Source organism: Carassius gibelio, chromosome B16 (assembly GCF_023724105.1).
Source record: "Carassius gibelio isolate Cgi1373 ecotype wild population from Czech Republic chromosome B16, carGib1.2-hapl.c, whole genome shotgun sequence".
In the NCBI taxonomy this organism is placed as follows: Eukaryota; Metazoa; Chordata; class Actinopteri; order Cypriniformes; family Cyprinidae; genus Carassius; species Carassius gibelio.
Window position 1 is genome coordinate 8,496,503 of NC_068411.1, and position 121,896 is coordinate 8,618,398.

A 121,896-nucleotide genomic window follows, 5' to 3' on the forward strand; every position below is an offset into this window, starting at 1 on the left:
GCAGTATAGACATTTTACCTTATCCTAAGTGTCTCCTTGGAAAAAGTACAGTGTCTCAAATGTGAAATGCTGTTCTTCTCTGTAAATCACAGGTCAAGCTTGTGAACATCAGGAACGATGACATTGCAGACGGAAACCCGAAGCTGACTCTGGGTCTGATATGGACCATCATCCTCCACTTCCAGGTCTCCTGTTCTGTCAGTGTTGAGTTCCCATACCATTTACCTCCTCCTCCTCCTGCTCCTCCTCCTGCTCCTGCTCCTGGGCTCCTGATCAGATCAATCACTTCAGTCACTGGTTCATTTAATTCTTTGGGTGTCATCGATTTGATGCTTTCCAATCAAACATCAACAGGGTCAATCGTTTTAGCTTCAAACCAGTTTCTGCCTCATGCAATAACATGCTTTTTTTTTTTTTTATAATCTCTTTTAATCAGGAATATGCATTATGATCAAGCACAACAGTCGTAGAGTGTTCAAATGAAGCAGTTTGTTTGATTCCCTAACCAAATCTGTCCGGTGTCGTAGGCGCCATTCGGAATTGAGAGTCTTTGATCTAATCTAATTTCATAATCTAATATCCAGGCTGTTTCGTAGATCTACATTACGTGCATCTGTTGTCCAAGGTGTTCAATTACAACCACACACTGATTTATTCCACCTCAAACATCTAAACCACAGCTGCCTGGAGACTGTCACACAGTCAGACGATTGCAATGCTCCAGTTTGTCCTTCCATTGTTTCAGGGAATTTCATCTCCTTGGATCGATCAAATAAGTTGGCAGGACTTGTGGTTCATCCTGCATGCAGTGACACAGAGGTTTATTTAGAGATGTGGCGTCTGAACTTCTGCCCACCTCCTCAAGAAATAAAAGAGCTTTCTCTTTTGACCGAAAACAGAGTCTCATGACCAGGGTTTAGAATGGTGCCAAACTTCTGCTTGACACTAATTGAGGCTTTGCAACCTTTCATGTGCTTGTCTTCTATCCGGAGTGACATTAAACATGATTGTTTAAATAAGGATAGAAAAGCACTATTTCACAGATTTCCTCAAAATTAAGTTCAGAGTAGTCTAAGTCTAGAGTGTTTCATCCCTTTATCCTGTTCTTTATCGTGTTCTGTTGAGTTTCCCAAAATTTCTAAACAGAATTCTGCATCAAACATTAAATTGTCACCTTTTTTTATTTTTATTTTTCATTTTTTATTTTGTGTTTGTGTGTGTGTGTGTGTGTTTGTGAAATGTTGGGGCACATATCACAGGACAATCCGAGATAATCTGGGACATTTTGTCACCATAATTTGTTAAAATTGAAAGCCTTAAAACAGTGTTTGTGAGTAACTAAAAGCATCTGTACTACATCAGTCATTGTAAAAGCAAAATAGCACCGCTTTCAATAAGAAGCAACTTTTCTAACATGTAGTACTGTAGGGAGAAAAGGTGCACTGTTTTCAATGGCATGTTGTATTGTACATGAACAATTACAAAATTACTGAAAAGCAATATTCGATACTGTCTGGAAGTCTGACTTTGATTTTAGCCAGCTCTTTGTTTGTTTTGTGACTGATTCATTGAAACAGGATTAATGGATAATCTGTGTCAATGTTGCCAGAAGTATATCTTTTGTCTTTTCTTGTAGTCAAATACATACAGTATCTAGTTTAAGGCTGGTTTTATTGACTATGAGTAGTATAAAAATGCAGGTTTATTGTGGCAGATACTGTTGTTTAAATGCTTGACCCAACACTGAAGGTGAACCATTTTCCGAGCTTGGATTTTTATTTAATGGAATTCATTGATTTTGTCGATGGATTAAGTTTAATGACGGGACTCAGAGGAGTTTTAGGAGGTCAATGGTATTCAGTGGGGCTGAGTTTGTTTGTAGAGCATGACTGAAATTTGTGTGAGAAATCAACCACTCTTGATTATTTATTGATTTGCACATGATGAACATAAGGCTGCTGCTGCCGCTTGTTGTTAAATCCATGCAACTCATTTTTGTGGGCTGGTAGATTTCAGATATCCAGGTGAACGGTCAGTCAGATGATATGTCAGCGAAGGAGAAGCTGCTCCTCTGGTCTCAGCGGATGGCGGATGGTTACTCCGGTGTCCGCTGCGATAACTTCACCACTAGCTGGAGGGACGGAAAGCTCTTCAACGCTGTTATACACAAACACGAGTAAGTGCCTCTGTAACACATCTCAAGATCGGGGTTTGGCTTGTCACCAGTGCATCGTCACAGAATTCATACTGTTTCCTGAGATTTTCTTGAAATGTTTCTGATCGTGACTCAAAGTACAGCCTTCTTTTAGCAGTGTTGGAATATAGAAATGTGTTGCCTGACTCAAGTTTGAGCTTCAGTCTTGATCAAACTTGTCCTAGGTGCCATGGAGTGAAATGTTCTGATCTGAATTCTGCACATATTTCTGTGGAGATAAACGCCCTGAGCACAGATGTGTCAAATCAGCGCTGTGCACACCACTGACAGCTCATTCTTGTGGTCTTCTAGAGTTTAATCAGACTTTGAAGTTTGACTATTTTAAACTAAACATAAAGGCATTATTAATGCATTAATAATGCCTCGTAATGCACTTTACAATGAATTGCATGATTTCATGAATACAGCTATAATACATTACAATAATTATCTATTTATTGTTACAGCTTTAGAAAATATAATGCATTACAACAAACAAACCTTCAAATATTATAATGCATTTAAACTTTGGTTGCAATTAATTATGAAAAAAAGTCAATATGTAGCGGTTAGGGTTAGGTTAAAATAGATTAATGCAATTTTAGTTTTTGGAGCTTGGGAAAGAGCAGCATGTAGACTATTAAAAACATGTTCTAGTGTGTTCCACATGGGTTTGGAATGATATGAGCATCAATTAAAATTAATAACACTAATAATAAGTTTTTTGTAAGTGGGAAATAACCGTCTATCCAGGTCAAATGAAAGCAGTTTTTCTCTAATGAGGGTGTGTTCTGTAAGCAGACACGTGGACAAAAGAGAGCAGGAAGAAAATGAATGAGAAAATAGTTTTATAAGAAATCTACAATGAAGGCTGAAAAGAGAAATACTGTACTGTGAGGAGTGGAGACAGGCCTCCCCGCAGGGCAGCTTTTCTGAAATATTGACATGTACCTGCAAAGCTTGGGGACGCCCAACTGACCCTGACATGAAGGGAGAGGATTTGATGCTTTTGTCAGCCAGGAACACCCGTAGGATTTGTCAGCCCTGCCTCCTTTCAGAAATGAGCAAGAGGCTTTTACAGGCACCACCTGCATGACAGAAAACAGCACTGCAAGTACAGTTTGCTTTCTCTTTTGGAGCTCACTGGAAACCAATTTTGAGTAACTAATACCATTCAGAGTAGATATTGATATTCAGAATCGCATGAACTGTATACTGTATTTGGAATTGAATTGCTTGGTAGCACATTTTGGGCGCCACGATGATGCTCAACATGAAGAGGCGTCTGTCCTTCAAGAAGCGTCGGGCCAGCTCCAGGAGCACTATGGCTTCAGCGAGTGACATGGAGGACCGTGTGGTCATGCTGTGTGAAGATATTCCCTCCGAAGGCTCCCAGAGTCCAGGCGCTCGCTCCAGCGGAGACTCTCAGACAGGACACGGGCCGCACTGGAGCTCAGTGGGCTCTTTACCAGAGCGAGACCTGAGGCAGATCCACGGAGGATTCAGCACGGACGATCAGAGCATGGGGGCAGACGCTCAATACCACGCTGGAGGATTTTATGCATTGCCTTCCAACACACATTTTACAGAGATGCCTGGGTGCTTGCTTCTTTATCACACTTTAACACTTTTTATGGTGCAGAATGGAAAGGTTTCAATGTTTTAATCATCTGGTGTAAATGTGTATAGTTTGTTCGCTCTCTTATGTTTGGAGCCGCTCCCATCTCTGGGTATTCCTGGCATGTGAGTTGTGGCTCCATCCCTCAGGAAACAAATGTTTTTTGGGATTTATGGAGCAGATGGTCACTTTAACTAAGTCTCTGAACTTTCTGAATTGTTTTCCCCTGGCATAAAGCAACATTTATACTTATTATATTGCGCATTATACTGTACATTTTGTTTTGGTAACACTTTACAGTAAGGTTCCATTTGTTAACATTAACTACATTAGTTGTGCAAACTAAAACTGAAAAATACTTCAGAAGCATTTATTAATCTTAGTTCATGTTCAACATGTTATAATAGATTAAGTTGTTTCTGTTAATGTTTCTTGACGGACCAGAGGTAACATGAACTGTAACACGTATGATGGGATTGTTTAGTTAATGTTAGGCATGATGTCGTAAAGTGTTTGCATTTTTATGCATTGGATTTTTTTGTTCAGTGATCCAGTGATTTCAACCTTTTACAGTATGCTGCATTTATTACACACTTTCTGAGGCTGATGGGTTTGTTTCTTTTGATTTGACCAGGCCCAGGTTCATTGACATGGGGAAGGTGTACCGCCAAACCAACCTGGAGAACCTGGAGCAGGCCTTTTCAGTGGCAGAGCGAGAGCTTGGGGTCACACGACTGCTTGACCCAGAGGGTAATGTTAAATCTGGCTATTAGCTGATTTTTAAGAAAGTTATTAGATATTAACACCTTATACTGGAGCTAAATCCGGATTAAATGTAACACAGTAGGTTGAGCTTTCATTAAGTTTGCATTTTAAAAAAGTGTCAAAAGTATGTGACCCCCTTTGACCCCACTGTTTATTATGCCTGGTTTATCCATACACATAATTTTTTTTTCGTTATTAAAAACATTTACTAATTGATGATTTATTCACTGGTTCAAGATTGCAGCAAATAGCAAAGAAAACAGCCAAACTAAACTAATCAATTCCAGATGGACCATTTTATTTTATCTTTTTTTTCCCTACATTTTACCTGTTTTATTTAGATATGCATCACAGCGGAGAAGAAAATACATTCACAGTTTCCCTTTCATGTTAATGAAATCTAAATTATTTTCTAGAACTCTTTTAGAACATGCTGAATGAAACAATCAATGCTTATAAATCTACATTTCTTTTGATTGCAGATGTGGATGTGCCTCATCCTGATGAGAAGTCCATCATCACCTATGTGTCCTCTCTTTACGATGCTATGCCCCGTGTCCCAGATGTCCAGGACGGCGTCAAAGCCAATGTGAGTTTCACTCATCATTTCTAAATAATGACCCAGTTCCAGAAGTAGGCAGTCAGCACATAGTCCAGTTAATATGCTGTCGAACCAAATCTAATAAAACTAATGAGGCATTTTTATAAATGAGGTTTCTTAAGGTTGTCTGTGAAAATTCAGTGTCCAGTAGCATCAGTGTCCAGTCTCTCTGACAATGACAAGATGATCGTCATGTTCTCAGAAACACATTCCAGACCTCATCAATTGATTTCATTTGCACAACACAAAAGGAGAAGTTTAGCAGAATGTTCTTCATGCTGCTCTTTTCAATACAGTTAGAGTGAATGGGGACCTTTACTGTTGCTCAGAGAAATTTCATAAGCATAATCCAACCAATCTGGAGTTCTGTGTGAAGACGAAAGGTTCCCCACACAGGTTTAGCTCATGCTAAATTGGTTATGCAAAATCATCAATAGAAAGATGCTTGGTTTGGAAGTGACTTTGGTGAATTCTGTGCTTCATACTTCTCTGCTCTATTAACAGTAGACAATGGATTATTTTTGCATGCAAAATTGGGCCCAAATTCCACTTTAAGACTATTGAGCTCCTAACATCGCACATAACTTCATTTCAAGATGTCTCTTTAAAAAAGTCTCCAAAAAAGAGATTTTTGCAGTGATGAAGAACCATTTTTTGGTTCCCTAAGAAATCGTTCAGTGAACAGTTCTTAAAAGAACCATTTTTGTGTGAAGTGTGAAGAATATTAGAATAATCCAAAGAAAGTATTTCTACTACAGAGAACTTTTCAATGAAAAGTTTCCATGGATGTAGAAGTTTCTTCTTGGAGCCATCAATGCCAATAAAGAACCTTTTACCTTTTAACAGTTTAAAAAAGCTTTGTTAAGAAAAGACACAAAATTCAATTAACATTTGTTCTTTTACAAATTCATTTGCATACATTCAAATATGGTGAATCATTGGGGTTACAAACTGACAGAAGACTCCTCTTCCACGTCCTTGCTTACACCTTTACGGAGGATAAAAGGTTAGGAATATGAACTTGACGAGGTAATAGATGTTGTGTGATCTGGATCTCAGCCATCTGACCTCATATAACAGTATCCAGCTGCTGTTAGAGGCAGTTTATTTCATTCCTCCTTCACGCCATCAGCATCTTTTATGAGAAGAGAATTAGACGATCTGCGTGTCACAAACTATCAATAAATAAGTCCCTGTATCAGCTATTGGTGTGCTTTGATTCGTCCCTCCCTTCATATGCAGTTATCAGACAAGGCTCTGATTGTCGACACCTAATTGAGTGAACGTGGTAAGTGACAAAAAGAGCTTTCCTGTTCCTCTCTGAATAGTTTTTGTGTGTTTTGTTCCCGGCTGCAGGAGCTGGAGCTGCGCTGGCAGGAGTATTACGAGCTGGTCACCGTTCTTCTGCAGTGGATCAGACATCAAGCACACATCTTCGAGGAGAAGAAGTTTCCCAGCAGCTATGAAGAGATCGAGGTGAGTCTGGGTTGATACTAGTTACTCTGGTTGTATTCAGTTATGAATGAATTGCAGTGTTCATTATCTGTCGTGCTGTGCTGTCTGTGAGTTGCACATTGTTTTTTGTGTTGAATTATCTGGGACCCTGTCCTTTAAAGGACCAGATAAGTTAGAATATGTTGTGATTTGGAGACTACACAGAATGCTTGAGCTCTAACTAGTTTAACCAGTAAACTCTACACTGGTTGAGCAGCTATACCGAATTGGTTTAATGGTCAACAACATGGTTTTGCTGATTTAAATATTAGACCAGCACCAAATGAACACTTTTATAACTAGCATATAATTTTTTACTTTGTTTTAATTTATAGTTTTATTGCATTTAGTCTTATTACAAATTATATTTATTATTATTTTGCATGTATTTATTTATTTTTATTTGATTATTTAATAGTCATTTATTTTATGGGACATTTCATAGTTCAAACAAATATATTTGCATTTTTGATTTGATTTGATTTAAGTATTTCCTGCAGCACTGCACTAATGTTATGTAAATTACGCTGCGTCTAGTTTCAATAATTGTATTTCATGTGAATTTATCTTTTTAAGTAACTTTTAATTAGATATTTATTGTTATGTGTGAGAAAATAATATAGCACTTATGAAAAAAATTAAAGCCATCTATATCTCTTGATTATGGAAGGCCGTTTCCGGTACTAAATAAAAAATAAAACAAGGTAATTGCTACTTTTATCTTGCGATTATGACTTTTTTTTCCTAAAAAATGCAAGTTCATATCTTGCAATTCAGATTTTATGACTCAAAGTTGCGAGATAGAATTGCGTGATATAAACTGCAAAAGAGAGTTTTAAAGTAAAAATTGTGAGTTAAAATGTCAGAGTTGCGAGATGACTCTTTTATTATGGAAATCCATTTAAACTAAAACAAGTTTATTGCGATACTTTTTATCTTGCAATTTTGACATTTTTGTATTCGGAATTGTGAGTTTATAAAAAAAGAATGTCAGAATTGCGAGAAATAAACTTTGAGTTTATATCTCGCAATTTTGACTTCATAACTCACAATTGAGTGTTATAAAGTCAGAACTACAAGATATAAACTCGCAATTCTGAGAGAAAAAAATCTGAATTGTGAGATAAAAAGTCGCAATTACCTTGTTTATTCAGTGGTGAAAACGTGCTCCCATCGATGCGGCCGAGTGGGGCGTTGATCTTCCTTCTGTGGAGTCTCAGCTGGGCATATATATATATATACCAGTGATTAACTTGTAACTTGGCAAACAATGTAAAAGTTGATCCCAACACTGCCAGTAGCAGAGAGAGAACCCTATCCTCCTAATCCGATGGCATGTCACTGGAAGAAGTCCTTCTTTGCAGAGCATGAGTCGTGTCACATGACGCCGTATCGTGAAGAGCAGTGTTCTGGCTCTGAGCTGCTTGGTCTGAGTTTGTGTCTCCTCAGGGTGTGTGATGGATATCATCTTGATCTGAGAGCTGTTACTTATATTACCAGCTTTGTGAAGCCTATCCTCAATCATGTCATCATGCTAGAAGAATAACTACTGACAAATACTCATTGAACCATCCAGATCTACATGCTCAGGGTCGTCCCGGGTCAATGAACAATACATTTGTATTGTTACAGTATTTATGAATCTGTGTTAGTGTTAGTTAATAAAAATGCACCTGTTCATGTTAGCTCAGGTTCATTAAACAGTAAATAATAAATATGTGTCACACTTTTGTATTAACTACGACTTTTGACTCAATTAAATTAATAGATACAAGTTTCAAAAGTGTTATTGTTAGTTCATGTTGACTAACATAGTTAACTAAGGAAGTTTATTATAAAGTGTTACAGACAGTTATTTTCAGTTTTTCAGTTTTAGTTTTGTTATTTTAGTACTTTGGCTGAAATAAAATAGGTTACAAGATTTTTTTTTCTTTTGTATTTTACGTATTTAAATTAATGAAGGGCTTGTTTTGGTTGATGATGATAACCCTGTTACTCCCAAGTTATTACACTGTGTTATATATTTGTGTGTGTTTATTTATTAATTTTCTTTATATTGCAGATTCTGTGGCGTCAGTTTCTGAAATTTAAAGAAACAGAGCTTCCCGCAAAACAGTCGGACAAGAGCCGCTCCACACACCTCTACCAGTCCTTTGAGGTTTGTACACATGATCAGAATACACTATATTGTGCTACAGTCACGAGATGTGAAAGTCATTTCAGTTTTGAATCTGTACAATGATATGTTTCCTCTGCTTTAACGTGATTTTCCACCATTTCCTCACAGAGCGCGGTCCACGCCGGTCAGGTCAAGGTTCCTCCAGGTTATCATCCCACTGACGTGGAGAAGGAATGGGGTCGTCTACAGGTGTCTATTCTGGAGAGGGAGAGACTGCTCCGGATAGAGTTGGAGAGGTGAGGAAGACGTCTCAGACACAGATAAAACTGGCAGAGACTGACATTACATCAGCCGTTATGACACAATGAAGGCCATTCTAGACTAATGAGAGCTGCATGAGAATGATGCGGTCTCAAAATGCATCACTTTAGCACTTAAAATGCATGCATTTTATTGCATTTGATGCAATTATCAATAAGTGGTATCCACAAACAGAGCTTCTCTCTTCATTTTTGCTCAGTGACTTGTAATCAGCTGATGTTTTGGTGATTTTTAGTTTGTCGTAGTATATACGAACAAGTTAAAACACTGACTGTGTGTATGTTTTTTCATCACTTGGTTTATTGTTTAATCATTTAAATCTGCCGTAACTACAAACTATGTTTACTGTTCAAAATTGAGCAATACTCGAATGAATACTCGCCTGTATGAACTAAATTGTTGCTGTTTTGATGCAGGAAAAAATTTGAACTGTTTGTCAAAAGTTTGGGTTTTTCACAATCAAGGAGAATGCAGAAAAGAATGTGTTTCTGTTTTCGTTATAAAACATTGCTTAGTGTGATCATCATAGTTTTAATGGATCCAAATTCTGGGTTTTTAACCTTCCTAGTTATATAGAGACTGATGAATGTGTATTCGACGCATGAGTGATTTCCAAACATAAGTATTGATTGTTCTCTTCAGTTTCTGTGAAGCAGTGTAGTAAGTTTACTGATTTCCGTGTCGGTGTGGCCGATAAAAGAATGCTGCGATTCAATGAAATAAAATAGTCCTGGATATTCGTCATCTTGAAGGAGAGGGAGTATCCTCCGCATCAGGACACGTCCCATGTCTCAACACAATGCTTCTCGCTGGACGAGAGTCATATGCAGCACACAGTTTCTTCATGGGCTGTGGTTTGGTCTGCGCGCATCCCATGACAGGATTATGACAGGAATAACATGCTTTTTATGCATTTTGGGGAGTCTTGCATGCTCTTTGACTGTAAAAAATGGCATTTGTGACAGACCTGTTTCGTTTCGAGTATTTGCTTCGTGGTGGAAAACTGTGAGTTTCTTGTTTGTTTTGTTGTTTTTTCAATTACTTGTGATCAATTCCCCGTCATATTTTTCACATTTGTTTTATTTTAGTTTAAAAGTTTTTACTTTATTGAAAATCCTGTCTCTTCATTTTATTGAAAAATCTTTTGGTCGTTTGTGTAATAGTCTCGGATACATCAGACCTGATCGGCATAACGTCTGGTCCTCATAGCAGCTTATTTGAAATAAAAATGTCATCGAATTGTCCATTTGCAGGTTAGAGCGTCTCCAGCAGATCGTCAGTAAAGTACAGACTGAATCTGGCATGTGTGAGGAACAGATCAACCAGACTGAGTCTCTGCTGCAGACGGTGAGATCAACACACTCTTATAGTTATTGTTCAGTCAAACGTGACCCTGGAGCACAGAAGCAGTCTGGAGCACAGGAATATTTGTAGCAATAACCAACGATACATTGTATAAGTCAAAATTCTACATTTTTCTTTTATGCAGTATATTATGCATCGCTAAGAACTTTATTTGGGGAACTCTGAAAAAAAGTGATTGTTTAGATTTTTTTTTTTTTTTTTTTTTTGCATCGTCAGATTCAAGATATTCAAATAGTTGTATGTCATCCAAATACTGTTCTATCAAAACAAACCATACTTCAATGGAAAGCTTTTTATTATAAATAAAAAAAAGGAAAAAAGAAAGAAAGAAGACCCTTATGACTGGTTTTGTGGTCCAGGGTCACAAATGTGAGTGTAAACTATGAAGTTGCTGTTTAAACTTTGCATGTAGTGACTTTGACTTTTGCTGCAGGATATCCGTCTCCTGAGTGCTGGGAAACCAGCGCAGCACACGGCTGAGGTGGAGAGGGATCTGGACAAAGCCGACGGCATGATCCGGCTCCTCTTCAACGACGTTCAGCTGCTCAAAGACGGGCGCCACCTGCAGGCAGAGCAGATGTATCGCAGGTGAGTCCATTTAGTGGAAAACCTTCTTCCAGGAGAATTCAGTGCATTAACTCTTTCCCCACCAAACCCTGAATTTTTTGTGTTTCTGCGTTTTCACTGTTATGCACTCGGGGGCGCTATTACGCATCTCCTGAATGAATCTAGAAAGTGCCGATCAAAAATATAGGCAAGGAGGCACAGAAACGAGAGATCTCATATGTAAGCATATGCATATGAAAAATAATGCTATCATCAAAAATAAATAACATGCAAATGAAATCAGCCCAAAGTTATCGTGTGAAATGTTGATCTGTGCAAGCTTTAGGAGTGCTATTGGAAACCATCCACTGCATCGTTGCTCTGATCATCGTATCTTGCTTTTTTAATTAAACTTACCAACATTCAACATTTCTACAAAAAATATATATATTCTGGGGGCCATGAAATTTTAATGAAAATTGTCAAAAAAGAAAAAACTTTTTTCTAAAACATTGGTGGGGAAAGGGTTAAAAAGGGATATTTCTTTCCCTTTTGGACCTACGAGTAATTTTATTGGATGAAACTTCTCTGTAATGTAATGTAAGCAAACTTTCCTTCCTCAGGGTGTACCGCTTACACGAGCGCTTGGTGAACCTGCGCAGCGACTACAACCTGAGGCTCAAGCCCAGCGTCAGCACTGCCTCTCACGTCTCCATCACACAGATTTCCCAGAAGTCTGTGCAGCGTGCGCGGCCCGAGCTGGATGAGGTCACCCTGCGTTACGCGCAGGATCTGTTATCCTGGGTGGAGGAGAACCAGCGGCGGATCGATACGGCCGAGTGGGGCATCGATCTTCCCTCTGTGGAGTCTCAGCTGGGCAGCCACAGAGGACTTCACCAAACCATCGAGGACTTCAGGGCTAAGATCGAGCGCGCACGAACAGATGAGGTACTTTAATGGTTTACTTTTTCTATTACTTTTTTCATGGAGGCTCTTATCTTTCCAGACTACTTTTCTTAAATGATTATGAATAAAATATGCCCTGTATCTTTGAAGCATATTTTAACGGACTGTGATGTCTTCAACTCCTAGATTTCCAAAAGACTCTTATGAAAAGATTTCGTGATGAAGTTAAACCGTTTAGATTTTGATCAAAGACAAACATTATTATTATTATGTATTTTTTTATATTCTTTATTTACGTATTTCCCTTTTTCCCTTGTTTCATGTCATGAATATAGCCATGGTAGCTGACATGGTGCTAAGTAATAAACAATCAAACATATTAAACATATTAAATTTGCCTCATCCATGATTTTTACTTGCCATATAACTAATTATAGTAATTAAAATATTCTAGTAAAAAATGACTGTGAATGAATAATTAAAAGTAATTTACAAATGAATAATTATTAACAAATTAATTCATTAACAAACTATGCCTTCACACATACTGTGTTTTGCAAATCTCAGCTGCTTGATTGTTTATACTGTCACAAAATACTCTTATCACATATCTCTATATTTAAAGTTGAATATATAAACATTTCACCAAAAGACATACAGTTCAAGCAAAGCAATATATAAAACATTAGACATTTTAACAACTTTTTTATATTGTGGCAATAAACATAGAATAGAATGATAACTATAAATATGTAAATAAAGCTGTATTAGCAGTGTTATCAGTGGACAGTACGGATCTGTGTATTATTATTGTTGTCTGCCGCTTTAAATACTCAAGCTCGTTAAAGCAGAATGGATTCTGATTGGCTGTCAAAGGCTTTATTGTACATCAGCTGAAAAAAAACCCTCATATTCCACATATTCATATTCCATATATCATTCATTCCTCTTTCTTGTTATCTTTATAGTTGTGATGTGGACTATGCTGTTCTTATTGAATTAGAACAATTATACAAACTTTATAGTATTAGTCGTTGGTGCGAAAAGCCCTTGAGGCAGAACGAAAAAGGCTCAATACAAATATAAATGTGATTTTAATAAATACCTGAGCTTTCTTCCTCTTTGTGTGTTTCAGAGCCAGCTCTCGCCTGCAAGTAAAGGCACATACAGAGACTATCTGGGCAAACTGGATCTGCAGTACAACAGACTGCTGGTGAGTGCTTTAACCGGTAGCTATATAAACCACTAGGCCTTGCAGAGTGTCAGCACACATCTCTCTTCTTCTCTAGAACTCCTCCAAGTCCCGTCTGAGAAACCTTGACCAGCTGTATAACTTCGTCAGCGCCGCCACCAAGGAACTGATGTGGCTCAATGACAAAGAGGAAGAGGAGGTCAACTACGACTGGAGCGAGCGCAACACCAACATGACTGCGAAGAAAGAGAACTACTCCGTAAGTGCAGAGCTCTGATTAGGGTTGTCTGTTGCTCGTTGTAGATTAACCAGGTGTAAATGGAGAATACTGACAGTTTGGATTGATCTTCATTGTCTAACTCATTCCTCAGGGACTCATGCGAGAACTGGAACATAGAGAGAAGAAAATCAACGACATCCAGGCCACTGGAGACAGACTGATCAAAGACGGACATCCGGGCAAGAAGACTGTCGAGGTACGGAGTCAACCGTTCATGTTTTTAAAAGAATACATGGTTCATCTTTACCATGCATTACAAAGAGATGATTATAATTATTTATTATGTGCATTGTGATACATTATATCTTAAAATTAAAATGCACAGCGTATTGTTGAATTGATAAGTGTACTAAAGTATTATCTGTGCTTATAATTATTAATGAGTTCATGCAATGCATTACAATGAGGCATAATAAATGCATTAAAACTACTTTTATAATGCATTATGCATAAAGGCATTACCAAAGACTCCTCTGCTCACCAAGGCTGCATTTATTTGATTAAAGTACTGTAATATTGTGAAATATTATTGCAATTTAAAATAACTGTTTTATATGCGAGTATCTTTTAAAGTGTAATTTATTTCTGTGATGCACAGCTGTATTTTCAGCCTCATTCCTCCAGTCTTCAGTGTCACATTCTTCAGAAACATGCTAGCGACATGCTAACAACATGCTAGCAACATGCTAGTCGCATGCTAATCATGCTAGAAACATGTTAACAACATGCTAGCAACATGTTAATCATGCTAGAAACATGCTAGCGACATGCTAGCAACATGTTAATCATGTTAGAAACATGCTAGCAACATGCTAATCATGCTAGAAACATGCTAGTCGCATGCTAATCATGCTAGAAACATGCTAGCATTTGCTGATTTGCTGCTCTAGAAACCATTCTGATCAGTAAGTGTTAAGTGTGTGTTGTGTTGATCTGCAGGAGTTCAGTGCAGCTCTGCAGACGAAGTGGAGCTGGATCCTCCAGGTGTGCTGTTGCATTGAAACTCATCTCAGAGAAAACACTGCATACTTTCAGGTACAGCATCAGTATCATCTAACCATGTGCAATTCTTCGTTGGTCAAGCATGTATGAGCATTATTCTTCTCTTTCTCCTCCCGTAGTTCTTCGCTGATGTGAGAGATGCTGAGCAGAGGATGAAGAAGATGCAGGAGACCATGAAGAAGAAGTACACGTGTGACCGCAGCACCACTGCCACTCGTCTGGAGGATCTACTGCAGGACGCCGTCGTGAGTTAGCTTTCCACTGTCTCACAAAACTAAACTGTAATGCTAGTGTGTGTTTAGTGTTTAAAAAGTCAGATTAATAGGTAGCTGTAATCTAACTAAGTGAGTTTGACCGCAGGAGGAAAGAGAGCAGCTGAACGAGTTCAAGTCTGACATCGCTGGCCTGACGAACAGAGCCAAGTCCATCGTCCAGCTGAAGCCGCGGGACCCCACCAGCCCCTCCAGAGGAAAGCTGCCCGTCCAAGCTGTGTGTGACTTCAAACAGATGGAGGTAGAGACTCGGTCACACACGCTCACACACGCTCACAGAGTGCTTGTGCTGCACGCTTGACCTCTGCTTCTGCTGACAGATCACCATGCACAAGGGCGACGAGTGCACGCTCATCAATAACTCCCAGCCCTTCAGGTGGAAGGTCCTGAACCGCTCGGGGAACGAGGCTGTGGTGCCCTCCATCTGCTTCCTCGTGCCCCCCGTCAACAAGGAGGCTGTGGAGAGCGTGTCCAGGTGCGTTATACACACTGCACTCGGAGACATGGTTTTCTTTAGTGCTTACTGTCCACCAGAATTATTTTACTGCCATTGATGTACTAGTAAAGGTTTTCAGAATAAATATTAATTTCTTTTTTTAAAGTTTAATCATTTTGTCGTGTGTTTTTGTAGTCGTTATTTATTTGTTAGTTTTGTTCATTGATTTGCTATTATATTTTTTTGATATATTTTGATATATATTTTCTGTTTTCACGTTTGAGTTGTTTTGTTTTGTGTTTTTTTACCTTTTCATTACCGTATTTTCTGGGCTATAAGTCACTTTTTTTCATAGTTTGGCTGGTCCTGCGACTTAAGGTGGGCGTACACGGTGCAATTTTTTCTGTCGTACGAGTTCCTATGCGATTTTTTCAATCGTGTGGAAATCGCGTATTCTCGTATGGTCGCGGCTCGTATCATTTGCGAATGTGGACTATTGACCAGAAGGATAAACTTGCTGAAGTCTGACAGGAACAGCGAGCGCTGTATGATGTTTCTAGCAACGTGTACCATGCTTTTTAATTCTCTCTCTCTCGCTCTGTCTCACACACGCATATGTAGTTTACAGGGACTCTCCATAGACGTAACGGTATTCTATACTGTATATCCCCATACACTACCTCTATCCATCATGGAAAATGCATGTTTAAAATTTCTATTAAACACTGTATAGTATTTTTTAAACCCATTTGGTTTACGAGGGCATAGTAATTGTCCTCATAAACCATGTTTACATTGTAATACCTATTTCAGATATTTATAAAACATATGAAAGAACACACACACAGGGTAACCAAACGTCCCGGTTTCCTATTGCTGAAAAATAACCTGTGCGTGTAGGAAACAGTCACGGCTCATGTCAATATTTTATATGCAGTTATGAGAGAGGGAGAGCAGTTATATTAGGTGCATTCGACTTGAAGCAGCACTGCACAGAATGATCACCTGTATGGCATCAAAGTACCGCGAGAGTGGTTCGAATGCATTGGATATGTGTGCTCTCTTATCGCTCTCGCGGTTTAATGGCATACAGTGATCCTTCTGTGCGTGCAGCGCTGCTTCAAGTCGAACGCATCTATCAACTTCATGCGATTGCTTCTGGAATTCGCAGGTAGTAAAATCGTTTAGTTTATCATCTCGTCCGTACGATTTTCAGATAAACTCACTCGTGCCGTGTGCGTGGACATAGGATCTTCCGACCATCCGAATTCGCGCCGTGTACGCCCACCTTGATACTCAGTTGCCACTTATAGTCTGAAAAATACGGTAGGGTTTTTAAACATGCATATTTATAGTATTTATTAATTATTATTACGTTTTAGTAATATAATACTATAATATATAATTTTAATTTTAATTTAATTTATATTTTGAATTTCAGCTAAAAAAATAAACAAAAATGAGAAATGTTCCTTCGGCAACTAGCTGAAATAAAAATTATTTATTTTTAATAGGTTTTTTTTTGTGCATTTTTCAATGATAATTTAATGTATCAGTGGTAGCTATTTTAATACAAGTTAAACCAAAAAAAAACGTCTTGGCACCTAGCTGGGTTTTTTTCTTTGTTCAGCTTCCTCTTTCTCAGAACACAGTATGACTGAAGCAGACTGTAATGTTTAGACGTGTTGTTGTGTGGTTGTTTGTGTCAGTCTGGACGCCGGTCAGCAGCAGACTCAGGCTCTGTGGCAGAAGCTCCACGCTGACCTCAGGAGTCTGCTCTCCTGGCAGTATCTGATGAAAGACATCCATCTCATCCGCTCCTGGAACATCACCACGGTCCGTTCTACACCTCACTCATGACATAAATACACACCTGTGTTATAGTCATTACCTTAGGATTCAGCACAACTGACTGATGAAATGCGTTTGCTACTGAAAGAGATCAGTGCAGATATGCTGTGGGACTTAAATGCACTGTCTGGTTATTTCTTTCTAAAATAAAATAACACATGTTCTACTAAGCAACATGGGATTTTTCCTCTAATTGAGTAACTTGATTGTAAGGTTGCAGACCGACAGTTATATTTAGGAAACAGGCGGTAAACAAGGAAAATTGCTTTACTGAATTACATGATTTTCAAGGGCTCTTCTAAATGAATTAAAGAGTAGACGTGATAGTTTTCCAACAGATTTCAGATGAGAGACGAGATCAAGATTATTAAATAGGCCTGTTATTGTAAATTTGACATGATTTGTAATGTTCATGTTTCAGTTGAAGACGATGAAGTCGGATGAGTACCAGCTGATGCTGAGGAACCTGCAGATGCACTATCAGGACTTCCTCAGAGACTCCCGGGACTCCAAGCTCTTCGACTCCAGCGATAACCTGCAGGTGGAGAGGGACTACAAGGAGGCCGTACAGCATTACGACAGCCTGCTGCGCTCCCTGGAGAAAGGTACAGACCCCAAGCGCTGACAGAGCCCTCCGTGCATTACACTGAAACACGAGGATGTTGTGTAACTGTTGAATTCACGTTTCAGGAGCCGCTGTCAGAGCGCAGGGTGAGTCTTGTGCTCCTGAGCAGGGTATCATGGATGAACTGCTCTGTCACGGATGTTGTTTGCTTCCTGTGCTTTAGCTACAGAGTGTGCATGTACTGAAACACTCAACAGAGTAAACACACAGCCTGATGCAGTCCTGAACCTGTAAACAGAGTATAGTTTTCTTTTAGATGACGTCCATCGGGTAAATCCATCCAAACATGACAGGGTTATTATAGTTAACTAAAACAAAACTGAAGAAGATGCATCATTGTAGTGCTTGTCAATGCAGTAAAAACATATTTAACTGGTTTGAGCTGTAAAAATATGCCTTATTTTCATCATGCACATTTAATTAATCATTATTTTTTCTTTGGTTTTGGGATGAAATGTGAGTCACTAACACAGATGGAATGTGTGTGACGTGACTAAGTGTCGTGACCGATAAATGAAGAGATAAACTGTCGTTTGTCTTTAGTGTTGATGGAAAGCGTAATAACAGATCTTCTCTCTTCGCAGGCGAGCAGGATGAATCCATATGCAAGACGTACATCACCCAAATCAAAAGCCTGCGGCTGCAGATCGAGGACTGTGAGTCTCGTACGGTGGCTCGTATCCGGCAGCCTGTGGACAAAGACCCGCTCCGAGACTGCATTCAGAAGACTGCGGATCAGAGAGTACGACACACCACTCATTATGACTCAGAGCATGTTTCTTTGTCATATTTAACCACGTGAGTGATTGTGTTTTTGTCTCTGTCTCAAACAGAAAGTGCACACGGAGCTGGACGGCGTTAAGAAGAGCCTGGAGCGAGTGTCTGAGAAAGCTGAGGAGGTGCTGTCCTCTCCGCAGCAGTCCAGCTCTCCGGTCCTGCGCTCCGAGCTGGACATCACCCTGCAGAAGATGGACCAGACCTACAACCTGTCCTCGGTCTACCTGGAGAAGTGAGGGCGCTCTCACCTGTCTAGTGTCTGTGTTTTCACTGCGTATCTACTGCTGCTTTCCGTTCATCTTTTGTCTCTTGTTCTTTATACAGTATTATTATGTACTAATAATCTTAAGCATAAGATTAGATTAAGGCAATTGTTTTTTTTGTTTTTTTTCCATAGACTTAAGACAATAGAGATCGTGATCCGTAACACACAAGGGGCAGAAGATGTGGTGAAGAAATATGAGAATCGTCTGCGTGAGGTTCACACGGTCCCTACAAACGTCCAGGAGGTGGAGAACTACTGCTCTGAGCTCAAGGTAATATTAACTCTTCACGTACTGCTTGATGCTTTCTCTTGTGGATTATTCTAGCACTTGTATGTAGTTCCATCAAATCTGGGCTTCAGTAACTTGTCGACTTGTGTTCAGCGGATGCGTTCGGAGGCAGACACCCAGCGGCCCGTGTTTGATGACATGGAGAGTGAGCTGGCCAAGGCCACGGCGGTCAGCCAGCGCATGCTTCAGGTTCACAGCGAGCGGGACGCCGAGCTGGATCACTACCAGCAGCTCCTGGGCAGTCTTCAGGACCGCTGGCGCGCCGTCTTCGCTCAGATCGACCTGCGGCAGCGTGAGCTCCAGCAGCTGGGCCGGCAGCTGGGCTACTACAGAGAGAGCTACGACTGGCTCATCCGCTGGATCGCAGACGCCAAACAGCGGCAGGAGAAGATCCAGGCCGTGCCTATAATCGACAGCAAGACGCTCCAAGAGCAGCTGGCACAGGAGAAGGTACGTGCAGTAGCGTAACTCACATCTTACAGGTCCTCACCGAAGAGCGAGATGAGGCCCCTCCCACCAGCAGTGATGTCATGAATGAAAACTGTGCACCTGCTACAATTATTTAATTCAAGCTTATTTGTATAGCGCTTTTTACGATACAAATCATTACGAAACAACTTTACGTTTAATATATATATATTTGTATATATATTTGTACCAGTGTGTAGTATTTTATAAATAAAAGTTTGAACTGTGTGAAATATGGAACAAGACCAATAAAGATCTCGTGAAGATTGTTTTAAGTCTCAGAAGAGAAGTCTTCTGGAATATTCATTTATGTGCATTAGTTGTCTGACATACATTGCAATGAGATTCTTTTTGTTAACCTGTTGCAAAAGTGTAAGTATAACATGCAGATTTTTTTCACAGAAACTGCTTGAAGAGATTGAGAAAAACAAAGAGAAAGTGGATGAGTGCCAGAAATACGCCAAAGCGTACATCGATACCATTAAGGTGAGAGAGAGTTCTAATAGAGAGTGTGTTTAAATGTATTTATTTACCTACAGTTTGTGGATGGAGTGCTACAATCTTATTTATTTATTTATTTTTTCCCCCAGGACTATGAACTTCAGTTGGTTGCCTACAAAGCTCAGGTCGAACCTCTGACTTCTCCTTTGAAGAAAACCAAGATGGAGTCTGCCTCTGATAACATCATTCAAGAGGTTAGAAAGAGCTCAGATCATTCACTTATACATTTGCATTACTGTATTTGACTGCTGCATAAATAACTATAGTGTTTATTATTTTCAGTAAGCACTTATGTTACCCTACCAACTTTAACTGAAATATTTTAATTGTAATTTTTCAATATGCTTTGTCTCTTCTATAGTATGTCACTCTGAGAACTCGCTATAGTGAATTGATGACGCTGACCAGTCAATACATCAAGTTCATCACAGACAGTCAGCGGCGCATCGAGGACGAGGAGGTGCGTGACATCAGGGCACCCTGCTCATACCAAACTAACCCAACACCTAACATTAACCAACCCAACCAACCACTCATCAAAGAAAAACATCTAGATATAATTAATGTATGGTGGACTCGACATTTCTTCTATGTCATTTTGGGCACAAATACAACTATTTTCGATAGTATTCCACTGAAATGTTTCAGAAATATGTGACGGGTATAAAACATTTGAATAAATTATGTCCTAATTATTTCTTGCTTAAAATATTAAGCACTGATAATCACATTATCTATTAAGGTCAATTTATTTAGTTTTTCTACTTTTACACTTTTATTTCTCAACAATTAAAGAAGAAAGAATAGCTCAAGATGATTAATTTGCAGATGCATTTAATTTATTTGAAAAGGTACAAGCAGCTGAAGAGTTATTTTGACATATTTTAACAGAACAGTAAATGTTATATTTGTACATCAGACAGTGTCTGATACACACTAGAGAAAGCAAGTCATATGAGGCCCACCTTTCCTATACACTTTTCTGTTTTCTCACTACTGTATGTCTTTCAAACCCTAACCTTTGATTTCTTTGCTTCTCTTAACTGCTTGCCAGTGCTTTGTCTTGATGATTGCTTGAACTTTTTTGGGCTCTAAAGAGGTAAAACTTTTCATTATGCTATAGTAATTTCATACCAATATTCCAGTATCCTTCTTCATAAATATCCTGCATTTTCTTCTATCAAGCTTTTATGATTTACCCTTTAAAGTTAAATGTTATGGCACTTTTGTTCATTGTAGTGTTCTGATTCTCATTGCTCATATGTTAGATTGTCTACTTAATTTAGTTTTAATTACCTTAAATACATAACTATAATTATAAGTTCATATATATATATATATATATATATATATATATATATATATATATATATATATATATGTAAATAATCTTAATTGAGAATCAGATTACTACTGCCCTTTTTGTCATGATATTTTAAAGTAATTTTTAGATCATGTTTTTTCATACTAACCTTTCCTCTTTATCTGTGGGTAAAGACCTGCTTGTCTGCCTGAATCATTGTTTTTAACACATTATGTTTTTAGCTCATTTTCTATTGCCTACTACAGTACTTGCTTGCACTGTTGGTATTTAGTTGTTTTTCTCACCATTTTCTCAGGCCACCAAATCAAATTCTCATTCTTAACAATGATTTTTAGAAAGGCAGAATTCTGATAGTTTTTATTAATTGTGTGCTCCGTTTTCATCCCTTGCATGTTATGAGAGTGTAGTGTTATAAACCAATGTCGTGTGTGTCCATACATTAATTATATCATCTTACCATAACCCAAAATATTGCATATCATTTTTGACTGTTAATTTACCTTAACCCCATTTGTCATGATTGCATCTTAACTAAGTTTTTCTTTGAGCCAAATAATCATCTTAACACTTAAAGAATTCACTGAAAAATGCAAACTTTGTCATCATTTGCTCACCCTGATGTTATTCCAAACCCTAAATGTCTGTCTTGCTTCCATGGAACACAAAAGAGAAACATTTAATAATGATTAGGATTTGAAGCTTTCAAGCTTCAAAAGTGATGAAACACAATAACAGTTGTCCATAAAACGTGTGTGTTGACTTCCTAGATTTCTGAAGATATTCAGTTGGGTGAAAACTTTAGTCACTATTCAGTGAAAAATATTCTAGTGAATAGTAACTTACTGATTGATGATCAGCTCCTCAAACAAAGCTATCATCATCATCATTTTGAAGTTTGACATTTGCTGTTATCACTTACTTCTATGTTAAAAAGAGTGGTCGAGATACATATGTATATATCAAATGCATCACTTTTTGTGTTCTATGGAAGAAAGTTAAAATATAATATTATAAACAGTCAATACAGTTTTGGAATGACAGGGTGAGTAAATAATAACAGAATTTTCATTTTTGGGTAAACTACTCCTTTAACACCTCGTCATGCTTAATCTTAATCATCTTTCTTTACGATTTACTTCCACTAATACAGAAAGCTGCTGAGAAACTAAAAGCAGAAGAGAGGAAAAAAATGGCTGAGATGCAGTCAGAGTTAGAGAAACAGAAGCAGCTAGCTGAAGCTCATGCCAAGGCCATTGCCAAAGCAGAGAAAGAGGCACAGGAGCTCAAGCTCATGATGCAAGAGGAGGTTAGCAAACGAGAGATTGTTGCTGTGGATGCTGAAAGGCAAAAACAGAACATCCAGCTGGAGCTGCATGAGCTCAAAAACCTCTCCGAACAACAGATCAAATCAAAGAGTCAACAAGTGGAGGAGGCTCTACTAAGCCGGTCCAAAATAGAGGAAGAGATCCGCATCATAAGACTTCAGCTGGAAACTACATTAAAGCAAAAGTCCACTGCAGAGGACGAGCTCAGACAGCTAAGAGACAAGGCTGCAGAGGCGGAGACACTTCGCAAAGCTGCTCAGGAAGAGGCTGAGAAACTTCGTAAACAGGTTAAGGATGAGACCCAGAAGAAGCGGATGGCGGAGGAAGAGTTGAAGCTGAAGTCTGAAGCAGAGAAAGAGGCAGCCAGACAGAAGCAGAAAGCCCTGGATGACCTTGCAAAGCTCAAGATGCAGGCAGAGGAGGCAGAAAGACAAATGAAGCAGGCTGAGATCGAGAAAGACAGACAAATCAAGCTCGCTCAAGACGTTGCTCAGAAAAGTGCTGCTGCTGAGCTGCAGAGCAAGCGCATGTCCTTCGTCGAAAAGACATCCAAACTTGAAGAGACGCTCCGAGAGAAGCATGGTACTGTTGTGCAACTGCAGGAGGAGGCAGAACGCCTCAAGAAGCAACAGGAAGAGGCAGACAAAGCAAGGGAGGAGGCTGAGAAGGAGCTTGAAAAGTGGAGGCAAAAAGCCAATGAAGCCCTTCGTCTAAGGCTCCAGGCAGAGGAAGAAGCCCACAAAAAGACTCTTGCACAGGAAGATGCTGAAAAACAGAAAGATGAGGCTGAGCGTGAGGCCAAAAAACGGGCCAAAGCTGAAGAGTCTGCCCTGAAACAGAAAGACATGGCCGAGCAAGAGCTGGAGCGGCAAAGGAAGCTGGCAGAGAGCACAGCGCAACAGAAGCTTTCTGCAGAGCAGGAGCTGATCCGCTTGAGGGCTGATTTTGATCATGCTGAGCAACAGAGATCACTGCTGGATGGTGAACTTTACCGTCTAAAGAATGAGATTAGTGCTGCAGAGCAGCAGCGGAAGCAGCTTGAAGATGAGCTTTCCAAAGTTAGAAGTGAAATGGACATACTTTTGCAGCTGAAGTCTAAAGCTGAGAAGGAGAGCATGTCCACCACTGAAAAGAGTAAACAACTCTTGGAGGCTGAAGCTGCTAAACTGAGGGATCTTGCAGACGAAGCAGCCAAGCTCCGTGCCATTGCTGAAGAGGCAAAGAGACAGAGACAGGTTGCTGAGGATGAAGCAGCGAGACAGAGAGCAGAAGCTGAAAGAATTCTCAAAGAGAAACTTGCTGCCATTAATGAGGCCACTCGCTTGAAAACTGAAGCAGAGATTGCTCTAAAAGAAAAAGAGGCAGAAAATGAACGCCTGAGAAGGAAAGCCGAGGATGAGGCTTACCAGAGAAAAGCTCTTGAAGATCAGGCAAGTCAGCACAAGCAAGACATTGATCAGAAGATCGAACAGCTCAAGAAGTCATCTGAAATGGAATTAGACAGACAAAAATCAATTGTGGACGAAACTCTCAAACAGAAAAGAATAGTTGAAGAGGAGATTCGTATCTTGAAAGTGAACTTTGAGAAGGCTTCATCAGGCAAGCTTGATTTGGAGCTTGAATTGAATAAGCTGAAGAATATTGCAGAGGAAACACAACAAAGCAAACTGCGAGCTGAGGAGGAAGCCGAGAAGCTGCGCAAGCTTGCCCTTGAGGAAGAAAACAGAAGAAGGGAGGCTGAAGAAAAACTTAAAATAATTACTGCCGCAGAGCAGGAAGCAGCTAGACAGCGCCAGGTTGCCCAAGAAGAAGTGGAGCGTCTCAAAAGGAAAGCTGACGAGGCCAGAAAGCAAAAAGAAGATGCTGATAAAGAAGCTGATAGGCAAATACTCGCTGCAAAAGAGGCTGCTGAGAAAGCAACTACAGCTGAGCAGCAAGTCCAAAGTGTTCTAGTTCAGCAGAAAGAGGACAGCCTTGTACAGAAAAGGCTCAAGGAGGAGTTTGAGAAAGCCAAAAGGCTTGCCCAAGAAGCTGAAAAGGCCAAAGAGAAGGCAGAGAAAGAGGCTGCCATTCTCCGCCAACAAGCAGAAGATGCAGATCGTCAGCGTCAGGCTGCCGAGGTTGAGGCTGCCAATCAGGCCAAAGCCCAAGAAGATGCTGAGAGGCTCAGAAAAGAGGCAGAGCTAGAGGCAGAAAAGCGTGCTCAGGCAGAAGCAGCAGCACTGAAACAGAAACAGCTAGCTGATGAGGAGATGGCTAGGCAGAAGACACTTGCAGAGCAGACACTTAAGCAGAAATCTCAGGTTGAGGAAGAGCTCGCTAAAGTGAAACTGCGGTTGGATGAGACAGACAAACAGAAGACTCTCCTCGATGATGAGCTTCATCGTCTAAAGGACGAAGTCAGTGATGCTGTTAAACAGAAAGCCCAAGTAGAAGAGGAACTGTTCAAAGTCAAGATTCAAATGGAGGAGCTCATCAAACTAAAGCTCAGAATTGAAGAGGAGAACCAACGTCTCATCCAGAAGGACAAAGATAATACTCAAAAACTCTTGGCTGAGGAGGCTGAGAACATGAAAAAACTTGCAGAGGATGCTGCCAGGCTCAGCATTGAGGCACAGGAAACTGCTCGCTTGAGACATATTGCAGAGACTGACCTTGCTGAGCAAAGAGCACTTGCTGAAAAGATGCTTAAAGAAAAGATGCAAGCCATTCAGGAGGCCTCTAAACTTAGAGCAGAGGCAGAAATGCTACAGAGACAGAAAGACCTTGCCCAAGAGCAAGCTCAAAAGCTGCTTGAAGACAAACAACTGATGCAACAACGTCTTGAGGAGGAAACTGAGGGCTTCCAAAAATCGTTGGAGGCTGAGCGCAGAAGACAGATGGAGATAACAGCTGAGGCAGAGAAACTTAGACTTCAGGTGTCCCAGCTCAGTGATGCCCAGACTAGAGCTGAGGAGGAAGCCAAGAAATTCAAAAAGCAGGCAGATGAGATTAGTGCCCGACTTCATGAGACTGAGCTTGCCACCAAAGAGAAACTGACAATTGTTGAAACATTGGAAGTACAGAGATTGGGCAGTAACAAAGAAGCAGATGACTTGCGCAAAGCCATTGCTGATCTTGAGAAAGAGAAGGCAAAATTGAAAAAAGAGGCTGAAGAGTTACAGAAAAAGTCCAAAGAGGTATTGTGTAAAAGATGGCATAAATCGCTGCTTATGTCATTGTTAACCCTCTTTCCAAAAACTAACATTGCCTTAAATCAGATGCTTTTTTTGTTACAAATGTTCCAGTCTTTGATTATATTCCCTTATGATTTCTCATTAATCTTAAAATGGATATTTAGATAATTTAAATGTATATGTATTTGAATGTATTTTTTAACATTGTTTTAACTTTGTTCATTGTTTGTTCTTTTACAGATGGCGAATGCTCAGCAAGAACAAATTAAACAGGAGAAAACAATTCTCCAGCAGACATTTATGTCAGAAAAGGAGATGCTCCTGAAGAAGGAAAAGCAAATTGAGGATGAAAAGAAGAAGTTGGAGAGCCAATTTGAAGAAGAGGTCAAAAAGTCAAAAGCACTTAAGGATGAGCAGGAACGTCAAAGAAAACAAATGGAGGATGATAAGATTAAACTGAAGGCCACTATGGATGCTGCTCTGATAAAACAAAAAGAGGCTGAACAGGAGATGCTCAACAAGCAGAAAGAGATGCAAGAACTTGAAAGGAAAAGGCTTGAACAAGAAAGGGTTCTTGCTGAGGAAAACCAGAAACTGCGTGAGAAACTTCAGCAGCTTGAAGTTGCTCAAAAAATCACCCAGGAGATTCACATCCAGACAGAATGCAAAAAAGTCCTCAATGGTCAAAGTATTTCTGATGAAGTTGACAGCACACATGGCTTCTCTCCATTATCATTTGATGGCATTCGTGAGAAGGTGCCTGCAAGTAGACTTTTTGAAACAGGACTTTTAAGCAAAATGGATTATGATAAGCTCCAGAGTGGTGACACCACAGTTGAAGAACTCAGTAAGACAGACAAACTTAAAACAGTTCTTCAGGGCAAGAACTGCATTGGTGGCCTGCTTGTGCATCCAAATCAAAAAATGCCCATCTATCAAGCTGTCAAGGAGAAAAAGATTGCTCCTGGGACAGGGCTAGTGCTGCTGGAAGCACAGGCTGCTTCTGGATACATAATAGACCCAATTAAAAACAAAACACTCTCTGTCAATGAGGCAGTTAAAGAGGGTCTAATTGGACCTGAACTTCATAACAAGATGCTGTCTGCAGAGAGAGCTGTCACTGGCTACAAAGATCCATACACAGAGGCAAAGATCTCCCTCTTTGAAGCTATGAAGAAGGGTCTCATTGGGGAGGATCATGCCATCAGGTTGCTTGAGGCTCAGATAGCAACAGGTGGCATTATTGATCCAGTCAATAGTCATCGTGTGCCTAATGAAATAGCTTATAAGCAGGGACAGTTTGATGCAGCCACTTATAAAATAATACAGAATCCAACAGATGATGTCAAGGGATTCTATGATCCAAACACCCAAGAAAATCTGTTGTACCGACAGCTAATAGAAAGGTGTGTCACTGATCCAGGAACAGGACTTCTACTTTTGCCCATTTCTGAGGAGGCTGCTCAAAATGCCAGGATATTCACAGATGAGGAAACAAGAGATGTGTTTGACAAGACAACAGTGTCTGTGCCATTCGGCCGTTTTAAAGGAAAGACTGTGACCATATGGGAGATTATAAACTCTGAGTACTTCACAGAAGACCAGAAAAAAGATCTTATCCGCCAGTACAAAACAGGGAAAATTACAGTTGAAAAGATAATCAAAATTGTTCTAACTGTGGCAGAGGAAAAAGAGAAAAAGAATGAGCTTGCCTTTGATGGCCTGAGAGCACCTGTACCTGCTTCAAAACTTCTTGAATCAAAAGTTATTGACAAAGATCTCTATAACAAGTTGCAGAAAGGACAAATTCTGGTAAAAGATGTGTCTGAGATGGAGCATGTGCGCAATGCTTTGAAAGGCTCTAACTGCATTGCTGGAGTAATTATAGACTCAACCAAACAAACAATGTCCCTTTATGATGCCCTGAAAAGAGACATGATGAGACATGGACCTGCTCTTAATCTCTTGGAAGCACAAGCTGCCACGGGATATATCATAGATCCTGTTAAAAACCAAAAACTTACAGTAGATGAGGCTGTCAAAGCAGGGGTTGTTGGTCCAGAACTTCATGAAAAACTACTGTCTGCAGAGAGAGCTGTCACTGGCTATAAAGATCCTTACACTGGAAAAACCATTTCTCTGTTTGAGGCTATGAAGAAAGACCTGATCATGAAGGAACAAGGAATTCGACTGCTTGATGCACAACTGGCAACAGGAGGCATTATTGATCCTGTTCAAAGTCACCGTATTCCACATGACATTGCCTGTGCAAAGGCCTGCTTTGATGATGCAACCCAGAAGTTTTTGAGTAGCCCAAGTGATGAAGTTAAGGGATACTTTGACCCAAACACTCAGGAATATCTCACATATCTACAGCTTTACAAACGATGTGTTACTGACAAAAAGACTGGCCTTCACCTTCTGCCTTTGTCTGAACAAGCTATCAATGCCAAAGAGGAGATGAAGTACACTGATGCCCAGACCAAAGACGCAATGAATCAGGCAACTGTTGAACTTCAGAGTGGACCATTCAAAGGGAGAAAAGTTACCTTATGGGAGCTCATTTACTCTGACTATATCACTGAAGAGCAAAGGCTTGACTTAATAAGGCAATACAGATCTGGGAAAATGACCATTGAGAAGATTATAAAGGTTTTAATTGAAATTGTTACTAAGAAAGATGCAAAGAAACAAGAAGAGGGATGCTTTAAGGGACTCAGGGCACCAGTTACAGCCAAGTCATTATTTGACTCTAAAATCATTGATAAGTCTACCTATGATTTGCTGGAACAAGGTAAAAACACTCCAAAAGAGGTCAGCAAAAATGCTTCAGTCAATAAGTATCTCCAAGGCTCTGAAAGCATTGCTGGACTTTACCTTGAGCCTACAAAAGAGAAAGTTAGCATCTACCAAGCAATGAAAATGAAATTCCTCAGACAGAACACAGGTATTGCCTTGCTTGAAGCTCAAGCTGCCACAGGATTTATTGTGGATCCATCAAGAAATGAATGTCTCACTGTGGATGATGCTGTTAAAGCAGGACTTGTTGGCCCAGAGCTTCATGAGAAACTTCTTTCTGCTGAAAAAGCTGTCACTGGATATAAAGACCCATTCACAGGCAATAAGATCTCCCTATATCAAGCCATGGACAAGGACCTCATCCCCAAAGAACATGCTATGCCTCTCTTGGAGGCACAACTGGCATCTGGTGGAATTATTGATCCAGTAAACAGCCATCGTATTCCTGTTGAGACTGCAATCCAGCGTAGATATGTTACCAAACAGCTGGCCAGCAGCATTGCTGAAAGCAAGTACTTCTCTGACCCTGCATCTGATGAGAACGTATCATACAAACAGTTGAAAGACAAGTGCATGGCAGATCCTGAAACAGGCTTACATCTACTAAAGCTGTCCAAACCACAGGCCCCAACGGTTGTGGAGAAAACATACCTTTACAGTGAAGAACAAACCCAGAGTGATCTATCCAATACCCAGATTGACCTACCCATTGAGAGTCAGGGCTCTATGTCTCTCTGGGATGTTATGAATTCAAATCTACTACCTGAAGATCAGAGGGCTCGGCTTCTAGAAGAATATCGTTCTGGCAACATAACAAAGGAACGAATGATTATCATTATAATTGAGATTCTGGAGCAGAGAGAAATCATTACAGGGAGGAGCACCCAGACCAGCAGCACAAGCAGACGTCAAATAACTATTGAAGATCTCTACAATGCCCGTATCATCGACCTTGAGACTTACAACCTGCTGAAGAAAGAGAATAAGACCATGCGTGATGTCATGGAGATGCAAAGAGTCAAGCAATATTTGTATGGAACTGGCTGTGTTGCTGGTGTGGTGACTGATTCAAATTCCAAGATGAGCATTTATCAAGCAATGAAGAGAGAGCTGATGAAGCAAGACATTGCAATGGCCCTCTTGGAAGCTCAAGCAGCCACTGGATTCATTATTGATCCTGTCAGGAATGAAATGCTCACCGTAGATGAAGCAGTGCGTAAAGGCGTGGTGGGCCCAGAACTTCATGATAAGCTCCTGTCTGCAGAGAGAGCAGTCACTGGCTATAAGGATCCATATAGTGGAAAGGTAATCTCCCTCTTTCAAGCAATGAAAAAGGATCTTATCCCAGAGGACTATGCCCTAAGGCTTCTTGAAGCTCAAACAGCAACAGGCGGTATCATTGATCCAGAATATAACTTCCATTTGCCAACAGAGATTGCCACACAACGTGGATATATTAATAAAGAGACAAATGAAAAGATCTCCGATGAGTTTAAGGGATTCGTAGACCCACTGAATGATGAAAAAGTTTCATATTCTCAGCTCCTGAAAAGATGCAAGATAGACAAAGATGGGCAATATCTGTTGTCTCTAGGAGCCAAAAGATTGCTCTTCAAAGGACTCAGAAAAGAAATAACAATAGAAGAGTTATTCCGCTCAAAAATCATTGATGAACAAACAGTCAGCAAGCTTAATGAAGGACTCCTAACAGTGGAGGAGGTGAGCAATAGCTTGCGAGAATATCTTGAGGGCTCAAGCTGTATTGCCGGCGTGTTTGTGGAGTCTACTAAAGACAGACTATCTATCTACCAAGCCATGAAAAAGAATATGATCAGACCAGGCACTGCTTTTGAGTTGCTGGAAGCTCAAGCAGCTACAGGTTATATCATTGACCCTATCAAGAACCTAAAGTTAACTGTAAATGAAGCAGTCAAGATGGGAATTGTCGGTCCAGAGTTCAAAGATAAACTCCTGTCTGCTGAGAGGGCTGTGACTGGCTATAGAGATCCTTATACAGGCAAAATGATCTCCCTGTTCCAGGCTATGAAAAAGGGCCTGATTTTGAGAGACCATGGAATTCGTCTTCTCGAAGCCCAGATTGCTACTGGAGGAATCATTGACCCAGAGCAGAGTCATCGATTGCCAGTTGAAGTTGCCTACAACCGAGGCTTTTTCGATGAGGAGATGAATGAGATCCTCAGTGACCCATCGGATGACACCAAGGGCTTCTTTGACCCAAACACAGAGGAGAATCTCACCTACTTGCAACTGATGGACAGGTGTATTGTCGACCCAGACACAGGTCTTGTGCTCTTGCTTCTTAAAGAAAAGAAACGCGAAAGAAAGACGTCTTCCAAATCCTCTGTTCGCAAACGCAGAGTCGTCATTGTTGATCCTGATTCTGGCAAAGAGATGTCTGTGTATGAAGCCTACCGCAATGGACTAATTGACCATCAGACTTACCTTGAGCTTTCAGAGCAAGAGTGTGAGTGGGAAGAAATCACAATGACATCATCAGAAGGAGTTGAAAAGTCTATACTCATCGACCGAAGATCAGGCCGACAGTATGACATTGATGATGCTATTGCAAGAGGTCTTATCGACCAGAGTGCAATTGAGCAGTACCGTGCTGGCACCCTCTCTATCACAGAATTTGCTGATATGTTATCTGGAAACATGAGTGGCTTCCGTTCCCGCTCCTCTTCCTTTGGTTCCACCTCTTCTTATCCAATGAGCCCCATACCTTCCATCAAAACTCCTGCAACTGTATGGAATGATCCAACTGATGAGACCGGTCCTGTGGCTGGAATTCTTGATACAGATAGCCTAGAAAAAGTTTCAGTCACTGAAGCCATACGTAGGAACTTAGTGGATTCAATATCTGGCCAGAGACTGTTGGAGGCACAGGCTTGCACTGGTGGCATAATAGACCCATCTACTGGAGAGAAATTCTCAGTTACTGAAGCCACAGAGAAGGGTCTTATAGAAAAGAAAATGGTTGACAGACTCAACTTGGCCCAGAAAGCTTTCCATGGGTTTGAGGATCCTCGCACTAAAGTCAGAATGTCTGCTGCTCAGGCTCTTAAGAAAGGCTGGCTTTACTATGAGGCAGGGCAACGTTTCCTGGAAGTGCAGTATCTCACTGGTGGCCTTATTGAGCCAGAGGCTGAGGGACGAATCTCCCTAGAAGAGGCAATCAGGAAAGGTGTAATTGATGGCCGTACAGCACAAAAGCTCAGAGATGTGAGTGCTTACACAAAATACCTTACTTGCCCGAAAACCAAACTGAAGATCTCCTACAAAGATGCCATGGACAGAAGCATGGTTGAGGAGGGATCTGGCCTTAGGCTTCTGGAAGCTTCATCAGTATCCAGTAAAGGTCTTTACAGTCCCTACAATGTCAGCGGTGCTGCATCAGCTTCTGGTTCTCGTTCTGGATCCAGAACAGGCTCTAGGTCAGGTTCAAGAAGAGGGAGTGTTGATGCTACTGGCTCTGGATTTAGCATGAACTTCTCCTCATCCTCATATACTTCTTCTAGTTACAGTCGCAGATTTTAAAGACGGACCTCACAACAAACCTGCCACTTGGTCCTGCAGCTTTCATTATTAATGCTGACTCTATACACTACAGTTGCATAAGACACAGAAATTAATTCAAGAAAAAAAAATCAACTTATTCTGCTTTGCATGTGTTTGCTATAGGAAAATGCATTCCAAAAACTACCATTATCTTTTTGTCTGGCAATGGTTAAGTTCCCATTTTATTTATTTTGGATGCATAAGAAGTATTGCCTGGTTAGCTTTAATCATAGTAGTCCAATTTAGCTTTATTTCAGTTCATACAGATAATGCATATTTTGAAAGTGATATTTTTCTTTTTTCTTTTCTTATTTTATACTAAGTACAGCATCTAAAAAGGAAAAGTTCAAATACGGCATTTTTTATTTTATTTTATTTTATTTTTTATCAAACTCTGATCAGACTGTAATATTACTTTAATATTACTTACATTTACATTTCTACATGTTACTTTAGGAAATAATTTTTATACTTGGGTTTATTTAAGCATAATGTACCAGAAGAAATATACCAAGTTTTACAAAAAGAAAAGTAATTAGATTCACTTTTTTTTTTTACAATTATTTTTTTACATATTTGTATACATTTGATTGATGGATATATTAGAGGATGCTAGCCATCATATCAAATATAGGTTGCCGCTGGTTTCACAGAATGTAAAAAAAAAAAAAAAACACTACACCTATACATAAACATATATAAACACTAAAGGAGGAGCAAGGACTGTACAACAATCCAATTTAATGTCCCCTAAAACTGGATGATATTTTTGTTTTGAAAGTCCATTTTTCATTTACTGGATCCAGTCCAGTCCGTCTCCAAAGTCCTTTTCAAAACTGTCTACCCTATAAAGGAGTCCTCAAGGCCCAGATTTACTGTCAGTCCTCCACTGATGTGATATCCAGTGAAGATTTCAAATGGCTCTGGTGTCAGATCCATTCCTCACTCATAACATCTGGGCAGATCTGGATGAAATGTAGTACTTGTAAGTTAAACTAAATTTACATTTTTTGCCGCAGTTTCCTAATGAGCACAATTGACAGCTTCTTATGTAGCATTAAGCCATATAAAAATTCTTGTGTCATTTAAAGTGTCTGTTTTGTCACACTTTTCTCTCACAGAGATCATTGGTTACTAGATATGGAGATGCCTCCCATTTGGTCTTTGATCTGGAGATGAATGATGCTCATCAGCAGCCCACATTCTTAGACATTCTGGTATTTATTAAATATTCACTATCTCTATGATTTTGCTTTTTATGTACCTATGATATTTTTGTTGCCCTTCATTTACTGTTTTGTTGCTTCACAGATTTATTTTTTTGTTATTTTTAGAGCCTCACTGAGGGTTTCCTCCTTCCATTGCTTCTGCCATTTGCATGAAGACACTAGAGGCTAGGGCTACCTTGAAGTTTGCCTTGGATATCATTTCAAGAACTGACACTTTAGTGGACTGCTCCTGTTTTCATCAGCTGGGAGCTGGACTTTGGAGTTTACACAAAATGATTCAAAATGACAAAAGAATTGGATCCATTAAATTGATATTAAAGTGGACTTATATGTAGAATCTCAGAGTTCTATTGCCTACATTGTTTCTAGCCCCAACATGAGTTTTTAAATAAAGCACTCAATGCATTAGATACAGTATCCAAACCATTGTATTTAATTACACATTTCCATAATACAAATAAATACTGATTACATCTTTTAATGAATGTATTTAGGCTAATTTAGTGTACGGCAATTACATTTTTGTTCTTTTTTTTTTTTTTTTTTTTACATTTCCTGTAACAAAAAACAAACAAACATGTTTTGGTCATCTGTTGCATCCCATGTATTTCTTTGCTTCTTTTTATATTAATTGGACTTGACTTGACTTGACTTTTTTTTTTTTGATGTTGTTTATGTAAAATATTTGATGCATGTTTTACTAAATTGCTATAAAGTGTTCTAAGAAGATGAAGAATAGATTTTTGAATTGAAACCAATATATGGAAGATTATATGACTAAAAGATGTATGAAATACTAACTGGTGGATGAACTTTTTCCTTGTGAGATAGTGGTAATACAGAATGGGTTAATGACACTATACTCAAGTGTAAATAAATATTATTTTGGAAAGATCACTTCCAGACTTTGTAGAGTTGGTGTTTTATCTTTTATCTTTTGTTTAACCTAAATGATCATCCATGTCACTATGAAATCCCAATATATAAACAGTACAGTACACATTTCTAGCAATCATATATCAGAATACTTTTACAAAGTAAGCAGTTAAAGAACAAAGATGAGTAATCACCTGCTTAAACACACAGACAGGAAGTATGGTGCTGATTAGAGAAGCAGTCAGTATTCAGTGGATGCTGTCCTCTGGTGGTAGGGAAGTTCAATGGCAGGCTCAGATTGACATTATGTTAAATCTTTAGGATGAAAGACAGAACCCAGAAGGCGACACATTTATGGATGGCCTGCCTTTGTGCCATTACACTGCCGACAGCCTCTCTGCTCCTCCTGCATTAACTGTGCCCATGCTGCATGATAGTGGCTCTATGGTATGTCTTCAGATCAGCAGAGAGGTCAAGCTGAAAATATTCCATTTGCAAATAATAGTGAATTGTGAATGAATCAATAAGTATGTGCTTGTTGTGGTTTAATAAGAGTGTTTTCAGTTGGTGTCCCTTTGTTTCAGGAAGCAGCTGCTCAGAAAGGAAGACGGTATGGGTAAACTACACATATAATTTCCATTTCCTATTTTATATTTTCATTTAAAATGAAAAAGAAGGATCTAAAAATCTACTCAGATTTTTAAAGGGAGCAAGTGTAATGACACAAGAACAGGAGTAATATGCTCACTCTTTTTTCCTGTCAGCTATCTGGCTGCTGCTATGTCCCATTCTTAACCATCTGAAGCCCAGATAGTGTGCTTTGAGGAATGCCGACACACAGAGAGTTACAATAGTCCAGCCTGGAAGAGGATAACAATTTCAATATCTTTTAGAGAGAGAAAACATTTTACTTGGTCTGAGGTGGAAGAAGTTACTATTTACAACCGTGTTAAAGCGCTTGTTAAATTGTAGTAATGAATCGAAATGGACCCTTATATTTTTTGAATGGTGTTGTAAGTTATTACTAAAGGAACCTAGCCTTACTTGTAAGAGTACTAATGAGTGCAGAGGAAGCACCTCAGTTTTGTCAGTGTTTAGTTGCAATAAATTATTAGCCATCCAAGTTCTCACTTTGTTAAAACACGTGAAAAGATGTTTTAAAAGAGTCATTTTCAAGTTTGATTGGAAGGTAAAGTTGGAGGTAATCAGCAATGATAGTTAATATTATATTTCTGGAGAATGAAGTCTAGGGGAAACATGCAGAGCAATAACAATAAAGTGCCAAAACTAGAACCCTGTGGAACACCATGAGGGATGGGCACAGAAGTCAAGACCAGACAAAACCAGTTAAGACCACCATTCCATCTCAGACTGCTTTTCTTCTTCTTCTTCTTCTTCTTCTTCTTCTTCTTCTTCTTGTTCCATCACAACTTTCCATATCTGTTCTGGTCCACTAGCAGAAAGACAACATTATACTGATTAATTTGTGCCCTGTGTGAATTTTCTTAAATTATTAAGGCAAGGACACTGATTTGAATATAGTCACTCCACTCTCTGCCATGTGTAACATTATACTACATTCACATACAGCACAGCCTTGCATACAATAATGTTTAATTATCGATTCTATTCTATTCTATTCTATTCTATTCTATTCTATTACGACTGTAACAAGGAGTGAGAGACGTTTGGATCCATATGCAGTAGTTTATTATAGAGAATGGTCAGACAGGCAGTAATCAGAGCACAGCTTGAAGTATGTCTGGGGATATCCAAAATCAGAACCAGTAACAAGAGGTCGGGGCAGGCAGCAGAGAATCAAAATCCAACAATTAGAATAAACAATCCAAGATCATACACGGTAGGAACAAATACTGGGAAAATGCTCAGGAATGCCAGACAGAAACAAAACAAGACTTCGCAATCATTGAGAGTCCAAACACAGAATTAATAGGGGGGTGGTAATGGGGAACACTTGGTGGTCATTAGCCCTAAGCATGGGATTCTGGGAAATGGAGTTGGAAATGGGAATGGATATATATATTTGATAATAATTTTTGAGCTGCTTCTTTGTCCCCACTCTTCCCACTGTATATGTGAGGTGTGAATGTGTTCTTGTACTGTTGCTAGGATGGATTCAGAGGAGTGGAGTCAGTGGCAGAGTGAGTTCAGAGGTCAGATCAGGGCTCTGCGACACTGGCTGAAGACCATGGAGAAGAGACTCCCTCCACCGGATCCTGCTGTGAGTCTCTCATACACTCCAGCCCAACATCTGAGGACACTTCTCAAACAGATATCAGATGTATCCATTTATTTAAAAACATTTATTTGGTCTTATTTGAGAATGTCCCCAATAAACATCACACGCTTGAGTCACACGATCAAAGTCACCCATTTACTAACATTTGATTAGTAACCAATAAATAACAACTAATCTAAAATAGTTCTTATTCACATTTCTTTTCATCTATCATTTGACTCACAGTGCAAAACAGTGGAAATCAGGATTAGGCATAAATTAGTGTCTTCAGATTCATTAATTAATGTGAAAATTAGCTGAGAATTGAAAAAATAGTTGTAATGTGGCTTGTCTAATCATGTCTAATGGTTAAGGAATAATGCATAGAATACACAGAAAATAATCCTGTGTATCACCTTACAAATGGTTGTCCGAAGCAACAATGCTACGAAATGCCCCATATTTTGTGAGAAGGTTACTGAGAAACCAGTACTGAATTTTCTTCAGCAAACTTGATGCGGGGCAGGGATTTCTGTTTTAGACCATTGGATCCCTCTTCACACAAAACATACATTTCGTGGCCATCATTTTATTATCTTTTATTCTGTTACTTGTTATGCAACAGCTTTTTATTTGAATATTGAATTCGCTCATATTTCTTTTGTGCCACTACTGAGACAGTCTTTGACCGTCTCCACCCAGACTTTCCATCCTTTTGTCTGATGATGAAGTACAACATCTCACTTCTCATGACATCATACTGTAAGGAGATTAACATTAAGGTTTGGAGAAAAGTGGAGAGACATCTATATGTGTGTGTGTGTGTGTGTGTGTGTGTGTGAAATATTCTTATAATATGACCACCTGGATAAAAATACATTTAAAAAAAGCACATGAGTCCTATCCTGGATACATCTGGAATCGGGGTGCAGGTTTGTGTTGGACCCGACGCACACACGAGAGAACACTCTGAAAGCACATTAGACACTGATGAGACACTGATGGACCGGAGAAAACACATCGTCTTACAGTCTTCTTATCTGTCCACAATGGAAATGTTGTAACACTCCTCTCTTCAGTGTCTTGCTCACGTCAACAGTAATTGAGCCATCCACTGCCTGGATCTATTGCCTACATTGTTTCTAGCCCCAACATGAGTTTTTAAATTAAGCACTCAATGCATTAGATACAGTATGCAAACCATAGTATTGCATTACACATTTCCATAATACCATAATCCACTCTTCATGGACTAGTTTTGTACTTACAGCCTAGAGAAGAAAATATGGAAGCTTATTTCCACCAAGTAAAAGAAGTATTTGCCACTTTTAATCTAAAAATTGTGATAAAGGAATGAAATTCAGAATTATGAGATATCAAAATGCTTATAAAAGTGGGAATTGCAAGAAATAATCTTGCAATAAAACATAGCTGTTTCTGCCAAAGAATAAAAAATATAATTGCAAATGCAATCTCATAATTCTGTCTATTTTAGGTTTAAAAAAGAAAAGTTAAATCTCTAAATTCTGAATTCCTGAAACTCTGAATTTTGTGCTAAAATGTCAACTTTTTTTTATTCCTTGGTGAAAACACATGGAAGCCCATTTTCTTCACTTAATAATAATAATAATAAAAGTATGTTATAATGTTATATTATAACTTTATTAATGTTATACATTAATGTATATTAATGTATTAATGTTATAAAGTCAGAATAACAATAAAAAATTTTCCTCAGAATTGGAATTTAATAATTGGCATTTGCAAATATTTATCACACAATTCTAAGAAAACTAAATCTGAATTGAGATATGAACTCGCAATTGTAGCCCATTTTCGTCACTGAAAAAAAGGTAATTGCTGACTTTCTCAGAATTCTAAAAAGTTGCAATTGCATATTAATAAAGTCAGAACTACAAGATATAATTTCTAAGAAACAAGTTTGTCTTTTTTTCCACAGAATTGCACTTAACTGGCAATTGCAAATATTTGTCTCACAATAATAAAAAATATATAATAAAAAGAAAATTTTGAATTGAGATATAAACTTGCAATTGTAAGAAGAAAAGTCAAAATTGCGAGAAAAAATGCCAAAACTGTAAGATAAGGAGTCACAATTAGTTGTTGCGCTGATGTTGGAGAGGTGGTGGCTTGTTGGTCCCAGTCAAAAGAGTCTCTGTGACCTGGTCTAGTTCCTAAACATGGCTCAGGTTCCTCGTCCAGTGTCAGTCTATGGGACTGTTGCATGTATATTGTTGGGATTCCACCTGTTGATTTGTTTTAAAGGTGAAAATCCTTACTATGAGCTTTTGTCGCTTGTAGCAAACTATATCAAATATAATTACAAAAACTTGCTTTCAGCTGAATGTAAACTTTAATTTCAGTTTTGGTGTTTTGTGCTTCACTAAAGTGCAGTTCACTGCTTGGTGTCGTCATTTCTGACTGGAGTCAGTGGGTCTGATTCTTGCCCAGGGCCTCATCCATTGCTTCCTGAAACGGTGAACTCTTTGTGTGTCTGTGTGTCTTTATCTGAGCCTGTGGCAAACTCTGCATCTCAAATGAGCCTTGCACACATAACCTGCAAACAGAGCGGTGATGGAGAAGGTGAAGGGTTACGGCACAGCGTGGTCTCTTTTTCCCCGTCCGGACCCTTATAATGACAGCCACAAACATCAGCTCGCTCCTCCTGTTCAGCGCTCTTTAGACAAACACAATTCTCACTTCCTTCCTTCTACTTGCAAACAGAGTTTTAAAAATGTATTTACTATTTCTGTAAATAGCCTGTTTATTGTTGCAACCTGACTACGTGAACTTACTTTGCACAGCACACATAACATTAAATATCACACACTGTTAAATTATAGTTTGGTCACAGATAAGTTTGAGGACAATTTCTAACTATTAATTTCTATTAACTTTTGCCTCAGTAAACTCCAAATTTGCTTCTTATTAAAACTGTAGTTAGTGATGTAGTTGTTAAGTTTAAATGTGGGATTTAAGGATTAAGGCATCTAAAATATAGTCATACACAATAAAGCATTAATATGTGCTTTATAAGTACTAATGAACAGCCAATATGCTAAGAATATGCATTCCATTAAACAAATAGTTAATAGTGGCAACTGGTCCATAAAATAATCTATTACTGCAAATTGGTAACACTTTACAGTAAGGTCCCATTATCAATTATAGTTAATGTATTAACTAACATTAACTAACAATGAACAATGCATTAATTGTTTATTAATTTTTGTTACAACTATTCAATGTTATATCATTTTAGTTTGCTTAGTTCCAATAAATTATGTTTTAGTAACAAGGTTCGGGAGGAGCGCGTTAGAGGAGCCTAATCAACACCGGTGGACCACAATCAAGCAATCAATACCGTGGTATAAATACAGCTGACTTACCTCTGTCCATTGATGGTTTATCAGCATTTTGGTCTGCTCAAATAGCACCATGTCCCAAAATAGAGATTCCTCGTCCAAAGACCCATCTAGTTCTTCTCCGCTCATGCTAGCGCTTGGCCGAACTGGCCACCTAACACAGTCCCGCCTCTTGCTCATTCCAGCTTTGGGCCCGCGGTTCAAGCAAATGCCTTTATTTCATTTCTCAACAGCGCCAAGGGTCTCCAAGTCGGTTCTATCAAAGGCTCCCTGAGCGGAGTGCAGTTTTTTCATAAACTGATGTTTGGTGCTCCCTCACCCGAAATAAACAATTCGCGAACCTCCCTCTTGATCAAAGGGATCCAGCGATCCCAGCCCACCCATCCCGACACTAGACAACCCATAACACTAGATATCCTCACACAATGTATCTACACCCTCCGCACAAATTACCAACCCCTCAGCATAGCTCATACACTCGACGCCATGTTTATCCTAGCTTTTATTGGTTTTCTTAGGTGCTCGGAGCTCACGATCTCTTCAAATTTCAGTCTAAAAATCAACCCTAACATATCAGACCTAACCGTACTCGACGACAAAACAATCGCTTTTTTAATCAAACAAAGCAAGACAGACCAAGCTAAGAAAGGTCATTTCATTTACATTTTCAATCTCCCCTCTCCAATCCATCCTTACCACCCATCCTAGCATACCTACTCTCCAGGAATTCTCAGGCAAGCCTGCATGAACCACTATTCATTGACGACTCTAAAAAACCAGTCACTCGATTCTGGTTCCTAAAACACCTCAGATGCGTCCTATCATGTGTCTCGGCAAACATTTCTCCAACCATTCTTTTCGTATCGGGACAGCAACTTCAGCAGCCCAAAAAGGCCTTTCCAAGCAGCAGATCCAAACTCTTGGAAGATGGTCTTCAGAAGCGTACCAAAGCTATATCAGAACTAACCAGTTCCACATAAAGAAATCCCATCAAACCCTCATCGGCCACCAAAATATATTGTGACGAGTCAGCTGCCTCCTCCCTGATTGTCACCGGCACCCCGTCCTAAATCGCCGCCCTTCACCAGGCTCCCGACTGGAGTGGGTGTGTGAGAGGAGGGGCGCTGGACAAGTCAGGGCTGGCGGCGTGTGATGGGGCACACCTGAAGGAAAAAGCCCAACACTCTCCGAGGCCTGACGCCATGCCCACTGTGTCTGTCTTGTGCTCCTCCCGTGACAATATATATAAAAATTAAATTATAAGAATTTTCCTAGCCTCCCGGCTAGACAACCTTACCATTTTCGTCTTTCGGCCAGCGAGGCTTACCCGTTCGATGCCGGGAGCTAAGCTCCATCAGACGTCGGTGAGAGCCTCCTGACTAGACAACCTTACCTTTTCCACCCTTCGGCCAGCGATGCTTACCCGTTCAATACGTATGCTCCCTTCAGACACCAGCGAGAGCATCCTGGCCAAACAACCATTACCTTTCCATGTTTTTTCGGTCGCCAAACCATTCTACCCAATATGAACGTACCAAGCTCCCCAGGGAGGCTGCAAAAGCCTCATTTCCCAGTCTACGGTCGTCAAAGCTTACCATTTAAATTCTACGGCCTGCGAGGCTTACCCAGCTGATACAGTGAGCAGGAATTAATAAACTATGTCTTGATGAGGAGAAGATATTTATTTCAAAATTATTAATAATTGTCATGCTACCAAACTTTTGTCAGGTACTTTAATAATAATAACAACAATTATATTAATTGTTTATTAAAATATATCAATTGGTATCATGAAAAAAAAAAGGTTGAAAGTTGCTTATTTTTTACTGGACAGCAGTAATATTAAGATATAAGACATATATTTTAATCTGCCAAAATATAGATATTTTTAATAATAAGTAATTTGGCGTGGGCAGTTTTTCCTACTTTTTTTTTTTTTTGTCTCTAGCTGATCACATGCCTGATTCATAATAGTGCACATCATCAGTGTGAAATACCAGTCTATGCATTATATATCTCATAAAGTTAATCTAAAAATGAAAAATTCTGTCATCATTTGGCCATCATTTCAAAATATCTGACATGAGGGTAAGTAAATGATGACAAAATGTCAGGCTTTAAGGTAAAAGTCTTTCTATAATGCACACTAGAAATGTTTGGTGTGGACATAAGTAGTGTATTGTCCAGCAGGTAGATTGTGGTCTTGTTAGTAATCACAGGAGTACTGCCTGCACACGGTGATCGACTCAGGTGTGGAGGTTGAGCCACAACACAGTCCTGTCACATTAATTACCACATTCACATCTGTTCATCAGATCAGCTTCAGATGCGTCCCACAAACAGCTTAAAGTACAATGAAAAAAAGGTATATCCTTAAAAATTTGCTTTAACATCTAAACTAATTCTATTTAATTTAAATAAAAATGTTTTTTAACATTGCTAAATCAACCTAAATATATTGGTTTACACCAACAAAAATAAATTTAAGGGTAAGACCAGGTACAGCTCTTACACATCAAAATTGCAGGTTACCACTTTTACAGTGTATGAAATATGTTTTAGCATCTGTATAGCCTAGTTTAAGAAAAAAAATAAAAATAGGCAATGCTATTAACTCAACTAGTAATGTTGTACTGCTAACATTTTGGGTTAGAATGCAAAATAAAATATATATGTTTTTTTTTTTTTTTTGACAACTGATATAAATTAAGCTGTTCAAAAAGTGATTCAGTAGATGATCGTGTTTTTATTTCCTGTGCAGCTTCTTACAAAGCAAAATGACAGTTTTCATTACAAACAGGGTGTCTTCTGAGTTTGAGCAGTCTTTATTTGTTTGAACATTTATCTGTTGTAGTTGAAAACAGACACCCTAACTGAGAAAATTCTCATTGTTTTGTATGAGATAAATACATTTCTCATTATTTTATCATATATATTTAAAAACACCTTCTTTACTAGTTAATAATAGCTTTTAAAGTAACTCTCTCAAAAGTGTTCTGTCAGCCTGTTTTGTGTCATTTCCATTATAGAATGGAAAGCAGAATGAGCGGTCAGCGGCCTGTGATCACATTTGACCACATCTGCAACCCATTTGGCATTACGCTGATTCATCTGCTGCTCTGTGATCATATGAGCCACATGTGCAGCACACAATAGATCCTAGCTGAAATATTACTCATATCACAGCTTTCATAAAGCCCTTTATGCACAATATATACATATATGCATGTGAACTGCAGGATATTTTTTAAGGCACATGGATTTTGTGGAATTCATAAGTAGATATACGTTTGATTTGATTGTTCATGAAGTTAAATTTATAAGATCAGAATACTGGCATTGCCATAGGAGTTAAAAACCTGAAGTGCACTGCCTTGAATGCTATCATATGATTCACACACTGGGTAAATGATATGGGTGGAAAATTTGATTTCCCCGTGAGTAACCAGACCTGGATCAGGTGTCTGTGTCAGATTGGGTTTATAAAGGCTGTACAGTACTGCCATATGTGCACACAACCACACTCACTTTTTTTTTAATTACTACATTGATATTATCACACAAATGGGCAACATCTATAGATAAAAATGGTAAATGATAATTAAGCTAGACTCAATAAATAATAAGAGACTACCGTATATACTACTGTTTAAAATCTTGCAGATGATAAGTCTGTTGTGCTCACCAAGGCTGCATTTATTTGATCAAAAACACAGTAATATTGTGAAATATTATTACAATTTCAAATAGCTGTTTTATATGTAAATATATGATAACTGTCATTTATTTCTGAGATCAAAGCTGAATTTTCAGCATCATTACTTATCTTCAGTGTCACATGATTTTCAGAAACCATTCCTATATGATAATGATAGATTTTTTTGACGAATAGAAAGTAGAAATGCATTTGAAGCATTTGTTTGAAATAGAAATCTTTTGCACATTATGAATGTAAATATTGTGATGATGCATTATATGCTTAAATCAATTTAAAACAATAAACAAAAAAATTATAATTGACATTTTATCTCACCATTTTTTCTTCTTTTTCGATCAATAAGTAAATATATATTTCCCAATTGTTTCTTCTCAGAATTGTGAGTTTATATCTTGCAATTGCAATTTTGACTTTTCTTTAAATCTGTATTTATTTATATGATTTTCTACCCAAATCTGTAGTTCATGCACATCACAAAAACAGAATTTCAGAGATGGTCTGTTTTAGGACCATGACTCAGGACAGACACTGATGTCCCGTCTCTGTTTAAGAGCCTGGTCAGGTTAAATATCTTGACCTCTTGGGTTCACAGCACTGAATTCCCTTTCCCAGGACAGTCAGGGTGACAGGTATTATTGCTCCTCTTTCTCCCCAGTCTCCTCCTTTTGTCTGTTTTATGTAGCCGGGGGATGGGAAGGGGTTAATAACTGAAGTGCTGTGGTTAGTGCAGTGTCGGATGTCGTCCCCTTCTTCTGCCAGTCCCTACTGAATTAGAGGTACACATTCATCATCATAAAGTCACGAGCGCTCTTCTTTATATTCCCCTCTTCCTCCTTCCACTGTTTTCGCTTCAGTCTGTGGGTGTGTGCTCATTATGCTCGAGGTCAAGACTCACATTCTTACACTCACTGTATTCAGAGACAGGAAACTGAGCGAGACAACAACAGATTTACACCTGCAGGAGCAACCCTAGTCAGAGCCGAAACACCTGACACTGGCAGCACAAACCCCACACTTACCCTGTGGACGCTGGTTTCTGCTGTGAAAGAAAAGAATACATATAAATACAAATCTCACGTTTCTGATAGAGAACCATGTTTTAATTTTTCAGAGCGCAACCTTATTTAATTATTTTTGTTTTGTACCTGCTGCAATGACATCCTGAATTTTAGGGTCATTGTATGTAAATGTAATGACATCACAAGGTCCTCCACTTCTCTCCCATGTGTTAGTGACCTGTTCTATTAAGCAATCGAGTGATTCTCGTGTGAGATGAAGGATAAGGAACAGTGCAGGTGTTGGGTCGAGTCTTTTGTGTGGTGAAAGAATGGGGGGATTGTGTGTGTTGCACACCTGAGTCTCCTCACTGCACCTGCTATACACACCTGTCCTCACTCTCCCTCTCGTCCCCCATGGGAACCAATCAGAGGGATTATTTGAGATCTGACACTTACAGACATAATGGCGACAGAACCTTCTATTCTCAAGCAGCAACGGAGCAGAAGAGACTCCAAAAAGTGGAGATGAAGCATCACGCAACTCCCTTGAAGCTCAGCCAGACGCGGCCGAGGCCTCCGCTCTATTGGTTTTCTACTGTTTGTTTGGCAATTTGGGGACTGGAAGTGACTTGAAAGTAATCAGAGATGTCTTACAGTAATAAGTCGTCTTTGTAGCTGTGGCAGGGGCTTTGAATGGTGATGGGGGCTTTGTGTGCAGGATGGTTGCCTCCTTTTGTAGCCCACTTCGGTCTGCCCTGGAGAGGGAGGGAAAAACCAGAACGAGAGGCAGGAGGCAGCTGTCACTTAACATGTGAATGTTCGGGAGCAGCCTGGGAGCCTTTAGAAAGCTTTTTATCCAGCGTTTTTATTTGAAGCGGAGTTTGTGAGCCAAAAGAGGAGCTGGGGGAGGGGCTAACGCTGGGAGGGAAAGAGGGAGGTGAAGGGACTGCTCCTCTGTCTAAATGCCTGGCACAAGAGTTCACACAACAGGCTGCCGACTTACGGACCTGCCTTAACTCTATCGAAACCACCGGATGGGGAACACCTGCTCTCCTGGAGCTCGGAAAGCACAGCATACAGGAGTCTTCCAGCAGCAGAACATCCCGTCGGTTGCCTCATGAAGGAATTCCTCTATGGGACTGTGCACAACAAAGACAAGAGAGAGAGAATACCGCTGACGGGAGGGGGCAGCCGGAGGGAGAGAGGGACATTGTTTGCATGTGGCTGTGGGCGACCGAAAAGCATTGGTCATCTTGCATAAAGTCTGTGTGTGTGTGAGTGCGTGTGTGTGAGTGCGTGTGTGTTTAAACCGGGATTTGTGTGTAAGTGAAGTCCTGTTTGAGCAAGTGAATGTGAAGGTTTTCACATGTTTATACGTCTGGAAAGGAAGGCCTCTCAAAGGATGCTGAGAGGAGACAGGTTTTTTGTTCTCCTGTTTGAATGATGACGGAGGAATGCCGTTTGTCCTCCTCTATGCACGGGGGTAAGAAAGTATGCACCCCAACCGACACAACCGCCTCCTCTTTCTGGACTCATTCAAACTTTCTCACTGAAACCAGCAGATGCTGTGATGCTATCAGAACCACTTCAGTTTCATCGATTATATACGGGTGAAAACAGCTAGCAGGGAATTTGGATTAAATAAGTCCGTTTCACTATACTGTGAGTATCGATTTATTTTGAATTAGTACATTCATGTGCTATATATTCATTGCTACTGAACTTAAATATATAACTGTATATTCTTCCTTCCAGTTTCCTTATTTGTATAAACTTTAAGAACTGAATCAACTCTTCAATTCTAACCAACATGTTGCCTTAACACATAACATTAGTTAAATAAAAAGTAGTATATTAATTATGCAGTTTATGCATGTTATGCATTCACGTAACACCAGACACTCTTATGTTAATTAGAGAAACCATTGTCATGACCACTGCACTTCACAGAGAGTGTCGATTTATGAATATTAAGAAATTAGTACATAAGTACATCCCAAGTGCGCTAGCACTTTTGCTGCTGTATATAGAGTTAATTCACCAGCAGAACGTGGCACGACACCAGTATACACCATCTGTCTGCCATACTGAGGTCAGATTAGGAAAGGGTATTGTCATGGTGGTCTCTGACAGTACCCACACTCATTGCTATGAGTCGAGCATCTCTTCCACGAATGTTTGTTTGACGCATCATTCAATAGAATATGACAAGAATAATTCCACTTGAGTCTATTGTTGTAAGAGATGAGACTATATTAATCATCCTTTACGGGTTGTTGATGCACAAAGCTGTTCATCAGAGGGGTTAATCTAGCTCCCTGGGGGCCGGTCTGAGACATGCCTCATAAATCAATATCAAGAGGCTGCACGGGGTGGTCTTAAATCAGAGAATACATTAGAGTCGGGTTAAGAGGGCGGCTGCTTCTTGATACACAAGCAAAGGGGAATCAATCTGTATCATTTATCTCAAGCTTTAGACAAGTAGATTAATTTGTGCAGGCACTGAGCTGGTCACCATCATGCAGTGTGTTTTGTTTTGGAGATCATTGGATCTTAGTGTGCTGTCACAACAAGGTTTCTTGAGTAGCTGAGCCAGCAAGACCTCAGTGGTCATTGATCTATAGGTCTATTGAAATGTTCAACATTGAGATGTAAAATGTTGTGTCACCTCTAACTCTGTGGAAACAGCCATTGCCGGCGTAATAATGCTTGTAAATCTTTATATTCAAATGGCTGTAGCTTCATTGACTGTTTGTAAACTCCTTCCCATCCTCCTTGTGTAATCCATCAAGGATGTAGGCTGGGCGTGAGATGGATGGATGAGTTAAAATAATTAAAGAGCATTTATTTAGATTGATTACATAGATTTTATGTACTTACTTTATGAAAACCAAATATAGAAAAATGTTTCTTAAAAGCCATATTTTTACTATGTAGTGTTGCAAATACATGAACAATGAGTATAAATAAAGCAATTTCATAGAGAGCTTAGTCATTTTTTAGGTTAATCAATTTATAAGCTTGCGTCTAAAGCATCAAACTCATCATTATAATATTTCTTGTCATGTTTTAGCAATCTCAGTTTACACATTATACAATCTAGTCCACCCTGCTAGAATGTGGGCTGATACTAAGTCTTCTGCTCCAGTGATCTAGAAACACTGAGTCTGTCTGCGAGTCTCACCATTAGCATGCAGTGAACTACAATGACCTGGACTGACCCAGATCACCTGTGCAATTAACATGCACGCTTAGCTGAATTCAACAGAACTCTGTTTCCTGCGCAAACAAAACCATCAGCCCAAAGGGTAACATGTCATTACATTGTTTAAAATACAAGGGTTTGCAACTTTGTTAGGTTTTAAAACAAAAGAAGTTTTGTACCATTTTGATTATTATTACTAGAAACATTAAATCAGAAATTAGATCTGTTCAATTGTTTCTCTTAGATAGGAATGAGGTTAAACAGAGAGCAATTTTTTAGTCTCCTGGGGCCCGTTTCAATAAGGAGGTTCATCCAACTCTGACTTAACTTACCCTGAGATGGGAGACAGAGTTTTCGGTTTCAGAACAGCTTAATTGTGTTAGTTCAGTCGACTCTGAGCAGGCTGACTCTGAGTTAAGCACGTGCATCACGACAATGAGGAGCTCTGAAATTATGATTCACCATGGCAACAGCACTAACTGAGTCTATAATTAACTTTCATTCTTAATCACTGTTATAATATCAGAGGTAAAACTGTAAATTGGTTAACTAAATTCCTGGTATAAAAAAACAAACAAACAAAAAGAAAAAAAACAATGCAGCCTCCTCGTCTATGGGATCCTGCATAAGAGGAGATGCCATTTTTGTCAATTTGACCATATTTTTGAAAATATTTACATGTATATATTTATATTATTATATTATATATAAATATATTTAATATATAAACATAGCATATTTTCTTAAATATATACATGCATTTGTTTCTATTTGTATATACTTAATAAATATACATAGTATACACTCATGTATTACATAAAACATTTTTTTTTTTTATTTTGGATGCAATTAATCGCAATTAATCATTTAACAGCACTAAGGCTATCTTTTTTCACTTAACAGGTGCATATTCACTTACCACCTGCAATTTCCAGGCACATTCTATGAGCACTGAAATAGCACTGTTAGAGGTTTATTATTAGTAGTAGTAGTAGTAGTATTTTTAATTGTGCTATTGTAATCCACAGCCCGTGTGTAAGTGTGCCCGTGTGTTAAATAAGTAGCTGCAAAAGTCAGCCAATTTGTCTCTACATTTCTTTGAGTGTAAACTGTTTTAATTTGGAGTGAGAGATATTTGGGAGTGGCTTCACTGAATCAGATATATGTCAATGTGCTTACAACTGATTGGTCCAATTTGGGTTCGTGGTCTCTATCCCAGAATAGAACCAACTCTGAAGCAGGGTAGATGGGTAACGTAAGTTACCATGGTGAAGAAACCCAGTCAGAACCAACCCATCTTCTTGAGCTTGAAAACTCAGAGTTTGCTGAAACTAAATGTGAACTTACCTGGGTAAAACTGAAACTGGCTTCATGCTACAGGCTACAAGACAGTCATTTAGTCAGCTAGGATCACTAGTAAAGGCCTGCATGAATTTCAGCCACACACATTCACCTTAAAGAAATATCTATGAAAAAGCATTCCTGAACATTAAAATTGGTGTTTGTCTACGTGTTCATCGCTGTCCTGCTCCTCAGGCATGTGGTCTGTGTTTCCCAGTAAACCATGAACATGTGTACTAAAAAAACACTGTTCATTCTTCTGTGGAAAAGAAATAAGGCAGCATTTCCATACCTGTCATATTTGATCAGGAGCTGAATGGTTTCCCAGGGCCATCCTGCCGATAGTCTTGGCAGAGGACAGTGGCTGTGGGTATCCTGGAGGAGACTGCCCTCATAAACAGGCTTCTCACTTGCATTTGTATGGATAGTGCTAGCTATTCTGAGTTAATATTGTAGTTTTCCAGGAGTAATCTGGCCCCTCTTGGTCAGGACCGAGCCTCAGTCAAGTGTTACCATCTCTGCCGTATAAATAACCATAGTGGTGTTTGTTGGCATGAAAGTGGTAAAAGACTCTCTTTTGTAGGACAGCAAGGAATCTAATTGAGATTTAAGCTTAATGGTCTTTGTCTGAGCTGATGAATCTCTTTTGATGACAGGAGTGGAAACTGGAAACTAGTAGACTACTATTTCCTTGAAAGGGTATGATCTTTAAACAGTATCTTCTCACTTTGACTTTCCTTGTGTTGTAGGTAGTTTAGATGACACCTGTATGTATGGCACAGGGATCTAATTATCCCGTAGACTGAAGAATCATGGGTAACCTAATTAGCAGACCTAGCTGTTTGGGACAAAAGTCCAAACAAGTCAAGTCAGAGGAGAGAGTCTTGAAAGGGTGCTACCAGCAACGGAGAGAATGGTCGCTCCCAGAGCCTCCTAGAGAAGAAACAAGGAAAGAGGACGTGGAAGAGGTTCTTCGGCAAACTCCAACACCAGACAAGCAGAGGAGTTCCCCAGCCCCTACTGTCACCACGACCAGCACTCTGGACAACGCCTGGCGAAGCACTCCATCCCCGGTAAAAACACCACAAAATGATTCTTTGCCCAGAAGGAGTAATATTCCGGAGTATAGAAGGTCCCCCCTGAGTCAGTATGGGTCCGTGGACAGGAGAGGCAGCCTGCAGAGAAGGGATTCTGGAAGTCCCTGGTCCTGGAAGCCTCTGAACACTCGAGAGGTCACTGAAGTCACAGAGGTGACAGAGACGATTGTTACAGAGATTGTAGAGGTGACAGAGTATCCTTCTTCAGGGAAAGGAGGTGACCCTATTGTTACTAGAACTGTTAGAGTCCTTACTGGAGCTGCTGGGGAACTTGCAGAGGTTATTCAATTTCATTTTCATTTATTTTACATGTTTTTTATTCATATTTTTTATATACCATCATTTACCATTTTAATTTAACTGATTTTTAAGTCATTGTATCAACAAAGTTTCACAAATTTGTTCAATTTCCAATTGAATAAAATTATTCTGATTCTCAGGTGCAGAGTGATGGTCAATCGAGTTCAGACCAGGAATCAAGTCTAGATCAATGGAAGGTACTGTATACTGATCTCTCCTTAACCTGCACTTCCTTTATGAAAAAGTGACAGCATATTGTCTGATCTTCTCTTAAGGATGGCAGAAGTGTTGTGACTCTGAAAGATGAGTTCAGGGATCCGTTGAAATTCCAGCAAAATCTGGAAATGCTGCTGACGTGGGTCTGCGAGATTGAGGAGCTGACAGCCAATCAAAAACCACCATCCTCAGAGTTTAAAGTGGTGAAAGCACAGCTGCAAGAACAGAAGGTATGTTACAAACCTTTAAAATGGTTAAGTTGTTGCTATATAAACAAACAAACAATAAACTAAAAGATTCATATTTACATAACCTGTTGATTAAAAAAGGCTACCCAATTTTAAAACCTTCTCATGTAATTTCTAATCCAATTCTTAAACTTTTCTTGAACTGAGAAGCATACTGTGTAAGTTCATGCATATAATAAGCTTTCAATGCCTTTGTGTATGATATGGGAATGGGTGGGGAAAAAGTAATTCACCTTTTTGAGATCTTTTGAGATCTAGGTTAGCTTAGTGAGTAAGGTAAAGCATACCTGAATGCCCACAATGATCCTCTGACACATGATACAAGTATTTGGCTTAAGTAACACAAAGATAGAACAAGGTGCATTATAAAGCTTGTAAATTTGTTTCCTAATACAAAGCATCTTTGAAGATGCAAAAGGGGGTGTTCTACAAAACTGTACTAGGAAGGCAATTCCCAACATGTACTCCAACATGTTGTCGCTTCATTGAAATATGACCCATCAGAGCATCTACTAAATTTGTGCTCCTATTGGCAACAGCACACTTTCCTATTAATGCATCATTTGCATCATAATTTATGTTTCGTGTAGCTCAATTGGTAGAGCATTGTGTTATGATGCGATTATGGGTCTGATCCAAGGAAACGCACGTGCTCATAAAATGTATAAGCACTATAAATATATAAATAATTTAAATTTATAAATCACTTTCCAACTCATCTGTCAAATGCATTAATTGGGCCTAAATGCACTTTGTGAAATGGAAAGTACATTTGCATGGATTTCACGCGGGCCAGATGTGGGCCGGTTCTGGGCCGAAACTGCTTGTCTGGGAATAAACAGCTTTTTAGAGGAAATAGCTCCTCATTTAAGGAATCCACAGCCTATTGGCTAATCATCAACATGCTTTACACTAAGCAATACTTTTGGATTGAACTATTTTTGGAGTTAACACCAAACAAATGCCATTTTATAAGAGAAGACCCTGACTTTTTGTGACAGGTGTGATTCAGCTTACAGCGATTTTCATTCATTCCTATAACGAGAAACATCCCAGGATTGAGAACCACTTTCCTTGGTGGAAACATAATACATTTCTTCAGCATAATAAAAATAATAATTTTCTTGTCCTGCAGCTCTTACAGCGCCTCGTAGAGGACAGGAGAGCCAGTATGGAGACCATGATGCAGGAGGGTCCACACCTGGCAGAACAGCTTCAGGAAAATGACAGTGAAAAGCCCAAAGTGAAGCTTGCACAGCTCAAGCTCAAGTGGGAGGCTCTACTTCAGGGCGCCAACAGCAGGTCAGTCTGTTTGACACATTGGTCCATATTTTGGTCCCAGGAAGACCCATATTGTGTTTTAACAATTAATTTGTTTTAACAGACACAGGACTCTGGAGGACATTCTGCCAAGAGCTCAGCTATTCCAGGAGATGACAGATAGACTTCAGCAATGGCTGATATCTGTGGATCAGGAATTAGCTGAGCTCCGCTCTGCAGAAAGAGGGATGCTCCATCTGCAGGAAGCCACAGGACAAGCCAAGGTCAGCAAAACATTAGAAAATATTTTGTTTAACCATTAATAAATTTGTATACTACAAGATTTCAGTGTGGAATCAAAGTGCCTCTCTCGGTCACCTTATAGGCAGTCATGGAAGAGATAAAAGCTAAGAGTGTCGACCTGGGGAAACTCCAACAATGTGCTCGTGAGCTCATGGAAAAGATTTCAGGTGGTGTTTTCTCCCATTTTGTGTCATTGTGTACACGGAACCTTGCACAGTGCCCACAAGGACATGTTTCAAACATGTTTCTTTCTTTCACATGCTAATCTAAAGAGGAGGAAACCCAGCTGGTGCAGGAGCAGGTGGACAGTCTGCGTATCCGGTACTCAGTGATGAGTCTGGGTAGTGCTGATGTCCTGCAGAGGCTGGAACAGGCTTTGGAGGCATCTAGTCGATGTACCTCCAGTCAGGAAGACCTCCACATGTGGCTTGGTCGAATCGAGAGAGAGCTGCTTGCTCCTGCTGCCAAGAGCCAATCTGGGGACGCAGTCTTGTGTTCTTCTGAGAGGCAGAAGGTAAGAGACAGGTGGATACCTCAGGTTTCTAGAAGTATACTGTAAGTCACTTTGGATAAATACTGCTGCTAAATGCCTACTTATATATCAGCCTGTTTGCATTTAATCAGCTGGAACAGGCTGTTGAGAAAGAGTTGGCTTGGTTTAAAGACACCTCACTGGCACTGGAGGAGCTCAGAGCCATTAATCTGGAACCAGACATCATCGCAGCCAAGTTCAATGAGCAGAAAGTTAGTTTTTGCACGTTCACAATGATGTTATCTGTGCAATAAGCTAGAATTTCTGTAAAATTCTTTAAAATAACCCATAGAATGTCTGTTTTTACCTTAGATACTTGCTGTAGAGATTCTGCAGCACAAGTTTAACATTGAGAAAATGGTGAAGATATTGGAACTCCTGCAGATGTACACTGGGGATGGGGAGACACTGAGACTCCTGGTAAGCTAATATTCATCCTTAATACCTTTTTAAATATTTTGACATAAGAACCAACATAATACTACTGTCTTTTCCCCTCTGAAGTCTTCCATAGACACCTTACAGGAGCAGTATCGAGTCACTACTGCCACCAATTCCCAAGTCTTGCTTCAACTGGAACATGCTCAGTCGCTCTTGTCTCAGTTCTCAGAGGGCTATGCTGAGGTTTTACCATGGTTGCAGGAAACCAAAGCCCTTATTGGCCAGTTTACCCTGAACACCATCAGCTATGAGGCTTTCAGAGAACAACAGGACCTCTTACAGGTACTAAACAACTTACTTCTTCAGAGCAAGATATTAACAACAAATGCTCATGTTTGGGCTCACATTTGCTATAGTACAAGTTCAAGTTCAAACACATTGTCTTTTTCGCATTGGCATTTCACATTGGAAACACATTGGTAATCATTAGTTGTTTCAGACAAAGCAATACAAAGATCAATGTTTGATCATGTTTCTGCATAACTTTCAAACAGAGAATCAGGGAATCCACAGCAGAGCATAAGCCACTGATAGCACGACTGATCATGCTGGCCCGGCGTCTATCAGACCTGAATACAGCTCAGGGACAGGAGTTCTGCCAGAAAGCTAGGGACACTGAAGACCAGCACCTGTCCATCAGAGACAGGGTTCGAGAAGCTGCTGGAGTACTGGAGGAGTCTCTGCCCCGCTATACACAGGTGACACACATGTAGATTCCTGGTTTATATGATAATATTTTATTTATCCTATAGAAAACAATTGGAGAAGTAGTTTGAATGCTGTAAAAGCCAATGTGAGAAGTCACACGGGAAAGAATGGGATTTTGGCTGAAGTTGCTTGTGGATGGCATCTGCAGTGATACTAAGTTTCTCTTTTGGGCCACATGGCCTTCAACGTGTTCTTTGGATAAAAATTATGAGGCAAATACACCAAATAGTCACTTTGTTATATGATTTTGACATATGCTGGTTGGCAGTATGCCACTCTTACAAGAGAACAAGAGACCAGTTAATACGGTGAAGAGTTAGGGAGTATTGGGAGGAGAACACCTGCAATAAGATCATTGGTTGAAACTGTATGAAAGGGTGAGCTGTGAGTGAGTCAGATGTTCTGCAGGGATCTCAGATTTATTGTCTTCTTGCAATAAAGGCTCATTTTGACTTCTTGAACTCTGCCGCCTCAGCAATATTTTACAAGACAGAGAAGACTTTTCTCCATAACACATTCTGGAGAATCCAGCTAAATTGGCTTCTTATGGTAGTTGGTTTAACATGGTTTGTAGTTATAAATCAAACGTTCTTAAAATGTCAAACCTCCATAGAGGGAACCTACTGTACTTTTGATGAATGCCCCAAAATGTCATTTTAGATGCTGGGACTAGTGTACTGACCACTTTAAGAAGGATTAAAAAAATAACCTGTTATTAAAAGCTTTTTCATAACTTACAGTATATCAGTTTATACCGTTCCGGGGACTGAAACCCATGAACTCGGCGTGCTAACGTCACACTCAGTTGAGCTACAGGAATGCAACCCACGATGCAATACACTGATATAACCCATTTTCAAAGTAGCCATATGTTTTAATTTGTTAAAGTAGCAATAAAAAGACAACACTGTCACATTTTAGCTGCATAAATGCTAGCTCACTCCTGAAACTCTCTATGTCCTTGTCAGCTGAATGAGAGGATGACTCTGATTGGAGAAAGACTGGAGCGGCTGTGTAGTCACCTGCAGGCCTCAATGGCTCTTCAAGGCCTCACCCCACGAATTCAAGAGCAGCTACAGGACAACAAGCACACATTGTCTGAGCTCTCCAAAATGGATCTGGACCTCAGTAGTGTGAGGACACAGGCTCAGGAGCTCCTGTCCAACACAGGGGCTCTCGCGGATAGTTCTATTGGCACGGGTACATCAAACATGAATTATCTTCTGGCACATACAGCTTTATATGCTAAAACATCTCATAAAGATTATTATTTCATAAGCATGGTCTGTCTATGATGATCTTGGTAATTTCAGCTATCCAAGAGCGGGTTTGCAGTCTAACGGGCCGCTGGGAGGAGGCTCAAAGACAAGCTCAGGAGAGGGAGAAGTGGCTTCTCAATCTCCTGGATCTAGCGGTCAGGTTCTGGAATGATGTGAGTGACATGACATCTGGCCTGAATGACGCCCAGCAAGCTGTTCTGGACCTCAACTCCAGTCGATCAGATTCAGAAACCATTCGACAGAGCCTGGAGACCATGCAGGTAGGCTACAAAAATGATACTGCGCTCAATGTTACTCTGCTCTTTCCTATTCCAGGCTGGCCCTTGCTGGTTTAGTGCTGGTCTAGCTGGACCAATGTAATATTACTAGTTTTACTTTTAAAAGTACATCACATGTTTTTAACAGAACATATGCTCATTACCTGGTTTTGTACTTTCAGCAGGGTTTTTAAGAATATTTCCTCATTGCATCCTGAAATTTTTGAACCATGCAAACTCTCTTATCCTTCCTTCTCAGACACTCAGGGAGGACATTGATTCTCTACAAGGTGACCTGGACGCACTGGGAATTCTGGGAATGGAACTCATGTCAGCATGTGGTGACACAGACAAGCCAGAGGTCACCAAAAGTTTGGATGAGGTTTGTATTTGAAACTGAAATGAGACTAATCCTCACAGAGACTGTTGTGTATCATGTGGTCATTTGTTCACATCTCACTGTCCAGCTGTCTTTTTCTGCAGCTTTATGGAACATGGAACAATCTCAGTAAGATCTGGACAGAGTGCAACCGTAAGTTAGAGGAATGTTTGCGAATGGCTCTCCATTATCAGGACAGTATGCAGGTGAGTAAGCCGCAAAGAACAAGTTTCAATTCCTTTCATTTCAAAGTCATTTTTTTTTTTTTTTCAGATTGGACATGTCCTGGCCAGGATTTCTAAAATGTCCTGGTTTTGGCTTTATTTTCCTTTATTTGATGTTCTCTCTATTGTCCTCATAAACTTTATGTATGCATATTTGCATTGCTTTGACCGCTCTCTGTTGATCCCACCTTCTCGTACGCTACGATTGGTCGATTGTGTACAATGCCTACATGCTATTGGTCAAGCTACTTTTCAGTCATTACCTTCAGCAAGTATGAAAACAACATAGAAAAAAAAATGCTTATGGTCACCCTACCTAATGAAATTAGTACTTACTGTACAACACTTCAAAACACAATCCCAAAGAATAGTGAGTTCATTACTTTTTCAATCTTGTCTCATCCAGTGGTGGTAGGTCTCTTTCTACAGTTGTATTATTTCAATATTCAGATTCATTATAGTATTTCAATATTCATGCCTCCATGTGGTTGTAGTGATGAGACTTTAAAAGACTGGCCAATTTTTGGCCAATTGGCAGGACTTTTGGATGCCCGTCTAGAGAGACCAAAGCTACCCATCGAGAATTTGGATTAAAGTCTGCATATTCCAGTGAATTCTCTTCTAGGTTGGACTGACTTCATGAAACAATGGAGGAAATCGACAATGTGCCTTTATAAATATTCATACACTGTAGAGTGGGTCAAGAGAACACTACAAAAGCACGTTTACAAATGTGACCTTCTATTGAAGGGTCTCTTTGAGTGGCTGAAGTCTGCAGAGCTGAAATCCACCGAAGGTTTCTCAGTGGGATCTGACCTGGGATCAGTTAAAGAGCAGCTGTGTGACCTGAAGGTTAGATCACACTTACAACTTACCTTGAGAAACTGAAAACTGTGTCACAAACAAATTAGTGGTGATTCCATCACCTCTTCTTTCAGGAATATAAGCGAGAGCTCTATCAGAAGAAGATTGAGATTGAGAGTCTAAACCATCGCTTTGTGTGTCGCCTCTCCCCGGGCACTGAGCGGCCTGGGTCCATCTCTCCACTGTGTGACTTCCGTCAGCGATGGGACGATCTGGAGTCAGAGACTGTCAGTAGACAGGTAAAATCACAGCTAAATCTCAAAGAAAAATACTGTTTTTCATAATGGTACTTGAACGAGAGTGTTTTGGAGCAGCACCAGTTGGAGTGTGCACTGCTGGGCTTGGGTCAGTTCCAGAACACGCTCGATGAGCTGCACGCCTGGCTCTCCCACACAGCTGACCTTCTGCAGGCCTCTCAGCCAATCAGCACTGACCTGCAGACCTGTGAGATAGAGCTTGCCAAGCACAAGGTACAAACACAAACTCCATGTTATCATTGGTATGTTTTTATATACACGTTCTTGCCAATGTTGTGTCCGCACTTTTGCAGTGATTTTTGCTCATATCGAGTGAAACACTATGTACTGCTTACTGAATGCTGCACAGATCTACTGTATCCCAACCAAGGGGTGTTAGAATGTAAGAACCTAACGTTCTGGCAATGTTCTCTCAACGTTATGAACAACAGTTCAATAGTTATAGAAACTCATGTAATGTTTCATTCCAGAAATGTTTTAGTTGGATGTTCTAGCATTTTTTTTTAAATGTTCCCATTCCCATAATGTTTTCATGTTTCCTTAACATTCATATATCCAAGAAAAAAACAAAAAACAAGTAACCCTGGCTGTAAGCCTGAAACTCACATTTCCTTTAAATGAATCACTCATATCAGATTGTTAGATTAGAATGTTGTACCTGGTGAAATCATGTTCACTCCAGACACTGCTTACTGTATCCTACACAGTCTGTACTGTTTACTAGTTACTACGTGTTTTTGTGTTCCTTTAGGTTCTGCGGAACGATGTGATGTCCCATGTGCACACGGTAGACTCTCTGAACCTGGCCGGCAGAAACCTGATTGAGTCTGGGGCAGGAGAAAGTTCACATGTCCTGCAGACTCGTCTGGAACAGCTGAACGAACGCTGGGAATTTGTGCGCTGTGAGACAGAGCGCAGACAGCTAGAGCTGGAAAATAACCTCAGTCAGGTGACCACAAACACCAGCTAATCAGAATTCCTGGTTTGAAAAAAAGACACAATCCAGTTTTGAGTGAAAAAAGCATTGTAGATTATTTTGGCAATGTTCAATTCAAAACTGAGGTGCATAAGTTTAGATCAACGACCAGTTAGTTCCAAAATGAAGTACAGAACCTGTGCTCATTGAAATAAAACAATTTGATAAAAGTATTCAAATCAATATGTGGCAATAATGCAGCATAATGAGACGTTAATAAGAAGGAGGATTTTTCCTCACATTGTTACACTTTTGAGCAGATTATTTTCTGTTAGCCTGTTGAATTGTTTACCAGTTGCATTGAATGATTAATTAATCATTTAATTAATTAAATTGGTCATGAGATTAAAAATCAAATAGTTTTGCAATAGAATGCAATAGAAGCGTATTCCTTAAGTGTGAGTGTGTATCCTAAACTCAGCCCTTATAACTGTATTGCAGGTTCAGGATGTGAGCATGGAGGTCCAGGATCTCCTGCAGTGGCTGGAACACACAGACCTGAGGCTGTCGTCCAGTAAGACGGTGTGGGGAATGCCAGACTCTGCCAGCGAGAGACTGAGCGCTCATTTGGTAATAAGCACTTAAATGCTGCACGCTGAACTTGGAGTGTTAACCTTGCAAACTGTGTTTATAAAACACTGAAGTCTGATTTCTGTATCTTGTGTCGCAGGAGTTGTGTAATGAGATGGATTCTAAAATGCACACTTACACAAATGTGCGCAACGCCATCCACAGGATGCTGGAGGGCAGTGAAGTGGCCCGGGGCTCCAGCACGGAGCATAGCTTATGCATGCTGGAGCAGAAGTGGAGCGCTGTCTACGCGAAAATGCAAGAAAGAAAGGTGATGACAGCATTTTCTGCATAGTTATAGCCATCTACAGATCACATAAAGTTTTTAGAATTTAATTTTAAAAAGATTTGATACATATTACATATATATAGTTTGGTTTAGGAACCAATTCTCACTATTTTGCTTATTAGCATGCGTATTACTAGCATATTGAGTGTTTATTGGTACTTATAAAGCACATATAAATGCCTTATTCAACATGAACAAATTTTAGATCCCTGAATCGTAAAAACCCCATACCTAAACTTAACAACTACCTTAGTGACTATTAATTAGCAACTAATTAGGAGGCAAAGGTCGTAATAGAATGTGATAGAATTGGACCCCAAACTAAAGTGTGACCAATTTAAAAATTAGGATAGCACTTAACAGTAAGGCCTCATTAGTGAACATTAATTGACACATTAAATAACATAAACTACAATGAACAATACATTTGTTACAGAATTGATACATCTTTGTTTACATTAGTTCCTTTAGTTTTAGTTCAAATACAGCTGTTTATTGTTAGTCCATGCCAGCGCGAATAAATAATATTAAAAGGTATCACTTTTGATTTGAATAAAATATGAATAAATGTTGACATTAACATTTATTGAGATTAATAAATGCTTTAGAATTTTTTTTCATTGTTAGTTGATGATAACTAATGAAGTTATCTACTATTAACAAATGGAACCTTGTTGTAAAATGTAACCGACGTATCTAGAATGGCTAATCTCAAAGAAACAAAATACTTTTCCATCAGTGTTTTAAAAATAATTTTATTTTATGTTATGATATGGAATTGCTTGGAAATGGTGTGCAACATTTATTGAAGTATTGAATGTGCGTTGTATGTTAAGTATGTTTTATTTTAGTTTTATTACAGTTAGATTTATTTTTTGTATTTAAAGTAACAGTTTATTCAAAGTACAGTTTTAGTTTAGTCAACTATAATATCCCTGATTTTCTTAGGCAAAGTTAACAGAGGGTCTTGGTCTGGCCAAGGAGTTTAACAGTAATGTCCAGGACCTGCTGACCAAAATGGCCAAGTGTGAGGAGACCATAAACACTCTGTCTGTGCCCAGCTTCATCCTGGACACCGTCTGCGCTCAGCTTCAGGAGCACAGGGTACGTGCGTCTGTGTGTGTGTGTGCTGCTGTGGGTGTCTGTGTGATTCAGTCGTGCTGTCTCTAGGTGCTGGTAGGTGAGGTGCAGTCTTACGGAGAGAGGAAGACGAGCGTGGAGACCGCTGCCACATGTCTGTCGGAGCTCAGCAGGAAGGAAGACTGCGATGTGGTGCAGAACCTGATCATGACCGTTCAGGACCGATACGAGAAACTCCTCCAGCACACCACAGACCGGGGGAAAACACTCGAGGACGTCAGAAGACATGCTAAACAGGTATCTACTTCTCATATGAACGCAACACTGACAGAAAGACCTGTTTCCAGGAAATCACTTGGCAAATTCTTAAGCAGGGCCGTGCACAGACCTTTTGAGGGGCATGTGCTGAAACTGAAAAAGGGCACCCCCCTCCCTTTTTTTATATCAAGATTATTTAGTAAGCCTGCATAACAGGAAGAAATGGTCACATCTTCATGACAAATTCATTAACACAAAATAATAGTCTCAAAAGCTTTAGATTTATTCACGATTAATAACAACCATAATAATAATATTAGATAATTAGATAATATAGATAAACAGGGTTTTAAGGGCTTCTTTAAACCTAATTACAACAGCTCTTGTGTACTCCCTCTTTTTTTAAATTGCATTTATAGCGGAAACCAAAATCTTTTTTTATTGAACTTTATGCACTTTTTTTATGAACTTTGCAAAAAAAAAAAAAAAAAAAAAAAAAAAAAATATATATATATATATATATATATATATATATATATTCTCTTTTTTAGCTATTCTGTTTGGTTTTATAAGCTAATTTGTATTATTTGGTTTACATGATTATGAATGACATTGAGAAGAGGGGAAGGTGAGCAATGAGTCAAGTATTTTTGACAAACTTTTTTGAAATATAATTTAATTATGTCCAACTCAATTCCAGATTATAAGAAACTATAGCCATACCGTAACTATAACATATCCAACATGTATCCGCCTACCATGTTTTACTACATTTTATACATGTGAGGACAAACGGAGAGTATACCAAAACATGATTAGCTTAAATGTTAATAAATTAAGTGTATCAGCAATCATAAATCAAAGAAGAAATTTCTTAGAAATATATTTTATAAATGTTATCTAGGTGACGAGGATCGCTCGTCGCTTTGTGTAAGTTCCAGTACGAAACAGCGCGGGGGCGCACCTGTTATGATTTTCCGATGGTAAAAACAAATTATATGTTGTTGTATTACTTATCAATATATAGTTTTTGACCAGCGAATGTGTGCAAATGTGAATTTTTTTTTGTCCGTCATTAAAACGGCGACGGTGCCTGCCGCTGCCGGCATCACATTACACTTTAATCTACAGGTTACAAACTAGTTTTTGTTGCTATATAGACGGAGCGCTCGGTTTTTCCTGTGGTAAAATGCATTTGGCCAAAATCGCATTTTATAAAAGATGAAATGCTACTGTATGCACAGGCCATTTAAGTGTTGGCTATGTATTGGCTATGACTAGATGGCAAATGCTAGCCCCCTCTCTCAGGCGACACCCCACATGTCTCAGTCAGTCAGACAGACATCAAATAAATAAAATACGAGCCTTTATAGACATAGTGTTTAGTAGTACTTATTCAAACAACAAGATATTTATTTACCCTTCGCAAAACTTTGTTCAGCTCAGCTGGTGTCTACTGTGCGGCTGATGTGGAACTTCAGTTGATTCAATGAATATAGAGGGGGCGGAGTTATCAGCTTACTGACAGCTTGAGGATCGAATAAGATTTACACAAGCTCGTTTTAAGAACTTTCATTTGCTAAATATTTTTGAAACAGACAGACAGATGTAAAGGGTGACCAATAGCATTGATAAAAATTTTTTTAAAAACACCACCAAAAAAAGGGCACTTTGGAGTGTAAGGGCAAAAAGGGCATGTGCTCTGCACAGGTTGAGCCCTACCTGTGCACGTGCCTGTTCTTAAGGTCTGTGCTTTTGACCTCCACAGTTCAGTGAATCATGGCACTTGCTGGTGGACTGGATGACGGAGGTTGAGCAGACGCTGGACACACACAAAGAGATCTCTGTGTCACAGGAAGAGATCAAACAACAGCTCACTGAACAGAAGGTACGTCACATCTCAGGACTCAGCAACGATGGTCTGCTGCACCTGTCACAACTTGCTGTAAAAAAAAAAAAAAACAGTAAAGTAAAAATGTGTGTATAAACCACACTGTAAATTTCCCCACAGAAGCAGTCAGTCCAGTCATAAGGTGGATTTGTGTGTTTTCAGGAGTTCCAGAAGCTGCTCCGCTCGAAGCGGCCGATGTACGAGGCCTGTCTGAAGAGTGGCCGCTCGCTGCAGGAGAAAGCCCAGAGTCCTGAAGACACGCAGCACCTGGAGAACATGCTGTCTGAGCTCAGAGACTCGTGGGACACCATCAGCGGCAAATCCAGCGAGAGGTGAGCCGACTGGAGCTCTGTAGTGTGCTGTGAGTCTGTTTCTGAGCTCTGAACGCTGCTCTTCTGTCCCAAGGCAGCACAAGCTGGAAGAGGCTCTGCTGTTTTCAGGCAGATTCACTGACGCTCTGCAGGCTCTTAATGACTGGCTGTACAGAGCCGAGCCACAGCTGGCTGAAGATGTGCCTGTCTGCGGGGAAAAAGAGCTGGTCAACAATCTGATCGACACGCACAAGGTACAGCACGTCTCAGAGTAAAATGAGTTCTTTTTATTTTACATTCTCCATTAAAAGGCCTTTCAAATTACATATGAGTTGTTGGAATTGGACACAGAATAACTTAGCAAAACCTGTTTGGAGTCAGTGAAGAAAAATCAGTGAAGAAAAATCAAGTTAAAGTTTTCTGAAAGCAAAATCACTTAGCAACATTGCATCTTTTCCTCCAGTTCTTTTCTTAATAATCATTACTATATTAATAATCATAATACAGCTATTTTATATTTTATCTCTGTTGTTATAAATAAGAACAGATGCAATAAGAACAAATGTAATAATGAAACAAGCATTCACGTAAGAAAAATAAATAATCAAAAGAAATCAACAATGTGTTCATTAATAAATTGCAATAAAAATAAAAAAACAAATAAATTGATTATTAAAACTACAAAAGCAGTTCAGTCAAGAGCAGCAAGTGATTCACTCTTTTCTTTTATTGTTTAATGCAAAAGAACAACAACAGTAGAACAAATACAAGAAAGAAACAAATAGACCTAGTGCATTACTTTTTTCATTTTACATCTAATACAAAGACAAATAAGGATAATCATGTGCTATTTGTAGCATCTTAATCACTAGACAAGTGATTTACAAATTAATAAAAAAAAAAATTGAAAACCTCAAATCTGACCAAAATCTTAATTTTGCACGTTTTATTTTTGTCGCTCAACATTGGCCGGTGCACATTCCGACTCATGTTGCCAGCACGGGTCTCCCATGAAGTCAGTGTGTTGTATTTTAGTCTATAGTCTGCTGTAGGTGATGCTCTGATGCGCAGGTGTTCCAGCGGGAGCTCGGGAAGCGTGCCGGCTGTATCCGCACACTGAAGCGCTCGGTCCGGGATCTGACGCGGAGCAGCACGGCCGATGCACACCGGCTGCAGGAGCAGATGGAGGAGCTGGAGAGACGCTGGGAGGCTGTGTGTAAACTCTCTGTGTCCAGACAGACTCGACTAGAAGCCGCGCTGCAGCAGGTGCCAGCACACACCCCTGATAATCACAGCTTCACCTTCAGTCACTAACATTTATACTTACATCTATGCATTTAGCTGACACTTCAATCCCAAGCACTTACATAACATTCAAAGTTCTGTAGTGTTGTTACTGTTAACATCAATACGACTGAATATTCAGTAAGTTATAAAGGTTTTTCAGTACGTTTTTTTTATTTGTATTATTATTGTATAACTGACTAATTACTAAAACTGAAATCAAAACAAAAAGATATTTTAAAATGGAAAAACTAAAAAAAATGCCTAAAATACACATTTAAGGTACATTAACCGTTAACTGTCACTCACGTTTTTGAAGATAGTCTTGAATGTGCATGATACAAACCTAAATTTTTATAATTCATGACTGAAAACAATTTGTAACATGATTTTGATGTACCATTTACATGGTAATGCAATGTCTGATTTTAAAATGGGTTTTGAAGGATGAATTTTGAGATTTTATGTTTTCAAGTGATATATAACTTCTGATGATTTCTAAAATGTGATAGAGAAAAAGGCAACGAGGAAGTCTTTTTTTTTAAACAAAGGTCAAAGCTCCTTTTGTAATGTAGATTTCTGAGGGTGCACTCTTGTCATAAATTAATCTATTACTTTTTCTACATAATTTTTAACAAAAAAATATTGGTATAATATATATTTGGGAGTCTTAGACCTTTCCAACTATATATAGTTTGTCAAGATTAGATTAAATTTGATTGTAATATAGTATAGTCAACGTAGGCGTCCCGTATACGGGACGGGGTGACATTTAACAGGTTAAGACATATTTGATAATCCCAACATATTGCACACTACAGGAAAAAAATCTGAAAGGTCACTGTACATTATTTATACCATACACATTCACATTGTACAGTACATTCAGACATATTTGATATTCCCAAAATGTCTTATTTTCTTTTAGTTTAAGTACTTAAATAACTAAAACTGAAATAAAAATAAACATTCAAAAAAGCAAAACTAATAAAAATGACAAAAAATTACTAGATTTAACTCAAAATAAAATAAAAAAGAATTAAAATATAAAGTATGAAAATACAAAAATAACACGATGTATTTTTTTTTCTTAATGGTGATGAATGTACATATTCCAACACATTCGTTCTCAGGCGGAGGAGTTTGATGGGATGGTTCACTCGTTCCTGGATCATCTTTCGGATGTTGAGAGGGTCCTGAAGTACGGAGTGCTGCCTGAGGAGGAGCAGGCTCTTCTGGCATTTCTTACCTGTCACCAGGTACGGTGGACATGGACTCATTTAATAGTCCAGTCCAGAGAGTTGTACAGTATCATATGAGTTTCACAACGCTGTCTTTGTGATCTGCAGGAGTCGATGAGCTCCTTGAACGCTCAGCAGACGGCGCTGGAGAACATTCAGAGACTGGGAGAGGAGATCCTGTCCTCCTGCCATCCAGACTCCGTCATCACCATCAGATCATGGACCAGCATCACAAACACTCGCTATGAAGAGGTGATTACTAGATATTAATTAGTTCAAATCTGTTGACAGTTGTGATTGGGCAAAACCATTGGGTTCTGGAAGTCTCATTCGTTTTTCTATAAAGGCATGATAATTGAAAAAACAATAAAACTGAAACAAAAATAAATATCTTGTCACATAAATCAATATGATGTTTATAACAGCACATCAGATAAATATCAGTTGTCACTCTATATCTCCAATAACATGTCTTAGTAAGATGATATTTAAATGCTTAGTTTGATTATCAAAACTATGATGCAATGCAACACAATCATAACTGAGAAATTAACAAATAAAAATTTCTCAAAAGCCAGACGGTCATATTTAAGACTCACAGATTTCTCTCTCTTAAAAAAAAAAGTCTGGCTCATTAAAGGGTTAGTTCACCCAAAAATCTAAATTAAGTAATTAATAACTCACCCTCATGTCGTTCCAAACCCGTGAGACCTCTGTTCATCTTCAGAACACAGTTTAAGATATTTTAGATTTAGTCTGAGAGCTCTCAGTCCCTCCATTGAAGCTGTGTGTACGGTCTACTGTCCATGTCCAGAAAGGTAAGAAAAACATCATCAAAGTAGTCCATGTGACATCAGAGGGGCAGGTAGAATATTTTGAAGCATCGAAAATACAGAGCAGTTTGTCATATCCGGTTTGCGAATGAATCATTCAATGTTACCGTATCTTCCTGAACAAGTTCATCAAATCGAACTGAATCGTTTTAAACGGTTCGCGTCTCCATTATGCATTAATCCACAAATGACTTCACCATCAGAGAGATAGCAGGAACATCAGGAGCAGACAAATCAACTGCTAAATGATGTGCATGTGTTATGTGTGTGATTTCATGGCTCAGGTCGAGACGTGGGCGAAGCAGCAGGCCGCGAGGATCCAGAGCACGCTGTCTGCTCTCGAGGCAGACAGAGAAGAGATCCAGCGATTACTGAACTGGATCTCCTCCGCTGAAGAGACTCTCAGTCTGAAGGAGCAGGAGCCGCTGCCTGAGGACCTCGAGCTCACCGCTGATCTCATCACACAACACACGGTAAACACAGAAATACAAACTGTATTTTGAAAATACTTGCATGTATTTATGTGTATATATTTATATTAATATAATTTATATTAGAAATAAATCTAGTTAATATATAAACCTAACATATTTTAAATACTGTATATAAATGCATGCATGTGCATTTATATATACATAATAAACACACACAGTACACATATATTATTTAAACAAAATCTTTTACTTTGGATGCGATTAATCTTTGAGAGCACTAATGATGACAGAAGTTTCATTTTAGAGTGAACTGTCCCTTTAAGAAAAGCAAAACTGTAAATAAAATGTCAGTACTTTATCCTGACAGAAGGAAGAGCTTCAGTTTAAAAATATAGTTTTAATAAGGTTTGACACCTGTGTATCAACTTCAAAACCCTTTATAAAATCAGCCAAATCAACATCAGTTTTCATCCCGAAGGTCCTGACAATTTTTATTATTATTATTATTATTATTATTATTATTATTATTATTATTATTATTATTATTATTATTATTGTTATTATTATTATTATGTTTCTGGGTCTCAAACAAAAATCTGTGAAGTAATACTAATCCAAAATAAAAAATAAAAATACAAAAAATCCATCAGATGCATATGTACAACTTTAGTTAAACTAAAACACCAGTTTTGCAGTTTTGTTACTTGAAATAAAATAACTTGTTTAATTTCAGCTAGTTGCCTAAGACTCACTTCTCATTTCCATTTAGCTTAACGTAATAAAATAACATAACCTAAAACTGAAATAAATAGGAATAAAAACTATATAGACATTTTTTTTAAAAGAAAGTTGAAAATATGAAAATATAGACACGTATAAACCCACAATAAAAAAAAAATATCAGAGCAGATCCGCCACTAAAAAACCAAAACCATGCTGAAGGTTCAAGGTCAAGAAATGTTACTGATTTCTTTTTAAGGATTTCATGGATGAGATGAAAGGGAAGCTACCAGAAATCGAAAACGCCACAAAATCCTGTAAACACAAGCTGGTTCCCAAGCAGCAGGTTTCTCCCAGTCGCAAGACACCAGCAAGTGAGTAAAGAATCTGTGTGAGTACTGCGTGCATGTCTTCAGCTGTAATCTCTGTGGACTGTATTCACTCATAGAGAGGAGAGGCACAGCGAAGCCCCCGCCGTCTGTTCCTCTTCCACTGGAGAAGCTGGACCCTCAGACACCTGTGATGTGTCAGCTGGTGAGTCAATGGAGGAAACTCTGGCTCCTGGCCCACGGCAGACAGAGCAGACTAGAGGAACATCTGCAGAGGCTGAAACAGGTGATCAAGACTGCGCTGTAACTTTGATAAAATAATACATCTGTGTTTGAATCCATGTGGTTGTTTAAGAACTGTCTCTTTTACTCATGCAGCTGGAGGAGTTTGCTAATTTTGACTTCAACATCTGGCGGAAAAGATACATGCAGTGGATAAGTCACCTCAAATCCCGGATACTGGATGTTTTCCGTAGCATTGATCGAGATCAGGATGGCCGGATCACTCACAAGGAGTTCATCGACAGCGTGCTGGCCTCTAGTGAGCATTAAAATGATTTTTTGCATCAAGTTGATCGGGTGAATACCCATATCCAAAAATATGTGTACATGCTTTACATTTCCATTTATGAAATTGTAAATGAATTAAAGACATACATGAAAAGTATTAGAAATAAAAAAAAACAAGTGTATAAATAAAATATATGTAATATATACATGTGATATATTTTAAGATTTTTTATGTCCATCCTAAATACAGTCAATACATGTAGAATGAATAAATATACAAAATAGACATTTATTTACATACATGTATCTGTGTGTGTATATACTGTAAATATACAGTATGTGTATATATATTGCAGATTTTTTTATATATATATGTTGTTTTAATAAAGTTGCACACACACACACACATAAAAAAATATATATTGCTGACGTAGGTAGTTGCATCAGATAATACTATATAAATATCATCACATAGGCCTATATATAATTAATAGATGTAAATAATTTAATATACAGTATGTTATAAGCATATCTTCATCCACCCAGAGAATTTACATATGTGAATATTTCATATTGCCTTGTCAGGTGAGCATATTATGTAACTGTTTGCAATATTTGACATTGCATATGTGCAGAGTTTCCCACCAACTCTCCGGAAATGACTGCGGTTGCTAACATATTTGATGTTAACGCCGATGGATTCATTGACTACTATGAATTTGTGAGTGCCCTCCATCCAAGCCGAGACCCTTACAGAAAGCCGGTAGATGCAGACCAAATCAATGAGGAGGTGTGTGTAGCTCTGTTTCTATAATCTTTCTTCACTGAGTATTCCTGTAAGACGACTAACAGAAACCTGACTTCTGCAGGTGAGTCGTCAGGTCTCTCAGTGCAACTGTCCAAAGAGATTTCTAGTGGAGCAAATTAGCTCAAATCGCTACAGGGTGAGTGGAAATCTGTTTTTCAGTACAAATAATGCTGTCAATACCTGATATTAACACCTGGACTGATATAACGATGCAACACGGACTAAAAGAACCAAAAACAGGACATGATGTCACAAGATTCGACCGTAAAAAGGACAGAATGTACAGTACAAGCATATCTGGTTCTTGTGAATGCTAAACAAACCAGGGCTATGTTTCCCAGAAGTGTTTCTAAGCCTAAGTACACTATACGAATCACCAGTGGTCCCTAAGATCAACTTATCTCACAATGCTTTAAAGAAACACAGCCCAGGACTGAATGGAGTATACACACAGACTTAGTGCCGTCCGAATGCTCAGGTCAGATGTTGATACCAGGTGTACATGGAGCAGCCCAGCTACATATCCATGACTAGTCTGCACGCCTGATGCTATGTCTGTGATTTTCACCAGTTTGGCGACTCTCAGCAGTTGCGGATGGTTCGTGTTCTCAGAAGCACTCTGATGGTTCGAGTCGGCGGTGGATGGACGGCATTAGATGAGTTTCTAGTGAAGAATGACCCCTGCAGAGGTCAATATCTCCCACTTATTCCAAATCTGCTTATTTTAGGTGAAATCAGAGGACAAACTTTCGCTATTTTCTGTGTAATATTATCTAACGGGTCACACTTTAGTTTTGTTGCCTACAATTTTTCCCTCCTAATTCTTGCTTACTAATAAAACTTATTCCGCAAGGATGCATTTTTGGTATTGTGCTGTGAGTAAAGACTGTTATGCATCACACACAGTAAAGGGACGCACAAACCTGAAGATAAAGGCGAAGTATCTCTCTCCGGACGGGTTCGAGGCGTCGGGCTGCAGAGGCAGTGCTAAAGGCCTGACCGTCAGCAGATCCAGCTCCAGTCTGAGTTTATACAGCAGCGCTTCGGCTCCCAGCAGCCCACTGACACGCAAGGTAGCTCTAACCGCTCACTAAACCATATTCATACAGTACATACATGATGTTTCTTGTACATGTGAGTCACTTCTCAGACTGATTTTAATAAAGTAATTCTGACATAGGCATTGCTACGCAGAAGTTTCTCTGGTGAGAGGTGCATTCGACCCAGGAGCTCTATCGCAGCTTTAGGGAGCGAGCATTTCTCTGCCGACATCGACTCTCCTTCAGCTACAGGTTAAACTCACAGCTCTTCTACAGTCTGCATTTACCATAAAGTGTCCGGTTTTCACCTAAAAAATATCTAGATGTAAAATGTAAAATTGCTTGTTTTAGATTATCGTTAAAAAATAAAAAAAAATTATTGCTGTGTTGTACTGTATGGTCGTGTACAGTACTGAATCAAAAATACAGTAACATTTTGAACATTGCTGTTTTTTTTTTTTACTATACGGTGAAATGTCATTTATTTCTGTGATGCTCCGCTGTATTTTCAGCATCATTCCTCCAGTGTTCAGTGTCACATGATCTTCAGAAATCATTCTTATATGATGATTTATTATCATTATCAATGTTAAAAACTGTTTTGGAAACAAACAAAACAAATAATTAGATTTTGTCCTGCATGTCATGTGCAGGGCTCCGTAATTTTAAATATTAGTGTAGTGAAAAGCAAGATCATTGTGTTTTATTTAGACCTGAGTCCTAGTTTCACATGTTATTTTTAAGAGGACTTGGGCCAAGTCGCAGTAGATTATTAGCACATTGAGTGATTTTGTGATTTGTTTTCTTTAGAAGCAGTAGAAAGACCACCAACATGAACACATCTTGTCCCGTACCATGAGCTCAACCAGGCAGACGATCCTGATCCACAGGATGGACAGAAACCACTCGAGCAGACCTCAGATCAGTGGACACAGCTGGTCACTAGTGCTCTGAGGTGTGTTACACCATCCGTTTCATAGCATAGCATTGACTTCACAGACTTTGTTTTTACAAAACGGACTCCCTGCTTTGTGTGTAACGAGAGAGCGCTGGAATGTTTCGCATGGGTTTGAGCAGCACGACGCCTGTAGTATCAAGGAGCAATAGCTTATGTAGTGCTTTACACAGCATACATGTATATGCACAGCTCTCTTTATTTTCTATAGTTGCCTGATGCAGGGACAAATGTCCAATCTTACCCCGTGACCTCCACTGCCTTTGTATCAGTTTCACCCCACAGTTAGTGATGCAAAATACAAACCAAAATACTGCTGTCTAATGGTTTAGGCTTTATGATACGCAGAGCTTTTGGGGTCCATGTTAATGTTTTGTGTAAGTGTGGCTATTATATCCTCAGGTCTGAAGTTCTAGAATATTTCAGGGTCTAGATTATGAATTTAAAGACCACATGATATATACCAGCAACATGTCACCGTTAGCAAATAATAAATACTGGTTAACGGTGGTAAATGAGCCCCAGAAATACATGACTTTGCTTACATTTCCTGAAATGTGTAAATAGCAAATAGCAAAACCAGAAATACATAGTTCCAGGTACATTTTTACATGACATGTCTACAAGAGTTGGTATAAGCTAGTTTATAGTTGTTCCTCATTGCAGATTCAGATTTATTTAACAGTACAGTGTCATGTAAAAAAAAAAAAAAATTAAGTAAAGAAAATGTGCCTATGGATACACAATGGTTGCAAAATGACCTTGTGTTGGTTAAAGCACATTTCATGGCAGTTCTGAATCAAAAGGTCTGGTGTCTGATGCTAAACGGCATGATCAAATGTCTCCAAAACAGTTAAATGTGACTGTGGCAATGTTTCATTACACTGGTTGTTGGTAAAATATTCTGACTTTTCATCTGTCAAATCTAACCTATATTGTGTGATAAAAACACATTTGCTGAAGCAAGCATGCCATTTTAGCTTTCTAATAACTTTACCAGGTGTGCTACTGAGCAAGTTTACTGCGTCAAAAATGCCACACATACTGAGCTGATTATGCGATGCAAATGACAAAATGCATTCATTTACATGTAATCCACCATGGAAAAATTATTCTGTATTGATAACAGAGTGTTGCGCAAGACAACATGCAAATTCTGTGTGAAAAGGAACAAAAGTTGTTAGTGTTTACTGTTCATTTCATCTGGAAACTGCAGTCAAATGTAAGCAGAGTCACGTTTAACTGTGCTGTCAATATTCTTATTATAGCTTAATCGTAAAAAAACTATCTGCCATGATTCTTTGATAAACACTAGAAGTTGGAGCTTAAGAAAATCCTGGTAATTATAACTTCATGATGGTGTAAATACAATCATTCCAACATGACTTGGACAAACAAGAACATGAGGTCTTTAAATACTTTGAGTCTGTTTAGAGATGTTCTTTAGCATTTTAGCATTGCGTTTGCTGTATGTCTCTCTAATTTTTACACCTCAGTGTTTGTAAAATGCATATTAGTGTAATTTCCAAGATACAGACATTTATCTATAGAATATTTTTTGTTTGTTTGTTTCTTATTTGATTTTGAACAATCATGCCACCGGTTGTAATAACTTCCTTTGAGGATTTGAAAGTGTAGGTCTCAATGAGATTATCTGAATTATACGCATCACAGATGCTCCAGCTGTGATTTTTGACTTTTATTTGAGCCAAACAAATCAACGTTGATATGACCTGCTTTTTCACAGTGTCCTGCTCAGGGCAAAGTCTGCTGTATTCATTTTGTTTGCCTTAAACCTACTTGTGAATGTTTGGGGTTGAATTCTTGTACCATTGTACCAAGTTGTTAAGAATGTAGCATTTGATTCTAATTACAGTACATATCAAATATGTGTGTCTTTTAATTTTGTGCATATGCGGTTCAGTTCTCTTAATTTTGAGTTGAAATGGGTTTGGAGGGTTCAGGATTGCTTAGCAGGCATACTTTGCTTTAGCTTTTTGCTTTGCTCTACTCTGTTTCATCTGAGAATATTCAAATGAAGGAATATTAATAAAACATTTGGCCGAAAATATGACACATTTATTTGCAATGGACTTGCAAGGAATAATAATGTCTGGCAGTGATTGATTATATATGCAAAATCCATTTGACTCTCAAAAACTCAAAATTCTGTGATTATTCATCATCTTATAAATGCTGGTTTATATAATCCATTTCTGGAAAGAGATCGTCTTCTGATATGCACCTGCTGTTATTGTACTGTAAATCTCTGATGCTGTAAATAATGGTATGTTCAGTAGCATTATTGCTTTTTTACTGTACATTTCTGATTTTGTAAAATAAGGTTACATAGAATTTGAGATCAGCGCTGAATTACTTTTAGTTGTGGAATTACACTAATCATAACATTACTTGTAATTATAAATCTGTTCAAATAAAATGTTTCATAGAAAGTTGTGTATAAAATGGTCTATATACTGCATTTTTGCAAAATTCAGTGCTAAGAAAAGACCCAGGCTGATGTACTGTGGTAATAAGGAGTTTTCCATATTGATTTTTCACAACTGTTTGTGCCATATTTAGATTTACACATTTAATGTTGTGTTTTGACGTTAAAGGAAATCTGCTTAAACTTAACAGATTAAATTTCTTTTCTTATGATGAGGGACAACAAATACTATGACAAATCATTTGGCAGAAAGAGGAGCAAACAGGAATTTGATTAAGTACATGAATACACTGATTTTTGTTCAATTTAAATAAATAAAAAAGAAAGAAAACCAAGTGAAATTGTAAGGTAAAAAGAAACACACACACACAAACACACACACACACATTTTGATGATTATAACAACTAAGTTTCGATGACAACTAAAGTAAATCCCAAATTCAGTATCTCAGGAAATTAGAATATTACTTAAGACCAACACAAAGAAAGGATTTTTAGAAATCTTGGCCAACTGAAAAGTATGAAAATGAAAAGTATGAGCATGTGCAGCACTCAATACTTAGTTGGGGCTCCTTGTGTCTGAATTACTGCAGCAATGCGGCGTGGCATGGAGTCGATCAGTCTGTGGCACTGCTCAGGTGTTGTGAGAGCCCAGGTTGCTCTATAGTGGCCTTCAGCTCTTCTGCATTCTTGGCTCTGACACATCACATCTTCCTCTTCACAATAAGGGATACCATGGTCCTTAAACCAGGTACTGGTAGCTTTGGTATTTGTGCAGGTGCCAAGTCCTGTTGGAAAATGAAATCTGCATCTCCATAAAGTTGGTCAGCAGCAGGAAGCATGAAGTGCTCTAAAACTTCCTGGTATATGACTGTGACCTTTGACCTCAGAAAACACAGTGGACCAACACCAGCAGATGACATGGCACCCCAAACCATCACTGACTGTGGAAACTTTACACTGGACCTCAAGCAACGTGGATTGTGTGCCTCTCCTCTCTTCCTCCAGACTCTGGGACCCTGATATCCAAAGGAAATTCTAAATTTACTTTCATCAGAGAACATAACTGTGGACCACTCAGTAGCAGTCCAGTTCTTTTTGAAGCGAGACGTTTCTGACACTCTCTGTTGTTCAAGAGTGTCTTGACACAAGGAATGCGAAGCTGAAACCCATGTCTTGCATACGTCTGTGCGTAGTGGTTCTTGAAGCACTGGCTCCAGCTGCAGTCCACTCTTTGGGAATCTCCCCCACATTTTTGAATGGGTTTTGTTTCACAACCCTCTCTAGGGTGCAGTTATCCCTATTGCTTGTACACATTTTTCTTCCACATCTTTTCTTTTCCTTCCCTTCTCCTCTCTATTAATGTGCTTGGACACAGAGCTCTGTGAACAGCCAGCCTCTTTTGCAATGACCTTTTGTGTCTTTCCCTCCTTGTGCAAGGTGTCAATGGTCGTCTTTTGGACAACTTTCAAGTCAGCAGTCTTCCTCATGATTGTGTAGCCTACAGAACTAGACTGAGAGACCATTTAAAGGCATTTGCAGGTGTTTTGAGTTAATTATCTGATTCACCAGTTGTCTTCAATATTGAACCTTTTCACAATATTCTAATTTTCTGAGATACTGAATTTGGGATTTCCTTAGTTGTCAGTTATAAACATCAAAATTAAAAGAAATAAACATTTGAAATATATCAGTCTGTGTGTAATGAATTAATATAATATACATGTTTCACTTTATGAATGAAATTAGTGAAATAAATTAACTTTTTGATGATATTCTAATTATATGACCAGCACCTGTATATATACATGTATGGTGAAAATTTGTAAGACCTACAATTTTACTCTAAAATTACATTAAATGTGTTTTTGGAAGTGAAAAAGAACAAGCCATCTTTAAAGAGAAAAAAAAACACATTTAATGGTTTTTATTAAAATGACTGTTCCTTAATTATACATTATCAGATATGTGCATTAGGGTTTTGTGTTATGTCTTGTTAAATTAATGTTCATTGCATTATTTTAGAGTTTTTAAATATTTTGTCTGTTTGCCCCTTCTATATGTTAGTTTTTACCTCAGCTTTTGGAAAAACTACTTGTAATGAGTTTTGATTAATCGTGTGTTTTGCTCTTGGCAACCTGTGTTTCTTTAAGATGATTGTCAGTTTTATAAAGGTAAAAACTGATTTTAATAAGTTTTGCCTTGATAACTCTAATCCTTTTTTTGTTTTATAAAGGTAAAAACTGATTTTAATAATAAGTGTTGCCTTGATAACTCCATAATTACCATTTTAAACTGTCAAATGTAAAGTTTTGTTTACACAGCTACCAGTTGTTTTCTTTTTTCTAGATATTTTTTTCTGGCAGGATATTTTTACAAAATGGTATTGTAAAACTTACACAAGTTGCTCATGATATGTGCTCATACTGCTGTGTCTCACACTGGACTGTTTTAGGTTTTTTGGGAATTGTTTCTTCTGAAATGATCTTCTCTAGCCTCAACATTCTTTGTGTGATTACAAACTACGACTGCTCCAGGATATTATAAACACTGACAGCTCTCACTGCGAGGCCTTGGAGGAGCAGATCTTAACAAGTGACCGTGGAGCTGTTGTTCAGAGCCAGAACACATCAGTGTCAGAGAACTTTTCAAAGAAATCATTCACAGAAATTTACTTGACAACATGCAATGCGCATAAAACTGTGAAAAGAGAAACATCTAAAAATGTTAATCTAACAAACTTTCCATACGAAGACAGTTTAGAGCGACCACGTTTTAATCAGGCTCCAAAAACAACATTCAAATATCATATGAGTAGATCCCTGTCTTCCTGACATGTGATAGCTCTGTGTAAAGAATAGCCACTTGTTACTTAACTTAAAAAAAAATTTGCAATGATTTCAAAATTAAAATATATATATATTTTGTAATGTTTTAAAGAATACACTTATTTTGATGTGTTGACTAACAAACTAAAGCACATGAAGTAATTGATTATAATTTTTACCTTTATTCAATAATATATGCACTAAATTACAACTTCTTCTTTCCAAGCGTGTCATTACAAATATATTTAAATACATACAAGTTTCAGTAGAAAGTATATTTTAGTCTATCATGAATGCTATTCGACAATAACACTTAAGCATATCAATAAACAATAGAGGTAATTATGAAATGACATATAAAGATGTACTTAAGTCCTACTTAAGTTGGTCAAGAATCACTCTTAAGTTCAGCTGTTTTGATATAAATTTAAGCTATGATTCATTTTCACTTAATTGTAAATAACATGTGATTAAGTTTCTTAAAACATAAATCCAGTTCACATATAAGTATATTATTTCCTCAACAAGTGCTCTTTTTCATAAGCGGTGTGTTTTTCTTTTTCACTTCGGAGCTTGATAGACATGGTAACTATGATCTGTTGTATTAAAAGGTTTGCTTTAAGAGTCATGTGTGTTTGGGATGACATGAAGGGAGTAATACTGAGTGAACTATTCCCTTCAGCTAAACTGTTCTGTGGTCGTTGTGGACGCCTCCTCATGGAGAAGATCGACACTTCGTCCTTTCTGAGCTGCTGTACTCGTCATCTTTTAAAGTCTTACATCCAGAGCGCTGGCTGTCAACATCGATAACCCTGATGAACACACCAGGTGAGTAAACAAGCATGATGAAAACAATGATGGGAGGATTTCAGATTCCTTCAGCAAGTCTGACAAGATTTACATTAGTGTTGCTAGAAAATTCTGAGAATGTGTCTGGCACATTGCCGGATACTTTGTACCGAGAAACAATGTGCTTAGTTATATTACTATGTTTATTCAGTTATTTGTAATTATTCAGACAACTCTAGAGAACGTCATTTACAAAAACTTTAAAAATTAAGATGTTTAGGTCAGCAATCATGTGTTAAAATGCACTGGATGAACTTACATTTGTCTTGAATATTACATCAGAATGTGTGAACCAACAGTATATGAAAAGCACTGCTTTTGGATTAAATATTAATAAACACAATATTAAATTAACACATATTACTTATGTGTTAAAGATGCACTTTTAAGTTATCTGTTAGGATTCCTGTTCATTTCAATGGCAGCTGCTCGGCTGGTGCATGCAGCTATGCCCCGATTGCTGCCATCTTTCTTAAACACTCAGATTTTGTGATTTATACATTAAATTCATTTGAACTCTTTTGATTAATATAATTTGCCAGATGCATAAATGTAAATATTTACAGCATGTCTCAACAGTAGAGACATTATTATTATCGTTACAAATGACAGCTAGATGTTGGTGCATTAAATAATGTTACATTTATAGTTTGCTGAGCAAAAAAAAAAACAAAAAAACAACAACAACAACAAAAAACAAACAAACAGTAAAACAAAACTGGACTTTAAACGGTCTCCTATTAGATGCTTGTGGATGCAGCATCATGCAAAATTACTCTGTTCAGAGGAATATTGAGCTCCTTTGATTATACTTTATACAGCATAAAATGTGTCTGAAAGTGTCTGAAAATGTGGGTTACTGAGAAAAAGTCATTTATATTAAATAACCTTTTATATGTGGTCTACAGAGAACTTTCACATGTATTCATTTGGGGCACTATTTTTATCTAACAATTGAGAATAACATGAGAATAAGGACAATAAATAAAATAAGTGAAAAAAAAAATTTTAATACTTGAATTAAACTGAATTATCCCTTAAAGAATGCTTGCATTTATTAGAAATCCTCAGGAGTAATGGAGCCCAAATCAGTGATCAGAGCAGTTCCAGTGTCACAATGGCTCTACAAACCTTTGCCCCATGTAATTTTCTTTTTCAAATAACAGTTGTTTCTCAGAGTTTGTAAATAATTCATGAATGTGCTTCACATGTGTGTAGGTTCCCAATGTGTGACAGTAAAGGCTTTCAGGATCTCATTAAGCTTGCACATTTTGATTTTGGTAATAATAGAGTGAGAGTCAACATAATACAATAAGAGTGTTGTGTTTAGAGGACACAAAACCCATTTGAAAGAAAGATTTTTAAAAAGCATCACGTAACACATGAGTTGAGTAACAGGTGGTGAATGACAGAGCCACTGTCATCAACATGCTATTGTGACTACAATAAATAATTAAAGACTACTTTAAAAGTAATTTAATGAGCACTTGTGTGTACAGTTAGTTGTTTATTTTTTGTAATGAAAGCAACAAATGATACAGGTTTATTGAAAAGATTTTGAAATGGATTCTGTGAAAATTTCATATATATCACACATATATTTTTTTATTCATTTACCTCTCATATATATTTAGCCATTAATTAACTGCAATTAAGTACAAATGTTTTATAGTTTAAATTTAAATTTAAATTTATATTAAATGCAAATAGTGCATTCTGGCTCTCTTAATTAGGATGTAAGTACAGTACATAATTATATGTATTTTCAAAATTTCTTTTATTGTCTTTGAAATATGGTTGAACTTTATTATAAATGTACTGACAAACATTTATAATAAACACAAATATACTTTAAAGTTATTTCTGTTGAAACTTGCATGTTATGCGTTTAAGTACATTTGTAATAACACATTTGTAAAGTTGTAATTTAGTACTTTTTTAATATATATATATATATATATATATATATATATATATTAATTTTCAATATATCAAGTGACCTTCCTAAAATTATAATCAAGTAGGCCTACTGTACATGTGCATTAGTATGTTAGTCTTTATGTTATGTTCTTTAAAACATGACAAAAACATAATTATTTTAAAATGTACTTTAAACTAAACTTTTAATTTAATACTATTACAAAGTGCACTTTTTAAAGTCTACTCAGATGTGTTAAGAAACAGTTCAGTTCACTCAAGTAGCCTTTTATTTCATTCATATTATTTAGTCTGCTAATACAGCTTTTTAAATGTATTTTTAAGATTTGAAGCACAATACAATTGCACATTCAACACAGTTAAACACACTTTTCCCCAAAGATTGTGTGACTTTATCATACTGAGAGACTTTGATTATAGGGTTAATTCAGGATAATTCGACTGTTTTCTCAGTCAACACAATGCAAAAAAAAAAGTCCCAACTCCGTCATTAAATGTGTTCCTCCCAAAACTGTTAAGATAAATATTAAACTGTGAGCTGCATTTGTATGTTGTTTAACACATATTAAGTAAATAGACATAAATAAATACAATTATATTTGTAACTATTGTCAAGTATAGGTCTCTGCAGGAAAGTAATGGGAGTTACCAGATCAGGGTGTTATTGTTGCCAGAGTTTACATTGAGAGTTAAAGGATCATTTCAATGTCAGCTGCTTCAGCCTCAGTCAAGTAATAAGATACACTTCCTGCTTCAGCTCAATGTCAAGCTTGCTAGGAGAGAGAGAGAGAGAGAGCGAGACAGAGAGAGAGAGAGAGAGAGAGAGAGAGAGAAAGAGAGAGAGAGAGGGAGGGAGGGGGAGAGAGAGAGAGAGAGAGAGAGAGAGAGAGAGAGAGAGGGAGGGAGGGAGGGAGAGAGAGACAGAGAGAGAGACAGAGAGAGAGAGAGAGAGAGAGAGAGAGAAAGAGAGAGAGAGAGGGAGGGAGGGGGAGAGAGAGAGAGAGAGAGAGAGAGAGAGAGAGAGAGAGAGGGAGGGAGGGAGAAGAGAGACAGAGAGAGAGACAGAGAGAGAGAGAGACAGAGAGAGAGAGAGAGAGAGAGAGAGAGAGAAAGAGAGAGAGAGAGGGAGGGAGGGGGAGAGAGAGAGAGAGAGAGAGAGAGAGAGAGAGCGAGACAGAGAGAGAGAGAGAGAGAGAGAGAGAGAGAGAGAGAAAGAGAGAGAGAGAGGGAGGGAGGGGGAGAGAGAGAGAGAGAGAGAGAGAGAGAGAGAGAGAGAGAGAGAGAGAGAGAGAGGGAGGGAGGGAGGGAGGGAGGGAGAGAGAGACAGAGAGAGAGACAGAGAGAGAGAGAGACAGAACAGAGAGAGAGAGAGAGAGAGAGAGAGAGACAGAGAGAGAGAGAGAGAGAGAGAGAGAGAGACAGAGAGAGACAGAGAGAGAGAGAGAGGGAGGGGTTACTGCGTCATGCTTACTCTTGCTTTCTCTGTTCACCCCTTCGCCGGGAAAGCCGAGCACATGGTTTTGAATGTTAGCCCACTGCGATAAAGCACCCCTGCTTCTCACAGCTCGCGCCTGTGTGCTCTCATTACCATCCGGTGAATTTTAGAACGAACAGGAACATAAAGAGCAAGAAAAACAGCGCTCAAACTCACATACTGAAGGCTGATGAAACGGCTGTCAGAATGTACTGAAACCTCAGGACAATCAGGTGGGATGTGTGTGTGTGTGTGTGTGTGTGTGTGTTTGTAAGATTATCCAGTTTAATGCACTAGAAGTGGTGTTCTGTAAACCAAAGAGCCAAAGGAGATTGAAGGGCACGGAAGAGTTGTTAGCCATTGGTATGAGCACAAACTGGTTATTGTGAATGGGCTGAATTAATCAGGCTGAAGGAAATGGTTATGTCATAAAACAAGGAACGTGATCAGGGAGTGTATACAGCGGTAATTACTGGAATTGTTGGTGTAGTATTAAGTCTGGTGAGTTTATGTGTAATCGGTTTGTTTTTAGTACTGTAGATTTGAATGGGAAAGGTCATGTGACATCTCTGATTCAGAGTGGATTTTCAAAAATTACCAAACCCAGAAAATATAATAGAGAACTGCAAGAATTCAATAGCAGTGAAAATGTGACTCACTAAAGGGAAGTAAATAAAATTAGAGCTAACACTATCTACCACTAAAAACAACCTATCAATTGCTTAGAAACACCTTGAAACCACAATAGCATTGTGTTAGTCTCGTGTAGACTAATGGCTGAAGGTCTGGGGACCTTGGCTGCTTTGAAAGGACAGTCCAACATATAGATAAATTGAATACAGACCAAAGATAACCTGTTAGATTTACCCAAAATGAATTATATTTTATGTTTAACCACTAAAGAGACATCAGAGCCAGCGGCACATATCAGAAGGTCTAGCCCAGGTGAGGCTGCTCTCGCGGGACACATGAGGACTGAGCTCCCGCTGATCGAGTGGAGCTCACCGTCTACGAGATCGGTGAAACACATATTTAAATAGGCGCTGTCTATATAAATAAACCACAGATTTGAGTTTTAAACAACTACATTCCCCCCTGGAATACTTTTAAAATTACATTTCATGACACAATAACAGTAATATTTTGAAAATGATCCGAATAAATGGTGGTTGAACTCAACCAATGCTGCGTGAACTCAACCAATCAGGATGTTTAGCGCCCAAATCCCGCCCCCGAAAGTTCCAGAACTTTGAAAAAGTACCAGCAGGGACTTTCTGAGGGGCATTTTTTTACCCGGAACTTTATTTAGTTCCTGGTTCCTGCGGTGGAAATACACCAAGTACCAGGCCAAAGTCCCTAGTTCCTGGGTAAGTTCCTGCGGTGGAAACGCTTCAAATTACGGTTTATTTTGTGCCGCATCATGTTTAGGGGCAGGGAAATGTCCCCACAATAACAGACTGCAGTGTAAAACTCTTGGACGTATGTTAAAGATTATATTCCGCAGACTTTAAATATTTCACATACTTTTGAAAATCCATCTTTTAGTTGATCCTAAAAAATACAGTTACAGTAAACACAACAGCTCTCTTCTTTCATGAGGAGGTTTGGCATCACAGCATCTTTGTTTCCAGGCAGAACGTTAAAGAACATGACACACATGTCTCCCGGAAAGCCTGTGTAATTCAACCAAATAATATTCTCTTATCTGTTATGCACAGTACAATGTTAAAGTAGTGTCGTTGCTCTTTTATGACAGCAAAACAGCACTTTAAAGTCAAAGAAATAGAAAGTCTATTGTAAGACTAATTAGTTCTCCTGTGCTTCCATCTTCCAGATAACCTATAAAAACCAGTTGCCTTTTTGACGTGTGGACCTCAGTGCCTTCATCATGTCACTGCTCACACACGTGTTGGCCTGCCTTTTTGGCATCGGATCATGGGTGGCCATTAATGGGATGTGGGTGGAGCTACCTCTGATCGTCCCCTCCATTCCTGAGGGTTGGTTCCTTCCCTCCTACCTCACAATCATTATCCAGATGGCTAACATCGGGCCTCTCTTCATCACGCTAATGCACCGCTTCAGACCGGGCGTGCTGGACGAGCGGCCGGTTATCTACACAATCGTAATGGTTGGTGTGGTGGCCACCTTCCTCATGGCGTTCCTCTGGAACCTCAGACTTACTATTGGAGGAGGCGAACACAGTGCTGCCTTACTGTCCCTCAGCTTCCTGCTGTCTGTGGTGGACTGCACCTCATCCGTCACCTTTCTACCCTTCATGATGCGTCTGCAGCCTCGGTATCTCACCACCTACTTCATTGGAGAGGGTCTAAGTGGCCTGGTCCCAGCACTGGTAGCTCTTATCCAAGGTGTAGGGGTGGTCCACTGCAAAAATGCAAGTGTAAATGCGAACTTTAGCATGGGGAACTCATCCTGGGGCTTCGATGGAGAACTGCAGGCACACTACCAACCGGCCAACTTCTCCGCACAGGGTTTCTTCCTGTTCCTCAGTGCGATGATGATGGTGTGTCTGGGTGCTTTCTTGTTACTCAACTTCCACCCAGCAGTGGCAAGGGAACACAAGAGCAAAGGTTATATTGATGATTCTCGGCGGGTGGAGAAGATTGATATGAGCCAAGCCCCAAATAATGAAACTCCAGAACAAAGGCCCATGTTGGATTTCCCAGAAAGCCCTGTGATAAAACAACACAGTTCATTTGGGAAAGGAACCTACAGCAGAACTGAGCTGGCCTTCATATTTGTAGTTCTGGCCTGGGTAAATGCACTGACCAATGCAGTCCTGCCCTCGGTCCAGGCTTACTCCTGTTTGCCGTATGGAAATCAGGCCTATCATCTTGCAGCCACATTGTCTTCAGTAGCCAATCCAGTGGCTTGTTTCATTGCCATGTTTGTGCCAATAAGGTGAGAACAAGGATGCGCTATATTCATGCAACTATTCCATGTCTGAATTGCATTAGGCTAACGTGCTTTCTTAAATCATTTCGAAGGTCTCTGGTGCTGATGGGGGTTCTGACAGTGACCGGCACAGGGTTTGGAGCATATATAATGGCCATGGCAGCACTAAGCCCTTGCCCTCTGCTGATCAATCATGACCTAGGACCAGCACTCATCGTAAGACTTACACACATGCTTTCTATTGGTCTGAGCTGTTCATATTTTATGTTCCATTAAGTATATGTAAAGTAAATTTACTTGCAATACAATTTATATTCTTAATAATTAAGGTTCTTTATTTGGGAGTAACTGGTTCAATGAAGAACCGTTGACGTTCCATGAAATGTTTAAACTGTACAAAAGGTTCTTTAAAGTGAAAAAAGGTTTAAAATGCAGTTCAAAATGGTTCTTTTAAAAATGTTTGGGATGGCAACAAAACTCACATAATCTCCATGTGCTCTTTCTCCCTTTATCTTTAGGTCATAACCTGGGTCATATTTGTCCTGACTTTGTCCTATGTGAAGGTGATTATTGGAGTGATCCTGCGAGATGAAGGCCACAGCGCTCTCGTGTGGTGTGGAGCTGTGGTGCAGCTGGGCTCTATGTTAGGTGCCCTGTCTATGTTCCCTTTGGTTAGTGTTTATAGACTTTTCCAGTCAGGAGATCCCTGTAATACCAAGTGCCATAAATAAAAGCGATCATTATTCAGAGCAAAACACTAATATGTTAGCAAACAAGGCTGAATAATACACAGAGGTAAGACCAAGCACATTTTTCCGTTATAAATATATATTTTTCCCCCCACATTTACATACAACCCAAATCTCAGCTACTGTATTGTTCCAACAAATATTTTGTCATATAGTTCTTAGTACTGTTACATCATGACAAAACTAGCATTATAACCTTCTGTAAAATCTGGCACTGCCTTATAGTTACAGTGTAACTTGTCAATTATGACATTTTTGTTATAGTTCAATGTTTATACTTAATATGTAGTGTTTTTGTTATCGTACTGAACTGTTGCTAAAGCATGAGGTCATGTTTTTTAAAAGAATTTGAAAATATTTATGCTTTTATATAAGCCTTGCCAATCCTATTCCTGTTCCTTTGATTTGGTAAAAAATAAATATTTGTTCTCTAAGAATAAAGCTGTGTCGTGGTGATTTCTATTAACATCTAGTTGATTAATATAAGTCTATCACATTATTTCATCGAACTCCATCATAAAGGTGGTCACGATGGGAAAATGGGATCACTTTATACAGCATATCAGCAAATGTGACATAATTTCCATTTCCATAAGTCATCAGACTCTTGATATAGTTCTTTTTATTCAACACATTTGCTTTAGTAAGGCTGAAAACCCAAGTGAGCATGCCATTGGCGATAGTGGCCCAAAAACTCCCTGAGGTGTTAAAATGAGAAAGAAAGCCTGAATCTTGTACTTCTTCCTCTTGTTTATGTGCATTAAATAAAACACAAACACAAATCAACTGGCTAAATAATCCACCCCAAAAAATGTATAATTATAGGTAGACCAGCTAATTATACCTTGTATAATAAACTTATTTTAGGACAGTTTGTATTCTTTCATACTACTATTTCAGCACACATAATGGTTTTATATATATATATATATATATATATATATATATATATATATATATATATATATATAAAATGAGAACATTTGATTTATTTATTTATTTTTATTATAGGCCTATACACATATAATAATTACAAGTACTAACTACATAAGCAGGCCTACTAGTATAAATAGAGGACTTGGGGAAGAAAATAAATTCATGTTCAATTTTAAATAGATGTCCATGTTTTCATCCTACTGTTATTTGGTTGTAACATCATCGTCACTGAGTTACAAATGTTAAAGGGAAAACTACTAATTTTCTACGACTACTGCGTACTGAGTATGTACTAGTAAACAATAAATTACATTATTACATAACATTTAAAAATTGCCCCGAAGTAAACAGAATACTCTTCCCTTACCAAGATGGCCGCCGTTCCGGCTCGTCAATTCTACTGGCTGAGGCGCAACTTCCGCTCTCGACTCCTCCTTTGTCTGAGTCCTTTCGCTCCTCCGCCTAGTTATTTATTTATTTCCTTTTCGTTTGTGGGGTATATTTTTATATATCCTTATCTCTCGGTTATTGAATGACACTCGATTCCGACACATATATGCCTAAAAGCAAAGCCCCCAAAATGGATGATGTGGACTACAGTAAGTGAAGCGTTGTGTTTCGACTTTCCTTGTTCTCTTGAGCTTTGGGAAGGCGTCATGTAGAAGGATGCTTTGGATATTTTAAAGGTTTAAACGCTAATGTCAGCCGTTTGTTGTCACATCTATGGTTTGTTCAGCTGCAGGACATAATTCAGCCTATCATCAGCAGTCATTGTTCTGGGTTCATTCATGTTTGGCCTCCTTCGGTTGTTTACATCTGTATTGTGTCTGTTGGGTTTATCAGAGGCTGAATAAATTAATGCTAACATGGTGTGTTTCATAGTTTCTTAGAAGTATTGTGTAATATTTTTTCAGCTGTTCATCACATATGTTTTGGGTGCCATTCTCGGATGTTTCAGTAGTTGTTTATTTTTAGGGAAACCATATACAGATTCAGCCTGATCTTGTCATAACTTAATTTTAAGTGAATTCTAAACTCAATTGTTCTCGTCATCTGTCGTCATCATCTGCCTGCACAATTCATACCTTCCTGGAAGATCCTGAAGATAGGTTTATTAAAATGTCCACAGAGGCCACATTCAAAACATGGGGTTTAAATAACAAAGGCACATTGTGCTGAACCCATCATTTGGATGGAAGTAAATATGTAATTGATCTGTGAGTATCTGTCTTGGAGATTGTCTTCTGTTGAAGCTCAAGGTGAAGCTCAAGATCATCTCATTATGAACATTATGAAATATTATAACAATGACCATCAAAAAAAGATTTTTAAAGCATTAGCATATATGTACAAATTTCGAATTTGCAGTTGAAAAACAAAACATCTATCATCAGGTTTTTTTTTGTTTGTTTTTTTTTGTAATTGTTAACCTATTTTCATAATTGTTTAAAATTTTTCGAAACTGCTGTTTTAGAATTAAATGTTTCCTATTTTGAATCTTTTGAAATGAAAACACTTGAAGCAGGATCAGGGGAGTTTGAAACAAGAGATTCATGGTATTTTTGGATGGTTATTTTTACTATTATTTTAAACAAAAAGAAAAGAAAGATTTTTTTTTTCAGTATTAGTGCAAAATTAGGATTTGTAGATGAAAGAAAAATAGGTTCAAATGTCATGAAACTGATGTAATTCGAATTGGCACTTTATTTTATTTAACACAATGACTTTAAACATTTTTGTAACTGCTGTTTTAGAATTAAAAAATGCTTATTTTGTACCTTTTTTATACAAATAATAAATTACATAAAGTACATCCAGAATTAAAATGAGATTTGATCTGTTGGGATTTAGCACATTATGGCTGAAAGGTGATGATGTTCTGCAAGATTCCCCTATGTGTCAAACCATGTTTTATTGGACTGTCCATATTTTAATGTGTGTTTGTAGATGTATGAAGTGAAAAAAATAGTCATTTAGTATAAGTTTGCTAGAAAAAGTTTTAGAATTTTTATCATATGTTAATGTAATAAATCTTGTGTAGTATATCTTGTTTGTTTGATGGTTTTTATTGTATTTATAAATTGTATTGTATATGAATAATTAAATAAATAATATAAATATATATATAAAAACATTTGCCATGAAAATAGCCGAAGATAATGACATGGCATTAAATAAAACATATACTATTACTACTATTGCACCTTTTTTAATTAAAATACTTGAAGTGGAGTTTGGAGGAAAGCGATGGTTCTGTCATCCAAATGTAACACAATTGTCATTCTGCTAATTTAAAGTGCAATGGAAATTAATTGTATAATAAGTTAAAAAAATGCAAAGCAGAAGCATTTTCATTAGTGATCTCAGACTTTACATCCCATTGTGCTGTATATCACCGACTCAGTTCAGAAAGCAGAAGCCGATGGTGTCATTTTTTATTTTAAGCGATTAGCTTGAGGATTTGAGCTGAAGGTTGTGAAAATGTTGTTTTGCGGGGAGCGTCAGAGTATGTGTCTCTGCCTGCAGGCGCTGCTTTCTGAGCCGCTGTGGGTTTGGCTCTGTTCTGTCCCGGCTTGCTCTCTTTAAACCCTCCAAACACCAGCTGGTGTCGTAACAGACGTCCGTTAGTCCACAGATATCCTCAATATAAACGTCTCCAGTATGCAAACAGTCCCTGCCCATGTGTGCTGGCCCGAATCATGTTTGCATTTCCATCTCACATCATAAAGTGAATGATATTAGACACAGGCCAGCAATTAAGGAATGTCAAGCGCAGCAGGAAAACTGTGGATTTGTGTGAAAGAGGCCTGGATGTATAGTGAATAGGAACGGAATGAAAGGCCTGTGCAGACTGTGTCCTCATTTCATCGCCCTTTCTGTCCCTCCACAGTCCCAGCGGACCTGAGCCCGGAGGAGCGCTCCGAGCTGGAGGAGATCCGGCGCAGGAAGGGGGCGCTGCTTCTGGAGATCCAGCGGCTGAAGGAGGAGCTGAGGGAAGCCATCATAGAGGTGGAGGGGCTGGAGAGCAGCACGGACGGCAGGTCAGTCTCACGTGATGGGAACCGGTTTGTGCTGCTGGTCGTTGTTGCTCCAGTGTTTGCTTTATTTAGTTCTTCAATTTGCCTTCTCTGAGAGATAACACTCAAATGAAAGCACACAGATGTTATCTCTCAGTTGCTGTGTGTACAGTGCAGTCGTTGACATGAACTTGAACTCTGCATGCTGTAGGTTTGTAGAACACTCGAAGACTGGCCTTGTACTTCACCCCTCAAACGTGAAAATGGTATTGATCTCCTCTCTGTTTTTTTATTGTTGTAGTAAAACATTACAGAAGAGTCGGCATGTGGCCATGGGCAGGAAGAAATTCAACATGGACCCGAAAAAGGTAGGCCGTCCTGTTAAAAAAAAAAAAAAAAAATTGAGCCATTGTTTACCCGCAATAATATCACAGGGTTGCATTTTAATATACAGTTATACAGTGCTCATAATGTTACATACCCCTTGCAGAATATGCAAACGTTGATCATTTCACATAACAGATGGTTATATATACTCCACAAGATAAAATAATAAATTAATTCATAAAAAATGACCCAGTTCAAAAGTTTACATAGTAATCTGTTGTTTCCTGAATGATCCACAACTGTTTTTCTGTGTTGTGATAGCTGTTCATGAGTAACTGAGCAGTTAAACTTCCTGCTGTTCTTCAGAAAAATCCTCCAGCTCCTGCACATTCTTTGGTTTTCCAGCATCTTCTGCATATTTGAACCCTTTCCAGCAGTGACTGTATGATTTTGAGATCCATCTCTTCACACGGAGGACACTCCCCCAGGGGGATTCATACACCGCTATTACAAAAGGTGGAAATGTTTACTTATGCCCAAGAAGGCCACACAATACATTGAAAACTTTTGAACAAATTAAAAAAAAATTCTTATTTTGTTTAAAGATCATATTTTTTAATTTGGTACTGCACTTAAGAAGCTACATAAATACTTAAATGTTTCCCAGAAGACGAAATAAGTAAAATTTACCCTGATCATCCAATTCAAAAAGATTACACCCCCCGACTCTTAATGCATTGTGTTGCCTTGAGCATCAGTAAACGTTTTTACCTTATATAATAGTTATGTATGAGTCCCCCATGTGAAAAGATGGATCTCAAAATCATACAGTCACTGCGGGAAAGGGTTCAAATGTGCAGAAGATGCTGGAAAACCAAAGAATGTGCAGGAGCTGGAGGATTTTTCTGAAGAACAGCAGGAAGTTTAACTGCTCAGAAGCTGTAAACTTTTGAATGGGGTCAATTTTATAAATTCAGTTATTATTTCTCTTGTGGAGAATATATAAATATCTGTTATGTAAAATAGCTTATTCAGAGCATATATGCACATTTTGCATATTCACGATTTTTTACGTGTGTTTTACCATGCCTGGAAATCACTGCTGCGTTAAAAACTGCTCCAGTACCTCACCCGATACACAAGGAACACATAGGAACAATGGAATACAGTCTACCCTTTAGATGACCATCTGTCTGCAGCCTCGTCTGAATCTCATACACCTTGCATTCATGCTGTTAATGGCTTTAATCTAACCAGGACATTTACATCTCGCAATCACACATTTAACTACCCTAGCCAACCCAGAACTGGTTTGTCCACTTTGCAGCCCCCAACACAAAATTCTGGTACTGTATGTGTCATTGGCACAAATCCGTCATGGTATGAGCGCAACTGGCTCTTAAAGGGAATGGAAGATGAGACTCTGATTGGTTTATTGTACATTACACCCAAAAAACACCCATTACTCATTAAGAGAATAGGGACAACCCATTTAGACCATGCGCCTGGGCGCGCCAACCATCTTTAAAATAGCAAAAGTGAATTTGGACATGCCCCGAGTGCACCTGTGCTTTACACCTTCGCATGTGAAGCACTAACCTTGGCCAGTACAATGCTGTTTTCAACACCTGGAGGCTTGTAGATGGCCAAGTCCTGCACCCAGCCACAGCAGAAAGCCTCGTGACTTTCCAAAGACTTGTGGCTTTTAAACTCCTGCATTGTGTAGTAACTTAAACCAAAAACATTATAATTCCCAATGTCCATATGTGTGCATGGGGTAAATGGTCCAGGTCTCTGTGCTGCTGCAGGGAGCTCGTATGGGTCGATATTTTGGATGCCTGAGAGCTTCTCCAAATAGTGCTGTTTTGTGCTTGGTGTGAGCTTGTTTCTGTAAGGTTCCTTTTCTTTCGCCTTATCTTTTTGCATTGCTTTACTTTCTTCCTTTTCTTTCGCGTATTTGAAGATCCGTCTCTGTCCCATGGATATAATAAATGTGCAAAAATTAAAGAGCTCTGGATAGTTTAGTCGCGCCTCTGTGAAGTTCTGAAGGCACTGCCTCTGGCAACCGATAACGTCTCCTACCGACATGGCTGACCGGCTCAGACCCATCCCAAATCAACCCAAATCGGCACATGACTCCTCACTCTTAATAGCCTATACACTACCGCTCAGAAATGAGGACACTTTTTTTAAGTCTCTTCTGCTCATTAAGCCTGCATTTATTTGATAAAAATGTATATAAGATATATAAGATATTTTATAGGGCTGCTCTGAACTAAGGATTTTTCTGGTTGACTAAAAAGTTTTTCATTTGAAGAATTAGTTGACTAATCGCACGTTTATTAATTAACCATTTAAATCATTATAATAAGCCTTTCATTGCCTACTTAGCCTAATGAGTGCTCAAGTACACACATAAAGCTCGCCACAGCGCAACACAGAAGTTAATGATTTTGAATGTGTAAGGGAAAAACTATAAGGAGGCAGCATTAACATTTTAATAATGTATTGATAAACTAGTGCTTTCTTTGTTGAAGTCGTTGACACTGACTCGTCATCTCCTCAGTAGTGATGCGTCTGTATGCATGTTTCACACGGATTACATAATCTGAGATCATCTGTTTTCCATTTGAATTGGTTCATTTGAAAGTAGACACTTCACTTTCTATAGATATGTTTTTAATGTATGTTAGGCAAACATATAGAGTTTCAGAGTTTCACGCTCAAGTTCACAGAGACCAAGAACGCAGAAAGTGCATCCTGTTAGTTCTTTATTTTACAAAAGCACAGTGTTTTGTTTGTTAGTCTTTACAGATTTGAAGGATGTATTACTCTTATCTGTATGACTGGAAATGAGGGACTATGTTAAGAGCAAGTGAGTGCACCAGCGCCTCCATCTGTCTGCAGTGAGCTACTGTTCAGCTTCTGTAAAAGGACTGTATTATCACAAAGACTAGGCTTTAACAATTTTTATTTTATTTTTATGTTAAATCTTATTTTTATAGTTTTTTTTTTTCTTAATTTTTCTACATTTTGTCCTCTGTTTCACAGGGCATTGTGTTCCTAGTGGAGAATGAGCTTCTTAGACACACTTCAGAGGACATTGCCCAGTTTCTGTACAAAGGAGAAGGACTCAATAAAACTGCAATAGGAGACTATCTGGGTGAAAGGTATTGTTAATTATTATCTCGGTTACACTTATATGCTACAAGTATCAAGATTTTTAATTTTTTTAATGACAGTGTAAAAAATAAGAAGTTTCGAATTGGTGACAAAAGCAGTTTGATATTTTTGTTGTGAGATATGCTTAGCAGGTACAAAACTGTATCAAAACCATATTTCAGATGCTCAAAAAAATAATTGGCAAGTGGAGTGAATTTGAGATTAATTTAAAGACACATACACATACCCTGCAAACAGTGTGACATCATGCTAATTACAGTATTTATTTTTTAATAATTTAAAACTAGCCTTGTTGTCACTTGCTTGCTAAATGTAAACTATATTATCGCCCAGCGCTAATCTGCTAAATGCAACTATAATGCATGAAGATATATAAGATATTATAAACATTAACATCATGATTTTATGTAAAGCTACTTTGAAATAATCATGATTTTATGTAAAGCTACTTTGAAATAATGTGAAAAGCGCTATACAAATGAATCTGATTTGACTTAATCTCGCCAGTCGTGTAGTTAAGTGAAGGCTAGACAGTCATTGAGAACCGAACATATTAAAACATAGATGTTAAATTTATGACTCTCCCTCTCTTTCAGAGATGACTTCAATATTAAAGTATTGCAAGCTTTTGTGGATCTTCACGAATTCACGGATCTGAACTTGGTACAAGCCCTTCGGTAAGTCAGCAGATTTTCTGGATGTTTCTTCGTACAAAAATAAACATGGTTGTTGAATAGTATTCATGCAGTTGTTGTGCAGTGCTTGTGTTCCTGATGTGTCAGCAAGTTTATGTTTACTACAGGCAGTTCCTGTGGAGCTTCCGCTTGCCCGGCGAGGCTCAGAAGATCGACAGGATGATGGAGGCTTTCGCACAGAGATACTGTCACTGCAATCCTGGAGTCTTCCAGAGCACAGGTCAGACATGCATACATGATTCCCATCGGGTTAATCCGAAATGCACACTGCACAGTATAGTCATAATTAAAAAGGTGTGTCTGGATTTAACGAATTGTGGAATTCAGAGGACAATTCAGAGCTTGTCGACCACAAACCTGTTGCTGCTAGAGTTCAGGAGAGTCAGCCTAGAGTTAGACGCAACATGTCTCTCAGTCCTTAAACTCTGTGTTCTCCTCGCAGACACCTGTTACGTGCTGTCGTTTTCCATCATCATGTTGAACACCAGTCTGCACAACCCCAACGTGCGGGACAAGCCCTCGGTGGAGCGCTTCATCAGCATGAACAGAGGCATCAACGACGGAGGAGATCTACCCGAGGATCTGCTCCGAGTGAGTGTGCACACGCATGAGAAACTCAGTTACTTCTCTCGTGTCCGCTGATGTCAGTGATGAGGGAAACTTAGCAAAAAGTCTATATTTTTAACCAAATCATGATATGGACTAGTGTCTGTAAATATTAGAGTGCAAAAAGACTGCTATGACACTCTCAAAGTAATAATAATAATAATTTAATTGTTAACTGAGAAGTACCCCACCATTTTTCTTTCATGTTTTAGTTTGAACTGTAAACCATTGTTGGGTAAATTACACTCCAAAAGCAATTAATTACTAATTACATCATCAGTATTGTATTTAAATTACTTTTCTAATTACTCCGTCTGAAAAGTAATTTAGTTACTCAATAAGTAACTTATTTAAATCGTTAATTTTAGTTAAAATACCTATAAATGTTAAAGCAGAGACAATGGAAAGTTAAACGTGGAACATTATGTTAATGTTGTCATTGTACACATATCGAAGAAGACCCTTTTCAGGTTCGATTGATTTCAGTCTTATCTGTAAATGAGTATATTTGGTTATTTTCTCTATCAGAAAATCCTGGAAGTGAACGCGCCGCACACAGAGGGTTAAAGATGCTGCATTCAATTTTAACTTTAATAATAAAATATGATTTTAGAACTGCTGAAATTAGTTACAGTATGTAACGCAAGTACTTTAGAAGTAACTGTAATTAAATTACCTAAAAATGAACGGTAATCCCTTACTTGACTTTTTTACTGGATTTGTAATTTAATTACAGTAACTTACGTAGTAACACGTTACACCCAACACCGCTGTAAACTGTGCAGCACTTTGCGAAAACCAAAAGATTCTTTGGTTATTTATTTTCAAATATTAATTAAATGCAATTAAATATTTTTTAAATCAAATGTATTACCATTTTTGTTAATAAATTTGTATTCAATCAAGAAAAATGAAAATGCAGCACATATTGTCTGAGAAATAAAGCATTCCATAGGGTCCCGTTATTGTACAAATGTTAGTAAATTATTGCATTGTTAAAGTTTTATGAATTCATTTTATTTGTTTGTTACAGTTGTTGCAGTTTAATCAAACCTTTGAAACAGGACCAAAAAAAAAGTTAAACTTTATAAATTGTTGTTCAGTTGTATAAGTTTCATGATTTCAATCTGTGCTTTTTGAACACTAAAAATGACTAAAATATGAGAAAACTTAAAAATAAACAAATAAATAAATAAAATGATAATATAATTGAATTTGGGCATAAATACAGTTAAAATGGCCTTACTCAGGTCTCTGTGTTCCCCCAAATCACAGTCAGTGTTTTTTGTTTGCTTTTAAAAAAAATAATGCATCACATGTAATGTTTTTTAATAATCACTCTTGTTGTTTTCTTCAGAATCTGTATGACAGCATCAAGAACGAGCCCTTCAAGATCCCAGAGGATGATGGGAATGACCTGACGCACACTTTCTTCAACCCGGACAGAGAAGGCTGGCTCCTCAAACTGGGTGAGTCCCACTGATGGATGCCAGGAGCGTTTCGGTTTAACAGAAGTTGTTGGAGGGGTCTCTATCGTTGCCGTCGCATGATTTTTTTCTGTTATTTCAGTGCTGTGCTTTGCTCTGTTTCCCAAAAAAAAAAAAAAAAAACTTGCAAAACATCACTTCTAATGTGTTTGGCACTTTCAGAGATTTGCTTTCTTTCTGCATGGCGAGCTCTGTGACCTCTCAAGCACTAAAAGCTTTTGAATCTTCTTCCCTCTCCCTGTGTCTGTGTGTTTCTGTTTCCCGTGATCCGTCCCCCGTTCTCTTTTCCCATCTCTTCTGGCTCCTGCTGTGCTTGACCTGTGATTTCTCTGCTGATGCTGGTGCTGTCCACCCTTCAGGAGGTACGTACATCCGTTTCTCTCTCACTAGAACATCACATACATCTCATACTCACACTAACGCCGACTGGAAGAGAGAGAGACGATATTGTCTGTGTATTCTAAGTGGACGCGCATCTGCTGCTTTAAATTCTGGAGCTCATTACAGCAGGATTGATTCTGATTGGTTGGCAATGTTTTAATCATTCATCAGGGGGAAAAAAATCGTTCTGAAAGTGATTCCAACAATATCGTTTCTCTGTACCTTTATCGTTATAGTTGTGGTGTGGACTCTGCTATTCTTTAATATTGAGAACGATTTTTAGAACTATATCTTTATCGTTATCTTTATACAGTATTGTTCAAAATAATAGCAGTACAATGTGACTAACCAGAATAATCAAGGTTTTTCGTATATTTTTTTATTGCTACGTGGCAAACAAGTTACCAGTAGGTTCAGTAGATTCTCAGAAAACAAATGAGACCCAGCATTCATGATATGCACGCTCTTAAGGCTGTGCAATTGGGCAATTAGTTGAATTAGTTGAAAGGGGTGTGTTCAAAAAAATAGCAGTGTGGCATTCAATCACTGAGGTCATCAATTTTGTGAAGAAACAGGTGTGAATCAGGTGGCCCCTATTTAAGGATGACGCCAACACTTGTTGAACATGCATTTGAAAGCTGAGGAAAATGGGTCGTTCAAGACATTGTTCAGAAGAACAGCGTACTTTGATTAAAAAGTTGATTAGAGAGGGAAAAACCTATAAAGAGGTGCAAAAAATGATAGGCTGTTCAGCTAAAATGATCTCCAATGCCTTAAAATGGAGAGCAAAACCAGAGAGACGTGGAAGAAAACGGAAGACAACCATCAAAATGGATAGAAGAATAACCAGAATGGCAAAGGCTCAGCCAATGATCACCTCCAGGATGATCAAAGACAGTCTGGAGTTACCTGTAAGTACTGTGACAGTTAGAAGACGTCTGTGTGAAGCTAATCTATTTTCAAGAATCCCCCGCAAAGTCCCTCTGTTAAAAAAAAGGCATGTGCAGAAGAGGTTACAATTTGCCAAAGAACACATCAACTGGCCTAAAGAGAAATGGAGGAACATTTTGTGGACTGATGAGAGTAAAATTGTTCTTTTTGGGTCCAAGGGCCACAGGCAGTTTGTGAGACGACCCCCAAACTCTGAATTCAAGCCACAGTACACAGTGAAGACAGTGAAGCATGGAGGTGCAAGCATCATGATATGGGCATGTTTCTCCTACTATGGTGTTGGGCCTATTTATCGCATACCAGGGATCATGGATCAGTTTGCATATGTTAAAATACTTGAAGAGGTCATGTTGCCCTATGCTGAAGAGGACATGCCCTTGAAATGGTTGTTTCAACAAGACAATGACCCAAAACACACTAGTAAACGGGCAAAGTCTTGGTTCCAAACCAACAAAATTAATGTTATGGAGTGGCCAGCCCAATCTCCAGACCTTAATCCAATTGAGAACTTGTGGGGTGATATCAAAAATGCTGTTTCTGAAGCAAAACCAAGAAATGTGAATGAATTGTGGAATGTTGTTGAAGAATCATGGAGTGGAATAACAGCTGAGAGGTGCCACAAGTTGGTTGACTCCATGCCACACAGATGTCAAGCAGTTTTAAAAAACTGTGGTCATACAACTAAATATTAGTTTAGTGATTCACAGGATTGCTAAATCCCAGAAAAAAAAAATGTTTGTACAAAATAGTTTTGAGTTTGTACAGTCAAAGGTAGACACTGCTGTTTTTTTGAACACACCCCTTTCAACTAATTGCCCAATTGCACAGCCTTAAGAGCGTGCATATCATGAATGCTGGGTCTTGTTTGTTTTCTGAGAATCTACTGAACCTACTGGTAACTTGTTTGCCACGTAGCAATAAAAAATATACTAAAAACCTTGATTATTCTGGTTAGTCACATTGTACTGCTATTATTTTGAACAATACTGTATATTGTCGTGCTTGGTGTGAACGGGCCTTTAATTTATTAATTTTTTTTTTTTTTTAATTTAGTGTTCCTGTAGCTCAACTGGTAGAGCACTGCGTTAGCAAGCACGCAAGCGCAAGGTTGGGGGTTCGATTCCCCGGGAACACATGATAAAAAGTTATAGCTTGAATGCACTGTAAGTCGCTTTGGATAAAAGCGTCTGCTAAATGCATAAATTAAATTATTATTTAATTAATTAAATTATTACTGACCACCTACTGGTTTGGTTTCATATTTAAAACTATCATTGCATTTTTCCCAACATTTCTTATTTGTATGTTTAAAAAATATTTAAAACCTTAATCTTATCAAATTCCTGGTGGATTAGAAATGTTGCATTGTAAATGCATTCATGGCACCTCAGCTCATCATACAGTCTGTAAACACATCTAATGCTACGTCAGATGCAGCTTCTGTGTTTCCTGCAGCGGAGAAGATGAAAGAGTTTGTTGAAACTTTTTTTTGTCTTGGAAGATAACAGTTTTACACAAAGTTAGTGAAAAAAATAAATGTAAGAAACATAGTGGGAAATAATATCTGTTTTGTTACATAATGCAACTAATTTTCATTTAGTTATCATTTCTATCTTTTTATAGTCACATAACACTTTATTTTGGATGGAAAGAAAATCGGAAATCTGCAAAAAATCGGAATCGACAGATCATACTTACAAAAAAATTGGAATTGCAGTTGATTCAGTCGATCCAACATGACAAACATCATCATCTGGATAATTGATAATAAATTTAGTTTGGTTCTTTAAGTCAGGAGACTCCACTCATAATGTAGTGTGTGTAGACGTGTCTTCCTGTATCTGTGTAGTTTAGCAGGCTGACACAGAGGAGATGATTCATTTCTTGTGTGTTTTACACCTCTAATCTGTGTAATCTTCTTTCTCAGGAGGTCGTGTGAAGACATGGAAGAGACGGTGGTTCATTCTGACTGATAACTGCCTCTATTACTTTGAGTACACAACAGTAAGTCAAGAAGAACTCAGAACTCCTCTGTTTAGCTGAATGAGCACTGTGCTGCGTCAGAACTGATGGCACGGTATTTTATACATAATCATTCTCTGTTTTTAACGTTTTTTTTTATGATTTACTTTACTTCCTTTTATGTAAAGCACTTTGAATTACCATTGTGTGTGGAATGTGCTGTATAAATAAACTTGTAGTGACTGTGTGTGTGTGTGTGTAGGATAAGGAGCCCAGAGGCATCATACCATTAGAGAACCTGAGCATTCGAGAGGTTGAAGATCCCAGAAAGCCAGTAAGTCTGTTGACATACTCATTACGCAGTCAAATACAGCTAATTAAACAACACTTTTCATAGATCAACTGCAGGTTTCTTTGACCGTTAGGGCTGGGCTGTGTATCACAGACAGACTGGTGATAGGATGGTGTTTCTGTGCAGAACTGTTTTGAGCTGTACATCCCTAATAACCGCGGGCAGCTGATAAAGGCGTGTAAGACGGAGGCCGACGGTCGAGTGGTGGAGGGAAACCACATGGTGTACCGGATCTCAGCTCCCACCCCGGAGGAGAAGGACGAGTGGATCCACAGCATCAAGTGAGTGACCAGTCAGCGCTGGAGGGGTTCAGGACGAGCGCAGAGGAAACAGAGCTGAGGACTGTTAACAACAAGGGGCGCAAATGGAAACATTTATTTAACCTGACTTCAGTCCAAACTTTTATCAGCCTCTGACAAATGTTTGCATAACTGCAGTAGATTTGCATTTCCTGATAGGAACCGCATTATATATGCTAGTGTACTTCTTACTAATACTACTGTCAAGTCTTCCAATATGTCCCTCACCAGCAGAATACTAACGGTTTGAAATCTGGTGCAGATGCTGATATTTTATTGGACAAAAATAAGATAATAGCAGAGCATAGCAGATACTTACCGTATTTTCCGGACTATAAGTCACTTTTTTTTTGGCTGGTCCTGCGACTTATTTATCAAGATTAATTTGACATGAACCGAGAGAAATGAACCAATAGAAAACATTACCGTCTCCAGCCGCCAGAGGGTAATATTTTCTCTTGGTTCTTGGTTCTGTAAATAAATGCGACTTATGTTTTTTTTCCTCGTCATGACATATTTTTTGGACTGATGCAACTTATACTCAGGTGCGACTTATAGTCCAAAAAATACGGTACATAAAATGATTTCAATATGAGTTGTCACTCTATGGGCCCTATTTTAACGATCTGAAACGCAAGTGTCAAAGCGCGAAGCGCAAGTAACTTTGTGGGCGGGTCTCGGCGCTGTTGCTATTTTCCCGGCGGGATAAATGGCTCTTGCGCCCGGCGCAAATCTAAAATGGGTTGGTCTGAAGTAGCTTCATTATTCATAGGTGTGGTTTGGGCGTAACGTGAAATAAACCAATCAGAGCGTCATCCAACATTCCCTTTAAAAGCAGGTGCGCAAGTTCCATTATAGATTGCTATTATTATGGCGTATTTACCAGGCGCACGCCAGGAGCGGTTCACAGCCGAGGAGACTGATGTTCTTGTAAGAGCAGTGAAAGACAGAGAAGTTGTGTTGTATGGGGATGGGAGAAACCCACCCAAAATAGCGTCGGTTAAACAGGCGTGGGAGGAAATAGCCACAAATGTTTCATCGATTTTTTTTTTTCCTGGTTCTTGACGGACAAACCAATTTGTCAGATGTCCTTATATACATATATGACCTCAAACAGGTCTGATCCTTAATTACTACAATTAGCCTGAATAATTTGTAAGCTAGATTTATGCCTATTTTTTCACATCTTCGTGGCACACCACAATGATTTCCGTCATCTCATGTGTTAATTTTTAGTGTAACAATTTATGATTTGCAACTGTTGCATCTGTGTAGATTACATGAGCAAAGTGTATGCGCGTTGTGCACGCTATACATTATGGTCAAGCATGCGCCCTTAAAATAGCATAATGAACAACGCGCAACGCGCCACTGACTTTAGACTAGGTTTTTTCTGGTCAGTGGCGCAATTGTTTAATGGAACAGCAAAATAGCACCAGGAATTGTTTGCGCCGGAACACGCCTCCTTTTTTGCGCTGAACCGCCCAGGGAGCGCAAGTCCATTCACTAGTTTAGCGACGTGCTTCTGTGGAGGGAAAAGCGCGCTTTGCGCAGGTGCAAAATAGGAATGACACATGCGTCGGTGTACAAAGTCAATTGCGCTGGGTGCAAGATAGGGCCCTATATCTATCTATATCTATGTTCTCGTAAGATAATGTTTAAATGATCAGAAAACATATAATGCAATGCAAGATGATGATGATGATTGAGAGACGAACAAGTAAACGCTCCTCAGAAGATCCTGAGGATCAGATTTGAGACTCTAGAACATGATTGATGGAGAATCACGTAAAGCTGAGCTGCTTCAGTCCAGGAAGAGTTCATCTGGAGATATTACTGACCTTATTCTGACCTGTACTTGATCAAAATCACTCAAGATTTGACACGAGGAGCACCTGCTGAAGCAAATGCACCAATTACTCTAAAATAAGTTTTACTTGATAAAAAAAAAAAAAACTTTTAGTGAGACATTGTGTCTGATTGTGTGCGACCGGTTTAACAGCAGGGTTTTGATCGTGCAGATCATTTAGAGGAATTAGAAGTGTGCATACAATACAATAGACATGAGATGATCTTGTGTGTTGTTTCAGATCCGCTGTGAGCGTGGACCCCTTCTACGAGATGCTTGCAGCCAGGAAGAAACGCATTTCTCTAAAGAAGAAAGAAGAGCAGCCCTGAAAGTCCTCCGCTCCTCCTCAATCCATCCATCCATACGCTCCCTCCATCCTCTGGGAAACCAGTGATGCTTCATTAAGGTGGCTCTCATCCTCTCATCAGATCAGTCTGTTATTCTGGTTCATGGAGAGATGGATGTCGTTTGGGAAGCAGAACGACATCATCTCGGGTCTGGATTGCGGTGGTCTGGACTGCAGCTCTTATCTCCACACTTCTCCTACACTTGCACACTACACAGTGTTATTCACGATCACACTAGTCTGTACAGATTCTCACTGTGTTATGCTGACGTTGAACCTGCATTATTCTCCATCCTCATCTCACAGTTCCTGCTATTTACAGCGTTGCACTGTGAAGTTCTTACACAAACAGGGTAGACGTCCAAACAGCCTGATCGGTGTATTCATCTTCTTCATCATCTTCATCATCAGGGACGGATCTAACGAGCCTTTAGCAGAGACGAGCGGGACGTTTGCTTCACGCTGGAGGCTTTTGTTAGTTCAGTCGCTGGTGATTTACTGAGTCTGTTCTGCTGCCTGTCTTAATGTTATTTCGTCTGAACTGACACTATTTATCTCAGACTTTTTTTACGTTATAAATGAAGATGTAAATGAAGGTGTTCACACCACATATCGAGCGCTACTGAGTTCACCTGTTATATATCACTTCAGCTTTTACACTAATGTTGGTATCGGCCGCATGGTATTCCCACCGGTGATGTCACTTCCTGTGTACAGTTGTGTTTTCCTCCACTGACCCATCAGAACATCTGTAGGAACGCACGTCATTACATGTGAATCCTCGCATAAGCTCCTTCACTTTGAGAAAAGAGCCTTAAAAGTCCCACAGCCCTGTTTCTGAATGTTCTTACACTAGTGTTTCAACTGAACTCACGAAAACATGTCCAGATTATACCGCACACTAACAGAACAGATTTTGTGTCATAAAAATGCTGATTTGTATTTATTTATTATTATTTGGCATTATTTCCATAACCAAGCAGCACATTTCCTCCTGGATGCATACAGGCCTTTGGTGGGGTGATATCGAATTTTAAATTTTTCTGAAATTTGGAATGAGATTTGACTCATGATCTTGACAGACTCGGTGAGATTCGCTCTCTGACTTTTTCCTACCATAAGCAAAATAAAAAATGTAAAAAGATGTTATTAAAGGACTGATTATGGTATTTGCTGAAAATGTACTCACCCACAGTCCATTCGAGATTTTTCTTCATCAGGTTTGTAGAAATGTAGCATTGCATCAGTGTCTCATCAATGGATGCTCTGCAGTGAATGGGTGCCGTCAGAATGAGAGTCCAAACAGCTGATAAAAACATCACAGTAATTCAGAAAAGTTTTAAAGATGGATTTGTTTAACTTCAAACTGTTGAATATATGAGTCTATAATGCATAACAACACTTCCTCCAGTGAATAAATCATCTGGTCTGAATCAGGAGAGAAATCTGCACAGATTTACCTGATGAAACCACTCTAACAGGCTGGATTTTCATGTATGTTTTCACTGGAGGAAGTGTTATTATGGATTATGGAATCATTAAATTAGTTATAAACGTCTTAATGCTGGATTTGTTTCAGCTTTTGTCTTTCTTCAGATGTTAACTGATGGACTGGAGTGCTGTGGATGTTTTTTTAGCTGTTTGGACTCTCATTCTGACGGCACCCATTCACTGCAGAGCATCCACTGATGAGACACTGATGCAGTGCTACATTTCTCCAAATCTGTTGCCATCAAGCCTGAGAGTGAGTGCATTTTCAGCAAATGTTCATTTTATGGTGAGCTATTCCAATTTGAAGTCCTATCTTCCCGAATGTGTTTGCTATGGCAGAGAACGACGTGTCATGAAAAGATCCCGATCCTGATGTGTACCCGCCGAAGCGATGACCTGCTGCTTGTGTGAACACTAGTCACTCCTCTTACTCAGTGCTGTCTGTTGGGTTTGAAGGAGTCCATGGCAGCTTTTTCCACTGTACTTTATATTTTGTCTTTTCTGTTTATAAATACATGTTGTTATGATTGTTTACAACACAAATTGATGGCATTTTTATTTATTGTTTTTTAGTTCTTTCTTTCTATGTGAGAATTAAGGATGGGGGTTGCATGTTGTACTGAACTGAAGCATCTTTCTGTAAAGGGTGAATCTGACGCCAGTGTTTCGGGCGACTATTAGCGCTCTGTATTTCTACACTCACATGAACCTGCTGGTCAAAGAATTGGCATCGCTGTTAAAATAGGCTACAGATTACGTGTGGTCACAGAATCAGAAATGAGATAATCCATAAAGGTCTTTAAAATGACTAAACATACAGAACACTAATAGACTCGCCTGGAGTCTAATATAATAACTGCTCAATTTAAATATACTAATTATGAAACGGTTAATACTGAGAGTTGTTTGGCAGTGCATATTGCTCGACTTTTGTGATTTTTCCCAATTAATATAAAGCTTGGCTGTAGTAATTGAGACCTATTTAATAGTTTGGGGTTAGAATCTGTGTTTATATGGCACTTTACTAGAGTTCAGCACAAACCACAGCTTGTTTTACTCTCTATGAGTATGTATGTAACTAGTACTGCAGTTTCTTGAACGGTTTAAGCTTCACTGCACATGTTTAGGATGCCAGTATTCAGCATCCGTAGCAAATCGTTTGAAGTGAATCTGCTTCACATTGTGTTGTGTGCGAAGCCACAGGCCGTCCGTTTATGACCGAGAGACTCCAAGTGTTACATAGCATACATTCCTTGATATATAAGCTATGCGTTTAAACTCCTATTTCAGGCATGACGTGGTCTGATGTAGACGCTAGAGTGACTTGAATTTGTTTTGGAGACTCTTGATGAGAAGTGCAAAGGTGCCAAAGCCTCTCAGCTAGTCTGTGAACACAGTAAGACAAGTGAAAGCATTTCCTCTTCCTCCTCTTAGTTTTCTCTCCTGGCTTCTGATTGGCCACAGAATGGTACAGATGTTGGAAAATTCATGTAGCAAAAGGAAAACTCAGTTATGGTACACTGGTGCCAATCAACTCTAATAAACAAAATGGATAAAAATATTCACATTGTGTGTACTTTTATTGATTGCTGCCTATGAATCGTATTATTACCAAACATGGGGTATTTTATTAAACATACAAAATAGAAACTGTGAGTATTCAACCTCTTTCATAAGATATCAGAGATTCACTTTGTTTTGATGGTCCCTTTAACACTTTCTAGTTCAAGTTCAAGTTTGTTTATTTCTAGAGCACATTTACTTCCGTTTTTTTAGCCGACCAAAGTGCTGTACAATAATCACAACAAAATACATAATGACCCAACTACGTCACTATCAACAATCAACTAAGGAAAATGGGGCAGCTGTGGCCAAATGGTTAGAGAGCCGGACTAGTTACCCGAAGGTCGCTGGAGTCTCGGTGCTGGCAGGAGTTGTAGGTGGGATGGAGTTAATGAACAGCACTCTCTTCCACCCATAATACCCATGGCTGAAGTGCCCTTGAGCAAGGCAATGAACCCCCAGTTGCTCCCCAGGCGCTGGATCTATAGCTGCCCACTCCAACTCCTTTGTGGACCGCTGCCTAGCCCACGCACCCTCGGTTGGGGGCGCGACACCCACTGCGGAGTGAGACCTGTGTGTAGGAAACAATTGCCCATCCCACACCTCCTCCCGAGGGCTACCTGGTTGATCCTGCCAGTAACATATGCTTGTCTCAAAGATTAAGCCATGCAGGTCTAAGTACACATGGCCGGTACAGTGAAGCTGCTAATGGCTCATTAAATCAGTTATGGTCCCTTTGATCATACATGTATACATGCAAATGAGTGCCGACCCTCCCTCACGGGTGGTGACGTGTGCATTTATCAGATCCAAAACCCATCCAGGGTCGGGGATCCGTCCCCGCCATGGTCCCTTTGATTACTCTAGATAACCTTGGGCTGATTGCGCACTCCCCGCAGCGGCGACGACTCTTTTGAATGTCTGCCCAATCAACTTTTGATGGTACTTTAGGCATCTACCATGGTGACCACTGGTAATGGGGAATCAGGGTTTGATTCCAGAGAGGGAGCCTGAGAAACGGCTACCACATCCAAGGAAGGCAGCAGGCACGCAAATTACCCATTTCCGACTCAGAGAGGTAGTGACGAAATATAACAATCCAGGTCTCTTTCGAGGCCCTTTAATTGGATTGAGCATATCCTAAACCCATGGGCAAGGACCCACTGGAGGGCAAATCTGGTGCCAGGAGCGATGGTAATTCCAGCTCCAATTGTGTATGAAGGTTGCTGCAGTTAAAAACTTGTAGTTGAATCTCAGGAGTGGGCTGGTCGTCAGACGCGAGACGAGCCACCACCTATCCTGACCCTGCCTCCCTGCCCCCCCCCCGGATGCCTTTAACTGGGTGTCCAGTCACTTCGAAGCCCGGAACGTTTAATAAAAAAAAAAATAGGGTGTTCAAAGCAGGCTGCTTGTCGCAGCTGAATACTGCAGCTAGGAATAATGGAATAGGACTCTGGTTAACTTTTGTGGGTTTCTGGAACCCAGGGCCATGATTAAGAGGGACGGCGGGGGCATTCGTATTGCCATTCCTATAGATGTGAAATTCGTGGACCGGCGCAAGACGGATGAAAGCGAAAGCATTTGCCAAGAATATTTTCTTTAATCAAAAACGAAAGTCGGAGGTTCGAAGACCATCAGATACCATCGTAGTTTCGACCGTAAATGATGCTGACCCGCGATCCGGCCTTATTCCCATGACTTACTGGGCAGCGTGCCGGTCTTTGGGTTCAACACGGGAAACCTCACCCGGCCACTGAAAGGATTGACAGATTGATAGCTCTTTTCTCGATTCTGTGGGTGGTGGTGCATGGCCATTGTTAGTTGGTGGAGCGATTTGTCTGGTTCATTCTGATAACTAATGAGACTCCGGCTTGTTAAATAGTTACGCGCCCCCGTGCAGTCGGCATTCAACTTCTTAAAGGGACAAGTGGAATTTAGCCACGCGAGATGGAGCAATAACTGGTCTGTGATGCCCTTAGATGACAATGGGCAGATCATCTTGTGTCTGAACCCCAATCATGATCGGGACTGGGGATTGAAACTATTTCCCATCAAAAAGGAATTCCCAGTAAGCGCGGGTCATAAGCTTGTGGGCCCTGGTGGAGCGCAGAGAAGATGATCAAACTCGACTATTGGAAGTAAAAGTCGTAACAAGGTTTCCTTAGGTGAACCTGCAGAAGGATCATTAAGGTTGGCCTGGCAAAGGCAAATGCCGTCTGCGAAGGGGTTCGGAGGCCGGGGGTGCACGAGAGTTGGAACCGAAGGGTGCGTCCGGGGTCAAGACCCCCTTTTAATTCCCATACCCGTGTCTGCAGATAAAGGCCTCTAAACCTCTAACAAAAACCTCTAACGCCCCCTCCGTCCTCCTAAGTGCAGACCGCCCTGGGTGTCACACCTCGTCTGCGCGAGGACCAGAGGTCCTCCTCTCATCGACTGCTAGTGGGTCTGAACTGAACTGATTTAATGAGCCATTCACAGTTTCACTGTACCGGCCATGTGCACTTAGACCTGCATGGCTTAATCTTTGAGACAAGCATATGTTACTGGCAGGATCAACCAGGTAGCCCTCGGGAGGGGGTGTGGGATGGACAACCACAGCGCGTTTGTTTCCTACACATGGGTTTTCCCCACCTGCTCCGGAGCCTTGGGGAGGGTGGATGTCTTTCGACTCCCCAGGCCACGCAAGGGTGCGTGGGCCAGGCAGCGTTCCACAAACCCCTGTATGTATCAGTTTCCATCCCAGTCAGGGGAACGTCTGCACTGATATGGATGCCAATACTACTTGCAATGTCTTTGACAATGATAACTTATAACTATTAAATTATATATATATATTTATTCATTTTTACATTTAAACATCAGAAGTCTAAACGAACATCATTCTGATTTCGTTTCTCTTCTATCTAACTTAAGCTATCATTTCGATGTGATTGGGTGTAGTGAAACCTGGATCAATTAATTTTCAAATGCCGAACTACTAAACCTTGATGGATACAATCTACACATTAAGAACAGACCAAATAGAAAAGGTGGAGGGGTAAATATCTGTGATTTTTGTTTAGAGGATGCTCATTGTGAGTCTTTATTCATTGAGATCAACAATTATGACAAAACATTTATCGTTGGTGTAATCTATCATCCACCAGACTCTGCTCTTGATACCTTTTGTTGTAAACTGGAAGATCTATTACATAAACTGAATAATAAAAAAATAAAAGAATGTATACTTATGTATTACACTACAACATTGAAATTTCTAAGATGGGTAAAAACCTGACTTCATGAACACATTGCATTCCTCCTCTTTTATCCCCACCATTGACAGATAAGTTGCATTTTGTTCTCATTTGTACAGTGTATAGGAAAGCGTATGATTTAATTTAATTTTGAATTAGATTCAGTTTTTTAGTTATCACTTCAGTTTGTTTTAATTTGTCTTTTTTAAGATTTTTTTAAAAATGTTAACATAGTTCTTATTCATTCTTTTTTAAGGTTTAGTTTTAGTACAGTATTGTTCAAAATAATAGCAGTACAATGTGACTAACCAGAATAATCAAGGTTTTTCGTATATTTTTTTATTGCTACGTGGCAAACAAGTTACCAGTAGGTTCAGTAGATTCTCAGAAAACAAACAAGACCCAGCATTCATGATATGCACGCTCTTAAGGCTGTGCAATTGGGCAATTAGTTGAAAGGGGTGTGTTCAAAAAAATAGCAGTGTCTACCTTTGACTGTACAAACTCAAAACTATTTTGTACAAACATTTTTTTTTTCTGGGATTTAGCAATCCTGTGAATCACTAAACTAATATTTAGTTGTATGACCACAGTTTTTTAAAACTGCTTGACATCTGTGTGGCATGGAGTCAACCAACTTGTGGCACCTCTCAGCTGTTATTCCACTCCATGATTCTTTAACAACATTCCACAATTCATTCACATTTCTTGGTTTTGCTTCAGAAACAGCATTTTTGATATCACCCCACAAGTTCTCAATTGGATTAAGGTCTGGAGATTGGGCTGGCCACTCCATAACATTAATTTTGTTGGTTTGGAACCAAGACTTTGCCCGTTTACTAGTGTGTTTTGGGTCATTGTCTTGTTGAAACAACCATTTCAAGGGCATGTCCTCTTCAGCATAGGGCAACATGACCTCTTCAAGTATTTTAACATATGCAAACTGATCCATGATCCCTGGTATGCGATAAATAGGCCCAACACCATAGTAGGAGAAACATGCCCATATCATGATGCTTGCACCTCCATGCTTCACTGTCTTCACTGTGTACTGTGGCTTGAATTCAGAGTTTGGGGGTCGTCTCACAAACTGCCTGTGGCCCTTGGACCCAAAAAGAACAATTTTACTCTCATCAGTCCACAAAATGTTCCTCCATTTCTCTTTAGGCCAGTTGATGTGTTCTTTGGCAAATTGTAACCTCTTCTGCACATGCCTTTTTTTTAACAGAGGGACTTTGCGGGGGATTCTTGAAAATAGATTAGCTTCACACAGACGTCTTCTAACTGTCACAGTACTTACAGGTAACTCCAGACTGTCTTTGATCATCCTGGAGGTGATCATTGGCTGAGCCTTTGCCATTCTGGTTATTCTTCTATCCATTTTGATGGTTGTCTTCCGTTTTCTTCCACGTCTCTCTGGTTTTGCTCTCCATTTTAAGGCATTGGAGATCATTTTAGCTGAACAGCCTATCATTTTTTGCACCTCTTTATAGGTTTTCCCCTCTCTAATCAACTTTTTAATCAAAGTACGCTGTTCTTCTGAACAATTTCTTGAACGACCCATTTTCCTCAGCTTTCAAATGCATGTTCAACAAGTGTTGGCTTCATCCTTAAATAGGGGCCACCTGATTCACACCTGTTTCTTCACAAAATTGATGACCTCAGTGATTGAATGCCACACTGCTATTTTTTTGAACACATCCCTTTCAACTAATTCAACTAATTGCCCAATTGCACAGCCTTAAGAGCGTGCATATCATGAATGCTGGGTCTCATTTGTTTTCTGAGAATCTACTGAACCTACTGGTAACTTGTTTGCCACGTAGCAATAAAAAAATATACGAAAAACCTTGATTATTCTGGTTAGTCACATTGTACTGCTATTATTTTGAACAATACTGTACTTCAAGTTAAACTAGAAACAAGATGTGAAATGTTTCCTTAGCAAGAATATTATTTGTCATGGTAAACCTACAAAATCGAAACTATGAATATTCAGCCTCTTCTTCATGAGAAACCAATTTTATGAAGTTGCAATTCTGTAATAATCTTTACAGAATTAATATATTTTTTAACACTTTTATTTGTTTAAGGTTCAGTACTACAAGACAAACTAGACCGATATGCAAAAAAAAATAAAAATAAAAAAATTAGAAAATAGCTTAAATAAATGTTTATTTATTCATTCATTTAACATTTATTTAAAGTGCTGTTTTATGGTTTTAGTGAGCAGGTCATACAAATGCATACTTAAAATATATATATATATTTTTTTTTTGTCATGTGGCTCTGTTGCAGTAATAGAGCTGTTGATAGGTCAAAGTATTTGCACACATTTTGTAAAGAACGTTATTGTTACTTTAAAACTACCTAAAACTATATGTACGATGTCATTTTCAGGGATGACAGTTAGATATAAAGATGTTAGCTTACAGTTGCAAGCAGTGCTTATGTTTGCGTTAGATGTTAATGTAATGTCCTTCTTGGAGTCTAAATATCATGTGTGTCGCTGTGATGTCCTGGTTTTCATCCTGCTCCGCTTTAGCTTGTTAGCTCATTTCCTGACTGATAACCAGAACTATTAGCACTGTCTAATCTTGTTATTCTGTCCTCAGCAGACCACAGACACTCAGACCAGAGTCTTCCCAAAATGCCACAGTGAACACAAACACATGCATTTCAGCTCAGAACATCAAGTTCACTTCCAGACAAAACGGTTCTCATCTCATGTGAAGTGAATATGTTTTTATGCATTCTGCAGGTCTGCTTAAATAGCTTAGTTTCTGATAATAGCAGTGAAGACCAGGCTCCAGGTTCACTGAGAGGTCAATACTGCAGAAGAGCACAAAGAATTCACTATGGAAATGCTATCAAAATCATTTACAACATTATGCAAAAAGTTTTTAGAATCAGTCAGAAACCATGAAATCGCTATGAAAGCTGTTTTCAAAATGAAGTCCCTTTATTGCATTTTAAAAAGAGCAAACAAATGAAATCAGGTTGATTTAAAACATTAAATGCATAATAAATTCCAATGCACATACATTAGTGGAAAATTATATTAGTTTGAAACCCTGACAGTAAATTAAACACACTTATTCAAATAATGACAATCTGAGGCTCAAGTATGACAAAATAGCTGCTTATTTAGCGCCACTTTGAGTCGGCTAAATATTTGAACATCTGGACAGTACAGTCAAACCCTTATTTCAGTTAGAACGTTTACTTTTTTCTCTCTCTCTCTCTCTTCGGTTTCACTGTATCTTTAGATTATTCTTACAGTTCAAGTAAATCAGTCTTTTAACTTCAGCTCACTGCTCAAATAGTGCCTCGAGAGCCGTCTGTTTCTACATTTATGTCTTCACATCCTGTTTATGATCTATCGCTTTCTGTCCAAGTTAGGACAATATGTCAAATACTATCGCATCAGACATTGAGTGGCAATGAAGAGCCATGTGTAGAATATGAAAACAATACAAAACACATGTCCCTGGTGAACACCTAGAGGTCATGGGGTCGTTCAATGTCCTCATGTAAACAGAAGGCAATATTGAATGAGTTTTGCATTACGATCAGGTCAGGACTGGTCAGAATGCTTTGTCATCACGTGTCCTTCTCTTTAATGGCAGGGGTCAAAGGGGTATTTGGTGACCCCGCCGTGCAGCTCCACCTCTGACTCCGCCCAGGCGATGATGTCACCGGTCATGTGACCTCCACATGACGCCAGGCTGTAGATGTCGTGCGGCGTGAGAACGTGAGACCACATCTGAACGTCTGAGATCTCACCAACGAACGCCTGCGTGGCGTCGAAGCGCCCCCCCAGTGTGTCCTGGAGATTGGGGAATATTAGATCAGCAGCTCAAAACAGATGAGTTCATGATTTTAGTTTGTACCTAGTTTGTAAGGCAACCACTTCAACTCTGAATACAACTTTAATGACATTACTTTAATGAAAAATAAGTATTCTTTAGCATAGTTGTAAAATATAAAGGAGTCATTATGGAAATAATACACTTAAATCTAAACTGCATGAAATGTTTTCAGATGATTGCAAGTTATTTACAACTATATATCATAGTTTACATTTATATTTGATGCAATTAGCTGAACCTTAGAGTGTTTTTGACCCACTTAAGTACATATTTATGCACGTGATTTAACAATGACTTCTGTTGTCTTTGAAATGTGGTTAAAGTGTTACTGCTGAATGCACCGCTGAAAGTATTTATGATACACTAAAATATAGTTTAATGGCATTTCTTACCTGTACGGTCAAACTTGTATGTCATGTATTTAAATTGTTTATTTTTTTTTAATGAAAACATAATTTGACATTATAACAAAGAGCACATTTTAAGAAGTGTACTCGTGAACGTGTCTCTCTTTAAGTGCACTTAAGTGGCATGTCATTAATAAATGTATCCCTGGAGCACAAAAGCAATCTTAAGACTCTGGGGTATATTTGTAGCAATAGCCAGAAATACAATGTGTGGGTAAAAATTATCGATTTATCTTTTATGCCAAAAATCATTAGGATATTAAGTAAAGATAATGTTCCATGAAGATATTTTGTTAATTTCCTACCATTAATATAACAAAACTTAATTTTTGATTAGTAATATACATTGCTAAGAACTTCATATGGACAACTTTAAAGATGATTTTCTCAATATTTCAATTATTATTATTTTTTGCTCCCTCAGATTCAAGATTTTCAAATAGTTGTATTTCAGACAAATATTGTTCTGTCCTAACAAACCATACATCAATGGAAAGCTTATTTATCTAGTTTGAGGTGAATCTCAGTTTTGAAAAATCTCAGTTTTGGTTTTGTGGTCCAGGGTCACATATAATCTACAGCTGTGTTAGTGTGGATGGTTGCCAGTTGTTTATGTTTTTTGATTAATGGCACAAGTAAAGTGAGGAATCTGAGCAGGATCTGAGTTTGTTGACTGTATGCTGTGTCTGTATGTCACCTGTTCCTGTCCCAGTATGAAGACTCCTCCAGGTTTGATGGGATGCCAGGGCGAGAGGTTTTCCCCTGAGCCTCTCTTCACTCCGTCCTGATAGGCCTCCCACAGTCCGTCTCGCGCCGACCATGTCACACACACGTGGTGCCATTTACCATCACTCACCGAGAGCGCCAAAGACACTGCCTGTCCACACACACACACACACACACACACACACACACACACACACACACACACACACACATCAGATAAGGTCAGATCTGCTCTGTCTTCTCTCTTATTTCACCATCTGTCCTGCATTTGTCGGTCAAAAGAAATCCTTAAGGAATGTGAACTCGTGGGCTCATTTATGGAATGTTTATTATTTAATCCTCTTAAGATCCAAACGGAATCAAATAGAATCCTCTAGAATTCAAATAAGTCCCTGCTGGATGAATTGAAACTGAATCCTACTGGATTTTCAAATTCTTTTTGATACCTAGACATTTATTAAATGTTAAACATTGTTTAACGAAGACGTCTAACTAGACAGTTAAAGGGAATCACTTTTTTTTCTGTCTGCGATCAGAAATTATTTGTTTTAATTAGCTTGGGGGCATTAAATTGTTCAAACGTGATAGTAATGACATTTATAATGTTACAAGCGGTTTCTATTTTTAAATAAATGCTGTTCTATTGAACTTTCTATTCATCTGTGATTCCTGAAAAATAAAATGTATTGCAGTTTCCACAAAATATTGTGCAGCACAACTGTTTTCAACACTGATAATAATCAGAAATGTTTCTTGAGCAGTAAATCATCATATCAGAATGATTTCTGAAGATCATGTGACACTGAAGACTGGAGGAATGATGCTGAAAATACAGCGGATCATCACAGAAATAAATTACAGTTTAACAGAGATTCACATAGAAAACAGCTGTTTTACATTAGAATAATATTTCAATTACAATTTTACTCTATTTTTGATCAAATAAATGCAGCTTTGCTAGGCACAAGATGCATTAAAAAATTTAAAAATCTTAACAACCCCAAACCTTTAAACTGTAGTTGGACTGCAAAAAGAAAATTCTCAGTAAGGCCCTGTAAAATATTTTAACTAACACTTTAGAATAGTAGTGGAGAAGACGTGCTCAACTCCCAAGTCGTTTAATAGGTGCGAGTAATAAAGTTAACCAGAGATAAACACTTTAGACACTTTAGAATAGGTCACACTTATTAGTTGCTTATTAGCATGTAAATTACTAGAATATTAGCCATTTATTAGAGCTAATTAAGAACATATTAATGCCTTATTCTACATCCCTAATCTTACCCTATACCTAAGCCTAACAACTACCTTACCAACTATTAATACGCAGCAAATGAAGAATTTACTGAGAGAAATGTTGTAGTTAATAGTTAACAAGTGTTACCTATTCTAAAGTGTGTAATATTTTTTTATATATATATATATATCTCTTTCACTCACTGTGTCATCGACCAGCAGCTCCATGGGGTTGTTTCCCCACTCGATGAGCACCAGCTCGTTGGCCTGTCCGGGCACAGAGTAAGAGAAGGGCGTCCCGAGCCCCGGGTCGATGCCAGCCTTCATCCACAGACACAGCGTGAAGGAGAAGATCTCGTGCAGCAGCGTGTGCTTCACACGGCCGTACATGTAGTTGGTCCTCATGGGGAAGCCGATCTGGAAAGCTTCCGTGGGTCTGCTGATCCTTCTAGAACCTGTGGAGATGATGATCAGCAGAACCGTGTGATCTATCAGCTGCAGAAACATCACTTATGTTAAGAACTAGTTTGACTAGCTTCAGCTATTCTAGAAGTAATCAGTTTTACTTTTCAGACTAGACCAATCTATCGATTTTCCAAGTTTAAAAAGTCATGACCCGTCTTAAAGAAAAAAATTATATGATTTATTTTTTCAGACAGGTCTGGTCTAAACCAGACTTGACGAAGGAGATTCAAATTTGTCAGGATATGGAACAACGTTTTTAACTGAGAATTGAGTGTTTACTCTTATCGATTTTCATTACTGACACACTGTTTTCCAATTTAATAATGTAAAGCTGCTTTGACACAATCTGTATTGTTAAAAGCACTGAATAAATAAAGGTGCCCTAACTTGACCCGGATCTATCTGGAGCATCTAAGGTCTGAATTTGGGATATATCTAAAACCGGTGATCTATCTAGAGCATCTAAGGTCTGAATCTGGGATCTATCTAGAGCATCTAAGGTCTGAATCTGCGATCTATCTAGAGCAACTAAGATCTGAATCTGGGGTCTATCTAGAGCATCTAAGGTCCGAATCTGCGATCTATCTAGAGCATCTAAGGTCTGAATCTGGGGTCTATCTAGAGCATCTAAGGTCTGATTCTGGGATCTAGAGCATCTAAGGTCTGAATCTGGGTTCTATCTAGAGCATCTAAGGTCCGAATCTGCGATCTATCTAGAGCATCTAAGGTCTGAATCTGGGATCTATCTAGAGCATCTAAGGTCCGAATCTGGGATCTATCTAGAGCATCTAAGGTCTGAATCTGGGATCTATCTAGAGCATCTAAGGTCTGAATCTGGGATCTATCTAGAGCATCTAAGGTCCGAATATGGGGTCTATCTAGAGCATCTAAGGTCCGAATCTGGGTTCTATCTAGAGCATCTAAGGTCTGAATCTGGGATCTATCTAGAGCATCTAAGGTCTGAATCTGGGATCTATCTAGAGCATCTAAGGTCCGAATATGGGGTCTATCTAGAGCATCTAAGGTCCGAATCTGGGTTCTATCTAGAGCATCTAAGGTCCGAATCTGGGTTCTATCTAGAGCATCTAAGGTCCGAATATGGGGTCTATCTAGAGCATCTAAGGTCCCAATCTGGGGTCGATCTAGAGCATCTAAGGTCCGAATCTGGGGTCTATCTAGAGCATCTAAGGTCTGAATCTGGGGTCTATCTAGAGCATCTAAGGTCTGAATCTGGGATCTATCTATAGCATGTAAGGTCTGAATCTGGGATCTAGAGCATCTAAGGTCCGAATCTGGGTTCTATCTAGAGCATCTAAGGTCCAATCTTGGATCTATCTAGAGCATCTAAGGTCCGAATCTGGGATCTAGAGCATCTAAGGTCCGAATATGGGGTCTATCTAGAGCATCTATGGTCCGAATCTGGGATCTATCTAGAGCATCTAAGGTCCGAATCTGGGGTCTGTCTAGAGCATCTAAGGTCCGAATCTGGGATCTAGAGCATCTAAGGTCCGAATATGGGGTCTATCTAGAGCATCTAAGGTCCGAATATGGGGTCTATCTAGAGCATCTATGGTCCGAATCTGGGATCTATCTAGAGCATCTAAGGTCCCAATCTGGGGTCTGTCTAGAGCATCTAAGGTCCGAATCTAGGGTCTGTCTAGAGCATCTAAGGTCCGAATCTGGGGTCTATCTAGAGCATCTAAGGTCCGAATCTGGGGTCTGTCTAGAGCATCTAAGGTCCGAATCTGGGGTCTATCTAGAGCATCTAAGGTCCGAATCTGGGGTCTGTCTAGAGCATCTAAGGTCCGAATCTGGGGCCTGTCTAGAGCATCTAAGGTCCGAATCTGGGGTCTATCTAGAGCATCTAAGGTCCGAATCTGGGTTCTATCTAGAGCATCTAAGGTCCGAATATGGGGTCTATCTAGAGCATCTAAGGTCCGAATCTGGGGTCTATCTAGAGCATCTAAGGTCCGAATCTGGGGTCTATCTAGAGCATCTAAGGTCTGAATCTGGGATCTAGAGCATCTAAGGTCCGAATCTGGGTTCTATCTAGAGCATCTAAGGTCCGAATCTGGGATCTATCTAGAGCATCTAAGGTCCGAATCTGGGATCTAGAGCATCTAAGGTCCGAATATGGGGTCTATCTAGAGCATCTATGGTCCGAATCTGGGATATATCTAGAGCATCTAAGGTCCCAATCTGGGGTCTGTCTAGAGCATCTAAGGTCCGAATCTGGGGTCTGTCTAGAGCATCTAAGGTCCGAATCTGGGGTCTATCTAGAGCATCTAAGGTCCGAATCTGGGGTCTATCTAGAGCATCTAAGGTCCGAATCTGGGGTCTATCTAGAGCATCTAAGGTCCGAATCTGGGTTCTATCTAGAGCATCTAAGGTCCGAATATGGGGTCTATCTAGAGCATCTAAGGTCCCAATCTGGGGTCTATCTAGAGCATCTAAGGTCCCAATCTGGGGTCTGTCTAGAGCATCTAAGGTCCAAATCTGGGGTCTATCTAGAGCATCTAAGGTCCGAATCTGGGGTCTGTCTATAGCATCTAAGGTCCCAATCTGGGGTCTATCTAGAGCATCTAAGGTCCCAATCTGGGGTCTATCTAGAGCATCTAAGGTCCCAATCTGGGGTCTATCTAGAGCATCTAAGGTCTGAATCTGGGGTCTATCTAGAGCATCTAAGGTCTGAATCTGGGGTCTATCTAGAGCATCTAAGGTCTGAATCTGGCCTGAGTGGTCCATCTGAAGTGCAGGGTTCATCTGGTCAATTGTCTCACCCGTGTCAGTGAGCCTGTGCTGCAGCTGACTGAGGACCGCATCCAGTTTACTGTGTGCTCCTCCCTGTGCTTCTCCGAGACCCTGCAGGTCATACGACAGCCTCTCAGAGCCATGCTCGGACGCCTCGTTGTCCTGGTGGCTGTTGTTGTCATGTGGATCACTGTGGTGACTCTCATCGTGTGAATCACTGTGGTCGTCATGGCTGTCGTGCTCTCTGTCATCCTCCTCCTCCTCCTCGTGGTCGGGGTGATGGTGCTGCATCTGTTGCTCCAGAGCGCTGATCTTCCTCTGCAGGAGGTCCTTCAGGGAGCTGGAGTGGCTGCTGGAGGTGTTTCTCGTCTGCAAACACAGTCACAGTGCTCTGAGAAAAGGCCTGCACACTGCTGCATTACTTGCTGCTGAATACATATTATAATATTGAATAAACTGACAGCCAGGATCCTAATAAAACACACTCCTACACCAATGTTTAATGTGTCAAACAGTGTCCCATCAGCTTCATCTCACTTCAGTTGACAGGTTCAAAAATGGTCAAGCCTCTGTATTTGTATCTGTTGTTTAATAAAACTAACTTTCCTGAGGTAGTAACAATAAAATGATGTACTTTGGAGGGATTTAGGTTATTTTAGGTTTTATTTTAGATTATTAATCTTTGCCTCTGTTGGTTGTTGCGGGTCATTTTTCACATAGAACAGTAAAAGTGTAGCTTTTGTAATGAAGCAGTATAAGTAGAAACAATTGAATTTTGTAATTATTTTGGTTTTATTTGATTCTTATTTATATCTCATTTGCATGCACATTTCTCACATTTACCTTAATTTCTATAAGCATATATGCAAACTTTAGGAACTTCAAAATCGATACACTTCTATGAGTTGAAATGTAGAGCAAATATATTTTATTTGGAAAAAATTAAAAATCACCACTCCTTCCTAAACCACTCAGTGCCCAATCATTTGATAATCCCTTGTATTATTAATAATTGATATATATTAATTATATGAATTAGAGTTATTAAAGTTAACAAAAATATATGTAAACTCAAATAAATTGTAAATAATAATAAAGCAGGTCTGTCAGTCAATTAAATTTTTTTCATTAATTACCTAATGTTTCAATTAATGAATCTAATTAATCACAAGTTAAATATATATATATATATATATATATATATATATATATATATATATATATATATATATATATATAGTCCGAATGTCTCTTTAGTTCTTTGTGAGTTGTTGAATGTAGTTTGAATATGCTTGTGAGTCATCTTCGCTTATTTCTTTGATCGTCATTGCCAGAGGGCGAGGTCCTGTTGGGATAGGGGCGTGTTTGTTATGGTGCTTTAAAATATCAACATCGTTTGGCAAAAATCTCTTAGTGCACCTTTAAATCCTGTTAAACTCAGATGCTCTGGGACTTTTACTCAAGTATGGTTTTCAGGTACTCTTGACACCTCTGTAATAAACACATAATTTTTTCATAACTAATTAATTACGTTAATGTGTTAAACTGGCAGCCGTAATATAAACGTGTACCTGCAGGTTGTCCAGCCGCTGCTTGAGGCTCTGCAGCATCTTGTTCATCTGGTCCGGTGTGGACGAGGATGCAGGAATCTCCCCCATCACATGCTTCTCGCTCAGAGCAGCTTCCCCAGTGTGATGCCCTCCGACCCCGTCTCCATAGTGTCCCAGCTCCAGCCCGAGGTGTCCGGTGTCGGGTGCCGAGGGGTAGGTGTGGTGGGTGTGATGGGCCAGGTGTGGGGATGTGTGGCTCAAGCCCTCGCACAGGTTCAGTTTGGCGGAGAGCTCTCGGATGGTCTCCCTCTGGTCCAGGATGGTTTCCTTCTGCTGCACCAAACTCTCCCGCAGGTGCAGGATTGTCGCTTTGGCCTCCTCGGACATTCCCCACCAGCCGCTGCTGCTCCCGCCGGGACCGCCCTGGTGTCCGGATCCGGGGCCGCTGGGGCCGCCTGCTGTGGGGAAACACCCGGGATCGGCATCAGCAGGAATAGGGCTGCAGATGAAGCGAGGATGAGGGGTGTAGTCTGAACCCGGCATGCCTGTCCCAGCACACACAGAAAGACATATGGCACAGAAGAAGGAGAAAAGCCACTCGCTCTTTCTTGAGCTTGCTGGATGCATTTCTGTGGGATGAACGCAGCCAAACTGATCAAATATTTAGAGCTTCTAGATCTGTATCTTCAGCTGAACTATCGCAGGCCTGCTTTTTTACACTTGTATCTGTCCTCGTCTTCAATTGCTGCTTCCTGTGTCTTTCTCAGCCTCCTTCTCCACGTGTATGTACATGTAATCCGTCTGATGATCCTGCTCTTGCCTCTTCAGAACCTGGAGAAAGAAAGAAAAAAAAGTCTTGTCATGATACATTTTCAGAAGACTGTAACATCTTTTAATTTAAACTCTGACTTTTAAATGATTCAATTGCTCTTTTGACTCACTTAATGTGGACTTAATTATATATTTATATGTTATGTGGTATTAAACTGTATTAATAGTCTTTTTAAAGTAAAGGAGGAAAGGAAAGGTTAAAGTTACTGCTGAATGCACTGACAAGCATTTATGATCAACTAAAACCCTGGACCACAAAACCAGTCATAAGAGTAGTGTTTTTAAACTTTATATTATAATAATTAATATACTGGATAAATCATCTTTCCATTGATGTATGGTTTGTTAGGAAGACAATATTTGTCTGAGATGCAACTATTTGAAAATTTGGAATCTGGGGGTACAATAAAATAAAAAATATGGAGAAAATCATCTTTAAAGTTGTTCAAATGAAGTTCTTGGCAATGCATATTACTAATCGTAGATTATTTTTGATATGCACGGTAAGAAATGTACAAAATATCTTCATTGAACATGATCTTAATATCCTAATGATTTTTGGCATAAAATAAAAATCTATAATTTTGACCCATTCAATGTATTGTTAACTATTGCTACAAATATACCCCAGAGACTTAAGACTGCTTTTGTGCTCCAGGCTCACAAATATACCTTAATGTCATTTCTATTGAAATTGTATTTTAAGTAATTACACATTTCTATTGATGAAGTTGCAATTTACTACATTTAACATCACGGTTAACCATTAGACTAATCTGTAGAACCTGTAATTGAACACCAAGAACTCCTTCAAAGGAGGTTTCAAGAAGGTCGCTCCATTTAAGAGTTCAGGATTATCAGTTTAAGTTCCTTAACGCTTCTGAATTAACACGGGACAAACATTTCTGTGTGTACGTCAGAGTCTGTCCTAATGAGGATAAATCAAGAAGAGTCATCATCAAGGGTCTGCAGAGGATTAGTGTGTGTTTAAGAGAGAGAGAGAGAGAGAGAGTTATGTCCCATTATCCAAAGAGACTTACACATGAGGATGGTGTTCAGAAAGTGTAATACCAGATACATTAAAATATATTCACAATCTGTGAGACAGCCAACCTTTGATGAAACCAGAAAAAAGTACCACTGACCTCAATTTAAAACAAAATGTATAATAAAGGCACATACACTTTCACACTTTCTGGTTCTTTTAAAAAGCATCTGATACACAAACACAGCTAGAATATCTCACTTGTGTGTGGTGAAGCACATGATCAAATCTGGACTGTGTGGGGAGATCACAAGCTTAGAAAGCGTGACAGATGGACGTGTTTGAGAAGTCACTTTATCTTCCTGTCGAAATCCACACGATTAGCCTGACTGTCGGGATCGAATGAAGCCAGCACTTTAAGTCAGACACATACAATGCAGTTTAATGCACCTCCTGCTGAATCCATGAGAGAGTATTAACAACTATATTTAGTCTAGTAAAGAAGTTTCTGCAGCTTTAAAAATGTATTACTGAATTATACACTACAGTTAAAATTACAACTAGCATGTGTTTTTGTATGTTAGTCAACATAAACAAATAAGTGTGCGTTAAAGCACAACACAAGATTATTAACACTTGTACTTGAAAGTAAAACCATTCATTTGTCATTACTATGATGTGCACATTTTTACATTTTACTTAAGTGTCTGTCTTTAAGTACACAAGTTTCATTTCATTTTCATTCATTTAATATTATCTATGTTAAAACATGCATAACAAGTGCACATTCAGTATACAGTTAAGTGCACGTTTCTAGTGTTTTATCATTGTTAAACACAACGTATATCACAACACTGTGGTAACCCAACCACTGACAACAAAAGAGATATAACACAAAATCCTAGCATTTTTTTTTTTATTGCAGTTATGACTATCATGGTCAATGCTTATTTTGTGCCAATAATGCAAATGTTTTAATCATTACTGCCTAAATCATTACCTTAACTAAAACACTATTCATAAAGAAAACCTCTGAAGAGTTCTGACACCTGTTGATCAAATGAATAATAATATACTCTCTGAAAATAAGCAGCTAAACGATCAGTCTAAAGTTCTCAGCAATCCGTAGACAGTCTTCATGAAATATAATCATACGGAGTATAACATAAAGAAATCTCGATGTGTAATATATAGAGAGAACTGGAGCATCAGATCATCTCCATCTCTTCACCTGTGCTACAGATCACAACATCCCACAAATCAAACACATCTGTCGACAGCAGAGACTCACAGTCACAGTGCAGACGGGGTTTGTCCTGATGTTCTGTGTTCAGGCTGTCTGTATCTGTGGACTCCTGCAGCTTTGTCCTGTTCTGCTGTTCTGCTTGTCTAAACCAGGTTTGTGAGGGACTTAATCCGGCCGCGTGTGTGTAACACGCTCCCCTCCTCCTCTTCTGCTCAGCAGCAGTTAAATGTGCTCATTAACCCCATCTCTAGTACATTTCATTAGAGTTCCTCTGTCGTGTTTAAATGCATGATGAAATGTTTGTGATGTTCTAGAAAGACCTTTGGGTTTGACATTTGTTATAATCCAAGCAGACAATATTAAAAGCGGGCTCCAAAACCACTAGTGAAAATGCTTCTTTACAGCAGTTTAACAACAACAATATATTATTAGCATGAGATTTTGAGTAACAGTTTACTTCCTAATCTAATAACCTGCCATTGCTGACTCTGTGATAGGAATATTTTGCATCATTGAGATTAAAAGTGTATAAAAATATTTTTTTCAAAGGTGTATGTTTTAATTTTTAAAATCAAATATGTGTTTCCACTTGCTGTTTCTATGTAAACAGAATTAACTTTATTATTATAGTTTTTAGTAAAATTTTGAATAAGTATTTTAATATTAGTTCTTTTTTAAAAAAAATACTAATTCTTTCTTTGCCTTTTTTTCACTTAAAGTTTCTTTTGTTCCGAGTAATTTTTTTATATTTTTGTCTCATAAATGTTTCTTTCTTGTATCTCTGTTGCCGGTTGTATACGGCTCAAGCAGCTCTTGTCACAGCTCTTAACAAGATAAGTGGCCTAGTTCAAGTTAAAGTCCAGCGCAGCAGCCAGAGAGACAGATGGACGCTGATTGAGGTCAGAGGGAACATGCACAGAAAGACTGAGAGAAAGCTGAACAGGGCAGGCTTTGGCTCACATCAGAGAC

At 38.9% G+C, this 121,896-nt stretch overlaps 5 protein-coding genes across 22 annotated transcripts in view; 4 read left to right on the forward strand and 1 right to left on the reverse strand.

Moving 5' to 3' along the window:
- Positions 1–34,216, forward strand: part of LOC127975342 (plectin) — a 114,913-nt gene extending 80,697 nt beyond the window's left edge. For 8 of the 17 annotated variants that reach the window (XM_052579333.1, XM_052579334.1, XM_052579338.1 and 5 more), the window contains 30 exons: positions 93–197; positions 2,010–2,176; positions 4,447–4,562; positions 5,060–5,166; positions 6,535–6,654; positions 8,735–8,830; positions 8,960–9,087; positions 10,366–10,459; positions 10,911–11,065; positions 11,647–11,971; positions 13,065–13,142; positions 13,219–13,380; positions 13,493–13,597; positions 14,341–14,436; positions 14,523–14,648; positions 14,764–14,916; positions 14,996–15,150; positions 16,821–16,947; positions 17,384–17,567; positions 18,172–18,329; positions 18,421–18,596; positions 18,762–18,900; positions 19,012–19,368; positions 19,789–19,872; positions 19,977–20,081; positions 20,249–20,347; positions 22,362–25,715; positions 25,953–33,075; positions 33,212–33,307; positions 33,425–34,216. In XM_052579333.1, coding sequence (XP_052435293.1) covers positions 93–197; positions 2,010–2,176; positions 4,447–4,562; positions 5,060–5,166; positions 6,535–6,654; positions 8,735–8,830; positions 8,960–9,087; positions 10,366–10,459; positions 10,911–11,065; positions 11,647–11,971; positions 13,065–13,142; positions 13,219–13,380; positions 13,493–13,597; positions 14,341–14,436; positions 14,523–14,648; positions 14,764–14,916; positions 14,996–15,150; positions 16,821–16,947; positions 17,384–17,567; positions 18,172–18,329; positions 18,421–18,596; positions 18,762–18,900; positions 19,012–19,368; positions 19,789–19,872; positions 19,977–20,081; positions 20,249–20,347; positions 22,362–25,715; positions 25,953–32,069 — 13,188 coding nt within the window. In that variant the 3' untranslated portion in view covers positions 32,070–33,075; positions 33,212–33,307; positions 33,425–34,216. Of the gene's footprint in view, positions 1–92; positions 198–2,009; positions 2,177–4,446; positions 4,563–5,059; positions 5,167–6,534; positions 6,655–8,734; positions 8,831–8,959; positions 9,088–10,365; positions 10,460–10,910; positions 11,066–11,646; positions 11,972–13,064; positions 13,143–13,218; positions 13,381–13,492; positions 13,598–14,340; positions 14,437–14,522; positions 14,649–14,763; positions 14,917–14,995; positions 15,151–16,820; positions 16,948–17,383; positions 17,568–18,171; positions 18,330–18,420; positions 18,597–18,761; positions 18,901–19,011; positions 19,369–19,788; positions 19,873–19,976; positions 20,082–20,248; positions 20,348–22,361; positions 25,716–25,952; positions 33,076–33,211; positions 33,308–33,401 lie in introns of all 17 variants that reach the window. The other 9 variants (XM_052579335.1, XM_052579342.1, XM_052579328.1 and 6 more) reach the window with 4 other exon arrangements.
- An 11,625-nt stretch (positions 34,217–45,841) lies between these two features.
- Positions 45,842–73,435, forward strand: macf1b (microtubule actin crosslinking factor 1b). Its single transcript, XM_052577481.1, has 40 exons — positions 45,842–46,198; positions 49,832–50,458; positions 50,620–50,676; positions 50,755–50,925; positions 52,079–52,245; positions 52,328–52,487; positions 52,589–52,649; positions 52,779–53,020; positions 53,131–53,250; positions 53,351–53,458; positions 53,543–53,761; positions 53,974–54,177; positions 55,156–55,387; positions 55,501–55,727; positions 55,984–56,106; positions 56,208–56,313; positions 56,953–57,179; positions 57,266–57,430; positions 57,506–57,661; positions 58,200–58,397; positions 58,866–58,994; positions 59,095–59,265; positions 60,232–60,387; positions 60,454–60,660; positions 62,390–62,509; positions 62,675–62,844; positions 62,918–63,077; positions 63,895–64,089; positions 65,241–65,366; positions 65,457–65,600; positions 66,466–66,654; positions 67,595–67,709; positions 67,784–67,950; positions 68,043–68,205; positions 68,810–68,964; positions 69,044–69,118; positions 69,554–69,671; positions 69,889–70,055; positions 70,163–70,274; positions 70,833–73,435. The coding sequence occupies exons 2-40, from the start codon at positions 49,895–49,897 to the stop codon at positions 70,856–70,858; spliced, it is 6,372 nt and encodes a 2,123-aa protein (XP_052433441.1). The 5' UTR covers positions 45,842–46,198; positions 49,832–49,894; the 3' UTR covers positions 70,859–73,435.
- Positions 73,436–76,945: 3,510 nt separating this feature from the next.
- zgc:91890 (solute carrier family 52, riboflavin transporter, member 3-B) lies at positions 76,946–84,619 on the forward strand. 2 transcript variants are annotated; one of them, XM_052578594.1, is made up of 4 exons: positions 76,946–77,082; positions 82,350–83,434; positions 83,521–83,644; positions 83,947–84,619. In XM_052578594.1, exons 2-4 carry the CDS (start codon positions 82,404–82,406, stop codon positions 84,157–84,159), a joined length of 1,368 nt encoding a protein of 455 aa, XP_052434554.1. In that variant the 5' UTR covers positions 76,946–77,082; positions 82,350–82,403; the 3' UTR covers positions 84,160–84,619. The 2 variants fall into 2 exon arrangements, with proteins under 2 accessions (XP_052434554.1, XP_052434553.1); XM_052578593.1 differs by lacking the exon at positions 76,946–77,082 and adding an exon at positions 80,515–80,748.
- A 923-nt stretch (positions 84,620–85,542) lies between these two features.
- On the forward strand, positions 85,543–103,620 carry LOC127974961 (cytohesin-2-like). Its single transcript, XM_052578595.1, has 12 exons — positions 85,543–85,712; positions 88,004–88,154; positions 88,432–88,498; positions 91,509–91,627; positions 92,237–92,317; positions 92,443–92,555; positions 92,778–92,926; positions 94,299–94,410; positions 97,688–97,764; positions 97,985–98,056; positions 98,201–98,355; positions 100,464–103,620. Exons 1-12 carry the CDS (start codon positions 85,646–85,648, stop codon positions 100,549–100,551), a joined length of 1,251 nt encoding a protein of 416 aa, XP_052434555.1. The 5' UTR covers positions 85,543–85,645; the 3' UTR covers positions 100,552–103,620.
- A 6,179-nt stretch (positions 103,621–109,799) lies between these two features.
- On the reverse strand, positions 109,800–121,117 carry LOC127974490 (neuronal pentraxin-1-like). The gene is made up of 6 exons (XM_052577824.1): positions 120,973–121,117; positions 117,887–118,696; positions 116,345–116,684; positions 113,304–113,554; positions 111,835–112,014; positions 109,800–110,687 (listed from the first exon to the last, which is right to left on the reverse strand). The coding sequence occupies exons 2-6, from the start codon at positions 118,490–118,492 to the stop codon at positions 110,478–110,480; spliced, it is 1,587 nt and encodes a 528-aa protein (XP_052433784.1). The 5' UTR covers positions 118,493–118,696; positions 120,973–121,117; the 3' UTR covers positions 109,800–110,477.
- Between the last annotated feature and the right edge of the window lie 779 nt (positions 121,118–121,896).

Excerpts from the sequence above, each read along its gene's own strand:
- macf1b (XM_052577481.1), top strand. The coding sequence starts at position 49,895 with ATGGGTAACCTAATTAGCAGACCTAGCTGTTTGGGACAAAAGTCCAAA. Across the intron at positions 52,650-52,778 it reads GAAACTCCAACAATGTGCTC|AGGAGGAAACCCAGCTGGTG; the intron begins GTGAGCTCATGG and ends GCTAATCTAAAG. Across the intron at positions 60,661-62,389 it reads TCAGAAGACATGCTAAACAG|TTCAGTGAATCATGGCACTT; the intron begins GTATCTACTTCT and ends TGACCTCCACAG.
- zgc:91890 (XM_052578594.1), top strand. The coding sequence starts at position 82,404 with ATGTCACTGCTCACACACGTGTTGGCCTGCCTTTTTGGCATCGGATCA. Across the intron at positions 83,435-83,520 it reads GCCATGTTTGTGCCAATAAG|GTCTCTGGTGCTGATGGGGG; the intron begins GTGAGAACAAGG and ends ATCATTTCGAAG. Across the intron at positions 83,645-83,946 it reads ACCTAGGACCAGCACTCATC|GTCATAACCTGGGTCATATT; the intron begins GTAAGACTTACA and ends CTTTATCTTTAG.
- LOC127974961 (XM_052578595.1), top strand. The coding sequence starts at position 85,646 with ATGACACTCGATTCCGACACATATATGCCTAAAAGCAAAGCCCCCAAA. Across the intron at positions 88,499-91,508 it reads TCAACATGGACCCGAAAAAG|GGCATTGTGTTCCTAGTGGA; the intron begins GTAGGCCGTCCT and ends TCTGTTTCACAG. Across the intron at positions 91,628-92,236 it reads GGAGACTATCTGGGTGAAAG|AGATGACTTCAATATTAAAG; the intron begins GTATTGTTAATT and ends CCTCTCTTTCAG.
- LOC127974490 (XM_052577824.1), bottom strand. The coding sequence starts at position 118,492 with ATGCATCCAGCAAGCTCAAGAAAGAGCGAGTGGCTTTTCTCCTTCTTC. Across the intron at positions 116,685-117,886 it reads AGCGGCTGGACAACCTGCAG|ACGAGAAACACCTCCAGCAG; the intron begins GTACACGTTTAT and ends CTGTGTTTGCAG. Across the intron at positions 113,555-116,344 it reads GCACAGGCTCACTGACACGG|GTTCTAGAAGGATCAGCAGA; the intron begins GTGAGACAATTG and ends TCATCTCCACAG.